This window comes from Sturnus vulgaris, chromosome Z (assembly GCF_052056855.1).
Source record: "Sturnus vulgaris isolate bStuVul1 chromosome Z, bStuVul1.hap1, whole genome shotgun sequence".
NCBI classification, from domain to species: domain Eukaryota; kingdom Metazoa; phylum Chordata; class Aves; order Passeriformes; family Sturnidae; genus Sturnus; species Sturnus vulgaris.
In genome coordinates, this window is record NC_142283.1 from 1,706,117 (window position 1) to 1,835,459 (window position 129,343).

General features: G+C 42.1%; 1 protein-coding gene across 5 annotated transcripts; it reads left to right on the plus strand.

Annotated features, from left to right (window-relative positions):
• Positions 1 to 2,022: 2,022 nt before the first annotated feature.
• VCAN (versican) lies at positions 2,023 to 98,946 on the plus strand. Of its 5 annotated transcripts, XM_014886526.2 has the most exons (16): positions 2,024 to 2,297; positions 9,927 to 10,002; positions 14,760 to 15,131; positions 25,119 to 25,293; positions 25,831 to 25,958; positions 34,977 to 35,270; positions 45,881 to 46,291; positions 47,813 to 48,811; positions 66,161 to 71,680; positions 73,777 to 73,890; positions 75,330 to 75,443; positions 82,436 to 82,594; positions 83,767 to 83,849; positions 95,983 to 96,127; positions 96,626 to 96,808; positions 97,637 to 98,946. In XM_014886526.2, exons 2-16 carry the CDS (start codon positions 9,933 to 9,935, stop codon positions 97,765 to 97,767), a joined length of 8,898 nt encoding a protein of 2,965 aa, XP_014742012.2. In that variant the 5' UTR covers positions 2,024 to 2,297; positions 9,927 to 9,932; the 3' UTR covers positions 97,768 to 98,946. The 5 variants fall into 5 exon arrangements, with proteins under 5 accessions (XP_014742011.2, XP_014742012.2, XP_088013347.1 ...); XM_014886525.2 differs by having other exon boundaries at positions 2,023 to 2,297; positions 45,881 to 48,811; XM_088157221.1 differs by lacking the exon at positions 66,161 to 71,680.
• Positions 98,947 to 129,343: the final 30,397 nt, after the last annotated feature.

Consider the following 129,343-nt stretch of genomic DNA (forward strand, 5'->3'; position numbering starts at 1 on the left):
AGGAACAGGTGAAGCTGGGGCCACTGAAGCCTAGAGGGGCAACTTGACTGTGGTGCCTGGTCATTTAGAAGTTCTTTGTTTGTCCTAGAAGGTGGCCTGGACAAAGGGAGATACCCAATGCCACGGGGGGTGTGCTGCTCTCCTTCCCAGAGGCTGGGGTGGCAGCAGGTCCCACCTCTTCACCTAGAAAAGGGAGTGGGCCAGAGAGGTTCCCGCTTTACACATATGTCTCCAGAGGGTTTGTCTGCAGCCTGGGAAGGCTGAGATGCATGGGGAGAGGGAACAGTGCCCTCACCGTGTGTCTCACCCGTGCCCTTTATGTCTGGGGGGGCACAAGAGGCTTGTTGGAACCAGTGTTGGAGAGATTCAACGTCAGTGTCCTCCTTTCATCACAGCACTGTGCAGAGGAAGTGTGCCCTGCCTCAGCACTGGCAACACACACGGAGAGGCAGGCAAGGCTACCAAAAACAGGAACTGCAAAGCCTCTGTGTGGATTTGCATCAAACACCCTCAAAAACGTGCCCACAACTGTTTATAGTGCCTGTCTGAAAACAGAGCGTTGTATTTCTGGCAGCTCTTCTGACGCACGAGGTTCAAGGACTGAGAAGCCTCGTCCCAGCGTGAGGCAAGTCTGTGTTTAGGTGTGGCAGTGCCCAGGAAGACGCCGGCACGAGGAACTGGAGGAACTGGTGCTGCTGGGAAGTGTCAGTGGTGGGAGAGAAGCCTCTCTTCAACATCCCAAGTAAGCAGTTATGTATTTGCTCCGTATAAGGAGGAAAACCAAGCGAGCTCTGCCAGCTGAGATAAGGATTTCACCCAGTGCTCCAGCTCCGTTCACCCAGGCCACAGCTCTCACAAAGCTGATCTGGTGTAAGCCTCCAGGTCTCCATTTCTCCCTGCTTGGCTGTCATCTCTTCCACCTCCCGCCCCTCCAACTTGGCACAGAGGTCCGTCTTTGGAAACAAGGGCTTTGGGCTTGTCTGAAATCCTCTGTCAGTGTAACTCTGGGGACACAGCAGCTGGAACAGTAACAGCGAGAGGAGCTGAAGGGAAACTCCTTCTGCCTCTTCCTAGTAGTCGTACCTGGGGCTGCCAAAAACGTGCCCAGAGCAGTGCAGTCAGACACACCTATTTCTCCAGGCTTTTCTTTTCTGGCTCCAGCTTTACACCTTCCTGGAGGAGGGGGACTTCTGGCATCTGCCTCTCTGAGAGGGAGCACGCCAGACGAGCTGCTCTTGCCAGCATTCTATGCCTGGTGAGGGTGCCTTAAATGTCTCCCACATACTGAGATAGGGATGGGGGCTGCCTGGAGAGCACACCAGACCCTTTATTAACTGGTGAACATCCCTTGTAAAAGGGTGGTTTAGAGTTCTGCTTATGACTTCATCTCTGAGAGGCTTGGACAGCAAATGCAGAGTCTAATCTTAAAAAAAAAAAGAAAAAAAAAAGTGGCTGGAGATGCATGGGTGGAGAAGCTTGGCTCGGGCGGCTGCCGATGTGAGGCTGCCTGTGAATTGGCATCGGCAGGGGAAGTTTGGAACCAGCACCAATTTATTCTTTCATTGCAACCTCCGCTGAGACTGAGGAGGCAAAGGGGAAAAAGGCATTTCGGTCCCAGTCACTTTCCCCATTTCAACCGGCTTCGGGAGCCAGGGTGGAGGAGGTCTCTCCATTCTCTTCCCGGTTAATTGTCTAATTGGGGAACAATGCGCCTTCTCGCACCCGCCTGCCCCTCTCCAGAGGGCTCCGGGAGAGCTCGGAGGGACCCGTCCCGCCGCACCGGGCTGCGGGTCTCAGCTCCGGGTCTGGGGGTCGGGGGGAGCCCCGAGGGGCCGGGCCGGACCGGACCGGGGGCGGGGGGGCCCCGCTCGGCGGAGGCAGGCGCTGGGGGCTCTCCTGCGCCCAGCAGCTGCGGGAGCTTTGGAAATTGCAAGGAGGCTCTCGCAGAGCTTGTGAACCCTCCTCTCCCCGAGCCAGCGCCCCTCCTCTGCAGCGCTGACGGTACAACGATATAATAATGATGGGTGGCTGAGGCTCGCATTTGAACTTGCAGGCTTCGCTCCCTTTGCCCACTGCTCGGTCCCGGCTCCGAGGCTCGGAGTCAGGTGCTCGCCGGCGGGAAGCGAGCGAAGGAGGGGAGACCGAGCTCCGGCACCAGGGGAGAGACCCCGGAACCACCGGCTCCTTCCAGCACTAACGAGGGGATTTACTCTTTCATGCGGCCACTGGGATCTCTGGACTAGCCCAGCCACCACGTTGTGATTTTTTGCGATCTCTGCAATACGCTACCTTTTAAGGTAACTATAACTCTTTTATTGCGGGTTGGTTTTTAGTGTTTCTTTTTTTTTTTTCTTTTTCTTTTTCCCCCCTTTTTCTATGTATATGACTGCCAGCAAGTACCTAGTCTAAGATGTAAAACAATTGTTTTACTGCTTGTACCAACAAAGAGTTTGAACTGCAAATCTTAAGCGGGAGGGAGTAGCGATGATTGGTGAATTTAAATAACCTGGGGTAAGTTCAACGACACGCGGGGGAAGAGGAGAAGGATGGATGCTCGGGAACCCACCAAAAAAAAAAAAAAAAAAAAAAAGAAATAAAAAAAAAAAGAAATAAAAGGGGAAAAAAAAAACCCAAACCAAACTGTGCGAAGAGGAGAACAAAGAAAACTAGGGACTAGAAGACTTTGGGGTGGGAGCCCTGACAGAAGTGCTCGGTGCTGGTGGTTTGGATGGCTGGGAAGGTAGAGCCGCACCTTGGCGAGCGACGGGGCTCCGGAGGGAGACCGGGAAGAAGCTGTTCCTTACGGGTGTTAACTACACAAAGCACCCGTGTGGCAGCAGCGACGAGAACGGACCTTTTCCCCCTCCGGCCACCAGTTTTCTAGCGCTGGGAAAAGCGTGTGCTCTGTGCCCTTCACTCCCGTGTGCTCCCCACATCCCCTTTTTCTTTTTTTTTTTTTTTTTTTTTCCTCCGATCCTTTCCCCCGATGTTCCTGGAAAGCTGCTCGCAGGCTCTGAGGTGCTCAGCATCTCTCCAGAAGAGCCGGAGAGCAGCGTGCCCCGAACCACATTTTGTCTGCGGGAAGGGGGGCAGTGGGTGAAGAGGAGGAGGATCGCAAGGTCAGTGGAGCAAAACGCCCCCTCTTTACACCCACCTCCACTTTCCCGAAGCACGGGCTTTGCCTTCCCCGCTTCCCGAAAGGGATTTCGCCTTTGTGTCACAAAGGAGAAGCGGGAGCAGGGTGGAGGGCGAGCAGGGAGTTGTTCGGACGGCGGGAAGGAGCCGGGTGTGTGTGTGGTGTGTGGGTGGGTGTGTGTGTGTGAGGGGACGGCAGCGGGACCCGGGCAGCCCCCGCCGGGCCCCGGCCCCACACAAAGGGGCGGCGGGGCTGGGGCCGGCCCTCATTGTCCCCCTGGTCACGTCCTCCCGGCCACCCCCTCTCCCTGCACCGGCTCTCGGGATTAAGCCCCCGTGGCTTTTTTTTTTTTTTTTTTTTTTTTTTTTTTTTTTTTTTTCCTCCCTCCTCCTCCCTTCTTATAGCCCGCTTCCCTCGTTTTTCCTCCCTTTCCCCCATTCTATTCCTTCCTCTTTTTCTCCTTCCTCCCCTTTTCCCCCTTCTTTTTGTTGCCTCCCCTCTCCGCTTTCTTCCCTTTCCCCACCCTTTTTTCCCCCCCTTTTTGCCCTGTCCCTCTTTTTTTCTCTTTCCTTCACCTTTCCCCCCTTTTCTCCTCTTCCCTCCACCTTTCCCCTCCTTTTCTTTCCCTTTTCATTTTTTTTTTTGTTAATTGAGGCATAAGCTTTGAAACGCGCTGAAAAAAAAACAAAAAAAACCCCCCAAAACCAAAAAAACCACCAAAACCCCATCCCAGGATGAGAGAGAGTAAATGTTGGGTGGGATCAGAGATTGCCTTGATTCCCGTGCCTTTTATATTTAATGATTTCAAATTTTTTTTTTTCGCCTTTCGGTCTGAGGGAAAGGGGAAGTTTCCTCCCCCACAAGGAGCGAGCGAGGCTCGGCGGGGCGAGCCCGGGACGGGGCGGGCGCGGTCCCGCGCTGCCGGGGCGGGGGGAGGCTGTGGCAGGGCTGGGCTTTAGTGGAGGGGGTCTCCGTGTGGCGGGTGTAGTCCCGGTTCTGCGGTGGCGGGCTCTCGGTACCGTTCTGGAGCCGCAGGTTCGGGCCCGGTTTGGTGCTGTGGGCCCGGTCCCGGCCCGGGGGCGCGGCCGCTGTCGAGGAACGGGGCGGGCGCGGCGGCCCCGCGGCGCCCCCGGGCGGCGAGCGGCGGTATGGCGGCTCCCGCGGCCGCCGCTTTCCCGCCAGAGGGCTCCGGGCCCGTCACCGTGAGGGGGGAAAAAGGCCAAACACCCCCAAATCACCGCCGTAACGAAATAATTTAATACACCCAACACCCCCTCGATAAAAGCCCCCTTCGCCGCTGGTCGTCGCACTCCCCATCCATCTCTGGGAGTCCTCTGAGCAAGGAGTGGGTGTCGAGGCGGCTCCAGGATGAGCAGAGGATGGAGCAGCTCTGCTGGGAGGAAAGGCTGGCACAGCTGGGAATGTTCACCTGCACAGGAGAAGCTTTGGGCTGAGCTCAGGGTGGCCTTGCAGGAACCATGGAGAGAGACAATTGCCCAGGGCTGGAGGGACAGCACACAGGGAATGGCTCCCAGTGCCAGAGGGCAGGGCTGGATGGGATCTTGGGAATTGGGAATTGTTCCCTGGCAGGGTGGGCAGGGCTGGCACAGGGTGCCCAGAGCAGCTGTGGCTGCCCCTGGATCCCTGGCAGTGCCCAAGGCCAGGCTGGACACTGGGGACAGTGGAAGTGTCCCTGCCGTGGTTTTGTGCCCAGGGGTGGCACTGGGTGAACCCCAAGAGCGCTGAGGAATCCCTGATGGACCCACACGGGGCTCCTGGTGCCTCACCCCATGATGGCAGTGCAGGGTTACACCTGTGGGTGCCATGAGTGACTCCTTCACACCATTCCCACCTCTTGCTCCCTTCACCAGTGCTGCAGAGGGCTGGGCAGGAGAGGCCCTCAGCTCTCCTGGAACAAGCTCATCATGGCACCAAGCCTGACAGAGGTCAAGGTGCACTCAGGCAGTGCTCTCAGGCACAGGGTAGGATTGTCAGAGTGTCCTGTGCAGGGCTGGGAGCTGAACTTGGTGATCCCTGTGTGTCCAGCTCGGGATATTCAATGTTTCTGGAAAGAAGGTGGAGCTGAGGTGATGCAGAAGGAGCAGGGTGTGCTCACTGCTCCTCCACTCGTTGCCTCTGGCAGTTTTCCAGTTTGTGTCTCGGCGTGGCTGTCCCGGAGCCGGGAGCTGCTCCTGGCGTGAAAGCACGGGGCTGTGAGGGATGTCCCGAGGCAGCAGCTGCTGCAGCCAGGAGCACCAGAACACGCTGTGCTCTGGTCACTGCTCCTGTCTGTGCTCCAGACAAGGACTCAGCCTGCAGGAGTTTTCCCCACAGCTGCTGGAAGTGATGAGGAAAGGTTGAAGTGGGCAGACACCCCAAAAACCTCCTCTGAGGCTTTGGGAGGGCGTTTCCAAGGGCTAACAGGCCAAGCAGGGGCCGCTGATGAATTGGATGCAGGCTGATGCACCATGTGCTGGCACAATGGGGTAATTAATCATATGGCAGAGAGGTGGTGAAACTGGCAAAGTTAATTAGGCAGTGCTGATGGTGAGGTGGATACATGTCAGCAATTAACAGCGCCAGGAGCAAAGGACTGCAGAAGTAAAAGAAAGAGCAAAACGTGTGCATTTGAGGGAAGATGGCACCTGTGAAGCTTTCAGAGCTTGGAGGGTAGCAAGGGATGTGCTATGACTGGGGTTGCTCATTTCCAGCTTGTTTGGGTTCCACTGGAAACTGTAATTTACTGTTTTACCCATTTGAATGAGCAGCCTTCCTTCTCTAGTACTGGGCTCTGTTGGGTTCCACCTGTTTTTTTTTTTTCTTTTTTTTTTTCTTTTAATCTTTTATGTCATTCTGACTTTCGCTATGAGGGTCAGATGGGCAGAGGCTGCTTTTTACGTGTTTAAGGAACATAACCAGATTTCACAATGCAGCTGCAGAGCATGTGCAGAACCAACCTCAGTGTGACCTGAAAAGTTGCAGGTTTTAGAGGCATTGTTGCCTCTGTGAAAATGGCTAATTCCTCATTGTCTCAGCTTCAGAGAAGTTGGGAGTTTTTTGGGATGGTAAGCTTTAGTCTCTTCCACACCAGCACAATTCAGTTTCTGAACCTGGAGTTTTAAACAGAAAGAGAGACATGATGTTCTCTCATCTGGTTAAATTAAAATAGCATTGGTGTGAGATCAAGCTTAGACTGCAAACTAAACACAAGCTGGAATTTGGTCAGAACTTACTGCTCCTATGAATTTTTGCTGTAGTAAGGGAAGGTAGCAGCGCCTGCAAAAATAGGAGCTGTGCCCCTTCTCCACAGAGAGAGCCCCTACTGCAAGTTTTTAAAGATGTGAAGTTTGCCCAGGAGTTTGGCATCTGTTAGTTAAAAGATGATGCACTCAGGGTTGCATCCTGTCTAGAAATGTTACACAAATTCTTACTGTAGATCCATCTGCCTGGAGTAGCTCCTAATAAAATGGATCAGCCCAGCTGGAAGCCAGCCAGCAGGCAACCCAAGTTTGGTCACGTCAAGTGAGGTACTTTTTTAGCAGAATGTGGAAATTAAACACTTACTCAAGTCTTGCAGCTTGAGTTGGCAAGATTTGCTCACTGTGTCCGTAATGTTATGGATTTCTTTTACTATGGATGTAGTGACACCAAGGGGAAAAATGTCTTGTGGAAAAAGGCATAGTTAGATGGATTTTGGCTAATTGCAGTGGACTTAGGGGCAGTATAGCAGCCAGACAGCAGACTTCTGTGAACTGCAGAGTGCAGGAATGGGAAACACAAACCTGTTTTAGAGCAGGGATTTACCTCTGGAGGCTACAAGAGAGCACAGTCCTCTGCAGCCTCTGCCAGCAGAAGGGCAGGAGCAGCCACATCCAAGAGCCTGGAAATGCGGGCAGGAATCGGGGTGAGGTGTAAGCAGCAATCTCTGCCTCACCCATGGGTCCTGAGGAGGATTTTTGGCACCAGGTCTGCAGAGCTCTGTCTCCTCCTAAGCCACGCTGCCCTGTGGGGCTGAGCAAGGTGCTGCTGTTATGGTCTGCATGCTTGGAGAAGGTGGCAGGGGTAATTGCACGTTTAATTCTGGCAGCTGGAGTGGAGTGTTTATGGGAACCCACCAAAGCCTGGAGCATGAAAACCAGCCCTCGGGTGTGGAGGGTTGTGTGGGAGTCACACTCCTGCCCCTAAGGGCTGAAAATCACACCATTCTCCCAGGGGTTTTCATTGCTTGAGTGTGCATTTCAGGATACAGATGTATAAATAGTGAGGGGATGGTTTTCCAAGAGTCAAGTAGGGATTTTTGGCAAGTGTCTCATATTAAGCTTCGTGCTCAAACAGTGCAGTTTTTTGGAGCCATCCACCTTTGGTGCAGCAGGTGTAATTCTTGCCCTACTCAGTAAAAGGCTAGGAGCCATCACAGGCAGGAATGTTCTCTTCTGTTCCCATGGATACCTTGAAAATTGCCTTCCCACAGTTGCCTTTCTGCTTTCATCAGTCCCTGTGGGTGTGTGTGTTGTGTTTGGTGACTGGAAGCATAGCAGCAGGGTTTGTGTTCTTACCAAACGTGTGTTATGACAGCAATTGCAATGGACTTCCAAGGGCAACAGGCTTCCACTGACACGTGCCAGGCATCCAGGTATGCCAGGACAGAGCCAGGGAGGCGGGCCAGGTGGTGGCTGCAAAATGCAACCAGCCCCATTTAGGTGCAACACCCCCATTGTTGGGAAAAAAGAAAATAATTGATTATTTTTCTTGTCTGGTTTCTTTGATTCCCTTGATTCTGGTCCCAAAAGGTTGCCTTCAGGGGAAGGAGGGAGACAAAACTCATGGGTAAACAAGGGGAGCTAAACTTGTAAACATTCTGTTCTGGACCTTGTCTTTGCTGTGGATGTGGCCAGTGTGTGACTCATGGGAGCACATGTGGGCAGAACATCCCTAAAGGTCTGGAGCCACTCAGCTCTCACAGGGGCCTTTGTCTTGCAGGCAGGTCCTTCACTCAGCACCTTGGGAGGTGGAGAATTCTGTCAGCCTTCTTTTCATGCTCTCATCAGAGCTCCTGTGTTAGCGTAAGAACTTTGCTGCAGTGATTTTGGTACTTGAGGCTTCCAGCGTTTTTGGGATACAAGGGTTGCTTGAAGGTCCTTCTGCACATGTGTAGGCTCAGGCTGACATCACTTTTTCTTTTAGTTGTTGTGTAATAATGAGGATCATTTAAGTGTTTATCTAAGCAAGCATGTGGCTGTATTTCAGAGCTGGTCCACTGCATTTAAAGGACTTTGATGTCTGCAGCTCTGATCTTGTGCAACCTCCTCAACTCATAATCTTCTACAGGGAATTTGCACCCAGGCACAGTATAGAATTTTAAAGTTAGCTCATAAATAGTCACTTTTGTTTTCTTCACATGCAGCTTGGCTTGTGTAAGTGTAGGAAGAGATAAAAGTCTGGCTGAGTGGCATTGAGGGTACGTGTTAGGGTCTTCAGAAGAAGTTTTATGGCATGTAAGAGCTTAAACTGAATGAAGTCCCGGTTCCTGTTTGGCACTCATTTCGTGAAAAGTGCAAATTCCATGAAGTCCACGTTGCAAAATAAGTGATATCACACTCTATGCTCGGCTGTCCTGAATGGCTGCAGCAGAGATGGGACGTCCTGGCAACATGCAGCCTGCTCTGTGGAAAGCAGCTGCATCTCTCCCTCCCCGCCCAGGGAATAGGTTATAGCACATATCTCCCAGTGCAACCAGCTGGCTCTGGCCATCCATGTACAGGGAATGAAAGGCTCTGGGGTTTTCAGCCCTGTTGGGTGGGAGTTTTTAACTTGCCTCACTGGAAAGGCTTGGTTGGAGATGTTTTGCGTCTTTCCCGTGCTGCTCAGACGTTACAGGATTGTGTGCCAGTTCACACAGACTCATGTGGAGTTTGGGCTGCAGCTGTGAGCTGTGGAGAGAACTGTCCTGAGCTTGACCACGTCACCAGGAGTTTTCTGAAACTGCCTCTCCGTGTGTCTTTGCAGCCTGTGGGGTGTTTAAAAGCGGAAGTTTTAAACTGTGCATGTGTGCAGTGCAGGTTCCATAGTTATAACACATACAGGTACATATCTATTAAATCTCTGCTTCACTGATCCTTGAGGCAGTTCAATTGTTAGCTCTCTTGAACACAAAAAAACCTCAGCCTGGTTACTAGTCCAAGTGAAGACCTCAGGTAGCAGATTTTGCAGCAATATCAGAAAAATCAAGGTCATGATAAAAATTTGTCAGTGTTTTGACAAACTGCTGCTGAAAGTAATTTCTTCTGTTGGGATGTTCATAGCACATATCTGTAACTATATGGAGAGGGGCTATTTATAAACCCTTTGTAGTTGTTGGGGTTTGTGTGTCTTGCAAGCTGCTTTTGTAACTTTGGGGCTATTTACAGGTTCAACATGTGTAACTATGAACTGAAAGGTAAACTGAGAAATGATGTTGTGAACATGCAATGTGTTACTGTGTTCATATGATACATGTGAAGAGCTCTCCAGCTGTTGGGAGGTGGAGCTTGTAATGGAAAGTGAGAAGCAAATCCAAAGGGAGCTGACATGTCAGAGTATCAACAACCTGAAATCCATTATAAATCAGTACTCCATGGAGACATATGGTCATTATAACAAATCTCCACCATAAATTGTTTAATGAAGATGCCCTGAAAGCAGGAAGGACTGCTTCTGTGACCAGTGACAAACATTGATGTGCTGAGTTAGAACAGTTGATAAGGACATAGTGCAATACTTAACCACTTACTCCTTTGTTCTTCATTTCTAGGTCAAGATGTTGTTAAGTATAAAAAGTATCTTATGGATGTACTCTACAGTAGTTATAACATATACGCTACCTAAAGGTAAGTCTTCTATACATAGAACATTTCATTAAAATTAATTTAGTGGTCTAATTGGTAGGGCATTTCACAGGACTGAGGGAACAGCCCAAACTCAGGAAATTGACTTCCTTTGCCTCTGCCATGCTGCACCATGTCGCTAATTTTGTTTCTTTGTCCTCCTCAAGGCGTTAATGATTTATGTCTGTTGTGCTTGGGCTGCCATGAGGTAAGGGTGGGGCAGGTCCCTTGGCTGCTAGGGTCTGGAGCCAGGAGGTGTTAGGGCAGCTGAGGTTTGGGTGGAAAGGAAGGAGCCCCTACTACTTCTCTTGGTGATTGCATGCTAAAACTGAAGTATGTGTCCATGTGTGGTTGCCATGGTTATTTGAAAGTTTGGGTCAGGCCTTCAGTAAGGAAAATATCCCAACAGCTGCTGCAGACTCACGAAATTGGGAAAGCAGCTTTCTCAAGTCTCAAAGCAAGATTTTTCTTTATTTTCTTTCCCCCTTCTTTCCAGGAACTCCTCAAACTGACTTTAGCCTTTGCAAAAATCAAATCTATTACTTTTTGTTTTTCCACCTAGCTTGAACATTGCTGCTAGTATCATCTTTAGGTAGTCCTGAATGACAAAGAAAAGGACTGGTTCATTAGTGGAACCAATTAAAAAAGAAACAAAAAACAAACAATAAAAGATTTAGACTGGATATGAGGAAGAAAGGTCTGGGTCAGACCACAGGCCTGACTCACTGCCTTGCACAAATGCAGAATTCAGGGACACAGGGGTTTAGAAGCAGCACTGTACATGGGGAGGACTCACATGGATCCTTGGAGTTGTAGAACGTGGGATGGCATCTTTACATGTCCTCTCACTTACTCCACCTTTTATTGCATCTTAAATGGCTCATCTTTAACTCCAAAATGGAATTTTTGGTACTTAGGAGTTTTTTATGAATGTCCCATTCTTTAGAATGTAGATCGAGTCGTGACCCATCCTTATTTGCCCAAATTTTTTTTAAGAAATTCAGAAAGACCCTGATGTTCCTAGAACACTCTGTGAACTTTGTAGGGTTTACTTTTTAAGTCCGGGGCTGTTCTTTTGCCCCAGAGAATGTTAACCATTTTCAAACTGTGGCCATGGTGAGGAGGCCAGGGATGAAAAAAATTTCCTTTTTCATGAATTGATCTAATTCACGATCCCAAAGAATCTGTGGGATCAACTCATGTCCTTATCTTTTGTAGAAAAGTCCGTTGGTGCAATAATATTTTTGAGGATGAGTGTTAAAAGACTGCACACAATCTTTAGAAGTAGGTCTTTTGTTTAAAAGTACTCTAAAAATAAAATATATATCAACATTCTGAAATATAGACACCGTAAGTTTCAACCTTTTATTTTTAAATCCTTAGTTTGGATATAAAATTGAAGCCTTTGAATCTTTTGTGAAACACCAGTTCCCAACTTATCACTACTGTGGCTTACAAGCTAGACCTTTTGGTTATAATCAACACTAGAGTTTTTCCTACCTGTTTTGGGTGGCCATTTGTGGCATTTTGTTGAGTTCTGCAGCTGAGATTTACATTTGCCTGGCTCCTTGTGAGTGTCTTGCAGACTGTAAAAGTAGTTCTTCATCGCTCTGCACATCCTTCTCTTATTCTGCTTGCTCAGACCACAAACCACCTGGTAAAGGACTCAGTCCATTACCTGTCAGTGTTTCCTACAGGTTTCACTGATTTTAATTCATTATTCTAATCACTAAAAGACTTGTAGTTATTGAAAAGGCTTCTCTTAGGCTCAGTGCTAGTAGCTGGATTGACAAAACACACAGTTTCCCTGATCTTTTCTCTTTCTTCTGCTAGACAGGGCAATATACCATATGTCCCAGCAGGTTGTTGAAGAACTAAAAAATGAGATGCAGCATTTTTCTTTTTTTTTTTTTTTTTCACAGATTTAGCTAAAAATAAATAGAATATTTTATTCTTTAAGCATGTGGGGTTTGCCTGCATAGTCAGCAGCAACATTCTGTTCAGTTAAACTCAGTAATGTGGCAAATTCACTCCTCTAAGCAGTGCCAGACCATGCAGAGCACTCTTTTCTTCAGACTCCTTGTCCAGTGCTGACATATTGGCCTGGTCAGTGTGGATAATGTGATACAGAAGCGCAGAATTCTGTCCTTTCTAAAAATTATCTAGACTCCTACTTTAAGAATTTTGTAACGTTTACCACAGAACAAGTGTACACATTTTGGAGAAAGAGACTTTGCTCTCAAGCAAGAATTTCTTTCCACTTCAAAATGAAGACATCCAACTGTGTGTCATTGGTCTGTTATATCCCATTGGTAGGGGCTGACATGGAATATCAGCTTAGCAAAATGCTAAAGGGAAAAAAAAAGGGGTCATATGGATGAATATAAGATACTGATAGCTTCTGCATTGGTCAATAAATTCTGCTAGACTAACTGCTGCAAGAAATTGAGCTTTTTGGAACTGTGCAGGAACATCACTTAATCTTGTATTTCAGATGTTATGTCAACCAAATATTTTCTTTTTCTTCAGGGAAAAACTTCCTTCTCATCCTTCTTCCTTCTCCTCCTTCTTGTCTTCTCCTCCTTCTTCCCTCCTCTCACCACAACAAGCAGTGTTTTATAAAGTGTGATATAATGTTTTGTAAAGTTGGACAGAACTGCAGCTACACAGAATCTCCTGTTCTGGGAAGTAGCACAGTTTAGCCTGGATCTAGTTTGCATATCAGGATGATGTGTGTTGTTTGCCAAGGTTTCCAGCTGGCTGATGTGAAGACACGAATTTTAAAGGGAGGAAATTTCCTCAGGGTTCAGGGCTGATATTTCAGATCACTCATATCAGAAACAATGTTCTTAAAAAGTTCATTAAAGTTCTGTCAGTCAGTATAATTATAATTTAGTCATTCTTCATTTAAGAAGAAGGTTCCTGTAAGGTGTATAGATGACAAGAGATCATAATAAATTCTAAATATTTTAAGACTGATTTTAATCTCCCACCTGTGCAATTTGGCAGTAATTCCATCACAACTGATAGAACTAAGAATTCATTCTGTTTCTTTATCTCTAACCACTGTAACTCTGTGAAGTTCCAACAAAATAAAGGTGATATAAAAGATCTCTGGTTTCATCAGTTTTGATACCATCATCTTGACTCTATCTGAATTGCATGCCCAAGGAATTTTAGTTTGGTAGGCATGGATGGAATAGACCTGAGAACTTCCATTCAGAATTCTCTGTCTTCCCTGTCCTTCCATTTTTCTCTTTTTCTGGCTAGTACTTTATTATTGAAATGCTTGGGCATTAAGCTGATGACTCTTGTATTGAAGCTGTTTAGATTAAGATTTTGTCCTGTGGAAAATCGTAAGTCTCTGTTAAAAATAATCAGGTTAATGAGCAACTTTCCTTTTTTCTTCTATTTTCCTTCTTCCCCCCCGCCCCCCGCCATTTTTTTATTATTTTTTTTTTCTTTTTTCTTTCCCCACTTCTTTTTTCTTTCCCCCCTTCTTTTTTTCTTTTCCCCCCTTCTTTTTTTTCCCCTCTTTCGTTTTTGCTCCTCTTCTTTAATTCTCTCTCCTTGCCCACCCTTCCATTCCACCCTGCAATCTTCTACTCTTTAAGGAGAAACTATATTTTTTAACATAGATAAACAGATAAATTTCATGTGCTGGTGTCTCTTGTTTCATGTATCACTCTGTTGATGGTTATTATTAAGTTATTCTATTTCTAAACTTTATGAATCCTAGCTCCCTTGAAAATAATGATGGCCATGTTCTACCTTTCAAAAACATTAGTGAAGGACTGTGAAAGAGGTAAAATAGTTACAGTTGTGCATCAGCTTTTAATCTTCATTAAGCCACTATGTGTGATGAAATAACATCACATAAAAAAGGGAAATCCATCAGAAACCCTCTCTTCAGCTGCAGCGTGCAGCTTGGATGAACAGTAGTCAACTTCCCCCTCAGGATATTGTCAGATGGAAGCATTTCACTGTGAAATGTTTGCAGCTGGAGATGACATAAAAAATGATAAAAGTCCTGATCATGTCAAGTCTGAGCCAAGTAGGGACTTTCTGTGTGCTTTACTTCCTCCTTTGCTTTTACATCCTGAAATATTTCATCTCTTCGATGTGTTAGAGGCCCGGAGGCTACAAGGAAACAACTTTGAAAGAGTGACTGTTTGGGAGACTCTGACTGGAAAGGCTTTTGTTTCAGCACGTGTGCAATAAAGAGAGTTAACCCCTGAGAGAACAGCGGGGTCAGGGGTGACAGGGCTGCAAAGCCACGGGCTGTGTTTCCTTCTGGGGACAGGAACAGCTGCTGTGAGCCAAGGCAAGGTGTGAACTCCAGCAGCTCCCCTGCATTCAGGGGTTTGGCCAGTGAGGTAACTCACAGTTTTTCACTCAGAGTGCTCTTCCTCCTGTGAACTGAGGAAACGGCTCTTACAGTTCATCTGTCACCTAAAATTTCAGACCACTTTCCAAAGGTTAATTATTTGATGACTGAAACAAACAGAGAAAATAAGTCAGAACTAAATTTTCCCAGAGAGAAACGTGCTTCATCATCAGCCTAAGGTGTACCAAAATTGATACAAACTCTTTTTCAGCTTATACTCCTCAGTCCTGTTCCAAATCAGCTAAGGTTCACGGATTTCAGTCTTTGCATTGGTGAATCATTAATTAACAATGAAATATATCTGTTTCTGACTTTGCTGTTACACTAATGTGATTTCTCCTTTCTCTCTCCTTGCTCTCTCCCCTTTTTCTAGTTAAAGCAGAAAAAAAAACCCTGGTGAAGGGATCTCTCTCTGGAACTTCAGTCCTGCCATGCTTCTTTTCAACCACACCCACCATATCCTCCAGCTACGCCGCCGAGTACCTCCGGATCAAATGGTCCAAGGTGGAACTGGACAAAAGCGGGAAGGACGCCAAGGAAACCACGGTCCTGGTGGCTCAAAATGGCAACATCAAGATAGGGCAGAGCTACAAGGACAGGGTGTCTGTCCCGAGCCATTCCGAGGAGACCGGGGACGCCTCGCTGACCTTCTCCAAGCTGCGCGCCAGCGATGCTGGTGTCTATCGCTGCGACGTCATGTATGGGGTGGAGGACACACAGGCCATCATCTCTCTGGCTGTTGAGGGTAAGGATGTGTCTGTTTCATTTGTAGCCAGCAGTGATGCCAGCTAAAGCAGCAGAGCTTAGTAATTAGCACAAAACCAGAGAGGAGTTTAGAGTGTCTTTAGCGATTCGCCCTCTGAGTAGTGTGAAAAGAAGCAAGTTGTGGTGGAAAGGATGAAAACTTAGGATGGAAAGAAGCCACTGAAGCTGTGGTTGGCCTGTCTTGATGTCTCAAACCATGCCACCAAAAGTGGGAGCCGCTCTTTCTGGGGGAAAGAAACCCATCAAGCATGAAGGAAGTGCTTCTTCTTGCCCAATAATAAATTTTGCATGGGCAGAAAGAAAAGTCATCTGGGAGGAGCTGCAAGAAAAGAAGTAGGGAGGTGTTTGCTAAATGTGGGGCAGGCAGTGATAACAGTTTGCTTGCCATCTCTATTAGGAAACAGCCTCCAAAATTTGGAGAGGGAGAAGCCTATGTGTTGAGAGACAGAAGAGACAGGAGTTTCAGAACTGTTGTAGAAGACATCTAAGATTATCAAGTCCAAGCATTAAATCAGCACTGCCATGTTCACTACTCAGCCAGGCCTCCAAATGCCACATTCAAACATTTTTGGAGCTCTCCCAGGGATGAAGACACCCCTACTTCCCTGGGAAGTGTATTCAAATGTCTGACCTCCCTTTCAGTGAAGCTGTTATTTCCTGCTGTCCCCCCTGAGCCTGCCCTGGTCCAACCTGGGGCTGTTCCATCTCCTCCTGTCCCTGTTCCCTGGAGCAGATCCCAAATCCCCCCAGCTGTCCCCTCCTGTCAGGGAGTTGTGCAGAGCCGCAAGGACCCCCCTGAGCCTCCTTTTCTGCAGGCTGAGCCCCTTCCCAGCTCCCTCAGCCTCTCCTGGGGCTCCAGACCCTTCCCAGCCCCATTCCCTTCCCTGGACACGCTCCAGCCCCTCCATTCCTGTCCTGAGGGTCCCGGAGCTGCCCCAGGGATCTGAGCCATCGGCCTCTTGGCCACCTGGGCACCCCTGGGCTCATGTCCAGCTTCTGTCACAGCACCCCCAGGGCCTGTCCCAGCTTTCCAGCCCCTCTGTCCCACGCTGGAGTGCTCCATGGGTTTAAGCAAAACAAAAGAGTGCATGGCCAAAGGAGCATGTGATGTGTGGGTGTTTCTCCTCTGCAGCCTGCTCATGGAGCATGGCACAGAGGCTGCTCCAGAGCCCCGCTGGGCTGGCACTGAGCCTGAGCTCGCAGCCTGTGCTGAAAGGCAGAGCATTAAACCCAGGCTCTGTGCCATGCTCAGGCAAGTTCTAGACCCAGGTTTCTGCCTGTGCTTAGGACAACACCGAGCTGTGTGGATGGATCTCCTCGTAGGAGCCTTGCCCCGGGCCCTGCCTTGCACACCCCTTTGCAGCTCAGTGTTTTTTTGGAAGTTCAGTATTTACTCAGGTGAATGAATCTCAAAACAAACATTAATATCTGCTGCTGGAAATCATGTCTTTGGCTAAGGCTTTTTTGCTGGGCTTAATACTGTATTGTTCTTCCAATTTGCCTAGCCTAATATGAACAGTCTGTTGGCATTGATTCGATAAAAGGATTCAAAGGTGTGGCCTTAATTTGGAAAGCCAATAAATCAGTGTAGCCATTAATGTTCATAACTTCAGAAACTGTTAGGCCCTAATGACAAAAGCAAAAGAAATCCTGGTTGGAATGTTACTTTTCATAATGAGTGTACCTGGCATTCCTTACCCCTTTTCAAGTGTTCCCTTGACTACATATCTATATCCAGGAGCAGCAGATGTTTATGACAATTAAATACCAGGTGATTTATGGTGATACTGTAGCTTTTTGTAGTTGCTGCTCCTGCAAAAACACTGCAAAGTGTTGAACTGATTAGATTTATGATTTTGCCCCAATGAAAAGCTTTGCACACTCCATTTTCTTTCTGCAACTGTTCTTTTCCATGACTACTTTAATGTCAGAATTTCAAGAGAGGAAAAAAAGCTAAGTTTTGCTCATGGAAATGGAAAATTGGTTTGAGAGGTCGTAATTTGTGCCGTCCATTCTCAGTTTTCTCCATTATGTAAAAGAATGGCATTTAGAAACTCTGGAGAGCTTCATGTGAATATTGCTGCTCAAATCTTCTGCTTTATTCTCTTTGATTCCTTATAATTTCATCTTTTATTTGTAAACCAAAAAAAAATTAGTCCCAAATAAAAATTATCTCCATTGTTTCTTTTTGAACCTGCACCCCAGAGTGACACTATTTGAAGAGATGTGATCCCCTGTGCTCCCCCTTGGAGCACTCTGCACTGCCTGTCCTGACTGGGGTGCAGGGAGATATTTCCATGTTAACTGAGGTAATTCCAGAGCTGAGGGATAGCCTGGTTCAGCACTGTGCTTTGGTCAGCTCTCCTGGGTGGAGCTGGGGCTGCAGAAGCTCTGGTAAAATTGTCACCATTTTTTTGTTGTTGTTGTTGTTTGTTTATTCTGCTCATTTTATACTCAAATTAAGTCGGCCAAAACATTTTGGCAGAGTTCTGCTGAAGCAGGTGTAATTCCTCTTTTGCCATTATGATTTTTTTTCTTTTTTTTTTAATTCTTCTTTGGGTATTATTAAACCACTTCAGAACTTTTGTTCTAGGTATTTTCAGGGTCTCCATTTGTTTTATTGACACTCCCTAATTTTAAACTTTCAAACAAAAAGCATAATGCAGCATCAATGAAGCCAGGAAGATAAGATTAGACAGCTGGCCTGCTTGTTTTTCAAATTAACCTTTGCAGCATAATAGATAGCTAGGAGAGCTAACTTGAATAAAATTACTGTAATTGCCATTTCTCTCCTTTAGGTATACTGGGAATACAAAATTGCTATTGAACACGCTGTGCATCAAATAAATGTATTTGGAACACATTGTGAATGAAAAGTGGGATTTCTGAGGAAGAATAATTTTCTCAGTAGCATACAGATTTTCCCAGGTTAAGCTGAATAGTGGGTATTACTCATTGAAAGTAGAACTTCCAATGTCTAATTATTTCTTTTGGCTGGGTCTCAAGCCCAAGACTGTACAAAAATTGTAACTGTGAACCTATTTTTTTTCTGTTTAGCTATCACAACAGACAAATTTGATAACTTGTGTGCAAATATCTAGTTAATTTGCTGTTTTAGATGCCAAATGAACTTCTGAAGTCAGATTCATAGGTTATTAGCAACAAACTGTTCAGACAAAAGACCTGGCTGTCCCAGAGCCCTATTGCAATGAAAGCAGCTGATATCAAAGGGCCAACTTAAATATTTACCCTATTTTTTTATGGCCCGTTTTGCTGTCAGAGATCTATCACCCATGGAATTACCCACACAGAAAGTTTTCTTATTCTATCCTGAACAGATACGGGTTTGATTTTTCCCGTTTGTTTTCTGAATGCCTGTAGATTTTCATTATCCATGACTCCTGGTTAAGCCACCACTTAACCACAGCTGATTATCTGAGTTATCATTCACAAGGAAGGCACGTTTCATCACACACATTGCATTTTTCTCTGCAGTGCATATTTCTGCTACATCCTTTTTTGACAGGTAAAAGTTTTCTAAGCAATGACAGGATCTTGGATATTGATGTAATTCTGTGGCCTTCCTTTGCCTTGGTTATAGGAATTAATCATGCCAGCTACTTGGGCATCAGTAGCTGCTTATATTTGCAAACAGATGCTTTTTAAGGTCCTTTACATCCCAAGCATTTCATGATTCTGTCTCAGAGGCATCATCAAGACACTGTGAGTTCACATGGGATCATTTATCTGCTGAGCAGTGCTTGGCTGTGTGTGCATCAGACAGAGATCAAATATTTTGATCTGAATATCAGTTTAAATGTCTCATCTTAAAGCAAAAAACCGGAATTGGCTTGTTTAATTCTAGGGGTGTGAGCAGTTGTGCTCTTTCTGGGGTGGCTCTGTTGCTCTCCACACTTAACCCCTGATATCAGGGTTACTATTCTGCTTTCTGCATTTGGTGAGGGTGTAAGAGGGAGGAGGGAAACATTTAATTTTAGCCCATGCAGGAAGTTTGGGGCAGCCAGGTGCCTGCCTTACTCATTACCCACACCTGCAGGGCTGTCCTCGGGGCAGGCAGCTCTGCTGGATCACTGGAGGGGCACTTTCCTCACACTGGATACCCCCTTTCCTGTTATTAATCATGGAGAATGCTTTCTTGACACCCTGCTTGCTGTAATTACACTGACCTCCCAGACAGGGATATTTTGTGTTCAAAATGGATCTAACGGCCTGGCAGTGTTAGATGCTTCAGCTTTGCATAAGAAGAAGAATCTTAGAATATTTTGAGTTGGAAGGGACCCACTAGGATCATCAAAGCCCAATTGTGGACATGCAGAACGAGTCATACTCATTTTCACTTCCACGTATTTACTTCTCTGCCTTCTGTCCACATTCCTCCAAAATTTTCCCTTTGTCTCAGGAGCAACTCTTCCTTTGTCATATTCTGTAGTTTCATCTCTGTGGTGTTTTGTGCTTTTCTTCTAACCTTTCTTGGTGTTTCTAAGCCCACAATTCAAACTGTCTCACACTGGGAGTCCTTGGCCTCTCAGCTTTTGGATATTCCTGGATGAGGTAAGCTGTCTGCATTAAAATATCTCTGGTCACCAATTAGGGAGATTTATAAATGACTCTTTTAGACTCAACTTGTAACCTTCAGGCAAAGCTACCTTGGGTGAGTTGAATTCCAGAAAGGATTTTATAGAAAGTACTCCTATACCTTTCTGTGTCCACATTTATTCCTTCTCTCTCGTTGTAATGAAGTCCACTTTTATAAAATACATTTGAGCTACCTTGTTAAAATTTGACCTAGAAATGAAATGACACAGTATTTTAATTCTGGAAAATGTCTGAATATTTAATGAAATACTTGTTTTGTGTGATGCTATGATATTGGGCAATTAAGAAGAACATGTATGACCCAATGCATTCAAAATTAAGAAGTCTGAACAAACTACTCATTTGACCTCGTTTTTTGTTCTCCTCCTTGGAGATAATTGGATTTAAAGGGATCAAAGTGGCAAATGGGATCCTTCTAGTTTACTTACTCTTTTGTCATAACTTCTCAGTGAATATTTTTTTCCCAAAACTGAGAGGACTTTATTCTTTTCTAATGGGTATTTTGGGAGTTCTCTCTTTTCATGGGCCTAATTTTCTCAGTTTATTTGATTCTGCTGCAAATCTGAAAGACTTTTTTTTTCCCCCCCAATTTTTTTTGGTGTTTTCTTGTTAAAGCCTGTAAAGACAATCCCAGGCTTAAGATACTGATCTTGTTAATGGAAAGAAACAAGACTTAGAGAGGCAGCTGTAGATGGTAATTCACATTTTCATTTTTATGCAAACCTGTCTTTCCTGCAAGCATTATAATGATAATAAATGAAAGTTGTTTCCTAAGTGGGAACGCTGCCACTCGGTGATGCTGAGAGATTTCGTGCTGACAACTTAATTGATCTATTCTCTCTGCAGCAGAAATCCCCTTCTTTATCTCTTTAAGTAGGCATTTGACGAGGTGCTTTTACCTAATCTTTTGGACTTACCTGTCTTGAAACCTTACCACCTCTTGATGTTGAACTTCCGTGTAAATTATCACGGGCTGCTGCGTTTTTGAGCTCGAGTTTTGCTCTCCTGCCTAATGGATCCCGATGGATCTTCCTGTCAAGGGAAGAGCACAGTTGGTACTGGCCATCAAAGGATGGCATAGGGAAATTTATTTCTGGATGATAAAGACCCAGGGTTTACATGTAAAACGTGCCAGGAAGAGGGAGGGAAGGGGTCTGACCAAGCTGCTGTGTCCTTCTTGTAGAATTTGGGAGTGTGGCAGCCTCTGGGTGGATAGGTGGGGTGGTTGTCCCTCGAGCTGGATGCAGGAGCTGTGGTGGGAGAGTAATAAAGGATAAAAACACAGGTGAAGCTCAGCATTGATCCCTCCTCTCATTACCTGGAGCTGTTCAGAGGAGTCCCTGTGCCCCTCCACCTGTGTGCTGTGGGGATCGACACAAAAGTGTGAGCTGGTGCAGGTGTGCCTGTCCCTGGAGAGCCCGGGCAGGGCAGGGGGAAGAGGCATTTTCCCTCCCCACCATGAGTTCTCTGAGGCACTTAGCAAGGTGAACCTCTTCTTCTCAGGTCACCAAAGCCCAAGGAAGAGGTCAGAAGATGGGTGCAAAGCCTAGAGAGAGAATGAGACACAAACGAATTAATCATGCAGAGAACTGAAAAAGCTGCCCTATTCCTTCCTTTCATACAGTGCTCAGTCCTGAAACCCGCATTTTTGGGGGGTATATTGGTAATGTAAATTGCCTTCCGCATTAAGGCCAGGGAGGATCTGAGCTGTCATCTGAACTGTGTGGTAGCTCTGGCACTGGGCCGGGGCTGTTTCAGAGTCTGCACCACAGTGTCCAAGGTCTGAAGACAAAAATTAATAGGATAACAAGCACTGCTATCACAGTCCTCTCCCTTTAGGTATTTGCTGTGTTAGGCAACTTCTGAGATTCAGGATTTATGTGGCCACATCCAACACTGCATGTGGCAGCAGCGTGAGCTCACTAGTCAAAGTGGACTATATAATTTATTAGCCGTACCAGGAGCTAATAAACTAGCTTCCCCTGTAGTTGCACGGAGTTTTGATGCATGATACACCATAAAGCTGCAACCCAAAGGGGTGTAACCACAGAATCAGGATCTTACCCATGGAAACCCTTGTTTGTTAAAAGTTACACACTTCACATTTTTATCTTCTGGTCTAAGACATGAGGTAAACGATGAAAAGACGTTCGCACTTGCTCTGACAGAAGTGAATTTTGGATGCTACAAATTGCTTTCCTATGAGTGCTCTTTCTTGCTGCTACTCCTTCCTGTAATTACACTGACTTTGTTTGCCAGATGTTCAGTGACAACATTATACTGCTGTAGTCTGTTTTCCAGTTGCTTTATTTGTTCCTAGGACAACTCCTTTCTTGCCTTTTCTTTCGGGGAGGAAATAGACAAAGGGGAGGGGGAAAATCCTTTTCAAATGTTTTAAAGTGCAAAGAGCGGGACAATGGGTTTTGGCCTTCTCTCTGTCTAACTGAAACAATGAAAGTCCTGCACTTTAATCTTCTTAGCCCCAGGGGTCTTCTAATTATTGCAGCTGTTGCACAGGCTTATGCATAGTGAGTCCTCCTTCCCATTCATCTCGGAGGCTCTTTCATGTCCATTAGCTCCTCACTGGAAATGGAGGAGCCTCCAGCTCTGAGAATAGGTGAAGTTTACCTTGTGGATCAGGGCGAGGAGAACAAAGCATTCCCCGAGTTCCTTTCCAGGATTTACAAATGACCAAAGGCTCTTCTTTGCCTCTTCGAAATCCACTTTAAATTGGCTGGGGCATTAACTCTTTAGTCCTGCCTTGTTCAGGTGTCACACGGCTCTGCCAGGGTAGGAAGGGCAGTGGTGCTTCCAAAGTGGAAAAAAAAAAAAAAAAGAAATAGCTGGTTGTGGAAAATGCACTCGTATGTTAAAGCAGCAGGAAGCTTTAAAAAATAAAAATACAGCTTTAGAGAAATATGTTGCCATGCTCTCTAAGGGAACAAACCTTTGGGTGGCTGTACTGAGAAGCAGAAATTCTTGTGCCCAGTTTGAAGTCATACACTATCACTTAAGCAATCTTGGAAAAAAAATTATAAAAAAGAGACAATCCAAATTCAAACAAAATACACAGTAATTAAGATTAAAACAACAAACTGATTTAACAAATTGCTTCATATACTTGGTCATTTCTATCTCAGCATCAAATATGCTTAATTACAGAAATGCCAATGTTATTAAAATAAAAAGGCTTTACAATGTTTGCATATGTTCAAAAATAACAAACAGAAAAGCCAGATGCATAGCTTGTGAATATTATTATAGTTATGAAACAGGGTAAATATTTTATCTGCCTCTGTTGAGAGCTTGGTAAAAGTTGCCCATTTTTAAATTCTACATCCAGAACACCAAGCAGGCCACCTGAAGTCCTATTTTTATTTACATCTATGCTACTAATATAACAATCCTCATTTATACCAGCAGGTGTTCTGCTCACAGTTTCAACCACTGCTACTAAATTCTGAATATATTAAAATAAATACTTTAACACATACCGCGTGTTAAAAAGTATAAACCTCCGGATAACACTTTTTTGTGATTTTAAAATTTAAATGCCAATGTTGCCTGTGTTCTGGGGTGGTGTGGCAGTGAGGCAGTGGGGAGCAGGGTGTCCCCCATCCACACTGAAATGCTCCCTTGGCTCCCAGCACAGGATGAAGATGCCCTTTGGAAGCTGTCCCTGTTCTCTGCTTGTTCTTGAAATCTGCCCAGAAATTGTCTGGAACAGTGTTGTGGGGCCTGAGCCAAATAACGCAGTGAAATAACCTAACAATTTAGCACCCTTAATGACTGAATTTCAGGCACCTGGAAAGTTTAATGTAATGATACAAACAGCAGCCGTAATTTTCCGGGGTGTATTCTTCACTTGTCACTGTTGCCAAACAACACTTGGATCCATTTGAAGCTGAAATTACACTGTTGCTTGGAAGAAGCTGTTTGTGATGGGTTTTGTCAGTTCTGAAAGGCATTTTATGGGGATGCTGGTGGTCTGCAAGCTTCCAGTTAGTGGCTGCAGCTGGTGTGTGACTCCCTATTAAATGATGAAATAGGGGGATTCCCAGCCTTTTGTCTTTTATTTCCTGTTTCTCAAGTGGCCTTGATGAAAAATGATGTCTGATGGCTGAGTAGCTTTCAGATAATATTTTCTGTATTAATTTCTTAGTGAATCATGGCAAGAAGAAAAATGTGCATTCTTTACTTATTGGCCATAAGCAGATTTTTGATGAATGGCAACATTTTACTGAATTTGTCTGCATGGGAAAAAGATTTCTAAATAAGTTGGAAATTCTTGCATCAACAGTTTGACAAATGACCTGCATTTCCATTTGTTTGTAAACTAACAGACTTTCTTTATATTTCAACAATGCTCTTATAGCGAAGACTTTTTGTAAAATTAATTATTGCTACAATATCACCATTTTCCCAAGCTGTATTACGCTATGTTGTTCCCTCATCATGAAGCACTCCAGTGAAACCATCAGAGAAAAAGAACATTTAATGGTTTAGGGGCTTGTTTTGTTTTGTTTCTAGTCTGTGGATGTTTTATGGTGTTGAAACGCTTCTGAGGATTTTAGAGCACAATTAGTTAGGTATTGCAAGGGACATGCCTTTGATGCTAAACTGTAAAAGGCAGTGGTAGTAGGGGGAAATTATTTTGTAAGGTGGGATGGCTGCTTTGTGCCCCTTCAGTGCCCTTTATGGCTTGTTCTAGCTGTTGTCAGATTCAGTGGGAATTGTGTGTGTGTTGAAAACAGAATGTGGCTTCTAGACAGATCCTGCTTTGAAAAAAAACCAAACCTTCACACCAGGTCTCCCTCTCCAAAGGTCTGATGTGCTCCAGAAACTGCTGAAATTGTTGAGGTCCTTTTCAGAACCAGAAAAACCCCAAATAAAATCTCACTTTTTTTTTTTTTTTTTTTTTTTTTGGTACCATTTTTGGTGTGTGCAGGAAAATATGGCTATGGGAAATTGACCAAAATCCATATAAGTGATAAATTATATATTTGTAGTGATCTCTGATTTGTCGAAATGGACACCAGGACCATCACAAATTAACAAATCTGCTTCAAAAAACCCACATTTTTTGGGGTATTTTGTCATTACTGGCATCAGCCGCTAGGGGGGGAAAAACATCATTTATGTCATAATATCTCACCTTTTTTGTACTATTTTTCATTATACCCCTCTGTTTTCAGCATTGTGACAACACCTAGGTAAGGTTACAGGGTGGTGATGGCTGGAGAAACAACAAAAGATGTGCCACTCACACGGGATTTTTGGGTTACAGGGTGGTGATGGCTGGAGAAACAACACAAAATGTGCCACTAATAAGGTTTTTTTGTCCTCTCAGGTGTGGTGTTTCACTACCGGGCTGCCACGAGCAGGTACACCCTGAATTTCACACAGGCCCACCAGACCTGCCGGGACAACGGTGCTGTCATGGCCAGCCCAGAGCAGCTGAAAGCAGCCTATGAGGATGGGTTTGAGCAGTGTGATGCTGGCTGGGTGTCTGACCAGACTGTCAGGTGAGGATTTCAAAACGCCCCTTCATGCTTTTCCCCAAAATTTGCGTGCCTCGCCTGTAAAGACTTGTTGTCTTGCCAAAATTGATACCTTGGAGTGGCTACCTGGAACAGAGGCTAGACAGAGTGAAAAGAATAAAGTGGGAATTTATTAAAGGCCTTCAATAGATACACCTTGGGCTGTCAAAGCCTCTCAGAGGTTACACCCAAGATAGACAATGGTCATGAGTTTTTCACACAGTTATAAATTTGGTCCGTTTACATATCAGGGGTTAATTGTCCAATTACAGCTTCAGGTAATGAAGCCATATTCCCCCAGTTTCCTCCTCCTCAGCTCACTTTTGTTTATACTTTCTGGGGCCTGAAGCTGTGGGGTGTCCTCGAGTTTCAGAGGGATTGTTTTGTGCGACCAAAATGTGAAGACAGTAACTAACACTCTGTATGGAGTTTAGAGTTATACACTAAAGCAGCACAGGATTTGAAAAATATCAAAGGCTAAAACCCCAAGGCATCATAAGGATAAATCTTCTGCATTTCCAGGTATCCAATTAGACATCCAAGAGTTGGCTGCTTTGGAGACAAGATGGGCAAGAAAGGAGTCAGGACGTACGGGCGCCGCTTCCCGAACGAGACTTACGACGTTTATTGCTACGTGGAGCACATGGAAGGTGAGATGGGTCTGCAAAGCCTGGGAGTGCACTGCAGGACTTCAAAAGTGACTGGGGAGCCTAATATGTGGAAGAGCAGGGAAGGAGAAAATGCCATTTAAAATAAGTTTTGGCTGCTCTGGATCTGGATCTGATCTGAGCTGCCAAATGGAGGGAACCTACGGTTTGTGGTCTTGCAGGTCCTAATTAAAGGCCAGTGTGGAGTCTACAAAGAGGCAGTCAGGGTTCAAGCTGCCTGTAGTTAGTGCAGTAGATCTCACAAAAGTTGCTGTTGAAGCATCCTATTTTCTGAATGTTACATAAAAGTATTTTCAAAGAAATGCATTTTATGATCAAGAAACTATATATGCTATATATAAGTATTTACAAAGATAGATGTAGTATTTGTGCTAAATGTATCATAGCTCATAAAGTATGCAATTAAGTCTTTTTGTGTGTCCATGGCATAAAATTAGACAGATATTGAATTGCTATCTATGTTTAATAGTGTCTTTTTAATAATGGGTCATCTCAGATTCAGAAAGAAACAAACAAGGAAAAAAACTCTATAGTTTCTGGGTCTTGTTTAGTAAAATTATTACAGAGATACTTTGCAATAATGACTAAAGTACATTTTCGACTTACTACAATGCCCTGAGTGTGTCACACTGCTTCTGTTTGACAGGTTTTTATTGCATGCCAGTTCCACTATTCCTTTCTAAAAAACCCTTGATGATTCCTAACTAAACATCTTCAGGGATGATCCTTGGCTGTTACACATTTAATTTAGTGCTCTTAAAGTCAGCAGGACAATAAATCAGACTTGGCTCTGAGCAAGCCTGCCTTTGTAGGTGTACATGTATTTTTTACAAGCAATTGCAAAATGCAGGTGCTAGTGTTTGTAATCTGTCTTAGATAAGATATCGATTAAATCATGCAGTTTTTTTCTCCTGCTGGTGAATTATAGAGATTTTAGTTACTGAAATCAGTGAGTGTTTTATTTCTAGTAGCTGAAGATCTGTCCTACTTGGAGATTTATGCAATAGAAGCAACAGAGGTATTGCAAAGCCCTCAGAAAACATGATTAAGAATTTGTAACTTGAAAATTAAGTGACAGAATTTTGTTAGTGCTTTTCATTGTCTTAATTTTAGTTACGTCCCGTTTACATCTGTCAGTGAGCAGCACTTGTGAACATCTACAGTTCATGACATTTGATCCTCCATCAGTCCTTGATGAGATTGGATTCTGAATCTCCTCTAAATCAACATTTTAAAATTCAGTATGTGTCTTTTCTAGCTTATGAAAAGAAGGTTTAGTCAAAAACCTAATTTGTATAATTCCTGTGTGAAGAACAAGCCCTTGTTCCTTTCCCTCTTCAAGAATGAAGAAGTGTAACTAATACAGAGAAGATTGTCCTGGGTGCATATGAAACACCCAGATTTTAACAAATATATAAGCTAGAGCACGATATTGTGGAGATTTGGTTCATTGTATTGCATTCATTATATTGAACAAGTTTCATGCCAGATGATTAAAATAGCTAGGGACAGTCCCCAACTTTTCCCTTTTTTGGTTTGGTTTAGTTTAGTTTAGGTTCCTTTTATTTGTTTTATTTTGTTTTGGGTATTTTTGGCTGGTTAGTTGGTTGGTTTGTTGGTTTTTACGTGTGTGTATATGAGAGAGATCTCATAATTTTCTCATTCTCTCAGAAGTTTTGAGATGATCAGCAGTGTGGCAACAACTTCTGTGACCTGCAGGAGGAGTTTATGGGTATAGGGCATAGAAACAGTGTGGATAGGTTCTGCTGACAGGTAGAGGAGTTAAATTAGTGTGTTAGGATGAGGAGAAACAGGCACATGCTAGGAAGACACATGATGTAGTGCAGGATAAACCATTCCTCAGTGCCTTCACAGAAACTTGAGCCTCTGAGGCAGATTCCTTTTTTCAGGTGGGGCTGAGGAGCCAAGCTGGCTTGGTCTGTGTAACAGGAGAGGTTTCTGTTAGGACAGAGGTTAATTTCAAGTGAGGAGGAGCTTGTTAAAAGATACACAGCATCTATGAGTTTATATTTCAGGACAACTCACCCACAGAAGATGGAAATTTAGACAGAATGTCAATGGAGTTACTGGAAAGTTGAGCTAAACTAGATTGCTGTGTTGGTAGGAAGTTTACAGTTCAAGAGCTAAAATTATGCCAGATTTCTGATTGCCCAGTCCACCAAAGGCTGATCCTGCAAGGTGTGACCTTTAGCTCACGACTTAATTCATAGCAAAATGAATCTAAGGCACTTAGGATGTGCTTAAATACAACTTCTTCCATGTGAATTTTAAAGCTCTGTACCCTGCTCTGGTTCAATGCCAAATCTATTAGACTTGCTTGCACTAAAGAGGACCTTATTTGGAGGGTCTGTGTCAGTGGAATGACTATTCATGGCACAAGCCTGACTAATGATATCAAAATTTGTCTATAACAAGGATGTCACCATGGAAGTCATTGAACACTTATTGGTCTGTTGGCTGCTGTTGGTGTGTTACCCCTGAAGCCCATAAATGGTGGTGGGAATTCTTGCAATACATTTTAAAACAAATGTGCATTGAATTTGCAGTACTAATTTGGGTATTTGCACTGAGGATTTGTAGGAGCAACTCTGTCTCGATTTTATTCCTTTTTGGCCGTATGGAATCAGGAAGATAGCCAGAGAAGCGGATTTCTCTTTAAATCACAAACTATTAGCTTAAATTGAAACCAGTTTTCTAGGGTAACTCTTACCATTTCCTTGTTCTGAGGAAAGCCAGAGAGATTAAAGACTGCACAATTCTAATTTACATAGTATGAGTTTTGCTGCGACAGTCAGAGGAATAACTGTGGGAAGGACTGAAAATTTCTGAGCTCCTGGAGATAACAATGAGAACCTGGCGTCAAAGTATCATTAAAAAGGTACTAGGCATGGTGTTTTATTACAAACTGTTTTACATTCCTCATGTTTCATCACTTATTTCAGTGTACCAGGCACTGACAGATACATTTAGGGTACTTTTAACTGCGGGAAGTGATTTATGACTAAAGGTTTTGAAGCGAGTGAGCTGCAAAGGTTTGGGTGAGGATCTCTTGACACCCACCACCCAAAGGGATGTCTCCTGTGGCATAACCCCTTGGATGGAGATGGGTGGTGGGTGAGGAAGGGTTTGAATTCTTCAGACAAGCAGTGTGTGCTTAATTTGGCAGCACTGTGGTGTCAGAGATGGAGATAGAGCCACCACCACAGCCCACTGGTGGAGTTTGGCCTGTGCTGAGCCAAAGCACAAACCACCCCATCAGGATTGTCTCCTGGCCAGGCCCCCAGAACCCATATCTGCCTGACAAGCCTGTGTCGTGTGCAGATGGGGCACTCACGCTAACAGAGTTATTTTTGGGGTGCCTGTGGGGAAGATTGTACAGCCTTCCTTCCATGCACCATCTCCCCCCCACAGTGAGTGCAGGGAAGAAGGATGAAAACCAAAACCAGATGTCCTTTGAATACTTTCCACCTACTCTCATGCGGTTTTGCTGTTGTCATGGAAATTTCTGTGAGAATGATAGTCATAATTAAAGCAGTCATAGTCTAAAACGTGGCCTCAGGTGAGAAGTTTCTTCTGTGTTTTGGGCAGCTAAAGATCTTCTCTAGAGTCTATTCTGGTTCTGGAGCAACAATTAGATTAGTTTTTAAAACTGAGACACAGAGAAAATAATGTTTTTTTCTATAGCTCAGGACTTGTGGTAGAATTATGGGCCTTTCCACTATACTGGACACTTATCCAGCTTTGGATTGTGTGTCATCCTGCAGGGTTAAGTTCTCAAGAGGATTCCTGTTAGGCCAATGGGTCTGCACAGAAAGATATTCAGGAAAGTTTAGTTAAATCATTGCTGCTGTGCATCAAGAGGTATCAACTGGCTTGTTCTGACGTGCAAGAGAAAAAAGACTTCTTCATTTTGTCCAGCATCCTGCTTTAAAGTTGAACCAAACTGCTTAGATGTTTGTGGTTTTCCAGCCCTGCAGAGTGGTTTTGGTAATTAGTGGCTTTGTTAAGGACCTGCTCTGTCAGAGAACCAGCCCCAAACAGCAGAGAAAGAGAAGAGGGGGATGTGGAAGTTCTTGGTCCTGAAGGCACAAGGGTAAATGTTTTAGTCCTCAAAGTGGTCATGGTATTGCTGCTTCTTTGCACACTTGACTGTGTCCTAGGAATCTTGAACAGATTCCATATTTTTGAGGAAAAGAAAGTTGTTATGGCAGTGTCTCGTGACTGCCTGGGCTTTGACCTGCTGGCTGTGTCCAGGTGAGGAGCAGTAACCACAGGTTACAGGTGAGAAAATGCCCTTAGAATCAGAAAAGTTGGCATTTTGTCACTCTTAGCCAGCTTTTGTCTCTGACCCAGGGCACCCTGATCTGCAGCTGTACTCACAGAATCCAGGAACTCTGACACTCCCAAAGGACATCTCTGCTTGATGAACTTGGTGGACTCCAACTCAGAAACAAATTAATAGGTCTGGAGTTCACCACAGGCACATTGTGTTAAAAAAAAAAAAAAAAGGAGCTCCCAAATTCTTAGCGGCAGACAATGTTTCTTCTCCTCAAACAAAACTATCACTGAGGAACTAAAATTAAAAGACACAGGAAAGCTTTTGTCTTGGCTCTGTTTTTTGTTTGTTTGGGGTTTTTTTGTTTGTTTGTTGGTTTGTTGTTTTTTGGTTGTTTTTTTTTTTTAATTTTAAATTGTGAGAGTTAAGCATTTCCTCCCATGAGAATTATTAGCTTTTCATATAATTAATATGCCTCTGCATTTTCTAATGTCTGGCTTTGGATGACAGTGAAGGTTGTAGAATCTGAGCACCTGACCACAAGGTAAAGCTTGTGAGCACCAAATTCCAGATGGGACAGTAATAATCACAGAATCATTAAGGCTGGGTAAGAACACTTTTGAGGTCATTAAGTCCAACCATCAACCCAAACCACTGCCCCAGTCAGCACAGGCTGTGTTTTGACCCCTGGCTTTGGTTCTAGCCTGCCCTTCTTCCCACCTTGCTTTTAAGTTGTGTGATTCATGAATTCACATCTACCAACGTGCCCAGCTCGCTGAGACATCTCCCAAGGAGAGAAAGTGAATCAAAGCAATGAAACTTGCTGTAAAATCAGCTGATAAGATTTGTGGAACTGATTCTCGTAGAACTTTTCCTGAGGGATGGTAGGTGAATCAACTTTTGTCTAAAAGGGAAAAATCTGACTTCTTCACCTGCCCCAATATTTTGGAAGGAGATGGAAAAAGCCTGAATTTCATCAGCTATCTCTTTTGACCAAGCAAAACAAAACAAAACACGTGCAAGAGAAAAATCCTGGGGATTCTTGGAGTGCTGTGACCGCTGAGGCTGCTCCATCAGCCTGGAGCTTGGTTTGGAACAGGAGCCAGCAATAACACACATTACATTACTGTCTGCAGCCTAAACACTGTCACGTTCCACACCCCCCCTTGGTACTGCAGAACCAGTTTTTCTTCAACTGCTAGCCTAAGCCCTGGGCTTTGCCTGCACAGAATTGCTGAGTTACTCAGGGTGTGCTCCAGCTATAAAAACAATGCACGTGGCTGTTTAACACGCACAAAATTGAATTTGCCCTGCCTGGTGTAGGTGGCTATGTCATTTGTTTGTCGAGCTGATGAGTTTTCCCCTCTTAATTTCCCTGTTTTCAGTGTTTTGGCTGGAAAATTGAGGGGCTTCCAGCTTTATCTTAATAAAAACACACTGTAAGAGTGTGGTAGGATCAGTCCTCCTGTTAAATATTTTGAAAGCACAACAGCTTTCAAAAACAGGAGTAAATTTAGAGGTTGCATAGATTAAATACATTTCATTAACTTCAGAATTACTTTTCTTGCCTTTTGGAAGAAGTTACTGTGGAAGACTTGAGTCTTTTTGATACTTTGAAGGAGTCAGGATGTTTCAGCCATATGCTAGAAGTGAATGACATCAAGAAACCCCAAGAAAACTCCCATTTTTTTTTTTTTTTTTTTTGTAAGGTGATTTGAGAAGCTTGCAGATGCAGAACAAACTTTCCAGAGTTTCTGGATTCATATGTCAAGCAAGGCCTTTATTAAACTCTTTCTTTGTTTTTCACATTTCATCCCAACAATTATTAAGCACATTAAATGCACATATAATCAATAGAGAATTTTAATCTATTTTACAACTGGAGAGACAAATTGAGGCGTCAAAGCTCCAAATTACTGCTATTTGCAATATGACTTTTGCCCATTACTCAATTTTTTAAAAAATAAGAATTGCGGAACCATAGAAAAATGCTCTCTAACTAGAGGAATTACATGATGACATGTTTTAATATCTTTGCCCTTTATCTTATCATTAGCATTCCTGAAATCAATGCACATTTACTCGGTATATGATGGAATTTTGCTGATGCCCTGCTGGTTTTTTGCCTCTTTTGTGAGTTTATTGTCACAAGTTCTTGAGTATACCAATTAGGTGTCAAATACTTTGGATTTCACTTACTGGATTGTTTGGGTTAAGATGTGTTTTTTGGTTAAATACGTGGGGATTTTCTTTCTTCCTTTCTTCCTTTCTTCCTTTCTTCCTTTCTTCCTTTCTTCCTTTCTTCCTTTCTTCCTTTCTTCCTTTCTTCCTTTCTTCCTTTCTTCCTTTCTTCCTTTCTTCCTTTCTTCCTTTCTTCCTTTCTTCCTTTCTTCCTTTCTTCCTTTCTTCCTTTCTTTCTTTCTTTCTTTCTTTTCTTTCTTTTCTTTCTTTCTTTAAATTATTTTGGTTTGGGTTGGTTTGGTTTAGTTTTTTGCAAAAACAATCCTTGACAAAGATAGTATGTTTGACAGCAGCTGATTTTAAGAGATGAACAAAATAAGCCCACGTGAGGTCAGTAGAATATATTCAATGCAGAGAAAGGTATGACACCCATCTTTTAAGTATGCAGGATTATCAATATTGCAGATACAGGCATACTCCAAGGCAAATTTGAGGCAGACTTATGCCTAGAAAGTTCAGCTTGGGTGCAAAATGACCTCTCTTAAAGAATAGCCCTCCATTTTGGAATCTTACACCATAACCCCTCACTAAGTTTATCTGCCTTAACTGAGTGCAGATGACAGCTCAGAGGAATAAATAGCACTAACTTTAATGATGTTGTGTACAAACTCCATATGGAACCAGTGATCCAAATAACTTGATGGAAAAATTGCTTTTCTAGTAATTTTTCACTGTTTATCCATTTTCCTGTGTATTCTATAAGCTTCTCTCAAAAGGAATGTTGTGGTATTGTCTGCAATTAGTTTTTCGTTTGCAGAAATCATGACAATTCATTTTTCCTCTTCACTTTTCTCACTTCCTCATCTAACTGGACTGATATCTGCTATGCAATTGCAGTTAACTTGCATTTTAACTGCTGATTTTCGTATACATCATGGCTGCTGTGAGAGGATCAGTGGACAGTTCTCAGAGCAGAGAGGGCTGTTCTGGAGAGGCTTTCTTTGCTCCCCTGCTTCATGGTGCTGCTTTTGGGGCAGGACTGTGGGATAACTGCATCCATCACTCTGTGCTGGACATGGCACCAGAGCTGGCAAGCAGATGCAGAAGGATGTAACAAAAAAATGCTTATTATCTGTGTGGTCTGAGGAGCTGGATGAACCATTCTGAGGACAAATGGCTCTTTGCTTCCCTTATCTGTCCCTCTCCACACTTTGTCCCTCTACCTCCAAGCTGGAAGCTGCACACAATGTGTGCAAAGCAAGTTACACTATGGGATTGGTGCTACAGCTGTAATAACAAACCAGAGCCTCTACCTAGCAGGAAAAAGAAAGCTGGCACCTTGCCCCCTTTCACACTTGCATTCCTTTCAGTCCCCAAACAAGCGTAATATTGATGTGAATGGAACTGCTCGGGGTGATGTAGTTTCTGTCTGCATTTTTCTGTGCTCCCTCCAGACTTGTGCAGGGGTAAGACAGATTGCATGGCTGGTGTGGAAAAGCAGTGTTTCCCTGCAACAGTGGCTGCTCTATCCTGACCTGCTGTGGCTGAGGGAGGGCACGGCTGTCTTGCAACAGATACTTTGTATTTGTGCTGCTGGTTTGAACGCGCTCCTTTTAGGTCTGGTTGGTTTCATCTGAAGTCTAGGCAAAAACTGGAAAAGAGTAATTTTGCTGCTTCAATCCTGGGACACGAACCTGAGAGGCTTGACTTTTCTTTAGAGTGTTTGGGTGAAGGAGGCAAACCAAGACAACTGCACAATGGTGATTTACCTTGGAAGCAAAATATTAGGCATGCTATTTGCTTTGTTTTAGTTTCCAGCTGAACGGGTATTACTTACAAACTGTTATTCCTTGGAAGCTGAACTATACTATCAACCTTCTAGACCGATTCAGCTTCCCCACACAAAGAGGGCTTTGTGCATGCAACATGTCTTGTGCATTTCCTCACCTTTATTTCCACATGGGGTAGGATGAAGACTGATGGAAATCCGACAACAGAAGCTGCTCTAGAGCAGCCAGTGAAGAATATTTCCTATTTTTTGGGTGTTTGAAGTGAGATTCTAACAATGCCTAAAAGGGCCAGGTAGGAGGCTTGCAGGAGTAGATTTGCTTTATGGAAAAGGTAAATTCTGACGGACTGGAATTAATTAACTCAGTTGGGCTGTGAAATCTACTCTAAGAGGGGTCACAGTGGAGCCTCAGGCTGCTGTTATGTCTGCTAGAGACCAAGGGAAGGACAGTGTCCAGCCACGGTGTACTTCATGACATAAAGTTTGCTTATAAATGCTCATGCTTTGTGGCAGTTTAAATTTCAAATTCAAGCCTGGAACATTTGGTTTACAGCTATCTGATCATTTTTCTTTTTAAGGACAAAAATACTCGTGTTTTGGGAAAAAGCCCCAACCATTCAGGACTCTGGAGGGGGGGGTAGAGGGACAGGAATTGATTGATGGCAGAACGTGCTACTCAACCTTTGCAATTTATTTTTTGTTTCTCTGTTTGTTTGTTTGTTTCCTCCTCCAGACGAAGTGGTCCACGTCTCAGCCCCCCAGAAGTTCACCTTCCAGGAAGCTAGGGATCTGTGTGAGGAGCGAGGAGGCGTCCTGGCCTCCGTGGGGAACCTCTACGTGGCCTGGAGGAACGGCTTTGACCAGTGTGACTACGGGTGGCTGGCGGACGGCAGCGTCCGCTACCCGGCCTCCGTGGCGCGGCCCCAGTGCGGCGGCGGTTTGCTTGGGGTGAGAACCCTGTATCGCTATGAGAACCAAACAGGCTTCCCTTACCCCGATAGCAAGTTTGATGCCTACTGCTATGAACGTAAGCATTTATTGTTATTTTTTTTTTCCACCCCCCCTCCTCGATTTCCAGCATGCTTGCCGCCGGTAGCGGCTTCTCCGTCGCGCGTTTCGTTTCGGTTCTTGAGGCGCGCGCGGGTTTTTGGGAACTAAAAGGAATGTCTTAAAGTAATGTTGGCAGGTGAAGACAGGCAGAGTTTTAAGGTAAGATTTCAGCCTGAGCAGTGTTTTGACTGTGAACCTGTGGGTGCTCCATCTATTGGTGCCTGAGCGCACCTCGGTATTTTTGCGTCTTGTCAATGGACGCAAAACAGACATTCAAAGCCCACCTGGGCAGGCCACCTTCTCCAGGTGACTCTGCCTTGGCAGAGATGATCTCTGGAGGTCCTTTCCAACCACATCTATTCTGTGGTTCTGTGATAAATGTCCTAAAGATGAACAATGGATATTCTGTCTCCAATGGTGGCAGCAAGAGAAGCTGTTCAGGGGCTGTGTACAAGGGTGGCCACTTTTGGGTCTCTCAGATGCCTGTAATTTGGGGGCTATCTCTGGATCCCAGGCGTGTGTCCCATTACATTTTTTCTCTTCCTTACTCAGTGTTCCATGGGCCAGTGGGTGGTCTAAATTGCCTTTCTTACTGCTACTTGTTTCCCTCCTGGTATTTTCACAGGCACTTCAAGCGCTTGCCACATTCACATGGCAGACTTCACCAATCTAAACCAGATGTCCTCCACACCTGTCAGCTTTCTTTTGGGGTCAAATGTTGCCCTGTAACCTCATCTATCTTTAGTGTCAGCTCCCTAGCTGTGTTATTATGGTGCAGCCTCTCCTTGAGTAGGTTCCCATAGTCCCAAAAGATTCACCAGCTTCCCAGCTGAATATTCTGCTTCCCTGAGACTTGCAGCCTCAGCACAGGTGGGGTTGGACAGCTCAGCTATTCCCCTGAAGGCCTCTCTGTCCAAGGAAGTTCCTTGTTGCAAATAGCATGACTGACTGGCATTAACATTGAGTTAAAAGTTCAGATCTTGGTCATTAACTATGAATATTTGGGTTGTTTGGACTCAGTCCAGTGACTGTAACTCAGAACTACTTGAAATATGAAGTTTGTACTGTCCCCATTTTTGTGGATGATGAACTTACTGCAGCTGCAGATTTTCCCAGCTCAGGCACTGAAGATCCATTTATGAGCAAATCTTACTCTTTGAGAACAAATCCCGACATCTGCTGCAACATTATGGTCTGGCTGTTCTCAGACAGTGTTGGTTTGTTGTTTTAATTTTCCTTTATAGTTTGTGGTATGATGTTCCAAAACTTTGCATGTGGAAATAGTCCTAATGGAACTGCTTACAGGAAAAAGGACTTAAGTTCAGGAGTCTGTGCTCTAATCTGCAGAGCAGCATTTTGTCATATTGCTCCTTCTGTTCCTACTCCAAATTGTTTATGACCTGTTTAAAGTGTTGTGGATAAAAAAGACTTTAATGAGGGTGTATTTCATAAGTCCCTCTAAAACATTGGGGTAAGAACTGAACATTTTGCCTGTAATCTAGTCTTTAGTTAGGACAAATTCCAACCTGCTGTTTGTTTTTGTGAATTTTGCTGCTTTCAAGAAAGATGTGCCTTTAAAATGTTCTTTCCAGAAGTTTTAGTTAGCACCGTTTGTGGTAACATACTATTTGTTCCAAAACTGACCTTGATAGGCATTGGGTTGTTGCCTTTTATATAAAGGCTTTTCCTGCAAAGCCTTGCCCTTGGTATATAAAGAATAAATATTTCATCACTTTGCAACCCAGGAATAGACAGCTCAGGACTATCAAACTTTTTACAAGAGAAAATAAGACTAAATAGAATCAAAATAATTTGGTAGAGGATGAGCAGCTCTCTAGCACTTTCAATTACAAACAACAGAATATCAGAATGAATTAAACCCTGCTGGCCAGAGGACTCAGGTTTTTCCAGATACATCTGGCTCTGTGTGGGGAAATGCAGGGGTGTCATGCTGTACCCTCCTTCAGGGTGCCACAAATTTCAGAAGTTAGTGAAAGCTCTCACTCCCTCTCAGAAGGTGCTTGGGATCTCACAGGAACCAGCTGTGACTCCTCACTGCTTTTGCTAAAAGATTTATGCAAGTGGTGAGTAATGAGACTCCCTGCCCAGCATCTTGGTCCTCCACATCTCAAGCAGCTGCCTGGTGCAGTGGCTTTATAGTGAGTCACTCTCTCCCACTGGGGCCTTGGAGCCAGTCCCTTCTTTGGGGCAGAAAAAGGGAGAGGATAAAAAAAAAAAAATAGCTCTGCATGAGAGCAGAAGGCTTGAATTTAAGCCCTTTGTTTCAAATCATCTTTTGTCTGGAAGTTTCTTCCGAAATTTCCCATTATCTCAGTTTCAAAGTTTCAGTCCATCACAAAATCTGCTGTCCCCCAGCTCTGCCTGCTTTGGGGTTGACATCAAAGCTTTCACACAGTGATTCCCACAGTGCCTGACTGCAAAACCTCTCCTCCCCAGGCCCTGCTCACAGCTCTCACTGGGTCTCTCACACCCCTTGGGTGTGCCTCCCTCCTCACCTGCACACACAGTCACATCTCTGCCAAACCAGGCAGCTGTTCCAGTCCTCACAAAGACAAACTGAGCATTTGGGAAAGGGGATATCTCCTCCTTCATCCATCCTCAGGCTCCTCACTCCTGTTTCGTGACTGTGAGTCTCGCTGGTGGAAAATCTCAAAATATTAATTTTAATTTGTGGTTTTAAGAAACCTCAATCTGTATTTTGAGCATTTTGCTTGCTTTTAAAGAGGAATCATATTTATTGAAATACATATAAAACACGGGGAGAAAATTCAATTTAAAAATGATATTCACTAGTTTCAGTAGAGCAGCCAACCTGGACAACTTTTAAAGTACAGTTAAGTTCAGGATTTTAACTTCAGCAGTGTTATGAGTACAAAATTACACTGTATGAAGTGTCTTGACTTATGAAAATAAGAGTGTCCCAGACTAATAATACATGATTTAAAATCAAAAAGCTTTGTTAAAAACCCCTGAAACTTTCTCCCCTTTGATCACAAGTGCTTTTCACTGTTCAAAAACCACATAGGTCTAAGTTTTTGAAACATTATCTGTGTGTTTCATTTCATGCCTCCAAGGCTTTTGCCAGACCTTTTCTTTCTTCTTTTCTTTTTTTTTTTTTTTTGTTTTTCTCTGAGAGATACCTAACCATGTATCTGATGGGGCCTGAAAAGGTTTCAGGTTAGACACATGATTGAGTACTTGCAGCTCCTTGGAAGCCATCATCAGAGAGAAAGTTTTTCAAGTGCTAACATATAGGACTTATATTAACAGGTTTAAGTTAAATTAAAAAAAAAACCAAAAAAAACCCAACTAGAACAGCTGTTGCTGAGCCCTTATGCTAATTTGTAAGAGATAAAAACATTTTATCATTAAGAAAATCCTTTTCAATAGATACGTATTTAGTAATTAATTCTTTCAGAGAGCTATAGGGGATTTATTTAATCCTGTACTTCAGCCTCCCAGTCTCTCCAGGCCTAATTCACTGGACTTTGTAGAAATCTTGTCACAGACTTCAGCTGACTGTAGATGGGCCTTTTTATCCCATAGCACCTGTAGAACAAATTGCACTTCAGAAATGCACTCATCAAAATGCATTCAGGTTTTTAACTTACATACCTGCAACAAAGCTGAACTCGATGAGCTTTGTATACAGAAGTTTTTGAATTTTTTGAAACATAAATCCACTTTTTTTTTTTTCTTCTGAGAAACACTGATTTATTAAAGCTGAATTCTTTCATAGACCTGTATTGGTTTTGGCGAATCTTTCAGCAAAACATTTTTTACTTGACTCAAAACACGTGTTGACCGTTTCTCTCTGGATTTGCCCATTCTCTTTCCCATTTTCCTCCCTCATTTTGACTTTGTTTCATGCACCTTTATTGCTTCTCTTCCATTGTACCGCTTTGGTTTGGCGTCTCGATTTAATTTTATCTGGAGATTGGAACATTCCAGTTCTGGGATGGTGCTGCCATGTGTGTTCTTCAGCAGTGGAGTCCACGCTGCTTTGATTGTTTCAATACAGCCCCATCGAGAGAGGATCCAAGTCTGCCACTGCTTGGAGCTCAGGGCCTCTTGCTTTGATGCCTCATCCGCCTAAAGCCGAAAATCAGAGCACGATTTTGCAGAAGAAACATAGGAAATTATGAACTTCACAGAGTTTTGAGGAGTCCTACAGCATGAGCCATCACGAGGGCAGGCTCAGCCTCAGGAAACATCCACAGTGCTCCTCTTGTCCAGCAGCAGGAAGGATAAAGACTCTTAGGCACAGCTCGAAAGCTGGCAGGAGGAACGTCGTCTTCCCCTTGTGCTGCATGTGACTTAGCTTGGAAAACCTTGAATAGCTGGGCAGCTCTGTCCTTCTCCACAGCAACCGTCGGTAGCTGCGTGTCCCAGCTATTTCCTGGATGAGGGAATTATTTCCAGCTTGATGTCAGGGGCTGTGTCACGGGAGATCTGTGGATTTTTGATCAGTTTGGGAACGGACGCAGAATAATGAGGACATAGGGCGTGGCAACGCACGAGGAGCAGTATTGCCAATATGAAGGGAAAAAAACAAAACCCAAAGAGAAATTTATCTCAGAAGCAGCACAGTACAGTGCTGGGTATAATAAACACAGTGTGCTCCCACATTTTAGAGTCCAGTGTAGAATGAGCAAATGCCTTTGGGTAGATGAGGATCTCAAGGTCAGAGCACAGGGTGTGCAGGGCTGCTGGCTCTACTCAGGCTCTGTGAAGGTGAAGCTGTACTAAGAGACTACCCCCAGACAATCATTTCCCAGCCTTTTATTATTCTCCTAGGAAAGTAGATTTATGTTCTTCTCTCATATATGTCATTTATCAAGACCTGCACAGCTGCAGAGATCCCCAGAAATGTCTTGGCCCAACTGTGGCTGTGGTAAATCCCTGCCTCTCTCTGCTGGGCTCATGGTGACCAGCACACCAACAGCTCACTCTGCCTCAGGGGTTTGAGAGCTCAGTCAAACCACACTGAAAACTGCAAGAAGATCTCATTTCACACCAAACCAGCCCGTGCTGTACATCTCAGCAGTATCTTACCCTGAGAAGGAGGGGAAGGATGTGGCAGCTGGGTGCAGCTCAACCTTTTAAATGCTGCATAAAGAAGGAACAGAGATTTATCAACCTGACTGATGTATGAGGAGCACCATGGAGTGCTGGGGAGGAGATGCTTCTTTTGCCTGAGAAAGGGAACTTGCATTTACCTGAGTGATTCAAAACTGGGTGCTTTAAGAACAACCTCAAAGTGCAAGCACTGTGGCCAGAGGGAGAGAGGAAAGAGAACAAGACACAGTTGGAGGCATTTTCCTTTCATTGCCTCAGGTCACTGGATGGGTCAGGTAACAAGGACAGGATGAGGAGCAGCAGTGTGAAGAAATGGAAGGTCCACCCCTTTAAGTGTTCAAGTGCAGAAAGCATTAATTAATTTTGCTCCCTATCGCCTTTGCTCCATTACTGTTGTGGGGTCTGGACATCACCCACGGAACACAGGGGTGATTTCCCTCCTCTCACACCAGGTGGGGGGAACAGAGCACCAAGAATTCTGCTGCCAGTTCTTACCCAAGGGACGATCTTGGCCCTTTTTGTTCTTCAATTGTTTTTTGCGGTCACAAAGCAAAGATTACTGCTTTTATTTGGTGCTGGGTTGCAGATTTAATTAGGAAGAGCTGAGTAAAGAGGCTTGCTGATTTTTTTTTTTTTGTCCTCTTTGGCAGTTTCATAATAAATAATGTGGAAAGAGAAATGCTATTGTTCTTTTTGTGGATAGATTGGCAGGTAATAATTCGTTCGCAGAACTACACTTACATATGGGGAAACCAGGAGATAACATATCTTTCCCCCTTCAACCATCTGACTCCAGAAGTTATGAAATAGCAAGTGGTTTTACTTAAGAATGTTTGTGTTCACAGAGCTAAAAGAGCTGCTGCCTCTGCTGTTTTGTTAGCTGGAAAAAAAGGCTTTAGGCAGTGGTGTGAAGAGGATGCAAAACTTTTCATTATAAGTTTTTCTTGTAAATAAGACAGACTGATAGCTTGATAGCTTTCAAATTTCTTTTTTTTTTTTTTTTTTTAAAGAATCCTGTTGGTTTTCTCTGATATGGCACATGCTTTGTAAGCAGGAATGGATCCTGCATTTAGATTTTCATATTTTTCTCATTACATCTGGCTTTTGATTTCCACTCAAAACAGAGTGTAGGTGAGTGTCAGTATACACCTGGAATTGCAGAGAAATTCTTACAGCTGCACTGTTAGATTTTGAATTCTGCTACCAAAACTCTCATTATTTATTAACAAAATCGCACATCCCCTGTGCACTAATGCTTCTGGAAAAACATGAATGAGCAGGTGCTGGATCAGTGCCGTGATCAGAGGTTTCTTGCTTAGTCTGTAACTCCGAACACCCATTTGTTTTCCCCCTTTAAAAAAAAAAAATATTTGTTTTTTTTAATCTGTTCTTAATCTTAGACATGTTCAGTTTGGAAGGCTCTGCCAGTAATTTAAACTCCAGCTGGCAAAACTTTTGGACTCAGGGGAACATTCAGGGCTGTCCTCTCTGCCAGGGTTGGTAGCAGGGAAGGAACAGACACCAAGAAGAAACTTAACAAATTAACATATAAAAATATGTAAAAATTAAGCAAAGCAGCTCTCTGCATTGGTATCATGCTGAAATTGGGCTCAAACATTTCAAATATTAATTTTGAGTGTCTCAACTTTACTTATATTCTGTAGCAATTTATTTTGGCTGTAATTCACAGAAAGAATTCACTATTTCCAGCTTTTGTTCCAACTTAAAGCAATTTTATGTTGTTTTGGCTGTTAGCAATGACTCAAAACAATCTCTGTCTATAGAGTGTATGTCCTTCCAGGTTCTTAGGTACATACCTAAATGTAAACAGATAAACAGTGTTTCTGAGTGCAGAAAAATTGCTCAAGGGGTTCAAGTTAGGTACATGGGTAGATCTGGTAATGTTGGAAAACCATGTGTATAAATTATAATATATATAATTTTTAAAATAAGCATTTCTCCTCCATAACGTACACAAATACCAATCCCAAATTAAACAGCACAGAACATACTAAAAGATCCTTATCTGGTAATTGCAAAGTTAAACCATGTCTGAAGTTGTGCAGTTTGATTTCCTTGCAAAAACAGTAAGTTTCAATATTGCTCCATAATTTTGAATCTTTGTTTAAATCATGGTGGAAAAGAAGAGAAAGAGAATGCTGTACAGTAAAGGCATAAAATAAATAAATAGAGAGTGAAAAGGTGTAGCATCTCTGCAAAGTCATACAGCCCTTCCAAAATCAACTTCATGCATGTTGTTCAATGTAGAAGGAATTGATTTTTAAAAAAAAAAAAGTCTTTGATATGAGCAGCTGTTGGTGAGATAATTTGCTTTCTTGCTGCTAATATGTTCATGAATTTTATTAGGAAAATCTGCCTCATGTCTTGAACCAGAAGGAGGACAAAGGAGATAGCATATTGCACGCATGATGCAAGGAGTACAGTAATGCAAAACATCTGGGTGGAGTGGAGGACAGCTCAAACTGGTGTTGTCTATTAAAAAAAGCAACCTTCCCTTTGTTTATTTTATTTTTCTTTTCACACAGAAAAAAATAATTATGACATGCATAGATTTTTCATTGAAGAAGCGCTGTCAGTGTTTTTTTTTTTTTAATCCACCCAAATAAGTTTGCAATCCTGAATGATGTGAGTGAAAAAACTTACATATAATTGTTTTGACAAAGTGACTTTAGAGGCCCTCTAGTTGATTTTAACCAGAGCTGAACTGAACTGAGTTTCCAAGGGAGAAAATCTGGCTGTTTATTGATAAACTCTTCAAAAGCATGGGCTCTACTTATAACACTCTAAAAAGGTAATATTTATTGATTCAGTTACTAATATAAGCAAGCCAAATGTGTTTGGTGTTTTTTCAGGTTGGCATAATAAATGTGTACCTATTCTGTCAAGTCATTAGCAGATAATAAGTCATGAATAATAAATATCTGCATCCCAGGCATAAATATGTGAACTCTTGGGACTTCCAAGCATTTCTTGGAAATTTGGAAGCTGTTTAAGTGGTTGTGAGTAAGTGTACACAATTTCCCAGCAGCGATGAAATAAAAGTTACCTTTTATTTTTTTCCACCACAGATTTTAAAAATTTATCCACATTGCCCTCATTTTTGTCCAGCTCTGTTAGAGGGTATTAAAGTTTTCATGTTTGTTCAGAGGGTGATTCTGATGGTCACTCAAAGTATGGCAGCTGGGACCTGAGTGAGTGTTTGTCTTGGCTGCAAAGCCAATTCCATCCACATTAAAGAAACTGATCTTGTGATTGGAAGGGAGAGATTTAGACTTTGCTGCCTCCTTTCCATCTTGCCATTAAAAAAAAAAACAGCTGTTGAGGAAAATCAGTTAATTATTTGGTAGAGACTTAACAGCTACCACTCAGCAGCACACACCACTCGTGTGCATCCTTCATTTCCCAAGCTGTGAAGAAAAGCTTGTGTGGCTTAAACCAGCCCCATGCAAGCAGACAGGGGAGGGAAAAAATGGCAGGAAATCATTGATTCTTGATTGTGTGAGGTCACAGATTGAAAAAAGCAACAAACGTCCACTCTATGCCAGATACAAAAATCTCTACGCTTTGCTTAGTGGGGTTTCAGGAGCCCTACTCCTTCTCGCTCAAAATGAATGTTTTAACTTAAACTAATTAAATAAATAAATAAAACCCCATATATATATATATATATATATATATATATATATATATGTAGCTAAATCTTCTTTGTAAAACCACAGGAAGTTTTAACATGTGGAAGAATCTGCTCCGTTTTTTTTTCTGCTGGCAAAGAGCACCACCACTTCTAAACACAGCGACGTCATATTTTCTTGCCCTCACAATTTCCTTTTCACTTTCACTTCTCATTCAGGAAAGCTGAAATATCAACCCTTTAACCTCATTTTCCTACTCTGTAATTCTACACGTTGGTCTAGAAATCTTGAGCAGTCATCCTCTGACCAGCCCCTCCTGCTTCAGGGTGAATCAAACAGGGCTCTTGCAAAGGTGGCATTTTCAAAGCTGAGTGTGTGAAACTCAACAAATATTTGTGTTACCCTGACTTGCAATTCATACCTGCAGCTGTCAAAGGGGCACCCAATTAGCCATGGGTGTGTGAAAAAACCTGATTTATTCATGCATGCTGCTTATGCTTAAGTATAAATTGTAAAATAATGTAACTGTCTTGATTTCTGTGTGCAAGGGGAAGAGACTTATTTGATCTAATACAAGCTAAGCAGGATTTTATTTTGCAAGAAGTTCTAGATGTAGTCATGTCTGGTAAACAGTGACTCCTCATAAGCACAGATTGTTTAGTGCATTCTTTATATACTTAGCGTGATTTAAAGGCTGTATTTTGCTCTTTATTTGCATCCTTATAAGGCTTTTGACTCTCAGTCACTTAGCAGTTAACAGCATTGGTTTGAGACATTCACATTTTCCACCCATCTGCTCCCATTGCCCTTCTGAAGATTACTGACCTGGAAAAACTGGTGGAAGGGAAGACGATTCCAACCTGGGCTTTTCCCGAGGAAAACCTCTTTTCTGAGCACTCACTTTTTCCAGGATTTTAAAATCTGCTGACACACCTTGCACTGTTGGCACACATTTCCTCCTCAGATGGCATGGAAATGTGGGCTAAAGGAGTAGACAAAGCAGCAAGGCCACCAGGCTGTTTAAAACATCACAATTTGGTTCACTGGAAGGACCTTTCTTTGTGCCTCCTGTTCATCTAGGATAGTAACTCCCTTACTTTTTCCATCCTCCAGAGGGTTCAACATTTGCCTTTGCAAGCTGAACACTCCCATGGAAGCATTTCTGTGTGTGGAGGAGTTTCAGACGTGCATCTTTGAAGTGTTTTCCAAAGATCAACATCATTTTAGTAGTATTAAGTTTATGATCTTATGTTTCAACATTCTCACCTTTCCCCACAGTAAATTTCTCCCAGCATAATTTAAAGGCAGGGCAGCAGCAGTATTTTCTGGTGGCATGCTTGATCCTGCTGCTTGAGCATGCTCTCTCTGTAGTAAGGATTCCTTTTTGCAGTTTGTAATTATGTGCTGAAAATAAACTAAAGTATTACTTCACTCCCTTTTTACATCTGAGCTGGACACTGCATCAAGCTTTGAAGAAAACCCACGGCTCTACTCATTTGTGACATCTTGAAGTAAACTTTTATGTCCCCAGATCAGTACCTGGTTGGTTGATGGTCACTCATGTAACACAAGGACTTCCAGGGGGTAATTATATCAACCACAAATATGAAGAATATTGCTACTTTTTTCACTTCATCTGACTTTAGGGTAGGCATTCTGAAGCTTTACAGTGTGTTGCTGCATGTCATTCAATGCTCTAAAGAACTACCTAAAGCCTTTGAACTTTGCACTTATTTTTCAGCATGGCATTTAGTTTTTGCTGGGAACATTCACACTAATGAATTATAGTAACTTGTGTACTGACTTTGCCTTTTTTTGTTTTGTTTTTTTTAAGCTAAAAAAGTCACAACAGAGCCTACGACTGTTGAGCCTGTGACATCCCTGATAACTGAGAGTGTGAAATCATCACCTGCTGCAGCTCCTCTTGAACCTCCCATCTCTGAGACTCCACTTATCGAAGTGCCTGCCACCCAAACAGTCTCTTTGGAGGAAACAACCCCGGAGTCTGAAGAAGACATGGAAATGACTACTGATGTGGCTGAGGAGAAAAGGGAGATGGAGGTGCTCATGGAGAACATTCCCTTAACCACCCTTCTACCTCAGACTGTCACCGACGGCGAAATATTCACTTATGACACCCTGGGAAGGACTGAGTACGATGTCTCACCCAGGCTAACAGACACCACCTCCCCAGACTTGGAACTGGATCACACTTACTCTGAAGCAGAGTTGCCCGAGGAACAAGGTAGGTCTGAAAGCATTGAGGACGCTTTCTTGACCTCTGTAATTTTTCAGGATAGCACAGCTGTAGCTAAGAGTTCCACTGGTTTTTGGGAAGATGCTGAAACGGGAGATGCACAAAGGCATGATGCTGATAATCAGACTGAACAAATAGAAGTGGGTCCTCTGAGGACAGCTACAGATAGCTTCTTACAGACTTCTCGGAGAGAGGCTGCCAGAACAGGGACTTCAGATTCGTTAGCAAAAGAGAAGGTGTCTCACAGCGCCCACCTCACAAATGCACCCACAGAAAAATCAATGGAGGCAAAATCTGATGAGAAACTTACAACTGTTGTAATGCCTAAAGCTTTGCTCACTGATGAGTCTGCAGAGAGGGAGGGCAGTGAGAGCATGCACGCTGCCATGCCTGGCACAGATTCTGGGGTGGCTACAGGTCATGCCCCAGCATCAGAAGTGCCTGCTGCATCAGAGACACTCCCAGATGAGCACGCAGTAACCACAGGGCAGTTTCCTGTGGTGGAAGAGTCAACGCCGTGGGTTAAATTTAGCTCTGCCACAGTGTTTGACAGCGAGGCCTCAGCTCAAGGGAGCAGAGAGGACCTGGGGGATGTGCAGCCCACCCTGGCATCTGGAACACCTGTATCCTTTTCTGTGTCAGCTGCTGATCAAACAGAGTCTGAGGCCATCTCAGGAAGCACCGATTCCCTGCCAAGCTTTGGAGAAGGCACCATGTCTCTTATCCCCTCATCTCAGCAGACAGAAGCATCAGCTGTCTTAGAGGAGCAGGAGAAAACAAAACAGCCAGAAATGAGGACGACAGATGTGAAGGTCCCTCATTCCACAGTCTCCATTCCTCTTTGTGCTACAGCAGAATCTGAGGGATGTTCTGCAAGGGAGAAGATCACAGTGGCCCCTCCAGGTTCTGGCACGTGGCTACCAACAGATAGAGAGGAGGGGTATATGACAGAAGAGTCATCTCACACTGGAAGAGTCTTTGAGTTTGCTACAGAGGATGGCTTCTCTGGAATGGAGCCTACATCATCTCCAGGGCACATTGTAGAATCCACAGTGCATCCAGGAGCTCCAATTTCAGCAGCTACTGATGCAACTGAGATGAGCAGGGAGCCAGCAGAGACCACAAGGGATGAAGAAATGGCATCAGCTGATTTTGGGCAGAGTAGAGATGCTACAAGTGTGTCCCACACGAGCAGCTCCTTGGATTTGGAAATGACCACAGCATCCAAAATACCAGTGGAAGAAAGTAGTGCAACCATAGGGTCTTTTAGCTCCTCAAGTGTAACTGTATTGCCAAGTGCTGTGCCCACAGCTGTGGGGGTAACTGAGCATGAAGGAGATGAGACATCAGGGACAAAGGGAACTAATAAATTTACAGATGTAACAAAGGTAGATACTGCAGTTCCACAGGAGTATGATGCTTCCCTAGTTCCAGTTACTGTAGAGAGTGAGGTCACTAGAGATATGCCAATTACTGATCAGACTCCTTTTGATGATATCTTTCATACAGAAGCAACAGAAACAACTGAAAAACATAGCAAGGTGTTCCCAGAACTCTCCACACTGGACCAAGGCTTGGAACCAAGAACTGCCACGCTTTCTGTGACATCTGCCCACACACATGAACCAGAGATGTCAGCAGGACCTGTATGGCCTCGCACACCGGTTCAGGAGACGCAGGATGAGACAGGCTCTGCTTTTGGTGAGACATACCCATCCACAGAGGTACCTGTGCCTGCAGAGACCTTCACAGACCACGGAGGAGTTCTGACACCTGAGCAAACCAGCGCCTGGTTGCACCTGACGGTGGCTCCGACAGCTGAAAGTGCTCCTGAGCAGGATGAGGAGGTCACTGAGGTGGTGCTCATCACTGCTGGAACTGAAGCAAAGACACAGCACAGCCCAGGAGCCCCCACCAGGGAGGAAGATGAGGCAGTGAGCTGGGATTCTGTGCCACCCTCCCATACCATGCCAGCAGGACGTTCCACTGTGGAAAGCATTACTGCCCTGACTCTGGGAGCTTCTCCAAGCCAGGCTACAGAAGGCTCAGGAATGACTACAGAACCTGAGGAAACCAGGCCAGCTGTATTTGCAGCTACTGCAACAGATAAGGCAACGATTCTCAGCAGCATGACAACACCTTCCACTGGTGCTGTAGACAAAATTCAACCTACATCTGCAACCAAGCCTTTTGTCACTCAAAAGTCTCCACGCATCATTCCCGAGGAAGAAGAGGAGGTAACGAGCCAGGACATCATCATAATTGATGAATCTGTTTCTCCCAGCAAAGCCACTGCCGAGGATGATCTGCCTGGGAAGATGCTGGAGCCAGAAATCGATAAGGAATATTTCACAGCATCAACTGCCACGGCAGTTGCACGACCTACTGCTCCACCCCAAGTGAAGGAGGCCACAGAGGCCTTGGAACCTCAGGAGGTGTCTCCTTCTACTTCACACCCTGATAATGACATAAGATTGTATGTTATTCAAATCACAGGCAATGACACAGGTAAGATTTTACCTTTTAGACCCGCAGTCCATCAGAGTGGACAGTTTGTCATGACAAACAGGTGTGCTTTAGAATATGCTGGAGATGATTCTTGGATTGCTGAAGGATGCAAAGTACCACTTTTGTCTAGACAGCAACTTACTGAATATTGGTAGGTCTACTTTTCTGTCCGTTAAAAGCCCCTCAGAAATGTATTTTGCATATGTTGTGTGGTAAGAATTATTTCTGTGTAAGAATGAATAAGAAACTGTTTTATTTATTTTTAAAAGTCATGATGGCTACAGTCCAGTTTTCTTTTTTAATGTTGTCAAGTCACCGATTTAACTCCAGCTGTCTGTGAAACAAGCATTTTAATTTCACAGCTTCCATTCCATGCATTACTAGTCCTAAACGAAGCACTAGATTATTTTAACATTCCATTGGTCTGTAGCAATTAACAATGCCATGTACAGTGTAGTCAGCTAAAAAATGTTTAAAGCATTCTACTGCCTCCTGTGATTTGGGGGAATGAAGTTTTTCATGTTTTTTTAATAGCATATCATAGCATTTTTTAAAATCCATCTTAGAGAGGATGTGGTACAAACTGATGTAATATTTAATTCTGGCACATTTTTTAGCTGATGGTTCTGTACATGTGTATGTAGCTTCAATTCCATGGGTATCCAGAACAGAAACTTCTGAAGTAGCAATGAACTGTTGGGCTTGATGATGAATATGTCTCCATAATGCAAATGTTGAAGGGTGTGCAGTTTTGCATTAAAGAAGCCTGTCAACTGACTATTATTTAAGATGTCAGGGTAAAACATTATATTTTAAAATGAAAAGTAAAGGAGCTGACAAGCAGTACAAAGCACAGAATTTCTGTTAGGCTCAATGTTTTATTGTGTTTGATTATCTAATGGTTGCATAATAATTATTTTATTCTTTTTGAAGGAACACAGAAAAAAAATGGATATATTTTTTTCTCGGTCTTATATACCTTAACTACATGCATGCCTTTTGAATGGTTGTGTCAGAAACTGTTTTCTCTTTGGTTCTTGGCCGTAACCTCCGTGCCTCTGAAGAACTCATCCAGCAGAATTCATAATTTATGGGAGTCTTTTGGATGGTTTTGTCAGGTTTGTTCTTGGTAGGGTTCCATTCATAAATCAGAAACCAGTAGTGCTTTTTTCATTGAGATGTGCCATATCCTGGTTGGGCATTTCATACCTTGGCTTGGTATCTTTTTTCACATTATGCTTATTACCCTATTTTATATTTACAGGATGCAAACCTGCACCAGTTACACAATAGTAGCTTAGCCTTCTATTTCAGAAAATGGTAGTTCTGAAACTTTTGTTTCTGTGGTATATTATCATTATTTTGTCTTTATATGTTACCAGTGTCTTGAGAGTCTCCATTAAATGATACAAGTCCAGTAAGTCACAGCAGAAGGGTAATTTCCAAAGATAAGGCTTAACCCACATTTTAAGTCTATTTGTACCTGCGGAAATTCACTTAATTTGACTTAAAAATGAGTAGCTGGACTAGGTAATAGTGACCTTGTTTTTCCTATTAGAGTTTTGAGTTATGCTGCAGTTTATTTCATACAGGAAAGTGAGTTGTGCTGGGCAGCTGTGTGTTCCAGGTGATGGAAGAGCATTATTTAACTTTTTTTTTTTTTTTTTTTTTTTTTTTGGTCAGAATACTATGGGTACTGTGATTCATTAAATTAGGATTTGGTTCAAAATGGATTATCTAAAGGACAGTGAATCAGATGCTCTTCATAGCTGCTCTTATTCTTACTCTGCCTTGGGTGATCAGGTCTTTAGGACAAACTTTCAACTTCCTTTAGGGTTTGTCTTCTCCATCTTCACAAACTTTCAAAGCTGTGCATGCATTTCCCAGGTATAGATGTGCATACGTGCCAGGGTGTTTTTCAGCAGACTTAAAGCTATAAATCCTTAAAAATCTGCCTTTAAGAATTATTTAGTCTGTGAAGAGAGGAAAAAAAGTTAATTTTCTTGAAATATTCTTAAATTCTAGAACACTATCTGTGTTCTGTTTAAACACAGAGAACCTCATCATGTGTTTAGTGCAAGGTTAAAAAGGAGTTTTCTTCATTATTCTGTTTTCAGGCCCTGGCAGTGGGAATTCCTCCACTAAAGGCACCCTCTACCTATGTACTCCAAATTCAGTTAGAACTGCCAAAAATTTATTTTCTCTGAGGCTTTGGATTGATTTCTTTTATTGCTACAGAAATGAAAGACAACATCTGAAAAATCCTGTCAGGCCGAGTTTCCCTTCATTGTTCCTTAGTCCATAAATTTTCTTTGTGCTGAGGAAAATGCATATAGGGAGTAATGAAGAGGAATGAATTTGGCAGATATTACCAACATATGCCTTTCACTAGGATGTAGTTTAACTTCTTATTCTATCACTCCTTATTTGAGAATTGATCCACTATCATAAAGAACTGCATGAACTGTACCTCTGCCTTTTTATTCTCAGCTGATGGGAAACTATAAATAGAGTTGACATATTACATCTCGATAAAACAAAGGTTTTTCCTCCTTTGGCATGTTTTCAAGGTAATACAGCTTAGCAATTTTAGATAAAGTTAATCTGTGAGGGTTATAAACAAAGGCCTTCACTGATTTTCAAGTCAAGAATCCAAGAGTGCCCCTTAAGAAAGGACAGCTTGCTTACAAAAGCCCTCCAAGAAATAACTGTTTCAAACAGGAATAATAATGAGAGGTTATATATAGATGGCATTGTCTATAAACGGGTATATTTTCCTTTTTGTGTTTGCAGAAGTGCTGGAACTATTTATGAGATTATTCTTTCCCCCTCATTCTTCACCTCCTTGTTACTCAGCTTTTGCCAGAAGCAACAGTCCAGCAGTGAGGCAGGGCTCAGCAGAAATTCAGCACCATGCTTTGTTTCCTATCACTCAATTACAATAAAAACCCTGCTATTAGACAGCTGAATATTGCTCCCTGCAGCTCCATTTGCCATCCACAGCGTGGGCACAATAATATTTAAGTGCCCCATGGAGGTGCCATTAGGCTTTGTTAGGCAGGAGCAGCGTTTTACGTTCCACGTGGAAGAGAAAGGCTGTGCTAAATGTGTGGATTCTTGAGATTTTGGGATCTTTTTAGCAGTTTCCATCAAGCAGGACAGAGAGCCTGTGGTGGTGGGAGCAGCCCTGGCTCAGGTGATCTCACCTGTGGCCAAGCACAGGTGGAAGGAGAGGCAGGAAGAATTCCTTGTGCCTTTCTCCTCCTTGCCAAACCCTCACCAACCTGGCACCAGCTTCTCTGAAGAGCTCTGAAGTCTTTGGGCTGGAATGTGCTGTTGATATATGGGATGTGTTATGGATGTATGGAATTTGGGGAGGATATTATTCTTCATTATTCTTGCAGGCTGAAGCTGCATAGGAAAGGTGTTGAGTTAAATGCAGTTAAAGTGGCAAGGAGATTATTCTGTCTCATAGACACATCCCCCTCAACATGAAGTAGTACAAGATATATATAACTGCAAGGTACTATTAAATATTATAATTTCTAAGACTTTACATTTATTAGACCAGGAAAAGGTTGTCCTAGAGGACGTCTTTTCTTGTCCTAGAGGTAAATAGCTTTACTCCTAGCTTTTAAAATTCATGCTTGCAGTCAATGAAAACTTTCACAAAGGAAGTTTACTTTTAGATAAAAAAAACCAAACAAACCAAGGCATGGAAACAGAAGTAATTTGGGCGCCTGGTGGAAGGTCAAGCTCAATTTAAATTCTGGAGGACATGTTCCTGGGCTGATAAAAAAGAACACAGAGCTGAACAGATAAAGCTGTTTATTTGTGTAGGAATACAGCAGTTTTCATTGAGAAAATGTACAAACAATCCGCACAATTCCCGTGTGGGCAAAAGTGAGGCAGGTGCACAAATTAATCCAAGACTTGTATTTTCTGACAGCCCATGGGCAGATCTAGGGGAGGTGTTTCAATTAATGAGGAAAATATCATTGCACATTAGGAAACATCCTTCTTTATGCTACAAGAAGGACCATGCCCATGTTTCAGAATGGAAGGGGCCTGGCACCTTCATCCACTGGAGAGGAACCAGGAACTTTTCCCTCGGGATCAGGAGAGTGAGGAAGCCAAATACCCCTGCAGTGTGAGATGCTGCCATGATCACAGCTTCCCATGGCATGAGATAGGACACAGGATTTTATCTTTTTCTGCCAGGATGTAGAATCTGCCACCTTTGTGCTTTGTTGTGTCCTCACAGCTCTGATGTTTCATAGTGGTGAGGGCTGCTGCTGGTGCTGGAAGGTCATGGATTAGCAGCTGGGAAAAAAAAAAAAAAGAAGAACAAACCTGAAGGAACTTTTCAGCTCATAAAGCTTTTATGAGCTGAAAAATGCTTGTGGGGGTGTTGTTTAACAGTGGTTGAGGGGATGCTGGAAACATAACTCCTGTCTGAATCAGGAGTAATTTGCACACCTGCGTTTTTTGGAGACGTTTAAAAGTCTTTATTTAGTGAATATGTTTCAAAGTGCTTGTTGGACCCTGGGACTCACACCAGCTCTGTCTGGTTTCTTGTCCCCTCCAGCTTTGAAGAGAATGAAATTGCAGGAACTTGTGCTTTGTAGATGTGGAATTTTATGGAAAGAGGTTACAAACCTTTGTGTTTCAACATGTAATTCTCTGACATGCATATTTCTGCCTTAGCAGTGTGAGAGGGCATGTGAAATTTGAATGAAATGCAGAATGGTAATGAGTCATAGTCATAAACCTTAACAAAGGAGGCAGAATAGAGTCTTTTCAGGTCCATCTTAGGCCTTGCCTTAAAATTCATTTAATCTTGTTGTCTTCACAGCTCCTTCTGGAGGGCTGTCAAAGATCGTCATGGCTCTCTTTAAGCCCGATTCTAATATCTAGCCTGAATTGCTCCTTGGCCAGTTTATACCCATGTTTATTCTTGCCAGCATTGTCTTTAGCCTGAATAGGTCTTTTTTCTTCCTGACACTTATCCCTTGATACTTTTATTTCTCTGCTCAGCCGCAGAGAATGACCACGTCCCCTTTTCCAGCCCCCGTTTTTGGTAACTCCTGGGGGGGAGTGTGTGCGTGGGAGAGTGGGAATGTGCTGGTGCTGTGCAGGGAGGGAAGATGCTGGCTCTGCCCCAGGGCTGTTGGGATGGCCACAGCAGAGGAGGGACAGAAGCAGAAAGCCTCACACTGCCTCTTCCAGGCACTGCAAGAGGCAACCTAAAAGTCTGCAGCGCCCAGGTTTGCATCTCCCTTCATCTCCACCCGCATTGTTCTCCTTCAGGATGTTTTATTTGTGCATATAATCTCTCTGGACACCATTGTTTGTGGTATACACACACGTCCTAGGTGCAGGTTTTGGTGTGTCTTTTTGCTAATTACTGTGTTAGAGAGACTTCTGCTGAAATCACCATTTGTTTTTCCCCAAATGAAGGATATATGCTACCGAAAGCTATGGTTTCTTTATAGGACCTATTTCAAACCAAGCTTTACTGTAAGGCAAGATGCTGTCTTGCAGCTAGGCTGACCTGAATTCATTTCTGGTGAGATCTTAAAGCAACAGCAGAAGTGGCCTCACATGGGCAGGACCAATTTCCCAACTTATTAAATGCAAAGTCTCCTTTTTAAAATTTTTTAAATTTTTTTTAATTTTTTTTTTCTCCTTAATGGAGGGCTGGGCTTGTCTCCCTATTAATTGTAATGCTCCAAATTTCATTTCCCAGGGAAGCAGGTCTGACTGAAGTAATTTTCATGTCCTGAATGACCAAAGTCTCTGTTTTATTCATAAAATCTGCTGCAGAGACAGCCACAGCCACGTTATTCCTGTGCCTGGAGTAACTGAAGTGTTAAACGCTGAGTAATGTGGCCAGATCCTGATATCATCTTCCCCAGTGTAATTACACCACAGTAATTCCAATGAGGTGATTGAGAGCAGAATTGTGGGGATGTGGGGACAGTAGGTATCACAGTGCCTTCACAACAGTTTGTAGCTTCATTGTATAATTAGGTGATTATTTTTCTTCAGAACATGTTTGAGTTCAATCCAAACATGGCAGATCTGTTGTTTAACTAAACCAGTGGTAGAATACTCTTTTTTTCCTAACTTTTATTTTTCTTTTTTTTTCTGGTGATGTGGAGGGCTTTTTAAAATAGGTTGTACACCATTCCATACAAATTGGATTTAAAATGGAACAGCAGCGATGCCCTGTATGAAAGCAAAACTAATAACCAAGTAGTTTTAATAAATTCAAGCTTTTTTGTGCATTTCTCCTTTTTTGAAAACAAAGGAAATAAAAAAACCCAAAAACCAAACCAACCCCACCAGCCCCATATCCAACAGAGCTGAAACTTGATACTTGAAAAGTTTCACAAGGAGCTAAAACTGAATTAACAAATGGTCTTTAGGCCACTATTGCTGGCTCTTCCTGAAGAAAGACTTATTATAGAACAATAATTTCTTTTTCCACATTCCTTTCTAGACTTCCATAGATACAAGGAACAGTGCCCTCACATTAAATACTGTTCAGAGGATGCCTACACATTCCCTGCTGTTTTTGCATTGTATCCAAGGAGACGTCTCAGATCTAGACATAGGGATTACACATTTCCAGCTTTCTTATAGCTCTTTGTTTATTCATGAGAGAAATGAAGGAATTTTATTCATAGGTACAATGTAGTTTTTCATACTTCTGTTGTGAAGAACAGGAATCCTTTTAGAGGTTTTGTTGACATGTGGAGAAAGCCTTAAGAAATCCTAATGTAGAAAAGATGAGCTGTCTTTTACATGGTGATGCACTATGACTTAATTTTTTTTATGAAAGTGGTTTTCTGTACCAAAGCTTTCTGCGTATGTCCAGATTGTAACTTTCTTAGTATGGAATTTTCAATGGTCTTTTTTTGCAGTTGTTTGTGCACGTTTTCAGTTTAATGAGTGGATTAATCCTTGCTAATTCAGCCAGGCTTTTAAAATCATCCTCATTTTTTGGAATGATTAAGTGATAAATTTGATCAATAGTATACAAAATACCCTCTGGTATCTTTCAGAATATTTTCCTGCCACAATTGAGGATGTGTGCACAGTGGCTGCTGCATATTTTGTGTTGGCTTTGGGAACATGTTGCTAAAGTTATCAATCTTTCTTTATAGAGTACTTTTTCCTCCAAGCTGCTCAGTGCATCAGGACTTTTCTGACGAGTCTTGTATTACTGCTTTTCTTAAATGAGGATAATTCAGTATTAAAACTTTCTATTTCCTGAGGAGCAGAAAAGCAGTTGGAATTTTATTCCTGGTCAGGAGTGTCTTCCAGTAGTCCCTGCCTGCCTAGGTATTACCTCTGCTACACTTCATTACCTTTTTGATACCCATCATTAGCTCAAGGAGTGCACAAGAAACATTAATTTTTTAACTTTAAACCATACTCTTGGATTTTACATGTAGCACCTCATCAGGCAGGAGTCCCATAGCTTCAGTGGGAGGTTTTTTGGCATTAGAAAAAGAATTTCCACATATTTGATGTAAATTTTTTGTTGTTTTTGCTAAAATAGCAGCAAAGAATGTGCCTATATGTACATAGAGTAGCACTGAGATTTTTTTATTGTATTTCATTGTGGGATTTTTTCCTAAACCATTGCATTTCTTTTCTTGAAAGTGGTGAGTAAAATTATTCTGGGCTTACTTTTATATTCACTACTCTGGCTTGTAGTGAGTTTCCAGTCACATGTCTATTTAAATATTGAGCATTAGAAGCAAAATTTATGAGTCCTTGGGAAATGCTGTGGACACTTGGTCCAATTTAGAGGACCTAGGATTAACCCAAAATGTTCTTCAGACAAGTATTTGTTCACACTTTAATTGAATTATTTGATTACTTGACCTATATATAAATTTTTTTTCAGTTTATTCTGACCACATACAAAACCTGTCAGGTGTGAACTAATTCTGCAGCAATATTACCATGTTAGCAGAGGATGGAGTTTGTGGCAGTAATTTGTAGTCAAAAAAATGTCTCCCTCTGCTGATTTTTCAGTGGTGCAGTAAGATTACCACAGCAAGGCATCTATTTTTGGCTGTAGTTGGTTTAAAACCTTTGTGCTCAAGTACTGTCCAAAAGAAGTGTCTTTTCCAAAAAACCCCCAAGTGTTTCTAAAAACAAATTAATGTTTTTCCAGAACAAATGTTCCTGTTTTCCCAGGGGAAAACAAAACAGAAAAGAAAAATGAGATGAAAAAAGTTATTGAAAGAAAAAAAATTATGTGATTCTATGGTTAAACAAACACTCATGATCTGTGTGCACTGTTTGAAATTGTGTCTGGTAGAGACACACATTTGTGTCACTCCAGCTGCAGCAGGGAGGAGGTTACAGACTTATGCTGATTTAACTGAGAACCTCTGGTTTATCCCTAGGCTGCTTTGGGTGTTTTATAACCAAAGCAATTTTATTTATTAACTCCTGTAGATAAATTTTAAGAATTCTGAGCATTTTATATTTTTGAGAAGTAAGGCATGATACGGACAATAATTCATTAAAGTTGCAGTTTCAGAATCCACTCTGTATCTTCTGACTAATATTTGCAAAGCACAAAACTCAGATTTATATGCCAAAATATCCTTTTGCCATGTATTGCCATGTATGTCAATATTTATGTATATAATCACTCTAATTATGTATTCTAAAGCTCATTTGCTTTCAAGAAGTTATGAAGATACTACAGAACCTTGAGTTACCACTGCCACTTCTGTAGCAACTCAATTAATTTTGTACATGCAGGAGGGTCCAGGACAAGACTGATTTGTCCCAAATAAAATTTTAGTCATATTTCAACGAAGAAAAATGAAACCTAAAAAAAAAAAAAATTTGCCATGAGGAAAAGATTGTGTGTTGCCCACATGATTAATAGCTTAAAATAATGTTCTTGAAAGAGCAAGGACTGCAGCTGAAGAATGTGTGATTTTGGATGCTAACTGCATGACCAGTGGGCTTGTGCAGACATTAAATTTAAAGTGTGCTTATGAGATACTTGAAAAAATGCTTGAGAAATAGTAGGAGATAAAATGCCAGAAAATCATGGTAAGTGGAAAAAACTTCTCCAGATAGCAGTAAAAAGAGCATTTTAGGGTAGAGCAGGTAGGGTAACTCATCATAGCTTCAGTTCTTAGAAAAAAAAGACATTTCCTTACTTCCTTCCTTCCTGGAATCCTTCATTCCCTCCTCTTCCTTCTTCCCTTTCTATCTCACTCCCTTCCTTCCTCTTTTCCTCTATTTCTGTCTCTTCTTTTTGCTGTTTTCCTCTTTTTCTCTCTTCCTTTCTCCTCTCATAAACGTGCATTCACGTATTCAAATACTGCTGTCTGTTTTAGAGCTTGAACTGCAAAATATTTTCTGGCTTTATTTTTGCCACATAAAATGCCTCTCCTGAGACGAATCAAGAAAGTAAAATTTAGTACATGCCTAGTATGTAAACCTACCTTTATAACTCTTAAAATAATTTGATGCCAACCTGGGTTTTTTTCCACAAACTGCCACATTAAGGAGTATACTGTAGGGGTTTTTTCCCTATAGGCAAGGGGTTTGGTATTACTGGAAAAAAGGAAGAGGGAAAAGAATATTCCTTTCAGCCCTGAGCAGCCACAGGAGCAGTCAAAGGGTGGACGTATGCTTTGAGATTCTAAATGTAGGATTCTGACTTTTCCCCAGATTTATGTTGTAGTAAATCAATTTTTGATTCTTCTTAGAGGGGACTCTCTCCCCATATTGGTAGGGCCAGAACTGGTTCTTTCTTGAGCCAGCTGTGTCGTGGCAGAAGCTTTTGAGGTTCTCCCAGTTAGCAGGGTGTAAATGTAATGAAGGGATGGTGGTGAAGTGGGACAGGAAAGCCCAAAATTCGTTGATATCTTAGTGCTCCCACCTCAGTCGTGGAATAGCATACATGGAATAATGGATGAAGTCATTCTGGTGAGCAGCCACTCCTTCCCAACCAGCTTTTCCTACAGAGCTGGACTTCCCTGCACACACACACCCAGACACAACAGCTAAGTGAGATACAGTCTGACTCCTTGCTTTGTTTTGGGCTGCATCTGGAGAAAAATGATTTCCTGCACAGCAGTTATTTGGGTTTGGGTTGTTTAGCCCTGCAGAGCTTTAGAATTGTCTTCCCTGTAGGCAGTGAGTGAAATGTTGTCATTGGAAGGATGCTCACGGCCAGGGCTGCTCAGGAGGAGGCACCACAGGCTGGAGTCGTGTTTTGGTAGTGACATAGTGCAGCAGGAAGGAAGTGGGAATGACTGCCCTCAGAATGCTGCATGACAAAAACCCAGGCATTATCCAGGGAGCTGCATCCTGCCCGTGATGGGGCTCAGCCTTGACACGGCAAAGCTGCCGTTTTTAACAACTTGACATTTCACTCGGTCTGCTTCTTTTTAACGAGTTTATTGTCGGGTGGGGGAGACGAACAAAGGAAACGCCGGGGATTGCCAGAGGGCTCCACGATATGCCTTTATAATAAAACAATTCCTTTCCTTCTGACATGGTTTCTGCATCATCCTGCCTGTTGCTTTGGAGTTTGGCAGGGGTGAGGGAGCCCAGAGCCCTGTGCAGAACAGATGTCCACCTAAGTGACATCCACTTTTCCACAGGTGCCTCTGGCTGTGGCCAGCAGCTCCAGCCTGGGGTCCTGGCCTGGCTGGAAAAAGGCTGCAGGGCAGGAACGTGCCAGAAATTGATACTCATGGATTTTGCATGAAAACACCCAAATATGGTAAAGCAGAGAGAGTGGATAAGTGAATTTCAGTAGGCAAGACTGACCACCCACCTTGAATTACTTTCAACTCCTACCCAGCCAGCTGTGCAAAACTCTTTCCTTACAATTACTTTCTTCCAGAAGTTTACTTGAGTTGTTGAGACTTTTATGCAAGGTAAATTTATACATATGTGAGAATGTAATAATCTCTTTTGACTCTCAGAGCGATAACAAAACATAAATTTTGATAAAATTTAGAAGGTAAAAAAACCTCAAAACAATCCAAACCCAAATTATTGAAACCTGCCCTACATCCTTAAGGATTTGTAAAGGGAGCCAAAGTTAACAAAATTTTAGAAATATATATGTCCAGCTGGGAAACATTTTAAAGTGAACTAAATAAAATCTTTTGTTTATTTAGAGTGAACAGTAATCCAGAGCTGGATTTTATTAGACCTCATCATGTATACTAGTCATGTTTATGTGAAGTAGAAAGATTTAAAGTATCAAAAATTTAATTATTTCTGGACTTTTTTTTTTTTTTAATTTTTTTACTCAGGTGTGTATAATACTAGCATGTTTCTTTAATGCCTTAGACCAGCTTCTTGGCAGTATTCCTACTTTTTCCTGAGGAGAAGAAGGGGTATGCCTGGAGCACTGTTGCACTTTGACCATGCTTAGGTGGGATAATGATACTACAAGATGGCACAAGTTAGAGGAATTGCATGTTCCAAAGGCTGACATTTGGAATTTTGGTTCAGCAGGAAATATCTGTATTTCAAAATCTTTTTTTCTTTTTTCTTGAAATTTAATGAAAAGAACAATATACATTAAAAAATCCCAAATCCCTTCTGTGAAACAAAACAGCGCAGAAGATGTTATCAAATTGATTTATTTCTGTAAAACTGAATGGTTTTGTTTCAATTTGAATGCAATATCTTAAGGGGAATGAACACCCTACTTAGTGGCAAGATTTTTAGTTTTTTTTTTTTTTTTTAATTTTATTGAGGATAGCTTTTCAAATCCCGCTTTTATTTCCTCACTATGCTTTTAAAACAGAACGTATTCAATGAAACTGACACATTCCTGTGGAATTGGTTGAGGTTTTGGATTTTTTTTTCCTGCTGTAAGGGTTTCAGCAAGCCATGGTCATAAAGCTGTTTGAATCCGCCCAGCCTGCAGATCAGGATCCTGGCAGATCTGAGGTTCAGGGGAGTCAGTGCATGACATAAAGGTGGTTAAGTCTTCCTTAAGAGGATCCTAGACCCTCTCCTAAGCCTAGGTGTGAGGCTTCACTGTTTTTTTCAGAGGGTTTGAACCATCTCCACTTTCTTCTGCTTTGAGGACTCCTTGTTGTTTTCCAGGTGAAGCAGAGTTTGGATTTTTGCTGTCCATGGGCTCTCTCTGGTGGGTAACCTTTGTTGGATCCCACCATGAGCATCCCAAAAATGTGCAGGGGTTTTGAAACAGCTCATTAAAATAAGTTACATCTGTACATGTGTTTTATCAATGTCTACATAGAGCCATAGAAAATTGAATGGTTTGGGTTGGGACTGATGGACCTCAAATCCCATCCATCCCACCCCATCCACGGCAGGGACACTTCCACTGTCCCCAGTGTCCAGCCTGGCCTTGGGCACTGCCAGGGATCCAGGGGCAGCCACAGCTGCTCTGGGCACCCTGTGCCAGCCCTGCCCACCCTGCCAGGGAACAATTCCCAATTCCCAAGATCCCATCCAGCCCTGCCCTCTGGCACTGGGAGCCATTCCCTGTGTGCTGTCCCTCCAGCCCTGGGCAATTGTCTCTCTCCATGGTTCCTGCAAGGCCACCCTGAGCTCAGCCCAAAGCTTCTCCTGTGCAGGTGAACATTCCCAGCTGTGCCAGCCTTTCCTCCCAGCAGAGCTGCTCCATCCCCCTGATCAGCTCTGCCTTCCTCTGTGCCCTCTCCAGCAATAACTAATAACATTTTAATTTTGATTAATATAACTCTATTGAAGCCAACCCCCAAAAAATCTGATTATGAAGTGCAGGAAATTTGACAGTGCAAACTCTTTTTGACTTTTCATGCAAATCTGTCTCGTCGTTATGGGTTCTTGGTGGTGGACGTTAAGGATTTTGTGTTAGTGTCACATTCTGCAAGGAAGTACTTTCAAAACAAAGAGTCCAAAATGGTTTTAGTCTTCTATCTAAATTTTTTTTTAGCTTCCTATTTAGCTGTAATTCTGTCAAAATGCAGGGCCTGATTTAAAGTCCACAGAACATTTTATGTGAATTTCATGGCTTTTTCAGACCTCTAGTCCCTTTTACAAAAGGCTGAACTGTACTACTGCTCACAAATAACTCAGCATGTGTCTCTGAAGAAATAAGTGGACAAATTGCAGGAGTGTGAAATTCCATTATCTGCGGGATGCCAGATTAGATGTTAAGAGCTCCATTTCACAAAACCAAGTCTTCTGAATGAAATATTTTGTGTTTTGAAAGTTTGGAAAACATCATAATATGTTTTCTATTTAATTCCCTATTAATTCTTCTTCAGATGCTTATCTGATGGATTTTGAGAGAGAAAATGCTTTTTGCTGCCTGACCCCTCAAAGATGGTCTTGGAAAAGCTCTTTGTAGAATATTTAAAGTGTTCCCAAGAAAAGAAATATTGCTACATATTACACATTTTTGGATGTGTGCAGACATTATCTCGTGCACGATTAACAGGGAGGGAACTTTTATGTTTGATCCACTGAAAAACTGATGTGGATTTGGAACTAGTTGTAGTGGATTGGAAGGGTTGTAATGAGAATTAATGACACCTTGGTCCGTGGCTCTGTGGTTCTGTGCAGCAGCAGGCTAAAATCACCCTGTAGCCAGAGGGATTTCCATTTCTTACATATAAGAACTGTTGCTGGGATAGATGCCTGCTCCTTGCAGGTCATTTAGAACATCTAGATGTATTAAATGGGTTAAGAAACACTCCAGGCTGCATATACCTGTCCTTTCCATCTCCATTTCAGAGCATAACTCATCACTTCCCTCCGAGAGAGGCTTTGCTGATAAATCTCTCCCAGGACTTGTTTGGGTTGGCACTCTGAGCTGACAGCCCTTGGCTTTGCTCCTTTTCAGCTACTTGTTTTCACTTTCCTTCTCCTGGATCCAGAATAACAAAGCATCTCTTTGAAAAAGGGCTCTTTTTGGCTCCTTTTCCAAGAGCTATTGATAAACATATTTGATAGCCAAACTCCTTCCCTTTAAAGTCCTGGCTTCATCTTTTTTTTAGTAGTCTTTGCTCTGTGTGTGTTTACCTGCAGCAGGAATGGGTGTGAAATAAACAGGGGCAGCATCAGTCAGTGGCATCTGGACAGTTTAAAATTAGCTCAAGTGTCTGTGTTCCTGCCCTCAGTGTCTAACAAACCAGTTCAACAGACAAAGGTTTTTTCTTCTATACTCATATTTTATGGTAGCTTTTCATTCCAGTGTCTTATATCCAGCTGACAAGGATATATGATCCACGTCATTATGTAGATTATTTGCCATCTCAGGAGTTCAAGAGCATTTCTCATAGCTCTTAACCCTGAGCAACCTGAATGCTAACACTTAATAATCAAACCTATAGGAAGGAAAAGGATTTCTAATAAAAAAAATAAAAATCAATCAAGTACATTCTTTATTATCTCCTGAAAAGCTCGTTATTTTTTCTATGGAAAAAACCAAAACATTCAAAAAAAGCCCCACAAAGATACTTATTATTTAATGAAAGAGCCTCCTGAAAGTTAATTATCAGGATATCATACCTTTTGCTAAGGTTCTTTTATGTGGATTGTTGTGGCATGTGAGATCTTGAAAAAGCTAACAAAGTAAAAGTAGGGTCTGATAGAGATCTCTGCATGTGTAAGAATTTGTATTTGTCTTCTAGGTGAATTTGAAACAGATGTTGTTCACTAAATTTATTGCTTTCCATAAATGACTTAGCGTGAGCTACTAATTTGAGGGACTCCCAGGTGTGCACTGCTGCAGAAATAACTGCACTGTTGGCCAGAACTTGTTAGTCATGGTGCCCTCCTACAAATTACAGCCCATCCAGTCCCATCCAGGCTTTATAATTTTATTTTTTTTTAATCTACAATTTCTGTGCAAAGCTGCATGCTTTGTTTCACGGTCTTAATTGCCGTGTGTTGAAATCATAATTAATCTTTATGGCATACCAGTCTATGCACGAGGTTATTTATGCACATCCCTCCTCCAGCTGTTCACACAGCACAAAGGCATCTCTCCTGGCCATTCAAATTTATGTGTGTGGTTCTCTGGTTCCGTGTGTGGGTGCAATTATTTTATAGTGAATTTACCAAAAATCAGAAACACTCAGAGCTCCCTTTCAGCTCTGTCTTGCCATTCCTCTCTCACTGACTGAATTCCCGTGGGTTTTTGCATGCACAGATTTGAAAGGAAGGTGTGAAACTTCTGCTTTTATGAGGACAAGGTTTCTCAGTATGTTCAGGGTGGCTTTTTGCTGAAATGCATGGATTCTGAAAGGATAGTTATAAGACGTGCTCCTCAAAGTCATACTGCCAGTCTCAGAGAGATTACCAAATTTCTGCTTTTCACAAAATTTGAAAGAGACATCTGGGAGAGCTCAAGTAAATGGCTGCAGAAAATTTATTCTTCTGTGGCATTGGGCAGCCTTTGTAAATATTTCTAGTTTATTGGAGAAAAGTATTAATTCTTTACAAGCGCTGCATCAAATAACTCCCAACAAGCACACATGAGGGAGAGAGAAGAAATCTCAGTTCTGTAGCCATCTAATAGAGCTGTCATGGCACTGGGTAAACACCAGGCTTCTCTGGGCCAAGCAGGCACAAGGTTAAAAACAACCTTTTTTTTTGTTGCACTGGGAGCCCTGAGCTTAGTGCTGTACAAACTTGACAGTGTAGTTGAAATAAACAATGCTGAAGGTGATTTATTCTCTGTGTTCTTCAGCTGGAGCTTTAGCAAAGCTGAGATCCAGTAATACTTCATGAGTTTAGCTGTAAACACAGCGTGAGATATTAGAACATTAATTCTCAATGGAGTTGCAGTGACCTTTTCAAAACCAAACTGAAGTCAATTTGCACACACAAGCCAGCCCAGGCCAAGGAATCACAACCCTTTCGTAGTGCTCTGTGTCAGTTTAATTTGATTGAATACATTCTTTTCCAGAATGATCACCTGATGACTCTGTCTCTGAGGACACAGTAGTCACAGAGGTTAAATGGTCTTCATAGGTAGGGGAATTACTTCAAATTGATGAAGTGCCTTACCTCATGTTCTCATTGTTTTATGACTTGTAGACAGCTTTAGTGAGGAAGATATGATTTAAAAATTGAGTTGTCACGCACTGCAGATATTTTTCAGGAAGCAATGGTTGCTGACAGTGCTCTAAGGCAGGAGTCCTGGTTCAGATCCTCTCCTGGCAGATGTGGGCAAAGCTCCTTTGGCCATTCCAGTTTGTACCAGCAGGAGAGTAATCCTCTCTGGCCAAAACGGTTATAAACATAGATCCAGAAGAAAGAAACACTCACAGAATAGGATTTCAGCACAAGGTTTCCAATTTCAAGTCAGTTGACCAAGCTTGAAATATGGGGGCTTTTTCTCAGTCTGTTGTATTTTTTTTTAAATTTCATTTTTGTTAGCTTCCATTGTCTGGAACAGAAGAGTTGAGGTTATGTTTGTGCTGAAAGGGCAAGTTTTAAAAGTGTCTATGGAATTTGAGATCATAAATCTTGGAAGAATTGATGAGGCTTTCTGCAGCTAAAATCTTGCCTTCTTAGAACTTCTTTCCTCCTCTTTATCTGCCTGGCCACCTAGAAAAAAACTGTGAGAGGTTTGCAACCTGTAGGAGTGTGTAAATAATTCAGAGTGAGTAAACAGAAGAAAATTGCTGGACTTCAGTCATGTTACTCTCTGAGTGGGAGCTGACCTTTGAATCTGTAATATTTTTTGTCTGCTGTATAATGCTTTTAAATTCCAAATAGCAACAACTTTGTAAAGCAAAACTTTATTCACTGACCTAGGGTCCAAATCTAGTGAAGAGTGATTGATGTACATGTTATAGTGTTCCTAGTAATTTGAATTAATCTATCTGAAAGGAAAACAGAGATGCAGAGAGAGTTTTCTTATGTCTCATTTTATTTTAGCCTTTGCCTTGCCTAGCTTAGTCTAGGTTCAGTTATTGGTAGAGGTTAGTTGGTGTCTAAATCCCTGGAAGCAGTTGAAACAGGTTGGTCTGAAAAATGGTTTTCATCTTGTCCATGCCTTATCTTTGCTGAAAATAGGAGAAGGTAACTCAGGGATGGGTTTGGGACCAAGGGCGTGTGGCAGTCAACAGTACTGAATAACCCATGTGTTCAATATACAGAGAGGCTCCAACTAGAAAGTCATACACCATGGCAAAGGTTAACTTTGTGTCAACAGAAGAACACACTGAATTCACAACGAATTGTTGCATTTCAGATTTTTTTGGTTTTGGGTGTTTTTTTTTTTTTTTTTTCTCCTATGGATTGCTTGTACTTCGTGTGCCTGCTGTTACTTAGGGATTATGAAAAGCTTTCTTTTTCTTGCAGATCACCCGGTGAATGAATTTTTGGATCTGTTCAATCGCCACATGCTTCCTCATGCAATAGATGAAACCCACATTGATGCAGAGTCAGCTCAGACTGAACCCTGTACTTCAGACTCTGTGCAGGATTCATCTGAATATATAATATTGGATCCTTTCTTTCCAAACTATGCAGAGTTTGAAGAAGATGAAGACTGTGAAAATACTACTGATGTTACAACTCCTCCAGCTTTGCAGTTCATCAATGGGAAGCAACAAGTTACCAGTGCACCTAAGAGCACAAAAGCTGAGGAAGCCAGGAGTGACCAAATTGAAAGTGTTGCACATTCCAAAAACGTAACCTTTTCTCAAATCAATGAGACAAACACATTTATAATAAATGAGTCTGAAGCTTCTGGTACTATGCAACCAAGCAAAGCTGGAGAAGTAATAGGGGCATTTGAGGTTACACAGCCAACTTCAGGGGCTGCAATGTTGGAACCAGTCTATAGTGGGGAGTCTGAGGTTGTTACAACAGATAAATCAATAGCCACCACTTCTTCACACGAGCAGTCTCTGGAAAACAGTAGGGAGACCATGACATGGCAGGGAACTGAGGAGAGCTCTACTAAAGATAGCAAAAACCTGCTTTTGATTTCTAGTGAATCCTCTGGAGATGGCTCCACTGAATCTGATCTGTCCACTTCTGTCTTAGAAGTCGTGACAGGGTCAAGAAACGAAGATGATGAAAACCATTCTGGTATAACATCTTCTCCTGATGCATTTGCTGTGGAAAGTTCTGCTGTAACCGCTTCTCTGGAGGCAGTTTTTATTCCTGCTACAGTAGACAAAGCTGTAACTGACCTTGTTTCAGAAGAGACAACCCCTGCTCCAGGAGACCATTATAAAACAACTATTAAACTTAATGCAAATTCCCCTGTTGAAAATATTCTGGAAACAAGTCATACAGCAAAGCCCGAGATGAGTGCTGCTTCTTTTATGGTTCTGGAAGGCTCTGGAGATGTGAAAGATAGCATCAGTGTAACTTCAGCCGTGACAGAGGAAATAGCAGTAACAGAAACACTTTCAGTGCAAGACATTTCTTTGGGCTCCGACACAGCACTGCTGACAGAATTTTCTGTAACTGATTCAGGAATCACCTCTGCTTTGCCCAGAGCTATAAGTACTCCTTATTCTGCTTTTGATCAAAGTCCTGAAGTAACTGTTGCCACCAACTCTGTGTCTGAGCTTATTACGGAAAAAGCGTTTGCCACTCCTCTCGTAACTGAAAAGAGTATTGATGATGAAAAAGAAATACACACCACTGTTTATTCAGGTCATCAAAATTCAGCTACTGCTGCAGAGGAAAATTTGGATTTGAATGAACTTGGGAGCACTACAAGTGACATCAGAACTGTAAGTCAAGAGCCACTCAGAAAAACAGTACCAGGTACCATAAGTTCTGAAATCAAAAAGGTCACCACCGTTCCTCTCTTGAGGGAGAAGCTTTTTGTAAATGAAGGATCAGCAGAAGAGCCAGCAGACATATTTTCAGGGGGTCCCACAAGCAAAGTGGTAAGTATTGGCTCCTCATTTATTGATCCAGGTTCTGGAGACATAGATTTTTTCGTTGAGTCTGCTACTTTGACTTCGGTTCCGTTAAGGCCTGTCACTGAAACACAAACAGAATGGTATGAAGGAAAAGTTTACAGCACAGATGATCCTTCACCAAAGGATGCAACACCAGAATACGAAAAACATGCAAGAACAGATGAATCTGCAGTCACAGTTTTGACTGCTGGGTCAGAGAGCTTCACAGAGGGGTCTGGAGTAGAAAGTCAGACATTGATGGATATGTTCAGTACCAAAAACCCAGGAGAACCAAACATGGAAACAAAACCAACCTACACAGCTCCTTCTGACATAAAATCTGGGTCTGTAAAAGAGATAACATCTCACATTGCACCAGGAATTGAAAGTGGAGATTCAGAAACGGGTGAGGCCACATCATCTCCAGGATCAGTGGTCAGCAACAGCCCTCAGGAGGGCTTGGTGACACACAGTACTGCCAGTATAAAAGCAGTAGCTGAATCTACAGAAAGCAAAGATGCAAAAGCTGGTTCTTCAACTGTCTCATTGGGCAAGATTTTCCTGATTGAGCATGGCTCTGGAGAAGAATTCAAAGATGACAGCAGCACCACAAAACTTATGTCTAATGGACCTACAGAAGAAATATTTGGAGGTCATTTCTCAATTACTGACCAGGGATCTGGAGAACCAGACACATCCACTGGATCATTTGCAAAAACAGCCACTTCCCCTACTGGGAGACCAGAAACATGGGAAAAGGATGGCAGACAAGCTGTCAGCACATCACCTCTGGATCGTGCCTTCACTACAGATGCTGCTGAGCAGGTCACGAGTTCTGGACACGAGGTGACCTCCATGGCAGCTGCAGGGGACATGAGAGCTGAGGAGAAAATTGTTGATGAGCTGACAGTGAGAACCTTTTCTACAAAGATTCCTTTGATGGAAGAGATACATTCTGGGGAAGAGAGGCCAAGTGAAATTTTACCAAAAGCTATGGAATCTTCTGAAGAAACAACAACGGATCTATTCTTTAAAAGTACACAGACTAGCCATGAAGATCTGGGATTTTTAAATGTTCCAACTCTCAGTCCATATCTGGAAGAAAAGGAATTAGAAACTGAACCTGTTAAAGAAACACTTTTGCCATTTAATGACGACAGCGTAACTGAGCCAGTTGAAAGGAAATACATAAGCTCTCCAGTCACAGTAATAGAGCAAGAGAAAGAGCTGGTGCAAAACATTTTCCCTACAAAAGACATTCCCAGAACATTCCTGACACCTGAGGAAGAAAAACTCTCAAATAACGAGCTCATTGGTGATCCACTATTTTCAGGACAGGGGTCAGGAGATGACCTTGCTGTTCTTCCTTCTGTAGTACCGTTTATTATCAAGGAAATCAAGACTACTTCAAGCCCTCAGACTTCTCACCCTGAAAATATGGGACCTGAGCTTTCCACTGACGTAGCACAAGACTTTGAAAGAGGAAGCACTGCAGCAAGTGTTGAAGTTAATGAAGAAGTCACAAGTGCTGTAACTGAGCTGCTACCAGAAACTGGAGACCCATTCCCCACCTCCACATTCCCCAGTTCCTCAGCTGTAGCAGAAGACAGCTCCAAGAGCTTCATCTCTAAAGAGATTGAAGACACCACACATTATTTTGTTGCAAATGAAGAACCTCAGGATAAGGAGACTGACTATGGGAGAGGAGAAAATGAAACAGATAAGACAACACCCACTTCTAAAGCTATTTCTCAAGAGGAAGATTCACATTTTCTGATTAAAGGTGGCACAACTCCTGTATCTGTTGTACTGAGTGGAACTCCAAATCCTGAAACAGAGGAATCTCTTGTAACATCAACAACAAAAACGCTGGGCAGAGTATTACCTGAGAGCTCTGGGGAAGGATCTGGCTGGGTTGGTGTTTCAGATTCATATTCCCCTGATATGTTTACTCATTTCTCAATACCCACTGTATCCAAAGTAGAACTAAATGTCTCATCTAGTGTTCCTGGACGTGTTTATTCCAAAGTTGTGACCACAGAGGCACCAAGAGATGGATCACAGACTGCAATCACAGGACTAGCCTCTCTTTTTACAGAAGAAACAGAGGTTGTGGCAAATCCTTCTGCTGTTCACCCAAACACAGCTTCATCAGAAGAACTAACAAGTGACACTGGGTTATATGAAAAAATTATTCCCATGATTGATGACAGAAGAAGTGTTATATTGAACGTTTCTGTTTATGGTGATATTACCCTGATTGAGGAACGACTGCAAACCCCACCAGAAGAAACAACTATTATAGACATGGATCACTCTAAATCAATGCCTGAGGATATAATAAGTGTGCAGACAATGCCAAACCCTGTTACACAGTCAACATATGGCTATGATGACAGCACAACAGCTGAAGGGGAGAAATATTCTTCCACTCCCAAGTTTTCCATAGCCAAAGAAAAGTCACCACTTGGATCTGGTGATAATCTTCCTCTGACTACTTCCAGTCCACCAAGTAGAGAGTTGGTGACTTCTGGGCACAGACCAACCTCAGATGACATGGATTTGGGTTCAGGAAATGACATGAATTTTGCAACAGAAACTCTCACCACCACGGAACTCTCTGAGCTGGGCATTTTCCTTCCTACAGTGCCATCTCTGGCAAGCCCTCAGGTGCCTCATGAGTCTAAACCTGTTGCAACCAGCCCCACAGAAGACACCTATGAGCCTAGTACTACAGCAAACAACCAAGTAATAGCAGATCAAAGTGAAACAATCTCTGGCTTTTCTGGGATGGGCCAAGAAGAGCTGGCTGATAATCAGCCTGTGGTTCCTTCTCTTACACCAGTTGTAACTGGTGAGCCAGAAAAGGCTTTGACAACTGGCAAGCTTGAGTTAAGTGTTGTCACCACACAGCCTACATCCCAGCTGACAACTGTGTCACCTACCAAGAGTGCAGAGAATCGTCCCACAGTGTACACAAACACAAAATCAGCATCAGCAGAGTATGAGGAAACAGATTCAGTGAGTTTTTATTCTGTTCCTCAAACTCCTGAATCCTCAGTAACTGTTCATTTAGTAAATGGAGTATCTGAGTACCCTGAGGTAATCATTACGAGCACATCATCATTATCATCATTATCATCATCATCATCCTCATCATCATCAAGGGATTCACATCAGTCCAATCATTCATCAGGAGGAATCTTCAAAGAGGTTAGTTCTGATATTACAGCAACATATAAACCACCCACTACTGACCTTTTTGACACAACAGAGTCCTCTCTGCTGGAGTTTTCTCCCGAGCCTGTTTCAGACAGCACAAGCATGGAAAGCACTCCTCAGTTTGGTAGGATTCTAACAGGGGGGACAGAGGAGACAGAAACCCCTGTAACTGATTTAGCTGGTGAGGAAGAAGCTGCTGTTTCTGGAGATTCTTCATCAATACACATCTTGCCTACTGCTTTTCTGAGTTTTGGAGACAGAGCGAGCACAGATGTTCCAAAAGTCAGCACAACAAGAGTCGAAGCTTCCTCACGGAGAGTCAATAATCCCCACCAAGAGGAAGACAGGAGCACTGAGAGACAGAACCCCTGGCTCGTGTCCACAACTGTTTCAGACTCACCCAACAGCATTGAAAGTGAAGGATTTAAACCTGGCCAGGAATCAGTTACAATGCTAACCTCGCCTTCCCAGCTTCTGGATGGAGGCACAGAAACACAGCCAGCTTTGTTTGGTCAGGGGGAGATCACGACCATCTCTCCTAACATTGCAACAAACAGCATTGCCCCTGGAAACAGTCCCTACCAAAACGAGCCATCAACACTGAGCTCTGAGGAGCCAAACACTGTGGAAGCCGTAACTTCATCATTTTCCCTCCCGGAGGTCACGAACGGATCAGATTTCGTGATTGGCACCAGTGTGGGTTCAGTTGAAGGCACAGCAGTGCAAATCCCAGGTAACTTCCCAAACGTGATCCCTGTGGTGTGATGTGTGTTGTGGTGCTTGTGAAGGTGTTGCCTGGGCTCTGGTAAGAGGTGTGACAATCAGAGCTCCGTGTGAAATGACGGCGGACCTCTGAGAAATCAGCCCGGTTGTGACCCCTGCAGAGCACAGGAGGATGGGGGGATGCCAAAAAAACCAAGCCCAGTGACTTTCCCTCGGTGTTTGCATCGTGGAGCTCTGGATCAGACTGGAGGTAACCAGCCAGTTCTAAAAGACAGGAAGGTAACGCTGGTTGTGGTAGGGAAATCAGCAGTAGTGATTTCATTTGCCAGTTCCCAACAGATAATTTTATCTGATGGCTTTTCTTGTGAGCGTGGTGATAGGTCTTACACAACTGCTTTCTATGAAGAGTTGTTTTTAACATCTTGCAGTTGGCTTAGAAACCAGAAGTGCACATTTTAGGATCAGAATTTTATAAAAATGGACTTCTCTTGACCTACAAGATAGCTTTCCACACAAGAGAAAACCAAGACCGTCTTTTCAGCCTGTCTGTAGCTTTAAGTAGTTAATACAGTGCCAGTCTCTTAAAAATTACAGAACTTTTTGTTAGACATCATTTGCCACACTATTTTGTCTTCCATGCTGGTATTGGGCACCATTCCATCAAATACATGGGTGATGCCAGTAGTGTCACTTCAATTAATATTTTGTTGAAATATAGCTGAGGAAAGAACTGGACGGGTCTGGTTTTATAGGTTTACTATTGTTTTTCCTCAAATAATCTAGGTAGCTGACAATTTGAAAATGTTTACTGTGGAAATAACCAGCCTGTAGAAGGACAAACAGACAGCAAACACACAAAAAACACCATTGAGGTGCTTAACACTTCCCTACATTTGTGACTTTTGGTGAAGCAGTCCTAAAACAAGCACCCTGTTGAATGGATGGGATCAGATCCTTTCCAAAACCTCCAATGTGAAACCTTAATTACAATCCTAAACTCTTTCACATAGGATTTTCTTCTGGAGGCTTTCAGCTGGACCTTCTGCATTCCCATGCCTAGACAGGGAGCTTGGTACTATAAGAGGACTTTGAATCACTAATTTGCAAGAGTAAAATAGATATTCTTACTTACTTTTTTTTTTTTTCCTCCATAAATCATAGTCAGATTGCTTTGGAAAATATGGGCAAAAAAATCTTAATTTTTTTCATGCCTCTGATTTACAGAACTCTCATCCATTCTGTAAGTTTTCAAAGCCAGGGTTTTATATTTGCATATCAGAAGGACTGTCTTCAGGATTTCCCTCTCACTGTGAGAGACTAACTCTTAGAAATGGTTCAGTGTGGACTTGTTTGTGTGAGTGAGTGCTCCTAGGCATGAAATCAAATGCAAATACCCAGGTATCTAAACTCAGTGGAAATAAACATCACTGGAAGGCATAAAGCTCTTCAAGGAAATGGTATTTAAACGCTAACTCCTGAGGATTTCACAGCAGGTAAGTTTTTATCTTAATGTTCAGTCTAGATACAAATGTATTTAGTGCCTTTGTTTGTATTCTTTAAATGTATTTTTAAGAAAGGCAGGTGGGAAACACACATGTGAGAAAAGAAATAAGAGTTTGTGGGCATTGATTGATTAAATATAAGCAGCCAGTCAGTATGTTCTGTGTACCCTGTCATTCTGCATAAACTAACCCTGTTCAAGAAAAAAGCATTTGCCATTCATTTTGCATATGTTTAACTGTTTTCAGCTACAATTAATTGTCATGTCATGCAAACTAAATCCTCAACAGAGTATCATGACTGCCAAATATAATACAAATTGCTGTGGGAAAAAAAAGTAATTCCAACAGTAATTTACATTGGTTCTTAGTAAATGCTGTGTTGTTGTTAAAGTTGAAAGTAGTGATGCCTGAAGACCAGCTTTACTGTTTTATAAATCTTATTTTGAGCAGTTGAATATGTTAATAGAGTTTCTATAAGTAGAGCAAAGCCTGCACCACCAATGCAGCAATGCAGAAAAAAATTTTTTTTTCCTCCTGAAAATCAAAGTTAACACCATTTCCTTGAAACCAGGGAGTCAAATGCCTTTCTCTACTTATTTAACAGGCCAAGATCCGTGCAAGAGCAGCCCCTGCCTCAATGGTGGTACCTGCTACCCACGTGGATCCTTCTACATCTGTACCTGTCTACCTGGTTTCAGCGGGGAGCAGTGTGAATTAGGTAAACTGGTGCCATCTGGGTGCTGATTAACTTGAGTTTAAAGCTCTTGGACGTGAGATCTGGTGTGCTTTGAAGTTGAAAGCTGCATGGATGTTTGAAAAGTTCTACACCAAGGCCTTACTTCGGGACAAATGTCTCTCCCCTTTTCCCTCTCCCCGTGAAGTGCACGGATTTGTGCACACACACAGGGGTTAAGGGAGCTGTAAATGAACTGCAGGAGCTGGAATTCACAGCACTGAATTAAAAAACACACCAAATAAAACAAAATCGACGTTAATATTTGGGATAGTTCCCTAAGAGATTCCCATAGTTATCTGAAAGGTTGGTAAAATAAACTAATCCCAAATGTGAGTGGGAAGCTGAACACTGAACACAGACTTGAAAATTTCTGCAGGAAATTTTAAATATTATCATAATCATATGCATCTTTGGTACAAATTAATATTTTAGCCGAGGAACCTCTTCCAGTTGCCTGTGACATCTTTGCACCTCCTGTGACTGTAGATTTTAAGAGACTCACCTATATGCTTCAGAATAATCAATTTTCCGTCCAGAAAGGAAAAGTATGATAAAAGTGTTATAAAGTATGCCAGCCAAAGTATGATAAAATGACTGGAGCAAGTAAGACCTAGCATAACATTTGATCAGAGGATATTTTAAAATAGAAATATATATTTTTTAATATATATTTTTTAATTCAGCAATTATTGCTTGTTTTTTGTTGATTTGTAGATATGTCCAACTTCCCTCTTATATTTTAATAAGTGAATCACAACCAGCAGTTCATTTTTATGGATGGAGATGTTTGCAAAATCTGTGTTGAAGTTTACACGGTCATTTTTTCAGAGGAACAGCACTCATTAGGAAATTTCATATAATCTTTACAAAGAGAAACACTAGCTTGTAACTTGTGCAAAAGCAACCCATGCTGAAAATAATGATATAAAATGAACTCGTCCTCCAATTTAAAAGGTTTATAAGGTATTTTAGCAGCTAGAGGAGGCGGGGACAGACATGTTATTTGTTTGCTGTGCAAGACCATGAGTGCTATGATGTTTTGTCCTTATCTCGATAAGATTAGACAAGAGAGAAATGAGAAATGCAAACCAATGAGATTCCAGAGCCTGCTGCTCTGCAGGCTGAAATTAGCAGTCTGTTTAATGCTACATGATAAGATTTCCAATATTTGAGTTTCGTGAAGATATTCGAGGTCCCTGGTGGTTAGTGGGAATTTTTTCTGTGCCAGGGTCACACACACAGCTCAGATTTTCCACCAGGAGAACGCTCCATGGCATTCCTCTTTCTCATTCACACAGTGACCACTGGGATCTTTTGAAATACTTCATTCCTCTGCTCTGAACTGGTCCCAGTCACCAGCCTGACATTTCCCTCCGGGGAGCTGGGTGGGTGATGAAAGCACTTTTTATTTCCTGCTGCAGATATCGATGAGTGCCAGTCCAACCCGTGCCGGAACGGAGCCACGTGCATTGATGGCCTCAACACCTTCACCTGCCTGTGCCTGCCCAGCTACGTTGGGGCTCTCTGTGAGCAAGGTAAGGGGTGTTCCCTCACCTGTGCTGCTGGACACCCATTTCCAGCCCAAAATCCTTCTGGAGTAACAGAGCAAAGCCTCCTCAATATGAGAAGGTGGAGGAAACCGACAAAAACCTGCGGGAAGTCACCAGTGGTGAGGAGAGCTCCTAATTTTTGTTAGATTTCCCTGACTTGTTGTTCAGGGCTTTTTCCCATCTCTCACTTTGCACAAGCCCTACCCACATGCTATCCTGAGTGGAAACTGTGTACAAAATATAAACTGACATATGAGGCAATTTTTGTGTCACAACAACAGCTCTCAGGTGTTGTTTTTCAGAAAGAGTTTTCAGGTGGCTCCAAGCCTGCTTGCTTATGCTGGCTTGCAGACTGCTGGGAAGACACATAGCGAGGCTCTCCTATTACTGTATTGATGCTTAATGAGTGGGAGCAGAGTTATTTTGTGCCTGAGTTTCTCTCTTAAAGAATTACATGTGGCATGAAAGATGTATCAGATCTCATCACCTCCAAAAAGCATCACGGAGATGTAGGAACAGTTTCGTGAATAAGACAGATTATATATTCATCCACTGGGGACCACAGATTTGACAGCTTCATCCCACATTTTTCGACATTATTTGTTCTGGGATTATTTTAGGAAAAGTAGGTGCAAGATTATCATTACAAGGAGATTGTAAAAGACTTTCTAAGCTGGACAACTGAAATAAGATTCAATATCCAAGTGCCTGTAGTTGTTAGAAAACTGCCTGCAAGAAACCCCACTGCATTTACAGGAAACATTTACACTGCAAAATGCTTACTCAATATGTGGGAGGAGGAATAGGGTAGCAACATTTGTTCTGTCCATAAAATTAATGCAGGCATTTCCGTGGGAAAAAGAAATGGTGTATTACAACGTGCTTGCTAAACTTATGAAAATATTTTTTTCATTTTCCTTCAGCTTAATGATTTTGGTCACAGGTGAATGAACTAAACCTTTGAATTTGTTTAATTAATATTGTGCATTTTCATGTTTGTTTCTCAGCTTCAGTGAAGAGCGGTTTGTAAACTCTTCCAGCTCAACATGTGGAGATTTGTTTGTTAGGGATGAAAAATCTCAGAGCTGACCAGCTCCAGCATTTTTACTGTTTAACCTTTTCAGCAGTCTGGTTAACCTTGTAACTTGAGAAGGCTTTCTCAATCTTGTCTCCCAAATTAAAAATTGGCAGTGTTTTCACACCAAAAGAAATAAATGTTCTCACTCCCTTCCTCCTCCCCTTCATTTCAGCAAATCCATAGCAGTGAGTGGCTCTGAGTGCCATGGTAGCTTTAAGCTGCTTTTTATGACCAACCTGAGAGTGCATTTTAGGTGGTTAGTGGGAACATTTCCTAGTTTGTCAATCAGAACCAGAGCTGTGCTCTCTCAGCTTTGGAATTTAAATTTCCTCCACTTAAAGTCCTGCAGTGGTTTGGGACTTGGGAAAAGGTTTTAGTGCCAAATTTCCACTCCACCAGACAAAATAAAACTGTGTTGGCGATTCAGACATGGTTGTCTGGCAAGCAGGCTTTATTTCAAGGCATCAGTCCTGACCTCACTAGATTTAAAGACCAGCCAGGACGACAGAATGTGCACCTCGGTGCCACAGGAAAGGTGGAGCTCAGCACACCGAGATTATATTTCATTACTTTTTTTTTTTTTTTTTTTAGATTTCAAATATACTATTCATTTTAGAAAGCTTAAAAAAAATCAGTCTGAAGGGATTTGTTAGGCACAGTGCTGAGTATTCGAAATGCTGTGGGAGGGAATGGGAGCAGGGAGCATGCACTGCCTTTGGAAATGAAGGTCAGAGTAGGAGATCACCACATCTACACCCACTACACTGGTGCAGAAGAAAATGCAAAACTCAGAATTTTACCCAAATGCCCCTGTGGGACTGCTCTGGACCAAGGGATCTTTGACAGGGGTACCATGCTTATGTCAGCATTTGGAGGGGACGTGACCAGGGGACAGCAGAACTGCACGTCAGGGAGTTCTGGCAGGTGCTGAAGTTAAAGGAACCTTCTGGGTGATCTAATCCAGGCTGAGGAAAATCAGTCCTGAGACTCAGGGAGCTGGAACTGGCTCCCTGACAGCTCTTCCTCTTGCCAGGTGGAAAGAGTTCAGCAATCTGAGCCCGGGAACATCTTCCTGAAGAGAGCTGAATTTGTCAGATGTTAGAAATAGTGCAGATGAAAGTTCCTTGAAAAGTTTGCCTTTAAACTAGATTGTTAGCTCAGCTAAGACAACATCACGTCTGGTGCAGGTGAGATTAAAAGGGACAATATCATCTTTTGCTCACCACCTGTATCTTTTCAAAGGAAAGATGCACATTCTGCTTGTCACTTCTTGACATTTGAATATCGCCCCTTAAAATTCATAAATATCCCCGAACACTTTTCCAAAAGAGTGACAGGAGACTACTACAAAATCTTGGTTTGAGTTGTATTCTGGGAGAGCCATCAGTCTTTCCATTGTCACCACTCTGTGAAAAGCCCCTATGAGAATTCTCAGGAAATGGTAGAGACTTGCAATTTGAACCTCAATTTTAAGGGTGACTCTCTTTATGAGAACTAGATGAGCACCTCTGTGTATTTTCCTGTTCCTTCCTTGGCTGGCTAGAGTTTCCTTTCTATTTTTTTCTCCTTTTTCTCCTCTAGCTGGTGTCTACCTGCTCTCAAGGAATGTTTTAACCTTAAGGTTTGGCTTGCTTGCAGCTGGACATGTGTGCAAAAACGGCACATGTGTGTTTGTAACAGGATGCGCCTCCTTGGGATAATTCAACCAGCTGCTCTCTTCCAGGTTCTGAAAACAAAACAACTGTGGGTTTTAACCACCCTATCAGGAATCATGTGTTCTCATAACCCAAGTTCATTGTTTCAATGTCTGTGATTACTCCAGTCTCATTTAATTCACTTTGCTCCCAGGGCTGGGTTGGTTGGGCTTGAAGTAGCTGAGAAAGGCTCAGGGAAAAGATACTTTCTGAAAACAGATGGTCTCTTACTGATGTCTATCAGCTGAAAAGGGATTATTTTGGATATTTACTAGAGAAATGGGTTTCTCTTCGAGATGTGTGGGCTAAGTGGCCTCCAGCATTTTCTCATTAGCTGAAAGCAGAGAGTCACTGATAAAATTCACAGCTGAGTAAGGCTCTCATTATGTTCTGGTACCTGTGTCAGTCTTTATTTCCTTTAAGCCTCTTCTGGAATTCCTTTAAAGACAATGGACCTATTGTCAGTAGGTATTGAAAAAGCAGTCCCTATTTATGTATCAAACCTACAGAGAACTCTTTTTTTTAATGCAGTGTTTAGGGATGTTGTTGCACATGTTCAATTGCAGTTACAGAGAACAGAAGCTGTGAGAGTAACTCCTTGTGCACACCACTGAAAACCTCTGTGAATTGTCATAAACCCTAGAGGAGTTTTAAACCACCACAAATATGGTGAGCAGTGTTTCAGTCTTTCCATCACGTGCTGGAATAAGGTTTCAGTAGTCTGTGACTGGGTACACAATGAATGTGAAGTATTGCATTCAATAACTGCTTGCACCTACTCTGCTCACTGTGGTTGGGTCAGAAAATTTACAGCCACCAGCAATTAGTGTCTACTGGTTCAGTAAAGGCACTGAAAATTTATACCCATATGGAGCCCTTTTACCTTTTTGTCACCCTTTCAGCTTTCTTCATTGAGTAAGGGTTGCACACACTGAGGACAAAACTCTGCCGAGATAAAACTGTCCCCTCAGTTTGGGTTGCCTAGTTTGCATTTTTTTATCCTCTATGTCTCAAATCTTCCATTCTCTTTTCATTTTTCCCCTCTTCTCATCAACCTCTCCTCCGTAAAAAAACAAAACCAACCCCCAAAAATGCCAACAACAAACACCAAAAGCAAAATCCCCCAAAAAACAAACCCCAGAGTTTTGAGTTTTGTGCTTTTTTTTTTTTTTTTTTTTAAGATTTTGAATACACATAGGTGCAGAAGTTACTTTGTCACTATTTGGCACCTTTTGCCTTAAGAAGAGAAATTGTGTGTGTTATTTATAATTTATGTTCAGGCCATTACATCTAACTTTATATACTTTATATACACACAGTCCTCTCAGTTTTTTATTTTCAAGCCTCTTTGCTTTTCCAATGTGCCTTTCAGAGATATTTTCTCAAATCCTTCACTTCTTCCCTAGCAGAGGCCAGGGAAAGCTTGATTAGAATAGCCTGGAAATCCTCTCTGGCCACGTTTTTCTCAGCTCCTTGTTATTATCTGACTTGTTTCCTCTGGGACAAAGGAGTCCCTGAACAAGATAAATAATAAAATCTTAAGTGCCTTCACAATGGACATAGGTCTGTTAGTCAGCCTCATGTGGTTAAACAAATGTTCTAGAAAGCTCAAGGCAGACTAAACTTTAAAAATTACCTCGATGCCAGAGATTAAAGCTGTGTCTGCAGCCTGCACCTCACACAGAATACAAAGAGGGAAAAGATAAAAACACTAACAATTTGGTTATGTAGATTACATTCCTTTTTTCATAGCTGGGATGACTCAAGGCACAAGCAGTTTTCTACAGTTCAGCTTCCTGGAGATAGAAGGGGAGTAATCAGTGTTAAGCTTTATTATGCTTTTGCATTTGGTACATTTATGTCAGTACTGATGGCTTTTGGGAAATTATTTTGAAATCAGACTCCTAAGACAATGACTACATTATTAATGTCAGAGAAATTCTGATAAGCCTCTGACATTATATGTTTGCACTTTGAAATCCATTCGTGTACATGTAAAATCTAGTTTGTGTCATGGGGGATTTAAACCCGTTTTCTGAAAAAATAGACAATTTGGTGTTTCAGGAGGGAAATGGCTCTTCCTGCTGTGAATTAAGAACCTGTGCTGTGAAAAACTGTTTTTCAGGTGGTAACAGCTCAAACCTAAGTAATCCCTTAGTTAAGATATTTGCAGCCACCAGCCGTTGGCATATACTGCAATATTTGGCTGTTTCTGTACTCGGGCAAAAAGAACCCTTTTGGCCAAAACATGTTATTGACCACTGACTGCATTGACCTACTGAAAATGAGAAATCCATTTTCCAGCCCAGAACATCTCCATAACTCTGGAAAGGCTGGAACAGTTGGCTTCAGACACCGTTTTGCTCGGGAGACTGATAAAATTTGGTGGGAATTGGCCAATTCCTGGTGGGTGGGTGAGTGGGGTAGGGGAGGCCAGGCTTTGTGTTTCTGTTCCTCAGCATCCTGAGGCCCCTCAGGTGAGCCATGCCATACTGAGATAGCTGTGGCTGAAACACACTGTAATCCTGTGCTGAAATATCCTTTATGATGCCATTGCATCTGTGATGGCTCCAAACTCTCTGCCTTTCCCCTGTTGTTTCTCCCATTCCTCCCTAAAACTCCATCTTATCCCTGGCAACTCCTTCCCATCCTCATGCACAGCTCAGACACATTCAGACATCACACTTATTTTGCCCCTCTTATTAATGCTAATTTTTCCTGTGATTCATCCCCACAGAAGCAAACTTGGAAGTGAAACTCTTGGGTTTTTTGCCATCTATTCTGTTTACAGCTGCCTAACCTTGACAGAATAATTAACGTCAAATCTACAAGTTGTTCTTGTTCCAAGGACTGTGTTTATTTCTCTTTGAGCTGAGAGGATATAGTGGTTGGTGTGAATTCTCTCTGTGATGTATTCTTATCAGCACCATGCCTCATGCAAGCACAGAAAATGTGCGATTTCATTACTTTGTATTTCAGCTTCACAAACTTGCTTACAAATTGATGCCTAAAGTTTACTTCATCACGGAAGATGGGTTTTGGGGGAGGAATTGGGGCCGTGAGCTCAGAAAGATAATATTGCAGCTTTGCTTCTGCAGGCTGAACAATTATAATAACTTCCCTTCATATAATCTTCAGTTATCAGTTTCTTGCAAACTTAAGTTAGTACAGTCACTCAAAGAACAATTTGTCCTTGTAAAAGTTCCCACCCCCAAGGACAGGCTCAGAAAACTGATGAAATGTAGGTTCACTGCAGTGCAACATCCAGGAATTTCATCCATTCAGGGATAAGGATGAAGATGTGCTCCTGAAATTGCCCAGATTCAGATTAATTCAATCAGCGGAAACCCACAAAGATTCCAAATGCAATAATATCCCTTAGATAAGTAATATCCTTGCAGTTTGTGCTGAAAAGTGGGTAAACAAGAACTGCCTGAAAGTGAGGTCTCAAGGATGAGTGTTTGATTTTGCATGCCTTAACAGATGGGTTTTTCTTGAAGCTTTGTCCCACAGAAAATCCTTTGGTGTAGGTGAGACGTGCCTGGTTTGGGTTGATTGACCAAAAGTGCCTGGTTTTGGTGCATTGACCAAATATGCCTAGTTAAATTCTATTGACCAAATGTGCCTGGTTTTGGTTGATTGACCAAATGTGCCTGGTTTTGGTTGATTGACCAGAAGTGCCTGGTTTTGATGCACTCACCAAAATTTGCCTGATTTTGGTGCATTGATCAAATGAGCCTGGTTTTGGTTGATTGACCAAATTTGCCTGGTTTTGATGCACTCATCAAAATTTGCTGATTTTGGTGCACTGACCAAATGTGTCTGGTTTTGGGTGATTGACCAAAAGTGCCTGGTTTTGATGCACTTACCAAATGTGCCTGATTTTGGTGCATTGATCAAACATACCCGGTTTTGGTTGATTGATCAAACATACCAGGATTTGATGCACTGACCAAATGTGTCTGGTTTTGTTTGATTCACCAAATATGCCTGATTTTGGTGCATTGATCAAATGTGCCTGGTTTTGGTTGATTGATCAAACACACCCGGTTTTGGTTGATTGACCAAACACGCCTGGATTAGATGCACTGACCAAATATTCCTGATTTTGGTGCATTGATCAAATGTGCCTGATTTTGATGCACTGACCAAACATGCCCGGCTTTGGCACGCTGACAGGGATGTGCTCTGTCTGTTCGCTGCAGACACGGAGACCTGTGACTACGGCTGGCACAAGTTCCAGGGGCAGTGCTACAAGTACTTCGCGCACCGGCGCACCTGGGACACGGCGGAGCGGGAGTGCCGCCTGCAGGGAGCTCACCTGACCAGCATCCTGTCCCACGAGGAGCAGATCTTCGTCAACCGTGCGTACCCCACGGGCTCTCTCTGCCTCGCATCTCGGGTGCCACCACGCCAGGGAGATCGGAAAGGGGCCAGGGAGTGGCCAAAGGAGGGGAAGGGTTTAGACGGGAGCTGAGGTCACTCGGGTAGTTCAGGTGGAGGAGTCTGAGGTTTGTCAGTCACTGTGGTCTCCAACATCCTCTGAGGGGCATCTCTGATCTCTGCTCCCTGTGGCAGGCATAGAGCCTGAGGAATGGACTGAAGTTGTCTCAGGGCAGGGTTAGGCTGGATTTTAGGGAAAATTTCTTCTCCCAGAGGGTGCTGGGCACTGCCCAGGGAATGATCCTGGCTCCAAGGCTGCCAGAGCTCCAGGAGTGTTTGGACAGCACTGCCAGGGGTGCTCAGGGTGGGATTTTGGGCTGTCTATGTAGGGCCAGGAGCTGGGCTGATGATCCTGTGCATCCCATCCAGCTCAGGATATTCTGTGACTCTAAACAAGGGAGATCACTGAGGGTTCAGCCTCACCACTCAGCTTTTACATCTCCAACTTGAAACACACTTTTAGAAAGTTAAAAAGGCACATTGTATGTTATAAGTGTTTACTTCTGCAGTTAATACAAGTTCTCTGTCACTGTTAAGTCATTTTTTATTAAATAAAAAATACTCTTTGGGGGAAGGATGAAAACAAGAACTTTTGTTTTGGATTGGAAGTTTTTGAAACTTTTTTTCTGGAGACTTAAGGTATTTTGTGCATATAGCATCAAGCCAATGCCATCATATATCAGGTTATATAAGCATAAAGAAATAGCTACTGTGTTGTATTGTAAAATTTAGACAACACTGGTCACAGCCTAACCAAAACTTGAAAAATGTGGATTAGAATATGTGATTTTATTTTTTTTTTTCTTTTTCTTCCCTTCATATGTTTCAGGTAGAAAATTAATTCTCTTTGCCTTGGTAGACATCACTGGGAGTGAAAAGACAAGGTCATTTAAAACTGTTAGATGAGAATCTGCATTTTTATACACATCCCAAATTAAAGCCAAAAAGCTGAAAAAGAGCCTCTAAACCAGTCATTAGCACAAAGAGCAGAATAAGAACAGGACGTCTGATTCATTCTGCATAAAATTATTTTCTTTGGTGGAATGTCTTCCATTTATGGGAAGGTTAATAAAATGCCCTTCTGGTTCCCTAGGTATTGGCCATGACTACCAGTGGATTGGCCTCAATGACAAGATGTTTGAGCGTGATTTCCGCTGGACTGATGGTAGCCCACTGGTAAGATGCCTTCAAGCTGAAATCACTCCCTCATTTCGTTTTGTGGTGGCTTATCAAATTCCCACCAGCAACGGGGAAGCTGCATTTAAAAAAAAAAAAAAAAAAAACAACAGACCCAAAACCCAAACAAAAAAACCAGCCAAAACCCCTTCTGTCACTAAATATGGACCCAAGCAAACAGGCAGTAAATTCATTTTGGGACACCTAATATTTTGTGGTTTAGCTCCAAGGTCTTGTTCTTAGTTCCTGTTATTGTATGTGTGGGAACTCTCGGAGGTTTCAAATAGGAATGCCCAAAAATCTGAGGCTGTGGTAATTTAAGGGTCTGTGCTGGAGCTGGTTTGTGATCTTGGCTTGCACAAGGCCGTGTGTGGCAATCCTCCTCACTCACCAGGATGCATTTTTGGGGGATGATCTGGCATTCAAGCTCTTGCCTTTGCTGGGTCTCTGGGGTGCACAGAGGAGCCTCACAAGTATTTCTGGAGCCAGCCCTGCAGCAGCCATCCTTAGCTGGTTCAGGAGGCCTGTAACCCATAATTTACCCATAAAATTTTAAGATGATGTTGATACCTCTTGCTGGCTTGAAACAAAAAGGAAAATCAGCAGGACAGGGAAAATATATTCACCCACCATCAACAAACCTAAATCAAAGAGCTGATGGGCATAGGAAATGGTCAAACTCCTCCCCATTCAGAACAGTCTCCTCTGTAGGAAGAACAGGTGATTTATTTGCTGTTGAGCACCCAGTGAAGAGCATTACATTAAGAAAAAAGCCCAAACTGGTTATTTTTTTTCTTCCTTCCAGTTGTGAACTTTTAAATCAAAGAGCATCTGGACACACCTGTTGTTGCTGCAGACTGTGTGGCTGCTGCTGGTGTAGGAAGACACCTGGGGCAAGGCAGGGTTCATTTATTGCCATTTCATGTAAATAACCAGAGCCTTAAAGTGCTCTGGAGTGGCTTAAAAATGAGACATTTCTTGGGGACATGGCTGTGTGTGGCAGGTGACAGCAAAGAGGGGTAGTGAAGCTTTCTGTTGTAAGGCATCCATTGGTGATCCCATGGTCCCTCCCAATCCAAAACATTTTATGATTCTATGATTTTGAGGAAATTAAAATTAGAGCTGAGACCCTTTTTTTTTTTTTTTTAAATTCAGGCTACTGACCTGGGGCATTATATTTTTACTGTAATTTTCAATTTTAAGAAATTAAGATATTCTAGGAACAGAGTTGTACCATCTGTCCAACAGATTTCTCTTTTGATTGATCTTTTTTTCCACCTTATTTTTCTTTCATTTTTAACAACTTCCCCCTGTCTCTTCCTTCGGAAACAATTTAGGTGTCTCTTGAAATCATTTATGTTCATTGCTTCAATAGATTTTCCTTATAACTTATTCCATATGGTTTCTGGATCCCATGGTTCTGAGCAGCTGCCTCATTTGTCACTTTTTCCCTGGCTTTTAACTTATTTCTCATACTTTCTAACCACTCTTGTTGTTACAGTGATTTATTACTTCTCTAGTAATTAATAGGAATGATAACATAATGAAATATATGCATCCAATCTATTTTCCCTAAAATTGAAGTGAATTTAAATACAATGCAGGTAGAAAATTTGCCTCTTTTATGTGTGTGCAGGTAAGCAGAATTCTTTATGGCTTTAAATGCATTAGCATAATTTGTGGTAATAAAAAAGTCAGCATTTTTACACCAATACTCAGGTTCTAAATCGAATTTCTGAGTTTAGAGGTGGCTCCTGCCTATAGCCAAAATTTAATTAGCCTTGACATATTTTGTGTATCAGGGTGCATCTATGTTCAGATTTCTAAATTTATTTCCCAGCTCTATGCACTCTCCAAAAAATTATATCTATCCACAGTTCTATCCAGCATGACTGGCATGGGGAAAAATTTGTCAAGCATGCTGGGGATCCCCCTGATATCAGTTTTCTTGGAGATACTATCAGAAAAGTGACTGTGCAGCTACGAGTGGTGCACATTCATCTTTATCTTGATACTTCTTTGAATTTTCTCCAATAGCAGCTTGGTTCAATCCAAAAAATCATGCTTGCTTGACTTTATGAGGTTTTATGGATTAAAAATAAACCCCTAACAGTTCTGATGCTTCGTAGACTTAAAAGAAAAAGCAAATTAACAACAAGAACAACAACATCAAGGCATGTTGTGGGTGACAACTTTCTCTTTCACATGAATTTTGTTTCTAAACAAAAACAAGCCCCTAGAACTGGGAACTGGGTATGCTTGAAACTCAAGCTCCACTACTGGAGACACAGAAAAAGGTTTATATTACTTTGGTACTCATTTCCCACCAACATAAGGAAACCAACAGAAATATGCAGCACACTGACAGCAACTCTTTTGCCAGATATTTTATTGGCAATTTTGGGAAAAGGGATAAAATACCTTTTTTTTTTTTTTCTTTCTTTGCACCTAAAATGTTTTCCAACCAATGGGTTCAATGGAAGGAAATCATTAATTTTTTGACATTTTCAGTCTCTGACAAGTTGTGTTTCTCCAGATTTTTTTTTTTAAATGAGGCCAAGAGCCAGCCACCATTAAACATGATATTTGGGCAAAGCATGTAAATGAGAATACAGAATGAAGGTTCTTACTGGAAAACCTACACTGAACCCAAAGTAGCCTTGACAGGCTCTCAGCCCTTCTGAAAAAGTGCCTAATAATGGACTAAGTCTAGTCAGCCACTTTTGATACCTTGGAATTCTTCCTTTTTCACCCCTGTAGAAAATACTCTCTGCTAACAATTCAGCAAAACCAGCAGCAGTAGTCAAAAAAAACCCAAAAACCTTGTATGCCTGTGCACATTTCTTGTGCTTGAACTGGAATTTATGCTGAACTTGGAAAAACGATGCCAGTAAGCAAGTTTGGGAAAAGATGAAGAATGATATGGTAAATTCACACTCTGGCTCTCAGAATTCCTGGAGGAATTGATGTCTTGAATAATGAAGCCAGTACACTCAAATTCAGTGAGAAAGCAAGAAATAGTATTTAAATCTTCTTGGCCCACATGGCTTTTGTCCCTATTTGCATTGAGTCTGCCTGTTTTCCATTAAAAAAAAACCCCACAACCTTTTAGGACGAGAAAAATTATCCTAATAAAATAGAAACAGGACCACTCCTAAATCACAATATTAGAGGTTCTGCTCCTGAATAGAGAATTTGAGGAGGCTTTTTGATCCACAGGGGGTTTTGGCAAGTTTATTTCTTAACTGTAAAGTGGTTTTAATTCAAAACCAGTTAGGAGTTTCCTGCCTTTCAGGCAAAATGACACAGTTGTGCAGATAAAGCCTCACCATCTGCTGGTACAACACACATTTTCAGCTTGTTGTACCCACTGCAACCCAAACACAGACTGGGCTTGAGAAAAGAAAAATTACTTGAATTAAAGTGGTTGCCCCCCACCTCTCATGCCCCAAAGTTTAATTGTCAGCCCAGGTAGCACTTTCCATAAAGAAAATGGTTTTCAGGTCTGTCATTACAGGATTTTTTTTTTTGGCCAGATGAATTTGCTTATATTTGCCTTTCTTTTTTGATTTTTTTCTTTAAAAAACAAATTGGAATCTTCTTGGCTAAGGCCAGAACTTATCTTCAAAGTGCTCCTTGGCTAAGCTTAGGGCACATTGTCCAATGAGCAGAATAAAATAGGGTATAATTACAGTAAGCAGTGGGATCCAGTGGCTGCTCACATGTATCTGTTTCTTTCTGATTTGCTGTTGCTGTATCTGGCTGGCAGGGAGAAATCTTTTCTCATCTACATTTTGTCCATGCTCTCTCCTTTTTTTTTTTTTCTTTTAAAATTCCTCTTATTTATTTATTTTTCTATTTTTGAAAGAAAGAACTTTTCAGTAGTTCTGTTGGCTGGGAGAAGTGGAATTCATGTTCTGGAGCTGATGAGCTACACAAGAAATCAATTTTTGGGCAAGAACAACAACATCTTTATATATATATATATATATGTATATATGAAGGTCAAGAAGTTGTTGGACCTTTCCTTTTTTATATGAAGGGGAAGGAGCTGCTGTGTTAGGGCAGCACCAAAAGTGGGTTTCCTTTCAGGATCCTCACGTGTGGGGCAAATTCAGTGAGAGCTGGAGATGAGGGGCCACTGCCACAAGCCTGGGAGCACCACCTGAGATTGTGTGGACCAGCAGGAAGCTGAAAACTTTGGCAAATCTGCCTGGCCCCTGATTTCAGATAATTTGCCCCAAAAGTGTCGGTGGTGAGAGCAGACCCTGAGGTGTGTTCAGAGAACTCGCAGCACCCCGGCTCTTTTGGAGCTTTGTTATTCATTGCTTCCTGAAAATCAGGCCAGTTTCTGCTCAAGACGTTTCAGGTATGATTACATTGATAGATTCAAGAGGCAGGGGAGAATAATATAGTGGTTTTCAGAGCATGTTTTCATAGCTCTGCTTTTCTTCTGTCCAGGGTAGTTGTGGGGCTGTTCTGTTGGCTTTGGTGTGGGAGAACATTATTTTCCCTCTGATTTACATTCTACAGTGCAATGAAAATGGCTATGTGTAGTCTTTATTTACACTTAGAAAATTACAGAATCTAAATTGTTCTTGCACTGTACTGTAGACTTTTCTCCCAGCATTTCTCTAACAGTGAACAACTCTATTAAGCATGTATCAAGGACCATCCCACAATTATCTGTAAGGCTCTAATCAGTGAAAACAAACACATTTGGGAAAAGACACAGTGATGGAGGAGAGGGAAGCAAGGCCCAAACACTGTCACAGCTGTGTGAGCAGAGGAATTTGCCCACTTGGATCTTTTTATACTTTAAATGTGATGCAATGCAAACTACAGAACAAGAAAACTTACATTATCAGCAGAGGCATTTCATAACTGATCAAAGGGAGAGAGGACACAATGGGATGCTTGAAAATACGCCAGGGAAATAGAATTTAAATAATTCACTTAGCTGTGCGAATGGTAACTTTTACAGCTGTAAAGCACGCCCATCCAAACAGAAAAAAAAAAAAAAAAAAGAAAAAAAAAAGGAAAAAAAAGGGGAAAAAAATCTGGTGTTGCTTTTGGCAGCTCCCCTTTTGTGTTTGCTAAGGACCCTTGTGAGCAGGCACAGCAGACAAGGAGCCCTTTGGAGCTATTCATGTTATGGATTAAGCACATACAGCAACTTGGGGCTGTGCCTAGGGCCCCCTGCCCCACGAGGGGGGTTATTCACATCCCCTGGAAAACGCTGCTGATAATTAGTGCTTTGTAGGGTGGTGAGCTCACTGCCATTACATAAGATTAGTGCTGTAATAAGGAGCTGGCCAGCGTCTGTGGCCAGATTGTCTGTCACTGGGAGAATGCTGCCAGCCAGGAAAGGGACGGGGCATATTGCCACTTTTAAAGCTGTCCAGAGACCCTGCCTTGGTTTTTCCTGCCTTTCAGCACAGGGGTGTTTATGCTTTGTGTTCTGGCTCCTCAGGTTGTCAGTGTTAGGTAGCTACAGTAAAAAAAAATTTAAAAAATTTTTAAAAAGAAAAAAAAAGGAAAAAAAAAACCAAAAACCAAAAGGAAAGCATCCCAGAAACTTAATTCTGGCAAAAACAAAGCCCTCTCTTTTCCTACCTTTATTCGTCAGTGAATCAGAAGGCTTTAACTTGAGCAAATCTGTAACTGCACCCCTCTCAGAAAGAGTAACTTCATTGAGCACACACACAAACACACACACACAGAAAAAATAAAACAAACCCAAAACCTTCAAAAGGCGTGGAGTATTGTAGTGAAGGAGCCTGCCTCTGAGGGATAAGTAAAGCAAACAAACTAAAAAAGTGCTGTAGTCAGCTGCAAACAAAAAGCTCATTGTGCCCATGTCCCACAGGATCCTTGGAGAAGGAGATTTTAAACCTACCCAATGTTTTGGTTCTGTGCTGCAGTCAGTCATTACGGCCTCTTTTTAAGATGCTCATTTGACCCACGTTTAAATGGAGGAGAGCTATATAATGTTATTAATGACAGGTATATTTTTGGCTCAGGATGTTGTAACGAGGGCCTCTTGGACAAAGTGGGGTTTTGTCTTGTTTTTACCAGGGGGGTCAGCAATTACTTTCAGAGACTTGTTACTGCTGGGCTGAAATTACTCGTTACTCTGGGCTAAAATTCTTGGACAGCTTCAAACCTGCAGTAATTGTTGACAAAGTGCAGGATTTTCCTTTTTTTTTTTTTTTTTTTTTTTTTTTTTACCCCGGTGGCTCTCCTGGTAGCACAAAAAGATTAAATCACACCCCACACAATTTGCATGACTCTGCTAATATATATTCATGTCAATGTGACTCCAAAACAAACATGAATTACACCAGACCAGCACTTACCACCCTACATTCTTTGCCATTCATTTTTAACATGATTTCTCAGCTGCTAAAGTGACTTGTAAGAGCCTGCAACATTGGACTGTACAGTCTGTGATGAAAGCTAATATTCTGAAAAAAACCCCCCCAAAAACCAAAAAACCAAACATGGTAAAGAACAGATAAGAGTCCACGTCTTCATTTAGCTTTGAAAGAGTTAATGAAAGAAGTTTCTTTTCTGAATAATTATAATTTTGGAGCAAGTAGACAGCGTCACCTAGTGGGGTTTCACTGCCACACTCACCGTTTTCTGCTTTTCACGGAAAAACTGTCATTCTGTGGTGCTGTTTTTAAAAACATCCCAGAGCTAGTTATCTGCTCCACCATACAATCGTTTATTCCCAAAACTATAGGACTGACGGTGCTTTTATGTTTCAATTTCGTCAGGTAGCCTTTTTTCCATTGGTTGAGTTTCAATTCATTAGATTTCTTTCTCAAATAATCTCTTTTTGCAGAGCTCTTCCTGCTTATTCAGTCTGCAGTCACTTCTTGTGGATAACCATAGATGCACACGAATTTATGTTTTCCAGAGTCCCTTTCTTTTTTGCAAGCTGCTGCACAGGACTCAAAAAGTTTCTCAAAACATTCCATCTCTCTTTTACCAAAAAACCCCAACCCCTGCAAGTGAAATCTTTTGCAGAAGTATTTAGCAAAGCTCCTCCTGGGAGTTTGTCTTGCTCACAGTGTGGCTCACTCATGGGGAGTGTTGTGTTCCTGCCTGGTCCAAACCCTCCCAGTTTCCCAAATCCTATGAAATAAAACTCAGATAGGAGCTAAAGGGAAGGCATTCAACCAGAACTTAAAAAAAAAAAAAAAATCAGGATCACAACATGTGATTATTTTGTGTGTGCTTGTAGATAGGTTTAAATACTCAAATTGATTTGAGTTTGTCCCAGCAAAGATTTATGCACACACTTGGTCCTTCCTTCAGGCAATTATTTTAACATCTGTCTGAATCCTGTAAGTGATCCTCCCTGTGATGGTCCCCCTTAAGGCGTGACCCATGCCTTTAAATCAAGGTGTGTGCTTAAGCCCTCCGTGAATGGAGTTTTTAAACTCAAGAACACTTTTGGTGAGTTCTGTCAGACTGCTTCCATTTATAAAATTAAACAGAAAAACCCTTTGCAGGGCTGGAGGGAATTTTAGTGGAACAGAGCCTGCACTATAGGATATCTTATTGTCTTTCCCATGTGAAAATGCATTTAAATACTAGGCGACCTTAATGGAAGTATTTCATACACTGCCAAATCTTCACAAAAATCTGATTTTTTTTTCCCTATGGAAAAGAAATGCAATCCAGTTTCAGCTTCCCAAGTGTCTCCTGTAACAGCATCAGTGCTGTACAGCAGCATGAGTCACACATGAGGGTTTCCTGCACTGATGCATGTGCTCATTGTAACCTCGTGCTGATCTTGCTGAAGTTCAGCCACCGAGTAATTCTCGAGACTCACTGAAAGTGAGATGTAATTTTTGTTTAAGCCGTCCAATTACAACAACCCCCACAGTGAGGGACTCATTCAGGGCCTTTCCTGATAAAGATTTCTGAGACTTTGTCTGCAATTGTGTTGGAAAGAAAAATAAAAGAAAGAAAAGTGTATTCCTGTTCTTATCAGAGCTATGGCAGGAGAAGAAAAGGGTGATAGTAACGTTTGCAGTGGTGGTTTCTGCTTAGTGATAAATACCAGGCAGGAAATGTTGCTTCACTTTCAGATGAAATGGCACAAAAAATATCCAATCAGCCAGTCCCTACCTCTTCCATTGTTGTTTTTTCTTTAATTTGCCTCATTAGTCTTGCATTAAAGAGGAATCAGATAGGGAAGTAGCCAGAACGAAAGAAAATAAGAATCACGAAAAGTGCCAAGACAGATTTGTAAAGGCGGCTTACTTAAACATGCTGAAAACTTGTTTCCTTTCCCCAGAAGTAAAAGCCTTAACCTATAAATCTAAATAGATGTATTTCAAGTAAATTATTTCCCAGATTCAGTCATGTGCAGAAGATTACTGGCCTTTACACAATACCGAGGTCAAGCAGTAAAGTTTTGTTGGTTTTTTTATTGTGCTGTGTTAAACACAATGCTTGTTGGCTATTTTGGAATACAATATCCGAGTGATTGATCTCAGGCACTTGATGAGCCTTTTGAAGGTCAAGGAAGGGCTGAAATTTCCAAAGGAGTGTCTCAAAGGTGAGACACCCCTGCATTCACCTGGGCAGTGCAAGCACCTGAAAGAGCTGAGTGGATTACCCATTAGTGAAGCAATGAGCCCATCAGGAAAGGCTGCTTATCTGAGAATTTAATTAACAAATCTCCCATGAGGTAGGGTCCTCTCCGTGATGGGAAGATTATGCTCCCTCTGTTTAATTAGCAGCCATCTGATTGAGGATAGATAGTGACTGGCTAATAAAGTTTTGTGCTTTACAGCCCTTGCTATATTTTAGCTCGTTTCATGTGGCAAGTCAGTCTGCCACCCAACAGGACTGTGAGTTTATGCAGTGCCATGTAAGGAAATCCTCCCCAAAAATGTGGAACTTAATAAAATATCCTCATGGGCTTTTGAAGCCATCATATCCAAACTCCTCCTGTGAGGCAAGAGAATACATTTTCCCTGTTTTATGGGCTGTGAGTGGCCAGCCAAGTGCATTATCTAGTGCCATGTAGGAAGCCTGAAGAGCTGAATCAGAACTCAGCTCCAGCTCTAAATCATGGACCATCCACACTCTGCAGGAAAATTTTCTGGGCCTTTTAGCAGAGAAAGCCAGAACAAATAAATCCAATGTGACAGAGAAGGCCTTGATTTCAACAATAAAACAAAAAAAAGTACAAGCAAGATTAACTAATTATTGCTAATTATTTAATTGAAAGCATAAAGAGTATAAACTCCAGTTTTCATCAGTTGGACACTGGGGCTTGGAGGAACCTGGTCTAGTGGAAAGTGTCCCTGCCCATCACAGGGGGTGGGACTGGATGATTTTAAAGGTTCCTTTCAACCCAAACCATTGTGAGATTCTGTGATTGCTCTGGACTTCCCTCTCTGCAGCCACCTCAGCTGGAGGAAAATGTGGCCAGCCAAACCTCTTCTGAAGTACATTTTGAGTCCTGCACATAATTAAGATTATATGTCCAGAAATGTGCATTCTGGAAGTGCTTTGCGTTTTAATGCAGAGAAAAAGTAGTGATGGTTTTTAGGTCACTCTGTGCAATCACCCAGTGTCAATGTTTCTGTTAAGGACTGAAAACATTACAGCAGCTTTTCTTCCACGTATTCACTAAACATTTGATTCTGTTTAGGTTTTGTCTTATGAATGATAAGTCTAAGAGCATTGCCAAAGGTTTTTTCCCATTAATGTTTTGCTGACAGAGGTTTACTGGAGACAGTGCAGTCACCCAGATCTACACTAGTGAAAACCAGATTCATGCCTATGCTCGTGCAAAGATCTAATCCATAAAAGAAAAGCAAAATATTCGTTCATTTGTCGAGTAGCCTGTTCCACTCAAACTGTGAGAATCTCCTTGTATCATTGTCCCATTATCGGTGTCTAAATAAGGAATTGAAAAACTACAGAGGGACTGGGTGGAGACCTAATAAAGCAATTCAGCAGTCTGGAACTTCCTCTGCTAAGCAATTCTGGCACCAGACCCAGGCAAAATCAGAGCTCCTCAGCCAAAATAAATCTGTGCAATGACGATATCAGATGTGAGGTAACAGCAAGTCATGCTGGAGGATATCAGACATTCTTGGACAAACCACAGGGCCTAGCTGTAACACTTTGCCACTACACTAGCAGCCCTGCCAGCTAAGCAAACACAAATTTTGGAGTCATTCTGGCAAGGCAAGTAAGAGCATATGGAGCCTGTGTGCTGAGAGTGGGAGCTGGCAGGCAGCTGAGCACCTCCAGCTCACACACCCCCAATAGCCACTAAATGTCCCCCATTCCCACACTCTCATCCCTATGGAAGCAAGCAGCTCTGCAGTATCATTTCCATTAGAAGCAGCTTCAAGGCTTGTTGAAATCTTTCCTTGGCTCTCAGGACGTTATTGATGAAACTTTCTGCCACTGACCTTGCAGTTTTCTTTAATTTTTGTGCGTGTCTATGCACACGTTCTTGAAAGTTAATGGATCCTAGACTCGAGTAAATGAGTTGGTGTGCACTGTAATTTAGGACTGTTAAACACTGAAAAGTTGAGATGGAGTTAATTTAATTCTGGATGAAAAGGGCGATGTTTTATTAGGGGTAATAAATTCAGTGCAGAACCAATTTATTCAGACTGTGCTGGTTAAAATGCCTGGATATTTAAAACCCGTGATGGGTAAGATGACACGTGGTAGGAAAAGGTTAAGTATTTAACTCATTTTCCTTTCATAGTTTGATTCATTGTAAGGTAAATACTACTTGTGTGGGGTATGTTAACTTTATTTCTAAAATGTCTTCACCCAGGCAGTGAAGAGGGGTTATTTCACAAAGTAAAGAAAATAGAAAGCTAAACTTCTCTGACATTTATACGGGCCAGCTCTAGTCAGAAAGATGTAAGCACTTAGAAAATATAAGCACTGCAGGAACTGTGTCATTTTGCCCATACAAGGGGCTAGCTGCCTGGTTAATGTCTGGCATTTATGTGAATTCCAGTTCTTACAGATATCTATTTTTATCCTTCCTTAAATTCTTCCTGGAGTGACACAACAGAAATCCCAGCAAAAATCGTTAGGAGTGGTTTCCAAATATTCTCTCACTTTTCTTGACATAAGATTATGAAAATGTCAAGATTCCTATGCTTTGTTTGGGAGCAAGGTGAGGGATTATCCCACCTCTGCTGGCTGCCAGGACAGGAGGCTGTATGTCCCCTGACAAGAACTTCTGCACAAGTTTCAATCAAAAATAAAGTGTTGCTACTTCTCCTGCTGATTGATTGTAAAAACAGACTGAATCCTCCCGAATTTTCATCCAAAATTGACATTGTGCTGGTATTTCACAGCCATTTGAAGGTTCTTTTCTGAGTTTGTTTGTTGGGCACGTACCCAAAAAACATATTTCTACTTCTAAAAGCAGTGCGTTTTGAAGCACTTTCTGCTTTTATTCACATATTTTCATAGATGTTTGAGGCTGGTTTTTCAACAGAGGGCAGAATTTGAATCACCATTTATTTCTAAAGCTGAGAGGCTGCTGTCTGGGCTCAGTCTGCCACCTAGCATTTTTAGTGGAAACACCAATCTCCAGTGGTTTTGGGGGGCCACATTCTGACTCTCCCACTTGTACCTAATTCTGCATGTCATCCTGTGAAATGACTTAATTAACTGAATGAAGTAATAAATAATAAATATGTCGTAAATAATCCATGTCTGGGAAGTTAGTCTGTAATTTCTCACTTAGTAGATGTGCACTAATGAGGGTCATGGACTATTTACACTATTTTCTTGCATTCTACTTCATGACATTTATGTAGGAAAGAGTGGGCTTTTTGACACACTTAGGATCCAGTTTTGCTTGTGTCTCTTTGTTTTGTTCACCTGACATCAGTTTACAGTAAATGAGAAGTTAGACCAGAATATTTTTTCCCCTTGAGATAATCTTTAATATAATGGGAGGATATTATAAATCTATAAATCTTTGTTTAGCCCATGCTTAGCAGCCTGAATCAAACAGTTGAGATTGCTTTTCACCACAGGTGATATCACGTGCTCTTTTGTTGAGGTAAATATTCTCCTGCACTGGGAATGATGGTTTTGCTTTTGTTTTCTGCAGCAATATGAGAACTGGAGACCAAACCAGCCAGACAGCTTCTTTTCTGCTGGAGAGGACTGTGTTGTTATAATCTGGCATGAGAATGGGCAGTGGAATGATGTCCCCTGCAATTACCACCTTACCTATACCTGCAAGAAAGGAACAGGTACAAACTTTGCAGTTACAAAAGCAGAATTTGCTGAATTGCCATTCAATGCTTTTTACCATGTTCTTTGGACCTTGTTTTCAAAAAGTTTCTACTTTTTGAACAGCTTGTCATTGAGGATAATACATAGAGTCCTGAAAAAAGGACTTTTTCCTTGAATGCTTGTAGTAACTTCAGTGGTTTTCAGGTTTCTGAAAAGCAACTTCTTTGTGTGAGTATGCCAACTTTTTGGCTTGAATTTACATTTAGAATTTAAACCAAAAAGGCAATACTGACCACAATATCCGCCAGTTTCCAGTTTCCATCACTACTGGTTTTGGTTTACAAGACTGGAGATCTACAGGGCAGACTGATCCTGCTGTCCTTGTCTGGATGTTCCTCTTGGGAGTCCAGCCGAGACCCCTTGCCAAATTCCCTTAGTCAGGGCTCAGAGGCCAGTCCCAGCTCAAACTGGGCTCACAAACTGAAATTTCGGGTGGTGCTCTCTCTTCCTTCCAGTGGCTTGTGGCCAGCCTCCTGTGGTGGAGAATGCAAAGACTTTTGGGAAGATGAAGCCCCGTTATGAGATCAACTCCCTCATCAGATACCACTGCAAGGATGGTTTCATCCAGCGCCACATCCCGACCATCCGGTGCCAGGGCAACGGACGATGGGACATGCCCAAAATTACTTGCATGAATCGTGAGTTCCCTGAAAGCAAAAAGCCAGCAGCACATCAGAAACACCGGGCTGATTTGAGATTAATGAGTAATGGATGTGTGTTTTAAGAGAGGAGCAGTTATGGGGGGATAAACACCAAGCTTGCGAAACCGGAGGAAATGGAAATTTTCCTCTTTTGTTTCTACTCGTGCTTTGGAGTAGTTATCTAGAGCAGAGGCTAGAAAAAATTAAGAGAATAAGAGCAGGTATTTATTAAAGGCCTTCAATAGGTACACTTTGGGCTGTTCAAAACATTCAAGAGGCTACAACCAAGACGGACAATGGTCATGAGTTTTTCACACAATTATAAGTTTGCTTCATTTACACATCAGGGGTTAATTGTCCAATTACAGCCTCAGGTAATGAACTCATATCCCTCAGCTTTCCCCCCAAATTCACTTTTGTTTATACTTTTTTGGGGCTTGAGGCTGTGTAGGGTGTCCTTAGATTTCAGGCTTTAGAGGAATTGTCTGATGAAAATGTGAAGACAGTTACTAACACTCTATGGAGTTTAGAGTTATACACTAAAGCAGTACAGGTTATGAAAAATATAAAGGCTAGAATATTAAGGCATCACTACAGAAGGCATGAGGATTATTTTAAAGTTAGAAAAGCCTAGAATCAACAGGTTCCTAATAATGCTAACAATTCTTTTTGAAACTGTGTGTATGCCTGTAACACTGCCAGCTTCAGTTAGTCATTTGTTAACCCTGTAATTAACGAAGACGCAATTGTGTTGCGAAGTGTACCCAGCCTGTTCACCGCTTAATTTTAAACAAATTTCCCTTTTTTCCTCCCTTCTCTCTGCAGCCTCCACATACCAAAGGACTTACTCTAAGAAATACTACTACAAACACTCCTCATCAGGCAAGGGGACGTCGTTAAACTCCTCCAAGCACTACCACCGCTGGATCAGGACGTGGCAGGACTCGAGGCGCTGAGAGCTAAATGGTGAATTGGGGATTTCCACCATTTCAGCCAAAGTCATAACTTTCTGTGCCTTTTTCTATCACTTATAGGAGTATTATCGAATCGTTTTGAAACTATGGACTGCAGTATTCACGACGCGTTTTGCAAAAAAGAAAAAAAAAATTTTTTTTGAAAAAAAAAAACCCGAAAATTACGGTGTTTATCAGAAAATTTAAGAAATAAATAAAAAAAGAGGAGAAGTGCTTATGGGGATAAAAGGAAACCATTTCCAGCCTATAAAGATTATTAGTTTTCTATATGCCATCGGTGTGGACCATTTTATGATATGTACCAGCCTTCTGCAATATTTAAGCAGCTCAATTTTAGCACCAATGAAAATGTAAATAAGATGATTTTAATGTTGTTTGACTGTGTGTTGTTTTTAAAATCCTGTATATAAAATGAAAAGTCACACTAATTTCAGGCATATTTATGGTTAGAACGGCCTCAGAGGTCTTCAGTCATTTATGACATTGTTTCTGTGTTGTTTACCTAGGCTGGAAATGGTTGAAATAAAGACTTCACTGACTGAAATTTGCAATTATCAGGTGAAGATAAACACATAAGTGACATGACTTTTTTTTTTTTTTTTTTAAGCTTTTATTTTTAAGTGGGAACTGTGCCAATTCCTACCCAAGGTACAGTCTGTGTCCCATGAGATGAAAAGTTGAGACAGAGCACATAAAAGTGGCATGGAGCATGAACTAGGGACTGCAATAGGGAACGTTTTTCCTGCTCTCCATTCCAGCTTCAGCACATGTGAGAAAGGACTGCGTGGAGGAGTTGTGTATAACAAGGAGAGCCTGTAAAATTCCAAGTGCTAATACATTAACTTTATCAACCAGGGCCACTTTTTTTTTTTTTTTTTTTTTTTTTTTTTTTTTTTTTTTTGAGAATAAAGAAAAGGAGAAAAGGAAAAAAAATTACTTTCACGATATTAACCACAAGGTCTATATTACAGGTCTCTGCATTCTAAAATGGAGGTAGACCTGGTGTTTGGGGGATTTTTTTTTTGTAGAAAACAAACAAAAATCAAAAAAGTAAATAATTTTGTATATATAACCATTTTTTAATCTTTTTATAAAGTAATGAATGTTTGTGTATGAATGCTGCAGCTGTGAAGCGTACATAAATAAATGAAGTAAGCCATACTGATTTAATTTATTGGATGTTATTTTACCCATACAAAGAAGATTCAAAGAGCTCACCAGCGCAGTATTAGCCCCTGAGCTCCACTTTTGGAACCATCCTTCAGTTCAGCTTGCTCTTTTTCCCCGGAGAACAAAAAATTCCTGCTAAACAGGATCATTTGTTTGCGGCTAGATGGGTGAGAACTGTGCGTGACCTACAGAAGAATCAGGATCTTGGCTTTCTCTGAAGAAGTGTGTGCACAGAGTGGTTCTAGGTTGTAGTTTGGTGCAGTGTGTGCGTAGGAGTTTTCTGTTGTGATTTCTTGCCCTGGTCAGTGCCACCACTGACCTTTGAAGTGTACAGTGAGTGCGGGAGGTGACGTTTGAAACGGCCTCTCCGCGGAAAGGACTGTCATTCCTGCAAAGTGCCTTGCACACCTTTGGGCACGGGACATTTAAAAAGGAAGGAAAAAAAAAAAATCTAAAAAAAGGAAAAAAGTAATAAAAATTTAAAAAAACCCATGAAAATTAAGTAAGTTCCTTAGGATGTTTAAAGTAACATGAGAAACACACACACACACGAGGCGCGAGGTTTACGCCTCTGTGTCCCCGTGGGGTTGTGATGGGGAAAAACAAAAATCTGAGAGGGAAAGGAGAAGAATTGAAAGCCAGCCAACGTGGCAGAGCTGCCCATGGAGTGACCTTGCCACAGCTCCCTGGGAGCTGAACCCAGAGTTCAGACATCATCCCCTGACCCTGAGCAATGGCAGAGGCTGCTCCCCACCCTTGTGGCAAGTTGGCTGGTCCCTTCCCCACCCCTCACCCCCAAACAATGCACATAATACTTTTCTCTATTTATATTATTATCTTGTATAGTGTATAATGTGAATGTCTGGGGTTTGGTTTTATTTTTTTTTTTTCTTTTTGTGAATGAAAGTCTAAAATCTTTGTAACTTTTATATCTGCTTCTGTTTCACCAAAGAAACAAGGTTTTGCTATACTGTGACTTGTCTTGTTATTGCATGTCTTCCTGTTTAAATCTATGCAATGTGATTTTTTTCATATGAATACAACTAGACTGTCAGGTACTTCGTAATTACCATGGGCTTTGTCAAATGCCCACTGGAGTCAAAGAGTCAGCTGGCTGAACTTTAGTAGGTGCTGGATTTGACTTTATATGAGCAGCTTTAGGGGATATTTTAAGATATACATTGTATGTTTTGAAGTCGATATTTGCTTGTAAAAGTCAAGGCTCTGTCCATAAATATACACTACTTTACACATCACTTCCTTGTACCAGAAACACACAGAACAGAAAATATATTTTAACACTTTGCAAACTTTCTCACCATATGTATAAAAAACCCTGCATAGATTTGTTGTTTTCTTGTCTACTTGTTGGATTTAAACAATGTTGTAAGACATTCAGATAACATTGTGATTGTAGTTTTAATTAGGTTAGATGCAGTGAGTATATTGATTTTTTTTCACCTCCTTCTATTACGCATAATAAAATAGGACTGACAACATTCCTTATTAAAAAGAAAAAAAAAACAACAAAAAAACCCTAAAAAAACCTGTCACCCATGCTTGTTTATTTAGACAGGGAATGGCAAGTTATTCAACTCTGGAGAATTTTTCTAATGCCGATGTAAACCCCAAAATGTTTCTGTGCCAACACCCTGCAAAATGCACACACTCGTGTCACAGGGCTGGCTCTGCTGTGAAGCCAGGGTGCTTCCATGACAAATGCCACCATCCCTTCACCTGGAGCATCCCTGAACTCCAGTCTGTGGAGCAATGTTGGGGTTGGAGTGGAGATGTCACAAGGGTCTGGAGTGCCAGGACAAAGGGGGATGGCTCCAAACAGAGAGGGCAGGGCTGGATGGGATACTGGGAATTAGGAATTGTTCCCTGGCAGGGTGGGCAGGGCTGGGATGGAATTCCCAGAGCAGCTGTGGCTGCCCCTGGATCCCTGGCAGTGCCCAAGGCCAGGCTGGACACTGGGGACAGTGGAAGTGTCCCTGCCATGGATGGGGTGGCACTGGATGGGCTTTAAGCCATTTTTAACCCAAACTGTTCTCTAGTTCTATGATCTGAATACAAATTTCACATATTTTGTGCCCATGACAGTCTCTGCAGAGTACCCAGTGCTGCTCTGAGCATCCTCCTGCCCCCTCAGACACCAACAGTGTTGGAATTCCTGGAGTGCACCCCAGGGGCTGACACCACACAGGGCACAGATCAGCCAGGACAACTCTTTTGGGAGAGCTCCTCAAACAGCAGAGAAGGTGCTGGCTGGGGCACACATTCCTGTTTCCCATCTACACCCTAATAGCACACCTTCATTAAATTAGATAGAGAACTCCTTTGGTTTAATGGGATCTCCTGGCTAAGACATCAGAGGCTGGGGATGGAGGAATCCTGTAGGACAAAACAAGTCTCTGGAGTTGCAGCAGTGGGGCCAGCAGGATGCAGGCAGGCTGGCAGGGGGCTACCAGTGGAAAGGCTTTGCTGCCAAGAGGGCTTTGGCATCAGAAATTCCTTTTCCAGGGCAGTGGCTGGAGGAGCACTGAGGTTCACCCATGGTTAGGGGTCAATGTGATACCTTTTCCTAGAGAAAACTCTTCATTTCTGTGGGTGACACCTCTGCCCTGAGCACAAGCAGAGACCATCCCTGGGTCATGGGAGTTGAAACAGCTGGTGCAAAAAGGCAAATCCGTTCTTTTCCAGAGAAAACACACAACTGGTGTTATTGATTTTAAGTAGTGGCGTGTGCAGGACTCCACGAGCACATTGCTCGCCCTGATGAATGATGAAAAAGATACAAACAAATGCTTGGAGGAAACGTGGACAAAAACTGGAAGGCCACACAAAGCTGTTAGCACAGCAGAGGCAAGAAGTAAGGACAGAAACATCTTCCAGAAAAAGGTGTATCATTTCAGCCCTCCAGCAGCAGACCTGTAAGGAAGCTTAAGACCTTTTACAGAGCAATTTTATGGCAAATTTTGTTTTCCATAGCAAATAAATATTTCCAGGTGGGGAAGCCAATGGCTGGTAGTGCTGTAGAGGCTCAGTCACTGATAAAACAGAGAAGCAGAGCCTTGAGTTCTGCGAGTGAGGAATTTATTGCTGGGGCAGGAATAGATTCATGACAATACCAAAATGCCTCCACATCCCCAGGTGCCAAAAGATGGGAGAAGTTAAAAAGTGGCCCAGCAGCTACTTTTTGTGGTGGTTGGAGGAGAAAGCAAAAGGGAGACAAACATGTTGGTGGTCCTGCATGGATGCAGCAAGGAGCAAGGCAGCTGGGATTGGGCTCTGGAAGTCACATCATGCCGTGGTGAGCAGGAAAAGTCCTTTTTGAGGCAGGAGGGCAATCGGTTTAGGGAAAGGAGTAAATTGTGTGGTTGTCTCCAGTAGCAGGAGAACGGCAGGAATTTGGTTCCTGTGTTTCTTAAAGTCTTCGAGGTGATAATTGCACTTAAACGTTCCTACTTGGTAAGGAAAAAAGAGCAAAGCAGAGGTTTGGCACAAATCACACCAAAAGATCTGCAGCAGACCTGAGTGACCACTAAAGGCCCTGTTCTTTCATAGGTTTGAAAAAATAAAATGAGGAAAAAAGAAAAAAAAAAGGGTTTTCTAAGCAGGTGAGGGAAGATTTAATTGCAAAAGGCAGCAGGATCTCAGTTTACTCTTTTCAGAGTTAGAACATAAGTTGGGCTCGCCCAAGTACTGTGACTTTGTCAAAACAAATATTCTTAATAAGCTTGGGAAAGGAGGAAGAAGCACCAGGTATTGCTGATGGTGCTGTTTGCTTGCTGAATGAGGGATCCCTTTAGTTCCCCCTGAAGGGAATTTCTTCCACCTCTGCCTAAACCAGGGCAGCTTCCAGCTGTGCTAAAATCCTTAGCAAGGACCCAAAATCCGGGAATTGAAAGGATCTCAGATTACCAAAAATCAAAAATTCTTACCAAGGATCAAAAATCCCCAAATAAGTGGATTTTCCAGTACATGGCAGGGTGACAGCCTCTGCGTCTCCCGAAAGTGCATTTCCACAGGAGCAGGTGCTCTGTTAACCAAATGTGTGGATTTTGGTGAATTCCAAACCATGCTGCAGCCAGGCTGATATTTGCAGCTTGAAAACAGCTGATGGCAAAAGGCTGAAAGGCCAGATCTTCCCCTTTGTTTTCTGGGGGAAATAAAGCTGTTTTCCTCTCAGCAGCCTGCACAGCTCGTGCTGGTTTCCTCATCCTTCCAGGTTATAAAGAGAATCCTGACCCCAGGACAGAGGCACTGTTGGTCCTAAAGACATTACACTCCCTTAACCTGGCAGAACTCATCTCCCTTATCCCTGCAAGAGGATCTGGAGCAAAATTCTTCCCCTTTGCACTCTGCCATCACCCACTGGATAAGACTTTAAGGGAAAATACATGATTTGGAACACTCATGTTTCTCCCTCATGCCCTCAGCCTGGCTCATTCCCTCTGGAAAAGCTTCCCAGGCTGAGTTTTTCAGAGACAGAGAAAGAAGGGTGAAAAAACATCAGAAAATAATGTTACTGTGAAAGGGAATTCTGATGACAGAAATGAAAATGCAGGAAGGGTGATGGGAGGAAAAGTTTGTGGCTATTGATTTGAAAATGGAAAATAAATCTGGGCTAGCTTTGTGTTAGGCAGGAATTTGAATTTATACTCATGAACTTAGACCAACCAGGAAATGCACATCAGTAGAACAGCTCTATATGATAAAAAAATATGCTATTGTAGTTTTTGATAAACTGGCCTAAATAAATGTGTTTGTGCTTTAGTGGTAGTTTTTGCTTGCACTCTATAGTGACAGATTTTTTTGTTTTGTTTTTTTTTTAAAAAGTGACTTCAATCATTCAGGACTTTTGGCCTCTGTTTGCACAAGTGGGCTACACTTCCTGTATCTAGTTCTTGAAAATTGTTAGGAGCAGCTGTTTGCACTTGCAAATCCAAACATTTGAGTTTAAAATGACAGGCTGTGTGGACACAGGGATTTCTCAAGGTGAAGTGACATTAGCATATTGCTGGAGTGAAATGTCTTCTAAAGGCAAGAGCTTTGGACATCCAGCATCACTTAATGCTGCTCTTGGGAGTGGAGTGGGAGATTCTTCCTGGAGAGATCCCAGATGTGAAAGTTAAGGAAAAATTTGGGGTTTAGAGGACAAAAGTCTTCTGAGATTGGCAATATACTGGATACTGGCTAGCTAGGTTGGCCCCAAACCAAGGGGCAGGTATCCACTTGATTTTGGGTGTGAAATGCCCAGTTTCACACCTCTGAGCTGTTTTATGGCAAGCTCAGCTTAGAGTCTGACCTACCTGCACAGCTTGTCTTGGGGTCACTTTGGGAGCCATTCCTGAGTTCATTAACCAAGGTCTGATGCAAACCTCATCACCCCTGCCCCTCAAACCCACTGCTGACATTCTGTGGTGAGGGAAACGCTTTTTTTCTGCTCCCCTACCCCACTCAGAGAAGGTTTACATGGGGTTGTAGGAAAAATTTATTCACTGAAAGGATTGTCCAACCCCATGGAGCATTTCCAGGGAAGGGAACAGAGCTGGGGAAGGGTCTGGAGCCCCAGGAGGGGCTGAGGGAGCTGGGAAGGGGCTCAGCCTGGAGAAAAGGAGGCTCAGGGGGGACAGCAGCAGGAATTTCCCCATGGAAAGGGTGGGCAGGGATTGGAAGTGCCCAGGGAGGGTTGGATCCCCATCCCTGGAGGTGTCCCAGCAATTCCTGGGGGTGGCACTGGCTGCTCTGGGCTGGGGACAAGGTGGGGATTGAGGAACAGCTGGGACTGGATGGGTTTGGAGGGATTTTCCACTCTCTGTGATTCTGTGGATTCTATTCTGTGAAAAACACAGAATTCAAGCACAAGGAGGTGTTTTCTGCAGCCTTTCCTTAAAAATGGGGAAAAGCGTCAAATTTAGCACAAACTTTAGAAACAGATGACAGAAATCTATTAATATATTGCATATCTGATGTAATTTTAATATATTACATATCTGATTCATGAGGAGGAGCTGGAGACTGGAGAAATATTATGAAAATCTCATTTTCTGAGCGTTTTAAGCTCAGGTTAAGTGAGGTTAAGTGTTGGTGGATGTTAGTTAAGTGTCCTTCCAAGATCAGCCTCTCCACACTCAAGAACGGAATAAACTCCAGGAAGGATTGAACCACACGGGTTTTATTCACAATTACAGCATCTTTGACTTCACACATGTGGAGAAATTAAACCCATATAGCTGTGCCCAAGGGCACAACATCTCTGTGTGAAACAGCCAGTGGGTTGACAGTAGTAGAATGGAAATTTTTGTGTTTTAAGAGGCTGAATCTCTCTGTTTTGTACCCTTCCTGCAGCTGCTTAACATCTGAGATACTGTCACGTAAGGACTGGAACATGAAAAATATTTGCTTCCCTGTATTATTTGTTTTAAAAACAAAATTACTTACTGATTCAAAACTGAGACAAAAAACTCAGGGGAAAATAAAAATTAATCAGGATTTTTTTTTCCCCCAAAAATCTCAAGAGGAAGAAAAATACCTAAACAGAAGAAATATTTTATCTCTTTATGGAGAATTCACTGCCTTGAATGTTATTCTTGTTGATGATAGATACCCAAGTGACTAAGAGATTTTTAATTCCTGGGGGGTTATCAAGATGAGGTTGAATTTTGAGATGTCTTGCAAATCTGTAGCATATATTTTTGTTTGCTGATGATTAAAATTTGCTGCTCAGCTGTTGAAAGGATTGCTTTGGCTGGCTACAATGCCACTTTTATATCATCACCAGTTTTATGTAATCTGATCTGACATGGACCAGGGCTGGGAAGGAAAAAATACAATAGATTAAAGCATGACTGTACTAATTGCTAACCAGTGTGCAAGCAGTGCCAAAAAGCTGTGTTTTTAATAGCACCATCCTGCAGGTAAATACCTACACCCAAAGATCCTGAGGAAATGCATTAACATAAAGAACTTGGTCTGACAAGGTTTTAAACATCCACACCCCTTGTTCTTCACTTAGATCTGGGCTTGTGCAAGCAAATTTCCAGCACAAAATTGTCTCAGCACACCTGAGATTTCAGGCTTTGCTCCAATGTTCATTGCTGTCATGCAGCATGTGATTTTGCAGTGTGATTAACATTGGGCCCAGAGGCAATGTTTACCAATATAAAGTAAAAAAAAAAAAAGAAAATTAATGTACCACGAGGAAATAGTTTGCCACGAGCACAGACCAATTTTTAACTCTGCAGAAGTGACCCTGGGGGCTCCATCCTTGTCTTCCAGCCCCAACCACTGCCTTGAGCATTTGAGCATTTTGAAATTCTCCCTCTCCTCACAGCTGCAGGTCAGGCTTTTCCCAGTCCTCCTCCCAAGGTGGTAATCACCCCTTTCATCTGTTAACACAAGGAAATGCTGGAATGTTACTGATTTTAATTTTTTTTTTTTTTTTTTTTTTTTAAGTTTGCTAGGAGACTACCAGCCCGAACATTTCTGCTTTTTAACAAAGAGTGGTTTGGAAAATCAAGAAACCTCCCCTCAAATACTACAGAGTTGAATCTGAAGCCTTCATAGTACACTAGAAAAAAAAAGAGCTTCTCTGGTGACAGGCAGAGACAAACATTCAGAAATCAACATGGAGATATAAAGTTGTGCACCAACTATGGTGTGCATTTTATTAATAATTTTATTTTGAAATGACTTGGGAAATTTCAGTTCTTTTGAATATATTCTTTCACTGTGACCCCAGTTAAAGTTTCTTGAACTGAAAGGGGAAAAAATTCTATTATTCTCCTTCACTAATTGAGTCTTCCCAGTGGCACTGTGTATCCTTTATTAGAGCAGAGAACACTCATGAGAGTGTTAAAAAGTGTGTTTTCACAGAAAATGCTGCTTGGGTTTTTTTACCATCTTCATCCACTTGTTACCTCAAGGGGGAATTGGATTTTCTGACCAGATCAGGGCCAGTTTTCATATTTAACCTCGAAGCAGGGGGGTGGAATGATTTTTCCTCCTGTTCAGCAGCCCCTTGTAAAGCTCTCAGCTCCCAGTCTGTCCTCACACTCCCGAAATTCCAGGTCATTCCTGACGGAAAATTCACAAAACTCCTCCCCTGCAGCCCAGAAACGCAGGTGTGGTGAAGGATTTGTGCAGGTGAATCCAGGGGAAAAGAAGGAAAACTGAATTTCTGTGATGTGTCAACTGGGAGGGATTTACAGGGGTTTGTAATCTGACAGGCTCTACCTAAGCATTGGTGTCCACACACTTTGAGGTTATTATGTGAGCTTTTTTTTTTAATCCTATGCAACCAACTAAGGGGCTGTGAGAGGGGATTTGAATTAAATATCTGTGTTTTATAAGCCAAGACTTTCTAAATTAGCTTCCCAGGCATCTGATTCCCTGCTGCTCTCTGGAGTTTTTATTTCCTGTTAGTAGCTGAGCATGGGCAGAATTATTTTTATTAGCCCTGTGATCAGTGATGGCCCCCCTGCAATGTGAGGTGTCTCTCTCAGAACCTGATTTGGCCTCTGGCAGGGACAGGACAAACCAAAAATCTCAGTTACTCCATCTGTTGGTGTTTCCAGCTCACGAGAAAAAGTGACCTCATGTGGCCTGTGGATTAATGGCATTTTCTGCCTTTTTTTTTTTTTATTTTATTATTTTTTTCTTTTTTTTTTTTTTACAAGGAAAATGTGCCACGTGTTTTGTCCTGCGTGGAGGAGGAATTTCCTTGGTGCAGCCACAGTGGAATACAAGTTACTCATTTTGTGTGGATGGGACACAAAGGTTTGGTGATATGCAGATTCAAGTCAGAGCTCTGCTGTTTGACCCAAATATTTCCTGCATTGAAGGGGGAATAAGGAAGTACTGCACTCCCAGCAGCTCTGAGTTTCCCTGTTGAAACAGAGGATTGAAGGGGTCTCATTCTCCCCTGCCCTGTAAAAATGTCTTTTTCTAAATTAGATCAGTTGAAGGAATGAAAAATCCTCTACCTTCCTATAACCTTTCCTTTTTTTTTTTTTTTATATCCCTAGCTAGCCTTGGATAAAACAGCAAATTTAATCTAAAACCAGATATACCGTTTCAAATGGAAACTAAAACCCACATGCTTAAAAGCATATTTCTTCTTCCTATCAGCCAGTCAGCAAGAAAGACTCCTGAGGATTTTGGGTATTTTTGTTCCCCTGGCAATAACTGATAAAGGTGGGATTCCAAAGAGGGTGCAGAGCTGAGGGGAGGTTTAGAGGTGTATCCACAGGATGGAGGGACACAGGGATTGTTCACTTTCTGTTCAGCTTTTTTTTTTTACTTATAAGATTTTTGTTGTGTTTTCTGTTTTGGTTTTGGGTTTTTTCCTTTTTTTTCCTTTTCTCTTTTTTTTTTTTTTTTTTTTTTTTTTTTTTTTTTTTTTTTTTTTTGTTTGTTTGTTTGTTTGTTTGTTTGTTTTTTTGTTGGTTGGTCGGTTTTTTGTTTTGGTTTTTCTTTTCTTTTCTTTTCTTTTCTTTTCTTTTCTTTTCTTTTCTTTTCTTTTCTTTTCTTTTTTTCTTTTCTTTTTTTCACTTTTAGGATGCTCTGACAAATCTCTCCTCTGCACTTCATTTATTGGGCCTGTCCACTGACAAGGGCTGCAGTTGCAAATGTCAAGGACTGTTGGTGGCAGTGGTCATTACATTCGTGTCCAATTTAGGGTCTGACATGCAGCTCAGGCATTCCTGGCAATTTGTATGGAAATTAGAGCACTTTAAGCTCGCCCAGTGAAGTTCCTCCCCTTAAACTGATTTTCTGGTGATGAACCAACCTCCTGCACTCCCCAGAGAACACCTGAGAAACCTCCTTTGACTCCCTCTCCAAAGGAAATAAACTCGGTTAGCTCCTCTCAGGTTCATCACTAGCAATGGCCTTGCAGGGCTGGATAAAGCAATTTCCTGCCTGTTATCAAATAATTGCATCACAACAATGCACTTTCCCAGCCTTCCTGTGCCCTGGATGAGCCCTGAAACTCCAGGTGTTTTCTCCTTCTTTCCTTTGGGAATGTGGCAGGGTCAATCCCCTCAGCACCAAGGGGTGACACTGGCGGGGGACATCAGTGCCATCACCTCCTCGCCCCAAATGTCCCCTCCTTACCTCTCCTTTCCTGCACAGCAGCATCCTCAGGGCTCTCAGTGCCTTGTCCTTTGAGCAAACCAACGCTAGATGTCACAAGCAGGAGGGTTATGGCAAGGGGAAACAGCCTGCCAGAAGAGGTTTTATTTTATTTTATTTTATTTTATTTTATTTTATTTTATTTTATTTTATTTTATTTTATTTTATTTTATTTTATTTTATTTTATTTTATTTTATTTTATTTTATTTTCTAATTTCTTTCTTACTTTCTCTTTCTTTCTTTCTTTCTTTCTTTCTTTCTTTCTTTCTTTCTTTCTTTCTTTCTTTCTTTCTTTCTTTCTTTCTTTCTTTCTTTCTTTCTTTCTTTCTTTCTTTCTTTCTTTCTTTCTTTCTTTCTTCCTTTCTTTCTTTCCTTTCTTTCCTTTCTTTCTTTCTTTCTTCTTTCCCTTATTCCTGCCACAAGACCAACAGCTGAGGTCTGGGCTCTTTGTCTGAAGACCTTTAGGTTGGTTTTTTTTGCTCAATTTCTCTTGAACACTGAATATTTGAAGGTGAATATTGCTTAAAACCACAAATATCCCCTGCACACAGAGTGTTTCCCTAACTCTGAATGGTTCATCTTTTCATTTGCATCCTCAGTTTTCAGTCTTATGCAACAACTTGAAGAGTGAAATGTTGGCTTCATACTGCACTTTTGATATTTTTTTTCTTTGTTCTAAAGTTCAGTCGTTTTACTAGTTAAAGTCTGAGATTTAAAGCATGAGCCTCAAAATTTCCCCAAATTGTGCAGAATTCCACAGATCATATTTTCAATCCTTTAATTACTTCATCTTGGAGATCCTGGGGCAGGGGGACATTTATGTCTTATTATATCAATCAACAGAGTCTGTTATTTCTATTAAAATCTCCACTCTTTCCCAGTGCCCACTACAGTTCCATTTGCAGCTTTTATTACTGATGTTTTATTACTTTAAATGATTAATTGATGCCTGGAACACAGAACCCCTAACTTGAATTTTGTATACTTTGTTACTCGAATCATCAACAGAAAGATATGTTTGTGGTGTGGAAGAATCTGATTAAAAAAACAAAAAAAGTATATTTGCTGGTAAAAGTGTGCTAACTCCAAAGCGTAAGGGGAAATATCCTATGGTGTAAAATCAGCAAGTCCTCTCCATTTTCAGGTTTCTAAAATCTTCGGGGCTTCCTGCAGGGAGTTAAAACATCTTTATTTTTTTCTAAGACCTCTGCAGTAGCCCTTCTTTCCCTGCCACTCTCCCCAGCCCAGCTCTGTGGATCAGCAAGTGGAAAATGCAAGTTTACAGTATTTTTGGAAATGGTGAAATAAGCCAGGAAGGAGGAAAAAAAAATCTCCAGGTATTCTGGTTTGGTGACTGTGAGAAGGAATGGGCAACCACCAGTGCTGGAGTTAGACAAAGAATGGAGAAAACTTACTTTCCATTGTCTCTGCAATTACCTCTGGGAACTTTTGGTCTTTCTGTGGCCTGTTATTATCAAAATAAAAGTGGACATCCTTCTGGAGGAGAAATATTGGGCAGGAGTCTGTGGTACCTGGTGAAACTTGGGTGTCTCAGGGTAGCAGAATGTCAGCTTCCACCATTCCCAGACAATGTCTTCTGGTCCAGAATTGTGTAGGAAATGGTGAGTGGAATAGTTTAAACCTTAAATTGCTGTGACTTCTTTTTGCAATTAGTGTGGGAAGAAGGGGGTGTTGATTTACAGACAGTGTGGTTTAATTACTGGGAGGGAAAGCATGCAAGGATAAAAGGCAGAACAGAGCAGTTTGCATTCAGGCTTTGAAAATGTGTCACTGTTGGCCCTTCGTTTATCTGGAGTCACAGAGCAGCTGGGGATGGAAGGCACCTCTGGACTCGCCCTGTGCAAACCTCCCTGCTTGAAGATGCCAGACCAAGCTGACTGGGAGTTATGATTATTTCCATGTATGGAGACTTTATAACCTCTCTCAGCATCTGTTCCCAGTGCTTGACCACCCTCACAATTAAATAATATTTTTTTTGCACTGATTTTGTGCCCACTGCTTCCTCTGCTGCTCTGAGCATCACTGGGAGGAGCTGGGCTCTGCTTCCTTTACCCAGGACCCTTTGTAATTCCATAATTGCTATTCCATAAGTCGTGATGTCTTGTGGGAGGGCCAGGCAGTGATGTCTTCTGCCTGAGTGCCCTGCAGATGTATTTATCTGCCAAGTAATGTCAGCCTTTTAATCAAATAAATAATTCATGGCCAGCGTGTGATGACACCAGCCTCTGGGAACTGTGCACTGAAATAAAGCTGTCAGCATGAAAGGGCAGTGCTGGAGCCCAGGATGGATCAGTGCAAGCAGGAGAACATCTCTATTTGGTTGATAACTAAGTGATTTTTTGGAAGGTCTCACTTTTCAGAGCTGTACTCTGGTGATTGCCTTCTCCCATGACCAAGCCAAGATCTGAGGCATCTTGAGTAACCTGAGCTTTCTCTTTTTTTTTGAGTTAGATGACAAATCCGCTGTTTTTTAGTGAATCCAGTGACATTTTAAGTGGATTTGATTCAGGTAGACACACAGCAATGACACAACTCAAATACAACCAGTGCTCAACGACTGTTGGAAAACGCCCTTGGGGCGAATTCTCCCTTTGGCTACTCACCACCTGTGCAGGACTTGCCAGCCATTCCTCACCCAAATACTGGGTCTAGACCTGGCTGGTGCCCCGAGTGGCTCCTCCTGAGGCAGATGGGGATGAGCATCTTCCCTCCTGGAGCAAAACAGAGCCATTGGCAGCAGCACCGTGACGCCAGCCAGGGCAGGGTCGTTTTTCCTTGTGGTCCCAAAAAGAACCTGAGCACGGCCAGGGAATGAGGAGCCATTGCTGAGGGAGGAGAGAAGCAGCCTTTCCATGGGCTGCTGACAGCTGGCCAGGGCTCTGATTAGTTCTGGGTGTTTCTGTTTGTGTGGGATCGTGTTTGGAAATCCGCCGCTCGGCAAATCCAGCTCTCGGTGATGATAACAGCTTGGCTGTGCTTTGGGTTTGGTTTTTTTTTGGTTTTTTTGCTTCTTCATTTTAAGCTGAAGAAATAAAAGGAGTCTTCTTATTTACTTGTTTTTGTAAAAACTCTTCCCTTGTGTCTAAAATTAAAAAAAAACAAAAAAAACCCCATTGAATGAACACTTTGGTTTGGTGAATTGTCTGGTCACATGATTGAAAAACCCCATTGCAGCTTGAATGCAGCCCACTGTTAATGAGTAACAAAATATTGCCTAACATTAGGAAAAAATCCAATTATTTTCTCTTCTTCTTCTTCTTTTCCACCATTATGTTTCAATTGTTTTTCTTTACTTTATTTATACAAATTTTTTTTTGTTTGTTTCAAAGTATTTTTCCTTTCCTGTTCTCCCCATGTCTTCTCCTTTGCACGCTCAACCTCCTCCCTCTTTTCCCCAGACTTTGTTAAAACCTTGACATTGGCTTTTTTTTTGTTAGTCTGGCAGTGAGCCAGCCATGTTGGACACAAACCCTAATTTTGGAAGCAGTGCAATATTTCAATATTTTACCCAAGTGAAGTGGCATGCAGGCAGCCCAGAGCAAAAGTTATCAACAATGGCATCTGCACAGTTTCTTCTGTCAGTGACACAGACCTCTGCAACTTTCACATGGGTTCTTATTTCTTCTAAAAACACGTCTCCAAAAAAGAAAAAAAATCTCCACAGGCAGCACTTGTGTAGAAGATTTCTGTGGAAGGTGATTCAGTGTTCTTCCCTTGATAATGGGGCTGCTGTTAAAACTTTTTTTTTCTTTTTCTTTTTTATTTTTGAGTTTTGACTTGCAAGAGGAACAAAATTGTGAATCTGTGCTGCATTCCCACAGTGCAGCACCCTCGTAATCTTCACTCAAAACTTGTCAAATAGACAAAGAGTGGGAAATGTACAATTATTTGCACATTACCTGCAGGAGGAATGTCTTCAGTGCAACCCAAGTCAGGTTTGCATCTCGTTGTCACTGGCTGAAGAGCTGGAATTGAGCTGAGGCTCAAACCCAACATCTGGGTGTGCCAAACACATCAGTCTCTCCCAGAGACAAAGGTTACTTTTGCTAGCTAAAATCTCCTCCAGAGCGAAATTTGTTTATCTAAACTTTGTTTACTGCGAAATGCCTGGAAGCTATTTTCATTAGATTCTTGCCTTTTTTTTTTTTTTTTTTTTTTTCTTTTTTTTCTTTTTTTTCTTTTTTTTTTTTCTTTTTTCTTTTTTTGGGGGGTGTATATGCATCCATTGCTGGCTGTTTGTGTTTTCCTTAGTAATTTGATTAATATGAGCTCAATTTTTTATTCAGTCATGGAACTGGTGGGTGAAAGAGGCAAATTTCAGCAGGGTTCAAATAGCAAAGAGGTGAATTCATGGTTGTTCAAAATGAATATTATTGTGCAGGTAGATGTAAAAGAGAACCAAGGTAATGAGGAATTTTGGAAGTCTTTTAAAGATAATTTTGGGATAATTTTGAGGTGAATTGCTGAATTTTGAGGTGAATTTTGAGGTGAATTTTGGGTGGATCTTGGACGTTTTTAAAGATAATTTTGGGATAATTTTGAGGTGAATTGCTGAGTTTGGGTGAACTTTGGGGTGAATTTTGAGGTGAATTTTGGAAGTTTTTTAAGATAATTTTGGGATAATGTTGAGGTGAATTTGGGTGAACTTTGTGGTTAAGTTTGAGATGACTTTTTGTGTGAATTTTGGAAGTCTTTTAAGATAATTTGGGGATAATTTTGAGGTGGATTTTGAGGTGAATTTCGAGGAAAATTTTTAGGTGAATTCTGTGCTTTTTTATGAATAACTTGGGGATAATTTAGCAGTCAGGCACATTTTGAGACAAAAAGCACAGTCGAGACAGTTTGGACTGGTGTGTCCAAGGGTGGAAGAAGCAGGGAATTTTCTGGAGGGCAGCCCTGGGCAGTGGTGTGGGGCAGAGGAGCTGTGGCTGCAGAGGGCTGGCAGCAAAGGGGACCATCAAGAGTTGCTAAATTATGAATTTGGGTGAGACATTTCCTGTGACCACGGCTGTGAGCTCCAGCTGAGATGCAGACAAAACTCGCAGGTTTCTTGGCAAGGAGCAGTGAGCAGCAGGGCTGTCTCTTCAAAAGATGCCCTGCAGTTTATCTTGAGGTGTCCAGCCCATGAGGCTAAGTCAACATTTAAGATGAAGGGGTTAGTGATCTCTCTTTTCTCCCCTCTGTGGGACCAGAGTCCTCTCCTGTCTGATTTATGAGTTCCTGCTGGTCTCCAAATGGCCCCTGATGCTCCCTCTGAAATCTGAGATCCAAACGGCCCTCCAGAATTTTCTCCTTCACACTCAAGTGAAAATAAAAAAAAAAATAAAATCAGTCTCCAGGATTCCTAGGGGATATTTTGTGACTACCACCCTTCCATCCTAGCCCCATCCATGTAAACAATATTTACATGTTAGCAGAGGAGAGTGGCTGTGGATTTATTACATAGATTTCTATTCTATTCTATTCTATTCTATTCTATTCTATTCTATTCTATTCTATTCTATTCTATTCTATTCTATTCTATTCTATTCTATTCTATTCTATTCTATTCTATTCTATTCTATTCCATTCCATTCCATTCCATTCCATTCCATTCCAATAATATTTGTATATTATTTAATGTGTATTACATGATAATATGATAACAGCCCACATGGAGCAAGGCAAAGTTATCTCCACTCAATGTGGCCCACACAAAAATCACAGAAATGAGTTATGCAAGATGACACAGCATTTTGTGACCTGCAGAATGCCTGAATCCAGCCTGCAGTAATCCCTTTCCTGCATCCTAGGAGAGACCTCATTGCAAGGGGGAGGAAGATTTGCTGGTTGAGTGAGAGGCAATCACAAAATAAAATCAATCCAAAGTGAAGCCCTCATTTGCTGGCTTCCAGTTAAATTTGTTCCTTGTCCTTTTCCTGGCAGGTTTCTTCAGATTGTGCAAAGCTTGAGGGGAAATTGGTGGTGTCTGAAATTTGGCAGCAGGGGGGTATTTGCTTTGTTTTTGTTACACATTGGCCCTTATTAATTCTTCCACCATCTTTGTGCAGATTGGAGCACGATGCTGTGAGCTAACATGTAAATATTTGGCAGCTGAGCAATGGAGCCTGATGCTTTTTGGCAGGGGGGAAATGGATGCCACAGCAGTGCTAGGGTATGTGCTGTGTTTGAGACAGCCCTCTTCTTCCCAAAGATGTCTTTTTCCTGGGTTTTTAATGCAGTGTTTCAGGTCAAGGCAGGGGACATGTTCTTTCAGTAAACTCTATGTGGTGCTGGAGGACTTTGTGATGAACCTTTCTGGGTGTCTCTGCCTGCCCCATGGGTCAGGTGAGGTGTCTGACAAGGGCAGGGCCCAAAGTCCTTGTCTTGGTTTCAGGTGTCTGCCAAGAAAGGCAGGAATTTTTTTTAATGGAGAATATAAACCCCCTCCCTCCAAATTATTATAATTTTGAAATTAAGGGGCTCTCAGGCAAAGCTATGGGAATAGGAATAGCAGTTCTTTGCCAGGACAATGCCAATAGCAATGCAGTATTGCAGAGAACAAACCCAGAGCAGTGTCAGAGGGAGAATCCAAGGTGCCCCCGTCAGTCAGTCAGGGTTGGTGCAGTCCCATTCCATGGTGGCTGCATCCTCCTGCAGTGACAGATGTGGTTCTGCTGGAGCAGGGCTCCTGCACAAGGTGCAGTTTTCCTCCAAAGCTGCAGGGATGATGTGCAAGGCTCTGGTTTTCCTCTGGGATCCAGTGGGAAAAGGCTGCTCTGCTGTTCCAAATCTCCCCTTTGATCTGGGTAGGAAATGCTCGGCTCCTGCCCTGGCTGGAGCATCTCCCCATGGGATGATGGAATTTGATCAGTTAATTAATGGGACCCAATGGGATGATGGAATTTGATCAGTTAATTAATGGGACCCAGTGTGATGATGGAATTTGATCAGCCCTGCCCTGGGACTGCATGGCCATGAACAGGAGAGATCTCCTGGAGGGAGGATGGGCTGTGGGCAAGAGAAAGAACACTGCAACAGCTGGGTGAACAGCTGGAACATGAACAGAGAATATCTCCCACAGAGATCAGGATCACTGCCACAGCTGGATTAACAGCTGGGGATAGAATACAGACTTTTGGTCACATCCTGTGTTGCAACCTAAGACAGCCCTGTAAAATCCATAAAACACCAAACAGACACAGGACAGTGTGGCTTTCAGAAAGCCATATTGAGTCTTGGAGAATATTTGTAATTAAAACAGCAACCTTGCTGGAAACTCTGAGTTGTGACTCCTAAAGAGTCTGAAGGACCTGGGCAATAAACATCTTGTTTTTGTCCATCAGGACAAGGTTCAGGGATGTTTCAGGAACCTGGTGTCCCTTGTCCTCTGTGCTGCACTGGCTGGACCAGTTGTGTCCTTTTTGTTACTGTGGGAAAAGAGCAGGTGGCACCTGGAGGGGTGACTGCCTGGAGATTTGTTCAAAACAAATGCCACATTTTACCCCAGAGGTCTTGAATTTAGTTTGCTGAAGTCAATTTATCCAGTGCTAACACAGTGTAAAGCAGTAATATTTTAAAAACAGATTCCGCCCTTGCCACAGTGGTGGTTGCTTTATCTTCCAAAACCTTGCTGCTGTGTTGCTCAGAAAGAGAACACTGACTTCTTTATTTTCTTTTTATTCATTTATTTTGTTCTGCAGCCACTTGATGCAAGATAAAGACACCTGCGGGCTCCAGATTTGATGCTGTGAGTAATAGGAATTTGCTCTCTTTTCCAAGTTTTCTTTCACCCATGGGTGGCCCTTGCAATCTTCCTGGGAGAGATGCCCCATCCCTAATGCTGCCACATTTCTGTGGGTGGCATCTCAGCAGCTGCTCCTTCAGCATGGAGATCTCTGTGCCTTTTAACAAAAAGATGTGGAAAGTGCTGCCCTCCTTGGCTTCCCTCCTCATTTTCCTCGCCCCACTCAGTCTGTGGGGTGACTTGCCACTGTTCTTTTTCATTAAATAATCTACTGAGCCAAAACATTATCGAGCCAGGCACAGGTGCCAATGAAAACTGAGTCACTCACACAGAGCAATGAATCATTTGGGGCTCAGCTGAGACCTTGGCACACATGTGGCTGTCCCACATGTTTTTATTTTTGTCCCACACATGTTTTTTGCTGTTGTTTGTGCTCAGGGGTCCTCACTCTCTGTGTCAGATATTTGACAGGGATGCACATCTAAATAAAAATGTTTAGAGGACTCCCACTGCTCTGCAGGAGGTAAAGCCAAGCTAAGCCAGGTTTTGGTGCTGGTTTCGTAGCCTGAGTCTGCTGTGTGGATTGGAGCCTTCACAGCTGTACCCTGGAAACACAGACAGGTTAAAATACAAGAGTGTGCTGCCTGTGAGGATTTTGGGGACCAGAATGATGCAGCCAGCAGCACAGGCACTGGACCTGGGGTGTTGGAGGGAACTGGGATTGAGGGTGCAGGCACTCAGGGAGGGATGTGGGATGCAGGAGGTGCATCCCCAAACCACAGCAGAGATCCCAACCAGCCGAGAACAGAAACTGGGAAGAATTTCTATCCATTCCAAAGGAAAATGAAGTTTGGGGGGTTGGATGCATTGAAAAATTCTTCTTTCCTCTGCTGGATTTGCCTTTAAGGATGTTGTCATTCTGCAAGCTGCTGACAAGTTATCCCGGACTGTTTCGTTTAAGGTTTTGTGTTTGTTTCTTTCAGTGTGCCTGAAAAAGGAGAGGCCAGGCAGGCAGATGCAGGTCAGCAGAGATGCCAAAGCCTGGCTGTACCCTGCAGCACCTTTTTTTTTTTTTTTTGGTGCAAGGAGTGGGGTGGTGGGCCCAGGAGAATTTGCTGCTTCACAAGGCTATTTCTTCACAAAAATGTGCAGGAAGATTCATCCCTAATGGCCATGTGGAAATATTTGTCTGCAGTTTCTTCTGATTCCAGGTGAAACTGTGAATTCAGGCTTAACGACCAGCCCATGAGAGGTGGCCTGTTGGCTTCCTGGGATATATTTTTTCTCCTATTTTATATTTACATATATAAATATACACACAAACAATGGGATGGGGATGCTGGAGCAGCTGTCTCAAAGCTTTATTCCATCACAACCATCACTCTCATTTTACAGAACCAAGCAAGGGAGATGGAACAGCTTCAGCTGCTGGCACAGCAGATGAAATTCTCTGTGTTATAAAATCTTTTAACAACTTTCTAGCCAATAGCATCATGGTCAGAGCTGACAAGTGTTTGCTCAACCAATTATTAAAGGTGCACGTACATCTTGTTTTGAACAATGCTTGCTTGTAATAGCTTAAAACAAAGGATAAAGGTTCATTATTAAGCTTAAATATGTCTACTGTCTTGCTTAAGATATTTTCCTGAGGTCTGTCTGTGCACAGCTCACAGCCCTGGTGTTTCTTGTCCTTGCATCTCCAGCATTCCTGCATTTCTCCATCCTGAGATTTGCCTCCACACAGCCTGCTGAGAGTTTTGTACCTTCTCTATTTCCCACAGTGGCCCCTGTAAAATGTGAAAATGTGAAAATGTGAAACGCTGCCCCTTTGCCTCCTCCCTCTTTCCCTTGGCACTGAGCTGGGATTGCTCAACCCCTGGAGCTGTCTGGAGCACAAACCCACTGCAGGAACACGCAGTGAGGGAAAATCATCTGCAGCCCAGGAGAGACAGAGACGTGCACAAGTCCTGGGACAGTGTGAGAGTCAGCCCAAGAAATCTGGAGACACCATCAAAATTATGAGCCTGTAGTAAGCATATCCCCCTCTAAATGGACTGGAAAAAAGTTATGGGCAGCCTCTCACCCCCTTAGGATGAGTTCCCTAAATGGGAAGGGAGGGAGAAATCTGGAGTTTGAAATGTTCAATTGTTCCTGGAAACAAGAATAGTTTTGTGAGTTTTTTCCTTTTTTTTTAAAGAAAAAAATAAAACAGGCTGACTCATGAACCTTCATTCCCATCCCTACCTAGTCTCTTTTTTTTTTTTTTCCTTTGGACTGTGCCAGCTCAGGTTTTCTCTGTGTTTTAGGATGCATGAAGCAGGTTGGAAAAAACAAATGTCATTGCAAAGAAATACCTATTCTCCAATTGCCTGTACTAGGTATGGCAACATGGATCCAGATTGAATGAATTAAGCTTTTATTTTGGAACCTTTAGGGCAGGAAAGCAGCTACATTGTCTGTTCTAATGAGGCCAATGCTCCCTGCAGGCTTTACTTGTCATTGAGTCCCTTTCTTTTGTCCCAATTCTGACAGATTTCCAGTGTATTTTTCACTTAGTCCTTGTGAATACCTGATAGGGCTGGAGAACCCCAGAGCTGGTCAGAAAATGCCAGCTGAGAAACGTCTGGAGCCTTCATGAATTTAATTAGGGCTACGAGGCTCTTTGCCATGCAGAATGGACAATTTCCATCACCTTTCATGAAGAATCTGGACTCCACAAAACTGTAAATTTCACCCAGTGGCTTCCAGTTCTATCCCAATTATTTGCTAAGTGCTGTTTGTTAAGAAGTCATCTGGTCTTTATTTAAAGGCTAGGAAATTAATTGAAACTGATGGAGGACTTCCACAAATGACAAACTCCATCAAACTCATCGGTTTCAACCTGATTGAAACAATACTTCAGAGTTTTTTTGGCCTAATGTTTGTTTTTGTGGATAAGCTGGGGTAGAATGAATGGCCCCTTTTGTGAAGTCTTGCCTTGAAACTGTGGTGCTGTACTGCCAGGTTTTCATTATAATTGCTTTTTATGTTTCAAGTCCCTCACTAATTCAATATAAACTTAACATAACCGGAGTTTCAAACATGTCCAAAGCAAGTTCTTAAATACTGACCTAAACTCATTACAAGCATGAACTGGCATAAAGTTTTAGCTGTGCAAGTTAAAAAGTAAATCAAGCCAATAAATGAAGTGTTGGAATTAAATGGCACATCCTGACTCAGTTTTCATTCATCCTTTTGCTCATTAGCCTCAGTGCCTGTGTTTTCCCCTCTCTCTGTGAGGGAAAAATGTTGGGCAGGTCTGGTAGGAGAAATCAGAGCAGCAACTGTGACCCTGCTGTCCTTCAGGAAGGTGACAGGAACTAAATCGTGGCTCTGTTCAGCCAGAATCCGACTGTGTCAGATCCTGTGCCTCACCAAATTCATGTTCCAGCCACGGATTCTGAGCACCAGCAGCTCAAACTCACCCTGTGCAGGGGGAATGGGGTGGCAGAAAACACAGGGCTTCAAAGCCACCGGGGTGGTGCCATGTGGCAGCCACAATTATCAGGGTTTTCCTCCCAATCTCCCCTTCTATAAATAAAATAAAGCATCTTCCAGGCCACTTTGGAGGGTGTCACAGTGCTGGGGTCAGCAGTGGCTTTGAGGGTTTCCCAGGAAAGCTGTGGCTGCCCCTGGATCCCTGGAAATGTCCCAGGTTGGACATTGGGGTTTGGAGCAGCCTGGGACAGGGAAAGGTGTCCCTGCCATGGCAGGGGGTGGAACAAAATGAGATTTATTGTCCCTTCCACCCCAAGCCATTCTGTGGTTCCACAGTTTGTGTTTATCTGCTGAGATCTCCTGTGACCCCAAATTTTTTGGCTGGTTGGGTGAAGTCACCACGGGGATTGTGTTGATGCTTTCAACCTGAAGAAAGTAAAAGATAAAAACAGGTTAAGAGTCAAGAATGGAGACAGAAATGTAAGGATCCTGGACTCCTCAGACCTCAAGCTCAAAAAAAAAAAAAAAAAAAAAGTGCAAAACTGGCCTGTGGTTTCTCCTTCCCTACCAGAAAATATTTCTGCTTAGCCCTGTGGCCCCTAAGGATGAGTCCTTCCTCCCCTGTGTTCCCAGAAATCAGAGAGAAACAGGCAAAAAAATGAATCTATGACTGCTAAAGCACATCACAGAATCAGCCTATTTTATTCTTCTGGTGTGGAAACATCACTGAAAGGCATTTTTCTTTCAATTGATTGGGGTAGTGTTTTCCTCATGTCTAGATCTGACTTCCTGAGCAGAAGACATACTTTTACAGAATGCTGCTCATTTAAACTTAGAAGAAAAAAAAAAAAAAAAAAAAAGAGGGGTGTGGGGGTTAGGGAAAATATTTTCTCCCCTAGCTTCTAAAAAATATAATATTTTCTGTATTTTTTTGATTTTGGCAAAGACTGCAGTGTGTGCCAGCCAGAAAGTAAGTAAAATACAGTGAAAGGCTGCCCTTGTCCACATGTTTGAAATGGACTACCAAAAATGCATCATTTTTTCCAACATTTTTGTTGGGTGGAGCACGGAAGGTGATTCCCCCTTCACACCCTAACACAAATATTTATACAGAACAGCTCTAGCTTAACCTGAAAGGAAAAGTCTGAGAGTGCTTCAGAAAGCCTGTGGCAGGAAATAAAAATCTTAAAACAATTTCCATTAAATTTCTGGCTCTGGGCACGATGTCGTGGGCTTGGCACACGCCGTGGGTTTGGAGTCAAACAAACGGCCCCACTGAAAACCCTGAGGTTTTTTCTTTTTCTTTTTCTTTTTCTTTTTCTTTTTTTTTTTTTTTTCCTGACTACATCTTCACAAACTGTCTCTGTTACTCACCAGCCACTGGAAAAGGAGAGGAGGAAACGCTGTGCTGCCCTGGGAGAGCACTTTAAATAAGGCTGCTGTCCTTGCCTACCTCCTCACTGAAAAGCAGAATAGTGAAAGGATTCCCTATCCAAGGGGGGAAAAAAACTGCACAGCATCACAGACACAAAGGGGATGTATGAGGGATCGTAGGACAAGCACTTGTTTTAAAAAATAAAAGGGTCTTTTTGTGGGAGGATGGAAGGTTTGGGTTGGCTGCAGATTGCCCAGCTCTTGCTGTGCTCTCTCCTCCTAGCCCAGGAGAAGGGAAAAAAAAACCAAAAAACAAACCAGGAACGTGTCCCCAGGTGTTCTCCTCAACCAGAAACTGGCTTTGAAAGCTAATTAATTCTTACATCAAGCCAAATGTCATAAGGTCTTTTTTCATTATAATACTGCTGATGTGGAGGAGGCATTCAGGAAGACCACATGGTCAGCTGTGGTAATTTTCTGTGCTTTTTACATTCTGGTTTGTATGTTGAGGGGTCGCCAAGCACTTCATAATTGTTAACCTGTGGTGGGAAATGTCACCAGCAGTGGGATGAAGCACGGTGTCTGCATGAGCACCAAAGATGCATATCTCACTCTTCATGTTATGCATTTTAAGCAATTTTAAGTTTGGGGCAATACAAATATATGATTAAATGCATTTATAGTGCATTATAAATAAAATTTTCCTAGGCTGAGCTGAGCACTGGAGTTAGACCTGTCCTTGGTTTGGGTTAAGCCTCATAATTATCATGTGGCCCCTTTTAATTTCTAAATTATGGCAACTGACTGCTTGACTACCTCCTTAAACTGATTTTGTTCTTATTTAAAACTGGGGACACCTGATACATCTTTATCTGAAACTGGACAGAAGCATCCTTTAAAACCAGTAAATTTTGGCTTTGTTCTGCTCAGGAGCTCTTGGTTTTCAACTGTATTCCCATCATGTTTGCACACTGACTTACCAGTGGGCCTCCACTCCTGGTTAAACGCCCAGGAAAGTGAAGAGTAAAGGAATGAAATCACTTCTCATCCTGACATCACTGGCCTAGGCCACTATTTTGATGGTGGCCCTGTGACAAACAAGTCAGAGAAGAGTTTGGCAGAAGGATCTGTATTTCTAGGCAGTAAGAAAACTGAACTTATTATATATTATATATATTATATATATATTATATATATTATATATATTATATATAATGTATCATATATAAAAAATAAAAAATAAAAAATAAAAAATAAAAAATAAAAAATAAAAAATCTAATATACAATATACAATATACAATATACAATATATAATATATAATATATAATATATAATATATAATATATAATATATAATATATAATCTATTATCTATTATCTATTATCTATTATCTATTATCTATTATCTATTATCTATTATCTATTATGATATTAAATATAATGATTTTAAATTTAAATATTTAAGTTTAGTGCAACGTCAAGGATTTCAGTGCCCTATACAATTACAGCAGCACTGTAGGAAGGTGTTTTGACAAACCCCAGAGCTGTATCAGCATTCTGGGACGTTTCTCCTGAGAGGGCTGGTTTGGGATGAGTGGCGAGGACTGGGCAGCACCAAAAGCCCTCTCCAAATTCCCTGCATGTGCTGACCCTGCAGGGAAGCACCACTTTGCAGTTTTCTCCCTCTCAGAAACCCAGCGTTCAGCCTTTCTGCTCTGGTCAGCCCTAAATTGCCCCGTGCAATTAGACAATTAGCAGCTGTCCGTGAAGCCCTAGAGCATCTCTCAATGTCTGGGATCTCTGGGAGCTGCAACAATTCCCGGGTGTTCACAGTGCTCTCCCAAAAGGAGCCAACGCCTTTTGTTTTATTTGGAGGTTTGTGCCCAGCTGCTCTGGGCAGACTGTGAGTCTGCACTGCCATTATGCAGGGAAATGAAGCAAAATCCCTCATCAGGACTCCTGGGAACTGGATGGAATGCAATCTTAGCCTGGAAGAGGTGTAAGGAGGCTACTTCGGTTCAATACAGCTCATTAAAATTACTTTTCGAGGACTCTAAACCTCGAATACTTCATTTTCTGGCTGAAAATCTCAATGATCCATCCAGGACCTGAAGAAGCCTCCAGTGGGAGTGACTGGGGACAAAAAGTGCAGCTCTGGGGCTGTGGCTGAAGAACTGGGCTGTGAAATATCTTTCAGTGTCTCTCAGATCCATCTGATGCTTCCTCCAGCCTGGGTGGGCACAGCCTTGGCTCCATCAGTGCTGAAGGTGTGAGCAATTCGTGCAGGAATGGTCTGGTGGAGCAGGGATGCCTCAGAGACCTTGGGTTTTGTTTTATTTCACTCAGTGAGTTATGTCACAGCTTCAGAGAAAAGAAAAAAATTAAAAAATAAAATTAAATATACGCTCTGCGTTGCATTTTTAGTGCTTAAAAAGAGGAATTTGCCAAATGGACGGGGAATCCTTAAACAGCTGAACAAATGTTACAGCTTTAAAGGCAAATCGTTTGCTGCAGGTTTTTTACAGGAGAGTTCTGATTAATAAACCACGGCTCTGCATTTGGGAAATGTGGTGGATTTATTAACGTGGGCTCTTCATCCCTGCCACCATGGAAGTGTTCCACAGTGCTGCTCAGATGCTTGGTCCCAGAGTTCTCCCTCATAAATCTAAGCCACATTTCCTGGATATCACTTTTAGCCTGCTAAATGAGGTTTTAGGCAAAGACTTCGATAAAAGTGCTCATGTTTTAGCATCTGGGTCCAGATGGACTCCTGTGTGAAAGCTGGACTGGAATGATTGCTTGATTTGCAATGGAAATGAAGTTTAAAAAGCTGAGCAAGGCTAGACGTGAATTGCTGGTTGGTCACAGCCTCCTCTTCCCACTGACTTGCATAAATTTTGTCGTGTGGACACAAGCCACAGTTTGGTGGTGACTGTGGGGTGCCAGGTCCCACAGTTTTTCTGCTGAAATGGGAGCTGAGGTCTTTCCAGCCCCCGTGCAGACAGCAGGCTGAGCTCTGTGTGTGGGGAAAGGGATGCACAAATTCCCCAGGGCATGGAGTGGGAGAGGCTGTGAGCCCCTAAAATCTTCCCTAGATTCTTCTGGAAATCAGACAAGAATTTGGCATAAAAGGGATTTTTATCCAGCTCCACTCCCAGACATGAGCAGGGATAACTTCCATTATTCCAGAGTTCCAAGTCCCAGTGTCCAACCTGGCCTTGGACACTTCCAGGGATCCAAGGGCAGCCACAGAGCCATGACTTAAGACCTTGGAAAAGTTGTAACTTCATAACTGCTTCTGAAAGTAGGAGAAAATGGCTAAAAATGGGAAAAAAATTAATCTTCTTGAGGCCTTCAAGAAGGATGACTGGCTGCTGTTGAACAGAAAGCTGCTGGTAGCATTCCTGAGTAAATGAGAGAAAGGCAAAACACCGTGGCAGTGCTCTTAATTTTCTGAGAGTTTGGGTGAAAATCTTCACGTTTCCTGTTTTTGAGGTTGTTCCATCAAGTCTTAAACAAAGCCATTTGTCCAGATGCAGTGTCTGGGCAGAGAGCACTACCAAAAAATGCATGCAGGACTGTGTTCACTCATCTCCATCCTCACCCCCTTGGCATGGGGCGACTGCCCTTGACTCTTTGCTCCCATTTGCCATAGGATCTTTAGGAAAAAAGGCAAAAAAGGAAAATTCCATCTTAGCACCAAATCAGGAGCTGTTGGCTGGGCTGACTGCCTTGATGACTCTCTCTCACAAAACCTTTTCATAATTTAATCTCCAGTGGCCATCAGAGATTGAACAAAACTGTGGGGTGGGGAAATACTTCATCCACATTTCTCATTGCAACTTCTCCTGCTTGAGGTGTATTTTAAGCAAAACTATCCTCTATCTGCATCCAAAGCTATCACATAGGGTTCTATCAGATATTTTATCTGGTTTTTTTTGTTTTGTTTTGTTACTGCCCCCTGTGCCAGCAGAAGTGCCCCAGCTCCCAGGACTCTCCATGACAAATTTCTCAGCTCTTAATTTTTTTTAGCCCTAATTGTGTTTTAAAAGTGGAGGCAGTCCAAATGCAAATTCACATTAGTAATTATATCGATCTGTTGTTGCTGAAATTTCTAAATGAAGTACTATATAGATAAAATAAAAAAATCTTCTAGTCTGTGAGAAATAAAAAATTTCCCCTTGAAATTCTGCTGAGTTCCACGTACAGTTAACCTTGCTTGAATGATTGCTGCATTGCTACTGCAGCTTAGACACATCCAAGAAAAGCCTTTTTAAAGAATTTGTCACAGGATTGGCTGAAAATTATCAAATTCTTCTGTATTGTGTATTAGTGTGGAAACTTTAGCCTTGAAAAGACATTGGAAAGATGAATATCTCTACAAATAATGTTGATTGTGATTAAGAATTATCTATAAGAAGTGCTGAGGGTGCTTATTTCACAGGAGGTTTTTCTGGTTTTTTTTTGTTTTTGTTTTTTTTTGTTGTTTGTTTGTTTGTTTGTTTGTTTTTGTTTTTTTCTTTTTTTATGGACAATTTATTTTCCCTTTTGCAGAGGCGATTGAGACTTGCATGCTATCTTTAGAAATTTGTAAGCGTAGGTATCAACTTTTCTGGAAGTATTCAGCCTTGAAGGTCACGTTTTAAAAATGGGAAAGGCAGTTTTTCCTGGCGCCACCCCTGACACAGCCCTTTTATGATAACTATCTCTGAGATAACTTGAGAAGGGTTTGGAGAAGCTGAGGATTGAAGACCTTTGTTAGCTCTGTGTTTTGGGGGTATCCTTGTGCATTTGGATGCCACTTCTAGGGTAATAAAGGTGAAGGTGTTGCTGCAGAACAGGCACGCAGAGAAATGAAAAAAAAGGGGTTAAAAATACCCCAAATGTTAGTTTTGTGCTGAGCACTCCATTTTCCAGAACTAAATATCCCAAGAAACTCCCCTGAGAAAGGCTGATGCAGTAAAGCTGAGCTGCACTTGATTGCAGTCAGTAACAGCATAAAAATCTTATTTTAACTGGCTGTGCACAAAAGCAACGCTGGGTGCATGCTAATCACACTGTGCTGCACTCATCTCTAAACAAAGAAATGTTTTGTTGGTTTCCCGTGAAGAATGGTCAGAAACCAGATTACCTGGGTCTTTTGGAGGTGATTAGGGTGTGGAGCTTGATGAAAGGGGTGTGATTGCAGTGTGGTGCTGCCAGCCCGTGACACACTCAGTCGAGCCCCAAAGCCACTCTCAAAACTTGTGGGGCTTTTTTGGCATCATTGTTTTGGCAGGATGCAGAGGAACACCCCCAGTTTTGAAAGGGAATTGTGTTTGGGAGCCCTGGTTCATGGCTGGATGCTTTGAGGTGCAGCCAGCACTGCCATCATATCCCAACCCCAGCACCACTCCATGGGGAAGGGAGAGCAGGATTTGGGGAATGCCCTCCAAACTGGAGCAGCTGGATCTTCAATGACCACATCTGCACAGAGTTGAGATTTAGGTGGGGTTTTTTTTGTTTTTTTTTTTTTTTTCACCAGGTTGCATTGCTCAAGGATTGGTTCAGAGCCCTGTATTCCCCTTATGGGTGGGATGCATTTGATTTTCCACCTCATTTCAAGCTTCAAATTGTGTTTCCTCCAAAGAGAACCTAAATCACATGCACAGAAACTGTGTGAAACAAGGCTGAGGACAAAAAGGTGGAGGTTGTTGGGAGCTACACTTCAAAACCACATTGCTGCCCTCAAGTAATTGCACTGATTTTTTTTTTAATGTACATATGCAGTTGACCTTAAGCTGTGTGCACAGCATTTAAATTGTCAGCTAACTGGAGAAATCACTGTTATTTTCTGTGATAATTAAAAATTTAGGGACACTTAGCTAGCAAATATTTAAGTGCAGGGAAGGGCTAAGCAGGGTCAAGTGATCAGTTTAAGTACTTCCTCCTCATTAATGGTCTTCCTCCAGGGACCATTAATAACATAAACGTGAATGTCAACACAGCAGAAATGCTCTTGGCTTCTTCCTGCCATCCTTCCCTCTGGTTTTCCAGGCGTGGTTCTCTTGCTCCTGGTGAAAATCAAAATATTCCAAGCCAGGAGGGCTATCAAAGAGCTAAAACCTCATGGAAAACATCCTTGAAAGTGAGGGAAGTGTAGGGCCACTGATGGCTCATGCTTGCCAACACAGAGTGTAAATTCATTTCATTCTGTGGTTTTTTTTGGTTTTTTTTTTCCCTAATTAATAAGAAGCAAGCCCAGTTCTGCTGCAAAGAAAGTTTCTCAATTTGTCTCTCTTGTGTTTGAGCTGGAATGGCAAAATTATTAAATGTGACCTTTATCTACATAAAAGAAAACAAGGAACTCAATTTCCTTCCAGCTATTAAAGGAATCAGGACCAAATTAAGTAGCATCACGTATATCAGTATAGTGAACATCTGTGTAGGAAGTAAGGAGCTGAATTGCCTTACAATGTATATTTTAGGGCAAGAACAAACCCCAGACTGTACCAAGAAATGCCATTTTGGGTTTGTCTGCTGGCATTAAAAAAAATTAATCCATTAAATACCCACTGGGCACACTGGAAAATATACCAGTGAATAATTCATTAGCTGAGGCCTCTGTTAGGGCTGCTGTCATTTGTCAAACAAGTGCTTGCCTCTGGCAAAATATTGAAGAAATAGATGGGCTTTGAAATTTACACTGTTGTGGCTTTATGGATTGAGATATTCTTAGACCTCCAACCCCCCCTCCCCCCAAAAAAATTCCTCCAGATAGAGCCTTAGCAAAAAAAAAAAAAAAAAAAAAAAAAAAAGAAATCCCTTCCAAACTCTTGATTTACTATTGATCTGGTTGGGGTTTTTTATTTTTATTTTTTTAATTTTATGGCTAAACGTCTAGCCTAACCATTATTATTAGGCAAAATATAACATCCTCTGTGTGAAAGATCAAGAACTGAATTATTGCTTTCTGTTGTCTTTCCTTTTTCTTCTTCAAGAGCCTTTCAGGTGCCTGCATGTTTTAAAAGGACCATCACTGTTCATTGCACAGGACGAGAAGAAATTATTTTTCAGATGTTATCATTAAGCAATTTTCAGCAGTGGTGGGTGTGGTTTGTTTTGTTTTCTTTTTCTTTTCTTTTCCTGGTTTTTTTAAAATACTTTTTGGTTTTCTTTTATTTTTTAATTTGAAAGCCAGAGGAATTTTGTCTGTTTATATAACAAATTACCTGGCATTGAGATTATTCTGCTCCACAACGTATTTGCTAATCTGTTGTAACTGCTTCTGAAAAAGGAAGAAAATGGCTAAAAAATGTGTAAAATTCATCTTCTTGAAACCTTCAAAAAGGATGACTGGCTGCTGTTGAACAGAAAGCTGCTGGTACCATTCCTGAGTAAATGAGAGAAAGGCAAGACACCGTGGCAATGCTCTTAATGTTCTGAGAGTTTGGGTGAAAATCTTCACATTTCTGGTTTTGAGGTAGTTCCATCAAGTTTTAAATCCAGCCACTTCCAAGCATGAAGACAGTGACTCTGTTATGAGCAGCAAGACATCACTGCAGGGAGTCTGCTGCTATTAATTAAATTCCTTATTGCTGAGTGACTGTTACTACAAAAGGCGGTTTTAATAACGTTGTGAACTGAAAATGTTGCAAGCTTGAAATGT

Coding starts and splice junctions, on each gene's coding strand:
- VCAN (XM_014886525.2), top strand. CDS start 9,933: ATGTTGTTAAGTATAAAAAGTATCTTATGGATGTACTCTACAGTAGTT. Junction 25,959..34,976: donor CTACGTGGAGCACATGGAAG/GTGAGATGGGTC, acceptor TTCCTCCTCCAG/ACGAAGTGGTCCACGTCTCA. Junction 83,850..95,982: donor GGACTGATGGTAGCCCACTG/GTAAGATGCCTT, acceptor TGTTTTCTGCAG/CAATATGAGAACTGGAGACC.